This window comes from Macaca fascicularis, chromosome 20 (genome assembly GCF_037993035.2).
Source record: "Macaca fascicularis isolate 582-1 chromosome 20, T2T-MFA8v1.1".
Lineage (NCBI taxonomy): Eukaryota > Metazoa > Chordata > Mammalia > Primates > Cercopithecidae > Macaca > Macaca fascicularis.
Genome location: NC_088394.1, coordinates 71,439,682 through 71,581,840, shown reverse-complemented (window position 1 = coordinate 71,581,840; position 142,159 = coordinate 71,439,682). Strand labels below are relative to the sequence as shown.

The 142,159-nt window shown below is 43.8% G+C and overlaps 5 protein-coding genes, 2 long non-coding RNA genes and 1 pseudogene across 20 annotated transcripts; 5 read left to right on the top strand and 3 right to left on the bottom strand.

Moving 5' to 3' along the window:
- Nucleotides 1–22,383: 22,383 nt before the first annotated feature.
- On the top strand, nt 22,384–29,675 carry LOC123570505 (cytoplasmic polyadenylated homeobox-like protein 2). The gene is given in 5 exon segments (XM_045381950.3): nt 22,384–22,564; nt 22,711–22,875; nt 25,331–25,524; nt 28,588–29,487; nt 29,489–29,675. Coding segments are annotated over 4 exon segments (1,209 nt in total). The 5' UTR covers nt 22,384–22,564; nt 22,711–22,850; the 3' UTR covers nt 29,579–29,675.
- On the bottom strand, nt 24,659–35,859 carry LOC135968890 (uncharacterized). Of its 3 annotated transcripts, none has more exons than XR_010583906.2 (3): nt 33,046–35,859; nt 25,786–25,891; nt 24,659–25,320 (listed from the first exon to the last, which is right to left on the bottom strand). It is a non-coding gene; the product is annotated as an uncharacterized lncRNA (long non-coding RNA). The 3 variants fall into 3 exon arrangements; XR_010583905.2 differs by lacking the exon at nt 33,046–35,859 and adding an exon at nt 30,408–30,567; XR_010583907.2 differs by lacking the exon at nt 33,046–35,859 and adding an exon at nt 30,465–30,567.
- Nucleotides 35,860–48,436: 12,577 nt separating this feature from the next.
- DUXB (double homeobox B) lies at nt 48,437–49,033 on the top strand. Its single transcript, XM_045381826.2, has one exon. It carries the CDS (start codon nt 48,437–48,439, stop codon nt 49,031–49,033), a length of 597 nt encoding a protein of 198 aa, XP_045237761.2.
- Nucleotides 49,034–54,809: 5,776 nt separating this feature from the next.
- LOC135968889 (uncharacterized) lies at nt 54,810–71,673 on the bottom strand. The gene is made up of 3 exons (XR_010583904.2): nt 71,536–71,673; nt 56,775–56,878; nt 54,810–55,904 (listed from the first exon to the last, which is right to left on the bottom strand). It is a non-coding gene; the product is annotated as an uncharacterized lncRNA (long non-coding RNA).
- On the top strand, nt 65,603–67,771 carry LOC123570488 (cytoplasmic polyadenylated homeobox-like protein 2; annotated as a pseudogene).
- Nucleotides 71,674–71,783: 110 nt separating the features above from the next.
- On the bottom strand, nt 71,784–81,377 carry TERF2IP (TERF2 interacting protein). Of its 2 annotated transcripts, none has more exons than XR_012429167.1 (3): nt 80,468–81,377; nt 74,785–74,909; nt 71,784–73,007 (listed from the first exon to the last, which is right to left on the bottom strand). XR_012429167.1 is itself a non-coding variant. In XM_005592589.4 (3 exons), the coding sequence occupies exons 1-3, from the start codon at nt 81,265–81,267 to the stop codon at nt 72,600–72,602; spliced, it is 1,203 nt and encodes a 400-aa protein (XP_005592646.1). In that variant the 5' UTR covers nt 81,268–81,377; the 3' UTR covers nt 71,784–72,599. The 2 variants fall into 2 exon arrangements, 1 of the variants encoding a protein (XP_005592646.1); XM_005592589.4 differs by having other exon boundaries at nt 80,598–81,377.
- A 107-nt stretch (nt 81,378–81,484) lies between these two features.
- On the top strand, nt 81,485–101,531 carry KARS1 (lysyl-tRNA synthetase 1). Of its 4 annotated transcripts, none has more exons than XM_005592592.2 (15): nt 81,485–81,572; nt 84,983–85,162; nt 88,023–88,182; nt 89,356–89,521; nt 93,035–93,128; nt 93,484–93,670; nt 93,778–93,903; nt 95,271–95,390; nt 97,392–97,554; nt 97,659–97,832; nt 98,008–98,093; nt 98,725–98,810; nt 99,694–99,820; nt 100,522–100,665; nt 101,241–101,531. In XM_005592592.2, the coding sequence occupies exons 2-15, from the start codon at nt 85,017–85,019 to the stop codon at nt 101,337–101,339; spliced, it is 1,878 nt and encodes a 625-aa protein (XP_005592649.1). In that variant the 5' UTR covers nt 81,485–81,572; nt 84,983–85,016; the 3' UTR covers nt 101,340–101,531. The 4 variants fall into 4 exon arrangements, with proteins under 4 accessions (XP_005592649.1, XP_045237467.2, XP_045237468.2 ...); XM_045381532.2 differs by having other exon boundaries at nt 81,485–81,686; XM_045381533.2 differs by having other exon boundaries at nt 81,485–81,697.
- A 1,235-nt stretch (nt 101,532–102,766) lies between these two features.
- ADAT1 (adenosine deaminase tRNA specific 1) lies at nt 102,767–134,128 on the top strand. Of its 8 annotated transcripts, none has more exons than XM_045381535.3 (10): nt 102,767–102,904; nt 108,567–108,756; nt 109,053–109,121; nt 111,051–111,105; nt 112,632–112,762; nt 117,002–117,620; nt 121,207–121,352; nt 121,870–121,969; nt 127,544–127,630; nt 130,671–134,128. In XM_045381535.3, exons 2-10 carry the CDS (start codon nt 108,588–108,590, stop codon nt 130,801–130,803), a joined length of 1,509 nt encoding a protein of 502 aa, XP_045237470.2. In that variant the 5' UTR covers nt 102,767–102,904; nt 108,567–108,587; the 3' UTR covers nt 130,804–134,128. The 8 variants fall into 8 exon arrangements, 7 of the variants coding, with proteins under 7 accessions (XP_045237470.2, XP_015298193.2, XP_073883756.1 ...); XM_015442707.4 differs by lacking the exon at nt 102,767–102,904 and adding an exon at nt 106,092–106,883; XM_074027655.1 differs by lacking the exon at nt 102,767–102,904 and adding an exon at nt 106,092–106,883 and having other exon boundaries at nt 116,666–117,620.
- Nucleotides 134,129–142,159: the final 8,031 nt, after the last annotated feature.

Genomic DNA, 142,159 nt, shown 5'->3' with positions numbered 1-142,159 from the left:
GATCTTGACTCACTGCAACCTTCGGCTCACTGCAACCTCCACCTCCCAGGTTCAAGCGATTCTCCTACCTCAACCTCCTAAGTAGCTGGGATTACAGGCATGTGCCACCACACCTGGCTAATTTTGTATTTTTTAGTAGAGACGGGGTTTCTCCAGATTGGTCAGGCTGGTCTTGAACTCCCAACCTCAGGTGACGCTCCCACCTCGGCCTCCCAAAGTGTTGGGATTACAGGCGTGAGCCACCGCGCCTGGCCAGTATCATATTCTAAGGTGATGATAAACTTGGCATTGAATCCAGGACCTCTGCTCCCACATCTTTTTCACTTTCCAAGATCTGAAAAATTGCTGTTCTTTAAGCTGTGTTCAACTTGTACACTGTTTGGAAATGTGGAGAGTATGAGGACCTCTCATGGTGAGAAATTGTAAATATCATTCACATGAAGAAGGGTCCCTAGTGATTGTGAATAGGCATCTGCTTTGACCAGTTGTGTGCAGGTTGGAAGCATGGACCACGCCTTTCAAGGGGCAGATCCAAGCCCCAGTGGGCACAGGGAAAGGGAAGGGCTCAGCAGGAAATCTTGAATACCAGATGGCAAAAACAACCCCCAGGGCTCTGGAAAATTAAGGGTAAAAGGGGGCATTTCAGGCTCACTGTGAGTGATAAAGGAATGCAGGGAAAGTCACTAATTCATGCAACCCCTATTAGAACGCCAAGGGCATACTTTCTGGGTATTGGCAAAATGTGGAGCTCACTGTCAGAATAAATGGTAGGGTATAATTAAGGGAATGTTGGAAGTAAAGAAACATTCAGGGCTTCTCTGGAATAACAGCTGAAACCCATTGAGTGTTCAAATCCAGGAATTCACGTCACCACCGTCTGAGTATCATAAAATGCCATCATTCGACTCTGAGCCTTTTTGTGTTCAGAATGCAGTGATTTTTCTGCCTCACAACTGGCCATTGGAATCCTGCAGAACTTTACAGAGACCACTCACTGCTTGGTGTGGGAATTTGATAGGATTATAGTTTTCAGATGATGCTCTGTAACTGTAGATTATTTCGATGTGACTTATTTGTGCTTCCATATTATTACATTCGTAGAGAGTAATAGAGTGACAGTATTTTGTGGTTGCTAATAAGTCCATGAAAATAGTACAGAAACAATTTTATTTTGTCTTCTAAAATGATTTAGACTTTCGTCCCCTCTTCTGCTTATGTATCATGGCTAGTATTTCAGTAGGGATGGGATTTTGGTTGACTCCCTTTAACAAGGCCCTATAACAAGAACCTTAGAGAGAATTTTACATGAGTAGTTTCACAACTAGAAAGATTTAGAATGCACGATTCTGCTCATTCATTGCGATTCACGTCAGGATTGAGGTGAAATTAGCACCTAGATGACAGTGGGATTGGAAGTCAAGAAAGGAAGCTTATTCAGTGAAAACTACATACTATTATAGCCATTCCTGGTGCATTTGGCTCCAATTTGAGGCTATGAAGCTGCAGCCTAGAGGTCATCTTGAACTTGCACATAGCAGTGCTGAATCTGCCACTGTCCCAGTGTGTCCTTCACACACACACACGGTGCTCCTGTGGACCTCACTCAGCAGTGGCTCTTGATCAGCACTTTATGGATCCATGCCCCACATACCATGAACACACCCCACAGTGCCATGTTTCCCATCTGGTTGGGGCTGAGGAGGGCTGCAGCCCCTGTTGTAGTTTGGAGAGGATCTTCCTTCTTGATGGCCCTCTAGTCAGTGTTGAAGTCCTCCAAGCTGCAGCTCCTAAGGGACAAGAGTGTAGATGAGCCATGTAGATACCTCTGGATGTTGAAACTTGCTGTATTAGTCAGGATTCTTCAGAGAGACTGAACCAGTAGGGTGGATGGATGGATGGATGGATTGACTGAGGAGAGAGAGACAGGATATTTGTTAGGGCAATTGGGTAATATGATTATGAAGGTTGAGAAGTCCCATTACAAGCCATCTGCAAGCTGGAGATCCTGGGATACTCCCGGAAGCTCAGTCCAAGCCCAAAGGCCTCAGAACCAGGGAAGCCAATGGTGTAGCTATCAGTCCAAAGCCAAAGACCTGAGAACCCAGGGCGTCACGGGCATAAGTCCTGATGCTCAAAGGCTGAGGAGCATGGAGTTCAGATGTCTGAGGCAGGAAAAGAAACAAAATAAGTGGAGAGAGAGATCAACTCTTCTTTTCTCTGTTTTTGGTCTATCGGGGTCCCCATCTTATTGGATGGTGCCTGCCTACATTGAGGGCAAATCTTCCCCCACTTAATTCACTCAGATGCATATGCTAATCTCTTCTGGAAACACTCTCACTTTAGGTATTCCTTCATCCAGTCAAGTTGACACCTAAAATTAACCATCACACACTAGGGATGGAGGACATGGCTTTGTAGCCTCACAACCTTTTTTCTAAGGAGGGCTGGTCCCTTCTATTGGGAAATGAACTTTAGAAACCAAGATATGAGTACCATCTGTGCTCATTACTACTGAGGTGTCATTGTTTCCAGAACTTTTTAATAGACAAAGCTATGAAATAAACACACACACACATATACACACACATTATGAATTCATACTAATAACCCTAATTCCAGTCAATACCCTGGGACTGGTCCTCTCTTCCCTCTTTCATATCTGTAACTTCTTTTTCCAATAATGGGGCCCTATTTCCCAACAACTGCAATATATTTAATCATGCTCTAAGTTATATAATATATATAAAAGACACTTCAGTGGCTCACACCTGTAATCCTAGCACTTTGGGAGGCCAAGGCAGGCAGATCACAAGGTCAGGAGTTTGAGACCAGCCTGGCCAACATGGTGAAACCCTGTCTCTACTAAAAATACAAAAATTAGCCAGGCATGGTGGCAGGCACCTGTAATCCCAGCTATTCGGGAGGCTAAGGCAGGAGAATCACTTGAACTCAGGAGGTGGAGGTTGCAGTGAGCTGAGTTCGTGCCATTGTACTCCAGCCTGGGTGACAAGAGCAAGACTTCGTCTCAAAAAACAAAAACAAAAAAACTACTTCAGAATTGCTACACTCATATCCCTTCAAAAAACAGACTTATCAAATGTCCTTAAGAATTCTTGCCGGGCGCGGTGGCTCACGCCTGTAATCCCAGCACTTTGGGAGGCTGAGGAGGGCGGATCACAAGGTCAGGAGATCGAGACCACGGTGAAACCCCGTCTCTACTAAAAATACAAAAAATTAGCCAGGCGCGGTTGTGGGCGCCTGTAGTCCCAGCTACTCGGGAGGCTGAGGCAGGAGAATGGCGTGAACCCGGGAGGCGGAGCTTGCAGTGAGCCGAGATCGCACCACTGCACTCCAGCCTGGGCGACAGAGCGAGACTCCGTCTCAAAAAAAAAAAAAAAAAAAAAAAAAAAAAAAAAAAAAAATTCTTGAGGTTTTTTTTTTTTTCATTCAAGAAACATTAATGATTTACCAAGAACCAGGCACTATAAGAGGTGTTTGCACCTGTTTGATCTCATGACACTCAGGTAAACACTGAGGTCATTATTTTTATTGCACAGATTGGAAAGCAGGCTGGGAGAGGTGAAATTAAGTCCTGTGGCCCTGAGTAGGCAGTAACAGTGCTCATAGTGTCAGACTCAGGTCTTCTAACTGTAGATAGCATCCTCACCACTGTTGCCTGGCTGCCCTCTCTGTTAGTTTCCCAGCAGTGGCTTCCGAAAGCTGAAGGAAAGAAGCCTCAAATTGGACTTCATAAAAGGCTGCATTGTGATGGTTTTCTTAGAAGCCAGGGTTTGGCTTTACAGTGTTAGAAATTCAATACCTGACCATTCCACTTGTCCAGAATAACCAAATGCTAGAAACAGTCATTCGTCCTCTGGTGTAGCCAGGTGCACACCTATCAAAGATTAGGCACCAGAAAATGAACATTAATTACCAAAGTGTGGCTTACAAGGCACAAGACCCAAACAAAAAAAGGTTGGTTGATCTTAAGGAATGTGGGATCTAGACTATGCATGTTGGTTGATTCCTATTGCCCAAGAAAAACCCTCTCCAATAACTTTTTAATAACTAGACACTTAAAATAGTCAGGTTTCATCTCTGCCTGAGACAGCTCCAGAGGACACACCACAGCAAATTCTGTTCTTTCTCTACTCCTCCTTTTCTTACCAGGGCAGCTCTGGAAATATAGCTGAGAAAGCTTATTATTTTCCTAAACAATAGATAGCTAAGAAAGTTCATTATTTTTTCTTAAACATGTTTTTTTTTCTATTCTCTTTTTTTATAGGTGTGTTTGCTTAAAAGAACTCCAAATGACCCAGAGAGCTGCAGGAGCTTCAGGACCCTTCCCCAGTTGCCAGAGACAAGAAGTCAGCTCAAGGCTGGGGCAAACTGGAACCAGCAACTGCTTGTTACTTTTAGATCATTAACATGTCATCTTAATACTAAACTCCCCACCTATAGGAGAAAATCACCACCATTTACCGAAAGTACCTGGTATGAAAAGGTATGTTTATGAGCTATACCAGCTTGTCCAGGGTTCTTCTCTTCACATGATTACATACCTGCCCACCCCACATCTAACTCCTCACAATTCCCCCAGCTTCCCGTCTCTAGTGGAGAAGCTGCTTTTATTTATTTATTTATTTATTTAGAGACGGAGTCCCGCTTTGTCACCCAGGCTGGAGTGTAGTGGCACATCTCAGCTCACCATAACCTCTGCCTCCCAGGTTCAAGCAATTCTCATGCCTCAGCCTCCCAAGTAGCTGGGATTACAGGCACCTGCTACCACACCCAGCTAGTTGTGTTTTTTTTTTTTTTTTCATTTTTAGCAGAGACACAGTTTCGCCATGTTGGCCAGGCTGGTCTCGAATTCCTGACCTCAGGTGATCCGCTCGCCTCTGTCTCCCAAAGTGCTGGGATTACAAGTGTGAGCCACTGCACCCAGCCGGAGAAGCTGTCTTTAGAGCAAAACCTCTCTCGGTCTCCATTCCTGGCCAGGAATAAAATCTACTTGCCTTCCCCCAACCTCCCCCGCAATTGAATGTTCTTTCTTTGCAACAGATGCTGAATAGGGAAAGAATTCAGTTTATCAACGACACTTTCCCTTCCTCTTTCTCCTTTTTGGTCCTCCTTCCTCCTTCCCTTTCCTTTTTTTCCTCTTCCTCATTCTTTTTAGATTCCATGGTGACTGTGTCACTTCTGTCTGTATTTGTCCCTTTAGGATTTTTTAAAACATATTTTATCCTAATCTTAATAAATTCTGACTTGTGACACCTGGGAAACATTCTAATTTATGTTAGTGATGAGTGGGCATTTCAAGAGAAGAGAGTGTAACTGCCCAACAGATTCATCTTGCCTGCTGCCTAGACAGAGCCAATTTATCAAGACTGGGGAATTGCAATAGAGAAAGAGTAATTCATGCACAGCCGGCTGTGTGGGAGACCAGAGTATTATTATTACACAAATCAGTCTCTCCGAGCTTTGGGGATCAAAGATTTTTTTTTTTTTTTTTTTTGAGACAGAATCTCACTCTGTCGCCCAGGCTGGAGTGCAGTGGCGCGGTCTCGGCTCATTGCAAGCTCCGCCTCCTGGGTTCACGCCATTCTCCTGCCTCAGCCTCCCAAGTAGCTGGGACTACAGGCGCCCGCCACCACGCCTGGTTAATTTTTTTTTGTATTTTTAGTAGAGACGGGGTTTCACCGTGTTCGCCAGGATGGTTTCGATCTCCTGACCTCGTCATCCACCCGTCTCGGCCTCCCAAAGTGCTGGGATTACAGGCGTGAGCCACCGCGCCCAGCCCGGGATCAAAGATTTTAAGGATAATGTGGTGGTGGGTGGGGCGCCAGTGAGCTAGGAGTGCTGATTGGTCAGGTCAGAGATGGTATCAAAGGGAGTTGAAGCTGTCTTGCACTGAGTTAGTTCCTGGGTGGAGGCCACAAAATCAGATGAGCCTGCTTATCAATCTGGGTGATGCCAGCTGATCCATCAAGTACAGGGTCTGCAAAATATCTCAAGCACTGTTCTTGGCTGTACAATAGCGATGTTATTCCCAAAAGCAACTTGGGGAGGGTCAGAATCTTGTAGCCTCCAGCTGCATGGCTGCTACTTAGCCTCCAGCTGCCTGACTCCTAAACCATAATTTCTAATACTGTGGCTAATTTGTTAGTCCTACAAAGGCAGTCTAGTCCTCAGGCAAGACAGAGTTTTGTTTTGGGAAAGGGCTGTTATCATCTTTGTTTTAAATTAAGTTCCTCCCAACGTTAGTTTGGCCTACGCCCAGGAATGAATAAGGACAGCTTGGAAGGTACAAGCAAGATGGAGCTGGTTAGGTCACATCTCTGTCACTGTCTTAGGTATTATTTTGCAATGGCTATTTCAAGAGTAGTGTCTCTTTATTGGGTGTCCTCTAGTTTTTCTGACCCATATTTCTTATCTTCACTTAAATGATATCTTTTGTTATTCTTGAAGGATATATAATAATTTCTCAGGGAATTCAGGTAGGAGAGGTGAAACTGGTCACTTGTAACTAGAACTAGTAGTGGGAGAAACAGATTGACAGTGGAAGAGGCATGGTACAAATATCTCCTAAATTAGCTCTTGTGAATGGAGAAGGGAATATTCAAAATTTCTAGTGAGAGTGTAGGTGAACACAGGTTTGACCACCCGCTGCTGGAAAATTCAGATAACAAGCACTGGGGTGGTATAAAGAATGTGACTTTTATTCCAAAGCCTAGTTGAATGGAAGCAGTACAGACTCCTGCCTCAAAGGAACTGCTTCAGCTTTCTGGACAGAAAGCAGAGGCTTTAAAGGGGGATTTGGGGTGAATGGCACGCAGGGTAGGGGACAAGGAGGCGCAGGATCTACATGACTTGCTTTAATGTCTTATCTAACAGATGGTCTGGCTGGTGCCATCGTGGGCAGAGCTAGGTTATAAATTGACCATTTTCTCGAGACAATCTGCTGGGAGCAGGTGAGAGTGACAGAGAGTGTCTGGTTTGGTTCAACATTTGATCCTTAGAATTTCTAAGCAAACACATAGTTAGATAAACTTGCCATGCAGGAAGTACCTGGTAGAGAGACGGTAAAGGTTATAATTGCATCCCTAAAGAACTCACAGGTGAACACACAGGGAAAAAGAGAAAACATAAAAATAATTTTTGGTAAAGTGGAGGCCAGGCACAGTGACTCACGCCTGTAATCCCAGTACTTTGGGAGGCCAAGGTGGGCAAATCACCTGAGGTCAGGAGTTCGAAACCAGCCTGGCTAACATGACAAAACCCTGTCTCTACTAAAATACAAAAATTAGCCAGGCGTGATGGCAGGTGCCTGTAATCCCAGCTACTTGAGAGGCTGAGGCAGGACAATCACTTGAACCTGGGAGCCAGAGGTTGCAGTGAGCCAAGATCACACCATTCCACTCCAGCCTGGGTGACAGAGTAAGACTCCGTCTCAAAAAAACAAGAAAGAAAAATGGGGTACTCGATGACAACTCCTCACTGTCAAATTCCACTCAATTGCTTTGGGATTTGAGTGTCCTATTCATTTTGGCTACTTTCTGCTGAAAGGAGGCATAGCTGTAGGGCATCAAAATGGAATCTGCTTGCTTGAAGTTGGAAATATTCTCAAGTTTACAGCAGGATCTTGCTGAAGCATTATGATGAGGGGATCCAAGAGTTTCTGAGGACATTTGTCTTGCATCCCCATACAGAGTGTGTAACAGCAATAAAAGCCACAGAAGCTGGAGAGGTCACTGTGCAGAATATTAATTATATTATAGATAAAAGTCTTCCATGCACTAGGAAGCTGACTACATCGTAGGGTCCTGATAGGGGACATCTATAACAGAAATATGGAAATCTAATGCATGGATAGCTTGAGTTATCATGTGAGAATAATATGGTATTATATATAATACTCAGCCTTAATTAATGCACAAGTACTGCCCTGGGCAGTAGTCAGGCTGTCTAAAGCCCTATAACTTAACGACGTTATGGCATTAGACATGGCATTAGTTTGCTTGTGCATGTCTTGTACGACTGAGGATATGTTTCTGGAGACATCTGAGAAGTACACACAGCATTTAGTCTTGATTATAGTGCACGGTCCCAACTGTGAATTGTACCCTGAGTTCCTAGGGTGATACAACAGGTTGATTAAATATACATATTTAACAAGTTATAGGAGGAGTTATAAGTATTCATGAAGGTGGTCCTGAGACATGTGTACTGAACAAATATAACATATGACTCATGTTTATTTTGGGATGGAGACTTACCATTTTACTATTAGGCCTTTTATGTCAAAAAGTCTTTTCAGGACATAAAGGCATGCAAGTGTGACTTTTCTGTAAACTAGCCAGAACTGGTCCAAGGTCAGTGGTCTTTTATCAGGAGAAAGTTACTGACATTAGTTCCTTGTCTAAATAAAGCTATACTTATGACTGGTGGAACAGGGGCTGAGGATTATTTAGTCATCTTATTTCGAGGCCAGTACTTATTTGACTGCTAGAGAAGAAGAGAAAAGTTGTGGCAACTATAAACATAGTTTACTTTTTTTTTTTTTTTTTTGAGACGGAGTCTCCCTGTGTCACTCAGGCTGGAGTGCAGTGGCATGATCTTGGCCTGCAAGCTCCGCCGCTTGGGTTCACGCCATTCTCCTGCCTCAGCCTCCCAAGTAGCTGGGACTGCAGGTGCCCACCACCATAGCCAGCTAATTTTTTTGTATTTTTAGTACAGACGGGGTTTCACCATATTAGGCAGGATGGTCTCAAACTTCTAACCTTGTGATCAACCCGCCTCGGCCTCCCAAAGTGCTGGGATAACAGGCATGACACACCGCGCCCAGCCCATAGTTTACTTTTTTAAGGATAGGAGTGTGTGACTTCCCCTTGCCTGGCATGGTTTTAGGTCTTGTTTATAATCTGGTATTTTATTGTTATAAAGAGTTTGTTTTGCAGCCTTATAATTTTTATTTCAATATGAATGCTAATCAGCTGTGCCTGAATTCAAAAAAAGTGGGGGAAGGTTTAGCAAGGCATGTCTGACCATCTCCCACACCACCATCACTTCTCATCATTGCCTGAACTAGTTTTTCAAGTTTTTTAGGTGGGGAGGGTCCTGTCTGGCCAAGAGGGAGTTAAGGCAAACTAAAAATGACCTGAGAAGGACTCCATACTTCTGTATTTGAGTCCTTGTGGAGGAACTGTAACTTAATAGACAAAATTGAAAACTAACTTAGGAGTATGCACCTGTAACAGTAGCTGAGCCTTGGCCAATCCCAGCAGCCATACTTCAACCACTCATACACTGCTGAGTGTTCAAACTGTGTTCAAATAGGGCAAACGCCAACCTGTAACCAATCCAGCTGTTTCTGTATCTCACTTCCAATTTCTGTGTGTCACTTCCCTTTTTTGTCTATAAATTTGTTCTGACCATGAGGCATCCCTGGAGTCTCTCGGAATTTGCTGTAATTGTGGGGCTGCCTGATTCACAAATCATTCATTGCTCAATTAAACTCCTTTAAATTTAATTTGGCTGAAGTTTTCCTTTTAACAAAGGCAAGTCCATTCAGTCAGTGGGGGTTTCAGATTTTTGTTTTGTTTTGAGACAGGGTATCATTCTGTCATCCAAGCTGGAGTGTAGTGGTGTGATCATGGCTCACTGCAGCCTTGACCTCCTCAGCTCAAGTGATCCTCCCATCTCAGCCTCCTGAGTAGCTGAGACCACAGGTGCACACCACTATGGCCAGCTCTTTTTTTGGGGGGGGGCAGAGACAGAGTCTCACTATGTTGCCCAGGCTGGTCTTGAACTCCTGGGTTCAAGTGATCCGCCTGCCTCAGCTTCCCAAAGTGCTGAGATTACAGGCATGAACCACCACACCCAGCCCAGCATGAATTTTTTTTCAGTTTAGAGTCCCCTCTTTTGTCAAGATATGCCAGAGGCCATATCAATGGCCAAGCTTTTATTTTGTCTTATATTGATGCTGCAGTGGTGTGCTACCTTCCCTGGGTAGCATATCATGTCCCTCAGTGGGACCCCTGTGGCCAAGAGACTTAGAGTCAAAAGACTTATCACCAATTAAATGTTCTAGGCCAGATGGGAATGGAGGTGGGCAGGCACTCATTAACCTTAAAACCCCTTTTATGCAATGTAAGAGCCAAAAACTAAAAGCAAAAAGGCCAGGTTATAAAATGGACTTATCTATGAATTTTATGCATTGAACTTTTGTAATCTTGGCTTGTAACAAGTAGTTGTACAAAACATAAGTATTTTTGTTTAGCTATTTAGGCATGTGTGCCCATTCTTGATTTGGAGGGTCTCAATTAATTTTTTCCCTCAAGACCAGCCCTTACAATCTCATACATCTACCTTCTCCACAATACTCCCCGGGCTTGGAAGGATTGAACAGTTTCACATTTTGGAAGGAAAGTAAAACCTTTAAAAAATTACCAACACTTTAAACAAAAAGGTCATAAATCTTGCCTAGTTCCAAGAATGACAGGAAAGGAAGCCCACAGGTAGCTAAATATTTAAATTATATTATTTCAGACACAGGCAAAATTATTAAGCAAATCTTTATGTTTTTGGATATAGACCTTTCCCTATGTCTCATGAAAGCAGTTTACTTTGCCACCTTTCCCCAGGTTTGAAGACGAGGCTTCCATTAACTTGAGTTTGGTGTCAGATACTGGCAGGAGTTGGTGCCCTTAGAAATGATACATGTATCCAGTAGTCAAAGCCCTTTAACTTAGCAGCACAAGGATTAGCTGATAGCACCTGGTGAGGACTTTTTCAAGGGATTGGAGGTGGTGATACTGGAGTTCATGACCTGACTGGAAGCTGTAAAAATATTTTATAACCTTGCAGTGATTCATTGGTATAACTTTGCTAAACCCCAGCAATAAGTCAGATTTAACTTAGGATTCAATTTTGAAGACGTCTATCAAAGATGTGAAAAAGCTTAAAACATATGATCAAAACAGAACCACAGGTTCTTGTAAAACAATAGTTATTCATTTATCCAAAGTGATAATTAAAAGACTTTAAAGGCAATACAGAAGGTTACATGAGTGTAAAAACTAATTATTTCAAATCTCAGGTGATTTTTAAGCAATTAAAAACTCAAAGACAATATATGAGGCCAGGCACAGTGGCTCATGCCCTGTAATCCCAGCACTTTGGGAGGCCAAGGCAGGCAGATGACAAGGTCAGGAGATCGAGACCATCCTGGCTAACACAGTGAAACCCCATCTCTACTAAAACTACAAAACATTAGCCAGGTATGGTGGCACATACCTGTAGTCCCAGTTACTTGGAAGGCTGAGGAGAATCGCTTGAACTCAGGAGGCAGAGGCTGCAGTGAGCGGAGATCGCACCACTGCACTCCAGCCTGGGTGACAGAGCATGACTCTGTCTCAGAAAAAAAAAAAAAGAAAAATGAAAGAAAGAACATGTGAACTATCTTGATAAAATGTAAAACCTTGTTTCTTAAGCCAGTTATCAAAAAGGCAAAGAAAAACCTCTTTCATGTGACTTCTCTTCCTCATGGGAAGCCAGTTTAGATAATCTGGAAGACAAACTTGATTTTAAAAGTACTTGGATTTAATTGGACACAGAAAGAATATGTTCAAGTTTATGAATATAGCAGGGAAATACATGACTCTTAGTAAATGCATGGGAAGTTCCCCGATTATATTGAAAATTGAGACACATCAAGGAAAGTCAAGTGTATAGAATCAAGTTATACTAGGGAAAAACACTGATTTTATGGAACGCTAAGGTAAAAATATTTCAGCATCAGGCCATGACAACAGTTGGAACCAGAGAAGAAAATTTACAGGAGCTGATGAAAAAGCTGAAGGAGAGAGTTATCATCTCACACCATTTTAAGGGGCAAAAAAAGCTGAAGGCAGTGAAACAACAGTTGAACTTTTAAGATACTAATCTGAGAAGTTTTTTAAACAATAAGTTATAGAATTGAAACACAACATTTCTTGTAATCTTATTAAGAGCAAATCAACATCTTAAGAAAACGTTGTTTTAACATAGGGGACCATTCTTTTTTTTTTTTTTTTTTTTTTTTTTTTTTGAGACGGAGTCTCGTTGTGTCTCCCAGGCTGGAGTGCAGTGGCGTGATCTCGGCTCACTGCAAGCTCCACCTCCCGGGTTCACGCCATTCTCCCGCCTCAGCCTCCCAAGTAGCTGAGACTACAGGCGCCCGCCACCACGCCCGGCTAGTTTTTTGTATTTTTAGTAGAGACGGGGTTTCACCATGTTAGCCAGGATAGTCTCGATCTCCTGACCTCGTGATCCACCCGCCTCGGCCTCCCAAAGTGCTGGGATTACAGGCTTGAGCCACCGCGCCCGGCCAGGGACCATTCTTTAGAAAGGTTATTATAAATAATTCCCTGTTAATTAGAGCTAAATTAATCACATACAAAATTCCTTTTATAAACTCCCCTTCATGAACTTTATCACAACTAACACAGACCATCTATGACAGGCTTTGACTTTCTGACTTGCCCTGTGCTACCTCTTTCTTAAATAACCAGTCATTTTACTTTAGGACAAGCATTTACCATACAAGATTGTTTCTCAGATAAAAGTACTCTTTTTTCTTTATAATTTACCTTACCAAAAAGACATCTTCTTATCCATATCTTTCTTCACATCTCTCTTTCCTACTTACTGGTAACTTTCTACTTTGTTTCATAAATAACCTTTTCAAATCCATAATTCAAATAAACTCTTAGAAAAGTTTTAACTTAGACAAAATTATTCTTTTTCTCAATAAGAACACATCTTCTTTGACATATTTTATATAAATCTAGGAAGCAAGAAACCCTGAACTCCCTGTTGAATATTAACATTTTATAGATGAGAACTATTCCACATATAATAACCCTTTCTTAATTAGAAATGACCCAGATATCCAATAAGCATCCTAAATTCTTTTAAGATTTTAAACTATACAAAAAGTTCATTTACAAGCATTTATCTCATTTACATGTACTCAATTCTTCCATTTTTAATAGCACATCTAGATTACTTCTGAAAACTGAGCTATTACACAAAGGTAATTCTATTAGTTTGTTCTCTCATTGTTGTAAAGAAATACCTGAGACTGGGTGATTTATAAAGAAAAGAGGTTTAATTGGCTCATGGTTCTGCAGGCTGTCCAGGAAGCATGATGCTGGCAACTGCTTGACTTCTAGGGAGGCCTCAGGAAACTTATAATCACGGCAGAAGGCAAAGGGGGAGCAGGCACATAACATGACCAGAGCAGAAGGAAGAGAGAGAGTGAGGAGGAGCCACACGTTTTTAAATGACCAGATCTCATGAGAACTAACTGTCATGAGGACAGAACCAAGCAGATGGTGCTAAACCATTTATGAGACACCTACCCCCATGATCAAATTGCCTCCTACCCGGCTCTCCCTCCAATATGGGGATTACATTTCAACATGAGATTTGGATGGGGACACACATCCAAACTGTATCAGTAGTATATAATTATTTAAAGTTATTTCTCTGTTTACCATTTTTAAAGGCTGTGAACATAAGATATTTACATAAGAACATTAAAGTTACATCCAAGCATTTTGTCAATAACTAAGAAGATTTAACTGTTTTCATTGAACAAATAATACTAAATTAGTCTTATTCATCCAAAAATCAGATAAACAAAGATTATTCTGGTTTTGGCTGGGTTTACAGTCTTATAACGTTTATATATCAAACCCTGACATCTTAATATATGACAATACAAAACCATTTGGTCAATAAACTCAGACCAAAATATGTGTTGACAATTCTGAAGACTTACCTATTTTTATCTCACCAATATTCTTAAAACTAAGTTTTATTTATCAAGGATTACTAAATTCCCATGAACCTGAAAAGCATGTGGACTTAATTTATGAGTACTCACTTATAAGCCAATTTAGTAGCTTGCTAAACACAAAATATATGTACATAGACATAAATATATATAAACACACATATACACACACAAAGGTCCAATAGCTTTTACTTTGGGATTCTAGCTAACAATACAAACTCGCCATTTTATAAAAGATAGCCAGATGCACATTATTCTTTGATGAAATTGAAACCTGTTTATATGGCTGAACTTTGTTTGCCACAATATATAATCCAATGAAAACAGTGAACCAAAATTTGGGTAAGGCCAAGGCAGGAGGATTACTTGAGATAAGAGTTCAAGACCAGACTGAGCAACATAGCAAGAACCCCATCTCTATGAACAACTTTTTAAAACTAGCTGAGCATGGTGGCACACATCCGTAGTCCTAGCTACTTGGAGGGTTGAGGCAGAAGGACTGCTTGAGCCCAGGAGATGGAGGCTGGAGTGAGCTATGACCACACCCCTGCATTCTAGCCTGGGCAATGAAGCGATACCCTGTCTCAATAAATAAATAAATAAATAAATAACACAAAATTTGAGTAAAGCAGTCTCTATGGCATTTTTTTTAAAGTCTCTTTTATTATTTTATTTTTCCTTCCGTTTCAAACAAATTTCCAATGTTTACATTCCATTTAGAGCACAAATAATGAATCTTATCTCAGCACCAGCAACTTAGTAACAGCAGATTCAACGCAGACAGTAAAGAAAAGAGAGGAAGATAGAGAGCTTTAGAAGACTCTTTTTAACTCTACAGTTAGTTGCAGGCTAACCATTTGCGCTCTTAATTTTTCTTGCTATAATTTTCCCATTAGTTTAAAACATGCATTAAAAATGGATCATAATATGTAACTAGCTGGAATCCCAAAGAGGATGAGAGTATGAAGTTCCTGGCAGGCCTCAGCAAAGGACCCAGGCTTTAAAGGAGGGGAAAAGAAGAGAAGGAAAGAAAGAAAAGGAGATTTATGACCCTTAAAGCCACTACGTGGTGTGTGGTTGGTACCCTCACCACTCCCATTTACCTTCCATCAGGAAGAGCCACAGTATCCTAGACCTGCATGGTGTGGGATGAATCCCTCCTGCCTCCGTAAATCACTGGTCAAGTTAAACTATTTCCAACCAGACAGAGCTAAGGGTGCCTTTGGCCAAGAAGACTAAGGCTGTAGGTGGCTCTCTGAGATAATCGGGAAGATGAAGTTAAAAGTGAACAGGAAAGGAAGGAGTCAGGGCCTATACACAAAGGTCATACACTCACACAAACAAATAGAGTGCTTCCAAACAGATCCCCAGTTAAGAGGCTGGGTTTAGTCCTAAATCTCCTGCCTCAGTTCCAAATAGCTCTTCCAGATGACTGAGTCCAAACCAAGCAATGCCTCAAGGGTGCTGCAAATACAAACACAAATGTAGAAAAAGCTCAAATGTTGTTTCTGGCAGCCAAATCTAAATAGAACAGAGCCGCAGCAACACCCCAAAAGAGGCAGGGGGTGGTCAGGTATACTCCAACTTGCTCACCCAGTTCCAAAGGTTGCCTTCTTCAGAGTTCATTTTCTTTGTACCAACAAAGAAAGGCCACAGGCATCATGCCAGAAGTGAAAGACAGTTTCCCAAAAACAAAAGCATCTTGAAAGCTTCAGAGAAATTCCTAATGTTCCAGCCATGGGGTCGGCTAGCCATAAGCAGCTGGTGTTCACGGGCAGCCATATGCCCTCTCCAGTAGAACCAGACCAGCAGGCTCAGGCCCCTGGAACACACAACACTCCCTGTATGGGCCACCAAAATTGTACCTGAATGCAGGTTCAGCCACTTGCAAATTTAGATAACAAGCATGAGGTTGGTAAAAGAAAGCGACTTTTATTCCAGAGCTTAGCTGAGGGGAAACAGTACAGGCTCCTCCCTTAAGGAAACCATTTCATCTTCTGGGGCAAAAAGCAGGGGCTTTAAAGGCGGACATGTCATGAATGGCATGCAGGGGCGGGGCACGAGGAGGTGCAGGGTCTGTGTGACTTGCTTCCACTTCTTAGCTAGGCGATGTTCCGGCTGGCAGCATCTGGCCAGAACTAGGTTGTAAATTGACCATTGTCCCTAGGTATTCTTCTGGTAGGGAGGAGTTCCAGACGGTGCCAGGTTTGGTTCAACACATGGTCATTAGAATTTCTAAGCAAACATTTAGTAAGATAAACTTGCCGTGCAGGAAGTGCCCGGTGCAGAGAAGGTAAAGGTTATAATGGCATTCCTAAGGAGCTGAAGAGGTGAATACACAGGAAAAAAAGAAATGGTAGGCCGGGCGCGGTGGCTCACGCCTGTAATCCCAGCACTTTGGGAGGCCGAGGCAGGCGGATCACGACGTCGGGAGATCGAGACCATCCTGGCAAACATGGTGAAACCCCGTCTCTATTAAAAATACAAAAAATTAGCCGGGCGTGGTGGCAGGCGCCTGTAGTCCCAGCTACTCGGGAGGCTGAGGCAGGAGAATGGCGTGAACCCGGGAGGCGGAGCTTGCAGTGAGCCGAGATGGCGCCACTGCACTCTAGCCTGGGCGACAGAGTGAGACTCAGTCTCAAAAAAAAAAAAAAAGAAAGAAAGAAAGAAAACGAAAAAAAAGCAATGGTAAAGGTATTTTTTAAAGAAAGTAGGGTACTACTTTCTTTGGTTACAAGAGTAAAATATATATATATATATATATATATATATATATATATATATATATGAGTAAATAGCTGAACTGAATGAAAATATTTTCCTACATCTAAAAATCTTTTATCCATGGAGGCCCTTTAAGAACAAAGATTCCACATTGTCATGGTATCTTACATTTATTGGAACCCTGTGTTGCCTTGGTTTTGTATTCTTTGAATTTGACCTTCAAAGAGACGGTCTCGGGTCACTGTTTTTTATTTCTTTAACTACTGGATTTTTTTCATAGAAATTTCTCTAGAATGGGAACTTCTTGCTCAAAGTTACAGCCAGGTATTTTCTGAGTAATTTTCTTAATCCTAGTCTTTTAACTGTCAAGCCATTATAATCCTGGTTTTGTTTGCAGGGTGACTTTTATAATTGTTATCTTATTTGCTACGTTACATCGCAATTGCGTTCAGGTTTCTGATTAAAAAGTATATATTGTCACATAAATATTGTATTTATTAGAAGACAAAACTGCCCTGACAGCCAATAAATAGTAGTCGCTTTAATGGTACTTTCAAGATAAAATGGGAAATGTTCAACTATATCTTCTTAGGTCGCCTTAATGGTATTTAAAAAACAAATTTAGAAAAATCATCCAACTATGAATTGTCTTTTTTTTGTTTTTTTTTTTGTGTGTGTGTGTGACAGAGTCTTGCTCTATCACCGAGGCTGGAGTGCAATGGTACTATCTCAGCTCACTGCAACCTCCTCCTCCCAGGTTCAAGCAATTCTCCTGCCTCAGCCACCCAAGTAGCTGGGATTACAGGCACCTGCCACTATGCCAGGTTAATTTTTTGTGTTTTTAGTAGAGATAGGGTTTCATCATGTTGGCCAGGCTGGTCTTGAACTCCTGACCTCAGGTGATCCACCCACCTCAGCCTCCCAGAGTGCTGGGATTACAGGGGTGAGCCACCATGCCTGGCCTAAACAATTTTATGATAAACAGAAAAGTAAATTTTTGGTAAGTCAGTAAAGTTTATAAATGGGGACTTTGACTTTTGACAAATTTATTTAGAACAAATAGATTTAAGACAATATATTGATTCAGCAATTATGATAGAAGCGGTTTTCTAGTGCAGACGACTAGGCTGATACAATACATTTCTCTGTATGATTCAGTTATTTTATTTATTTATTTATTTAATTTTGAGATGAAGTCTCGCTCTTGTCCCCCAGGCTGGAGTGCAATGGCGTGATCTTGGCTCATTGCAACCTCCACCTCCCGGGTTCAAGCCATTCTCCTGCCTCAGCCTCCCAAGTAGCAGGGATTACAGGTGCCTGCCACCACGCCCAGCTAATTTCTGTATTTTTAGTAGAGAGGGAGTTTCATCATGTTGGCCAGGATGGTCTCGAACTCCTGACCTCAGGTGATCCACCCGCCTTGGCCTTCCAAAGTGCTGGGATTACAGGCATGAGCCACCACACCCAGCCATGATTCAGTTATTATGAGGACCACCGCATTTTCTCTTATTATCACAATCATCTTCTGCAAAATCAAAACCAAATTCACATAGATCTACTTCAATCTGAGAAAGCTCATTGAAAAATTAAATGCAATTAAAAATAATATCAAGCCAGTATTATGCAATTTGGTTTATCTACTTTTGCTGACTTTAAGTCATCTTAAGATGTTAGGTTCTGTGACCACTTTTTAAATTAAAAAAAAAAAGTTGTATTGTTATAATAAATACCGTATAGCAGAATTTTAAGTGATATTGATCTGCATATCATTTTCCTCCCCTGGATAGTGTTAGCCACACAAAAAATAATAATATATGTGTATGATTTTGTAAGTATATCAATGCAGGATGACCAGGCTCTTGGCCCAGTTCTGCTGCATACTTAGAACTGGGATCTGGGAGTAAACCATGAGCCTCTCTGTGGGTTTGTTTATTTGCCTGACAAAGAAAGAAAGTAATCACTGACTTTATACTTCCTATAATGACAAAAAATTGTCGGGGGACACAGTGGCTCACGCCTGTAATCCCAACACTTTGGGAGGCCAAGGCCGGCAGATCACCTGAGGTCAGGAGTTCAAGACCAGCCTGGCCAACATGGCAAAATCCTGTCTCTACTAAAAATACAAAAATTAGCAGGGCATGTTGGTGCATGCCTGTAATCCCAGCTACTCAGGAGGCTGAGACAGGAGAATCGCTTGAACCTAGGAGGCGGAGGTTGCAGTGAGCCGAGATCACACCACTACACTCCAGCCTGGGCAAAAGAGCGAGACTCTGTCTCAAAAATAAAATAAAACAAAATAAAATACAATTGTGCCCTTTAAACAACAATCAAAATTCCATATTTAAAAAGGATGGCCAGGTGTGGTGGTGCACACCTGTGTCCCAGCTACTCGTGAGGCTGAAGCAGGGGGATCACTATGTTTGTGCTTGTGAATAGCTACTGTACTCCAGCCCGGGCAATATGGCAAGACCCCCATCTCAAAAAAAGAAAAAAAGAAAAAGACAAAAGAAAAAACTAAAACGAATAAAGGAGCAGGGAGTAGAATGGTGGTTGCCAGGGGCTGGGGTGTGGGAGGAATGAGGAGATGTTAGTCAGAAGGTATACAGTTTCAGTTAGATTAATAAATTCTGGAGACCTATTGTACTGCATGGTTAATGATAATATATTGTATACTTAAAAATTGCTCCTCTAGGCCGGGCGCGGTGGCTCAAGCCTGTAATCCCAGCACTTTGGGAGGCCGAGGCGGGTGGATCACGAGGTCAGGAGATCGAGACTATCCTGGCTAACATGGTGAAACCCCGTCTCTACTAAAAATACAAAAAACTAGCCGGGCGTGGTGGCGGGCACCTGTAGTCCCAGCTACTTGGGAGGCTGAGGCGGGAGAATGGCGTGAACCCGGGAGGCGGAGCTTGCAGTGAGCGGAGATCATGGCACTGCACTCCAGCCTGGGAGACACAGCGAGACTCCGTCTCAAAAAAAAAAAAAAAAAAAAAAAATTGCTCCTCTAATCCCAGCACTTTGGGAGACTGAGGCAGGCGGATCATGAGGTCAGGAGATAGAGACCATCCCGGCCAACATGGTGAAGCTCTATCTCTACTAAAAATACAAACATTAGCTGGGTGTGGTGGCACACAACTGTTGTCCCAGCTACTCGGGAGGCTGAAGCAGGAGAATCACTTGAACCCAGGAGGCAGAGGTTGCAGTGAGCCAAGATCAAGCCACTGCACTCCAACCTGGTGACAGAGTGAGACTCCATCTCAAAACAACAACAACAAAAAAAAAATTGCTAAGAGACCAGATCTTAAATGTTATCACCACACGAAAAAATGACAGTATGTGAGGTGACAATAAGTTAATTGGCTCAATTGAAATCATTTCATGATATATACATATATCAAAACATCATGTATGCCATATACATATATAATTTTATTTGTCAGTTATGTCTTAATCTTGGAGTAAAAATGATAAAGGCATAGCTGGCCGCGGTGGCTCACATCTGTAATCCTGGCACTTGGGGAGGATGAAGCAGGTAGATTATTTGAGGCCAGGAGTTCAAGACCAGCCTGGCCAACATAGAGAAACCTTGTCTCTACTACAAATACAAAAAAAAACTAGCTGGGTATGGTGGTACATGGCGGTAGTCCCACCTACTCAGGAGGCTGATCTATGCTTGCCTTTTTTGACAATAAAATAATATGTGTCATTGTCAAGAAATAGAATGGCATGTGGTGTCCCCAAGTTCTACACTTCACTTATAAAGCAATGCATTTCTAAACCGTGATTGTACTTTGAATATTCCCTGTTGTGCAAAAAGTAACAGAAATGATGATTTGTCTTCTTCAGGCTCTCATGATTTGGGGAAGAACAAAAGAAATTTCCTAGAGAAGGTTAAAAACTAGTAGATAAATTTGATTATAATTTCAATTATTTTATTCCTATAGCATATATAAAAGAATATAAATTGAGATATACTATTAATATTTGATTAATTGTGATCATGGGCTGTCACTTATTTAAATGCAGGGATAAACAGACAATATTAGCTTAATAGGTAACTTCATTGTCTGGGTGGCTTAGCCCTTGAAAGTATTTTCTCCTAATTATATCTGTCGCTTTAGATATTTAACAATTGAACTGCTAAGTAAAGATTATGAGTCTTTACCACTCTTTTTTTTTTTTTTTTTTTTTGAGACGGAGTCTCGCTCTGTTACCCAGGCTGGAGTGCAATGGTGCGGTTTTGGCTCACTGCAACCTCTGCCTCCCATGTTCAAGTGATTCTCCTGCCTCAGTCTCCTGAGTAGCTAGGATTACAGGCGCCTGCTACCACGCCTGGCTAATTTTAGTATTTTTAGTAGAGACAGGGTTTCACCAGGTTGGCCAGGCTGGTCTCAAACACCTGACTTCAGGTGATCCACCCGCCTTGGCCTCCCAAAGTGCTGGGATTACAAGCGTGAGCCACCGCTCCTAGCCATTACCACACTTTATTCGTTGTGGAGTGAGCTCCTTGACCAAAGTCAATGCTATAAGGATTAATAAGACATTCCTAAGTCCGCAATAGTAATTCTGATGAAGTGTTACATTCAGGAAAGGTAAATCTGTCTCCAGAGTATCTGTTCCAATAAGAACGATGCAGTGACCCTTCCACAAAGAAAATGGTCCAGTGTAATGCATCTGTCCCTATGTTAGCACTCTAAGGACTCAGTGTTGGTTGCTGCTGCAGGTTAAGTTTGGCACTCAGCTGGGGTTGTTCAATGGCAGTGTTTGCCACATCGTGCCATGGACTACCAGTGCTCTCTTTACCACTGGAACTGGAGTCCTTATATAAAAAGAAGACGTATATATAACTTAAAGTATACCTATTTTTAGTTGTATATTTATAAGCATATATATCTCTGTAAGGTTCTGTTCTTATAGAACCACCTCCAATACCAAGGTCTGTATCATTCAGGGTTCAATCAGAGAAACAGTAGTGTTCCCAAGTCAAATCCCATAGTGAACTAGTGAGCTATATAAAACATATGTGTGTGTTTATATTATAAATATATAAATACATATACAATACACATACATACTCATACATATATAGAGAGACATATATGTGCCTTAGTCCATTTAGGCTGCTATAACAAAATACCATAGACGGGCTACTTTATAAACAACAGAAATTTCTCACAGTTCTGGAGATGGGGAAGTACAATCAGGTTTGGTGTCTGGTGAGGGCCCATTTCCTCCTGGACAGCCATCTTCTCACTCTAATCTCACATGGCAGAAGAATCACAGAGGTCTCCTCCCTCCCTCCCCCTCTCTGCTCTCTTTGATAAAGGCACTAATCCCTTTGAAGAGGACTTCACCCCCGTGACTCTACCACTTCCTAAAGGCCCCATCTCCTAATACCATTACCTTGTGGGGGAGGATATTGACCTACGAATTTTGAGGCTACATAAACATTCAGATCATAGCAATATAGAACTTACTTCTATAATTGTAGGGGCTGGATAGACAGGAATAAAGTCTGTGGCAAGCCCTTTGAAAAAGCAGTCAGAAACGCCTGAGGCACCAGCTGAGCACAGGTGGGAATTTTTTAAATTTTCATATAAATAAGGGTATCACCGTGTTGCCCAGGCTGGTCTTGAACTCCAAGGCTTAAGTGATTCTCCTGCCTCAGCCTCCCAAAGTGCGGGGATTACAGGCATTAGACACCACGCCCAGCCAGATGTGTTTTCCGGCTTCCCTCCAGAAAAACCTCAGTTTTGCTCTTAAGCCCTTTCACTGATTGAATTGAACCCACTCAGTTTATCCAAAATATTCTCACTTACTGAAAGCCAGCTGATTATATAAGCTAATCACATCTACAAAATACCTTCACAGCCACGCCTAGATTCACGGTTTATTGAAAAAATAGGGAGTGTAGCACAGCCAGGTTGACTGCTCTACATCGAAATGATGAAAAGACATGAGTTTCAGAAGAGCCGAGGAAAACAAAAAATACGAAGTAAGGTAAGGACATTCTTATAATGTAGAAACTAATGTAACCAAATCAAAATAATTAAACGAGTCATATTTAGAAAGGTATTATTAAAGAGGCAAAATCGCCTAGTAGAATCTGTACTTCTACTCAATCTAATTCAAGTTTCTTTCTACAGGTGTTAAATATTTAATGAGGGGATTAAATTGAAAGGTATTTAAGAAAAGGGTGGGTCACCTTGACCCTACATAAAGCCTGTGTCTTGGGAGCTGCTCAGTTACTCTCTGATCTCCGTGGAGTCCAGATCTTCTACCCAAGATGAGTTCGGACGGCACTTCAGGTGGTAAGTTCCCATCAGCTTTTTCTCCGTTCTTTGGTAATGCTACATGCCTTGATTTTTTTCTTTTTTTTTTTTTTTCTTTTTTTTTTGAGACGGAGTCTCGCTCTGTCGCCCAGGCTGGAGTGCAGTGGCGGGATCTCAGCTCACTGCAAGCACCGCTTCCCGGGTTTACGCCATTCTCCTGCCTCAGCCTCCCGAGTAGCTGGGACTACAGGCGCCCGCCACCTCGCCCGGCTAGTTTTTTGGTATTTTTTTTTAGTAGAGACGGGGTTTCGCCGTGTTAGCCAGGATGGTCTCGATTTCCTGACCTCGTGATCTGCCCGTCTCGGCCTCCCAAAGTGCTGCGATTACAGGCTTGAGCCACCGCGCCCGGCCTCCTTGCTTTTTTTCAAGTCCAAGTTTAAAGCACAAACACGGTTAGAGGTACAGATTGTTGGAGCAGCAGCTGTTTTTCGCTGATAAATTGTTAGAACAGCCATGGGTACTTTGAAGTTGGACTCTTGAATTTCAAATGTAAAATGGCAGCCGTGAGTCCCCTACAAGTGACATCTACCTAAAATTTTAAAGTCGACACTTTAAGTGGAGAAAAGAATATATGAACTACTTAATGAATCCTACAGAATTTTATTAAGATGTATTACTTTCCATTACAAAGTACCAGTTCTTGTGTATCTTTCTTAACCTTCTCAATTGTCTCATGAGTTTTACCTTTTTCATTAATTTTCCTCCTCCCTACTGCTTCCTCTTTTGGTAATTTTGTACATTTTCAGTAAATTCTCTCTTTGGAAACTTAGGTCATTGATTATAATTTTCTAATATGTACATTTAAGTGTTTATCCAATTTAGTATGACTTTGGCTGTATGCCTACAGTAAAAATGCAGAGTAACAATTAATAAAACAAGGAAGCCAAAGCAGGGGGATCAATTCCAGAGTTTGAAACCAGACTAGGCAGTAGAGCAAAGTACTATCGCCACAAAAAAAAAAAAAAAAAAAAAAAAAAGAGGCCAGGCAGGCGCGGTGGCTCACTCCTGTAATCCCAGCACTTTGTGAGGCCGAAGTGGATGGATCATGAGGTCAGGATATTGAGACCATCCTGGCGAACACGGTGAAACCCCGACTCTACTAAAAATACAAAAAATGAGTCGGGCATGGTGGCGGGCGCCTGTGGTCCCAGCTACTCGGGAGGCTGAGGCAGGAGAATGGCGTGAACCGGGGAGGCGGAGTTTGCAGTAAGCCAAGATGGCGCCGCTGCACTCCAGCCTGGGCGACAGAGCGAGTCTCCATCTCAAAAATTTTTTAAAAATTAGGAAGGCACGGTGGTGGTGCATACGTGTAGTCCCAGCTACTCCAAAGGCTGAGGTGCAAGAATCGCTTGAACCCAGTAGGCGGAGGTTGCAGTGAGCTGAGCACACGCCACTGCACTCCAGCCTAGGTGACAGAGGGAGACTGTCTCAAAAATAAATAAATAGCTGGCCGATGTGGCGGGAGCCTGTAGTCCCAGATACTCGGGAGGCTGACGCAGGAGAATGGCGTGAACCGGGGAGGCGGAGCTTGCAGTAAGCCAAGATGGCGCCGCTGCACTCCAGCCTGGGCGACAGAGCGAGTCTCCATCTCAAAAATTTTTTTAAAATTAGGAAGGCACGGTGGTGGTGCATACGTGTAGTCCCAGCTACTCCAAAGGCTGAGGTGCAAGAATCGCCTGAACCCAGTAGGCGGAGGTTGCAGTGAGCTGAGACCACACCACTGCACTCCAGCCTAGGCGACAGAGGGAGACTGTCTCAAAAATAAATTTAAAAAGAAGGATTTAATTGAAATATAGTGTGCATGCTTAAAATAGCGAATATTTATACATGTTTAATTTAATGAATGTTCACAAACCAACTACACTCATGGAACTCAGAGAGCACTCAGATAAAGAGAACGTAGTGGCACCCAAAGGTCTCCGTTCGCTTCCTTTCAGGCTCAGACTGCGTTCCCTCAGTAGCCCATATCGTGCCTTTCAATCAGTATAGATGAGTTTTTCCTCTTGTACATTACAGTGATGAAATAATAAAATATTCTTCTGCAATTAGTTCTAATTTTAAAGATAAATTCTCTAATCCAGATAGTAAATATGTTAGGCTGTGTGGACCCTAGACACATTTGAGCCTCAACTAACTCTGCTACTGTGGCTTGAAAACAGCCATAGACAGTACATAAGCAAATCAATGTGACTGGTGTTTCGATAAAACTCTATTTACAAAATGAGGCAACTGGCGGGATCTGGCCCATAGGCCTAGAGTTAACCAATTCATGCTTTCATTTGTAATTTTATTGTGAGTAGCTATGAGGTCACGCCTGGATTTCACCTTGGGAAGGGGAGGGAATCAATGGTGCTAACACTGTTTGGAACTCTTCTTTGGTCTGGTAATTACCAACATTCTCCAATGTTCTTCTCTCTGTTGATACTTTTGTCAGGTTTCCCAGCCAAAGAGAATCATCATAATGAAGAAAGACAAACAAACAAACAAAGAAAAACAAAACGCCGACATAAATTTTCTGAAGAATTATTGCAGGAACTTAAGGAAATATTTGGCGAAACCTGTTATCCTGATTACACAACTAGGAAAACACTGGCCAACAAATTTGGATGTCCAGTGAATGTAATAGATGTAAGTTCAAGATTTTTTTTTTTTTTTTTTTTTTTTTTTGAAACAGGGTCTCACTCCTGTCACCCAGGCGGATTTACAGTGGCACAATCACGGCTCACTGCAGCCTCCACTTTCCAGGCTCAGATGATTCCCCCACCTCAGTCCACTGAGTAGCTGGGACTACAGGAGCACACCACCCCGCTGGGCTTCGTATTTTTTTGTAAAAAATGAGGTCTTACACCCCGCTGGGCTTCATATTTTTTGTAAAAACTGGGGTCTTACCGTGTTGCCCAGGCTGGTCATGAACTCCTGGGGTCAAGAGATTCACCTGCCTCAGCATCCCAAAGTCCTGGGATTACAAGCATAAGTCACCACATCCAGCTGTTTCCTATAAAATTAAAGGGCAATGAGTACAGATGGAGGTAGAATGCAGGGGATTGGATAGGAAGGTACAGAATTCAAAGAAATGGGAGAGAGCAATCAAAATATATATGTATATACAGTTAATCCTCCATATCCACTGGGTCCGCATGCAGATTTGGAAAGTTAAAAAATGAAAATAGGATGGGTGCTGTGGCTCTCACTTCCAGCCCTGATCACATCACTGCATTCCAGCCTGTGTGACAAAGTGAGACTCTGTTTCAAAAACAAGGGGAGGTCGGGGTTGGCGGGGGAGCGCAAATAACAATACAAAAATTTTAAAATGATACAAATTTTAAAACAATACAGAATAAGAAATATTTATGTAGCATTTGTGTTATATTAGATATCAGGTATTGTATGTCATCTAGAGATGGTTTAAAGCATATGAGAGAACATGCATAGTATATATGCAAATGCCACACCATTTCATATGTATGAGGGCCTGAGACATCCTCAGACATTGGTATCCATAACCAATTTCAGAGAAAATTGTATACATGCACACAACAATATGAAAATATAAAAAATTAAGCAGTATATAGCATTTCATTGCATAAGAAATAGTATTATGTACTTGTGAAAATATAGTGGGTATGTATTGTGAAAACCAGACTATAGTGAGGCAAATTTGGAAGCAGTGGATGAGTTGATGCTGCTGTAGTTAGTGGTGGTGACGGTGGTTTGGGCCAGCTTGCTAGCTGTGCAGATGGATGGGACTAATGAGACTGTAGATGTTTGAGATGAAGCTGACAAAGTTTACCATGTGTGGGATATGCTGTGAAAGATAAGGTGGACTCAAAGGTTACTTGGACATTTGACTTAAGTCTATGGAAGATGAGAGTTGCCTTTTACTAAGGAGGGGACCTAGGGAGGAGCAGGTGTGTCAGATAAATCAAAATTTACATTTTGTACACATGAAGTTTCATATGTAAGATAAACATCCAAGTGGAAACACTAAGTGAACAGTCGAATACGCAGTTCTGAAGGGTTGGGAGAGCACTTAGCTAAGATTTAAATCTGAGAGTTGTCTGCTAGTGAGCTGACTGATGGGTGGTAGCCCCTAGTAGCTTCAGAATGAGGGTTGAAAAGATCCAGGCAGGATTAGAAAATTGGGACTTTCAACCCCATCCTCCAACTTCTGGAGAGGAGGTGGAGCTGAAGGTTAAATTGATCACCAATAGCCAATGGCTTAATCAATCATGACTATATAATAAAGCCTCCAGGAAAAAAAAAGGACTGAGTTTGAAGAGGGTCCAGATAGTTGAACATGTGGAAGTTCCTGGAGGTGGCTTATCCAGGGAAGGCAGGAAAGCTCTGCATCCCTTGCCCTATATCTCACCCTATGCATCCCCTCATCTATATCCTTTGTAATATCCTTTCTAATCAACTGGTAAACCTGAGTGTTTCACTTAGTTCTGTAAGCCACACTGGCAAGTTAATCAAACCCAGATAGGAGGTCAACAGTAGCCCTGACCTGAAGCCAGTCAGTCAAAAGTTTCAGAAGCCAAGACTTGCAACTGGCATCTGAAGGAGGGGCAGTCTTGCAGGACTGAGCCCTCGACCTGTGGGATCTGACAGTATTTCCAGGTATATAGTGTCAGAATTGAATTGAAGGACGCCCAGCTTGTGTGTACTGCAGAACTGTTGGCCTGGTGTGTGGAAAAACACATTTGCTCACACAAGCCTTTCCCTGTTGATTGTTGTGGTATGAGAGCAGAGGAAAAATGGTTTCTTTTTTTTTCCCTCAGAGTCATACAACAAATATATGCTCAGGAAGTTATTCAAACAATTGTACTCTTTAGTTGTAACCTGTGAACCAATGCATGTAAGAATTATGTGCATATAAGAAACAGAAAAGTGGGCCAGGTGAAGTGGCTCATGCCAGCACCTTGTATTTTTTGTAAAACACAAGTAATCCCAGCACTTTGGGAGGCTGAGGCGGGCAGATCACCCGAGGTCAGGAGTTCAGCGCCAGCCTGGCCAACATGGCGAAACCCCATCTCTACTAAAAATACAAAAAAATTAGCCAGGCATGGTGATGCACCTGTAATCCCAGCTACTCGGAGTCTGAGGTAGGAGAATTACTTGAACCCAGGAGGCGGAGGTTGCAGTGAGCCGAGATTGTACCATTGCACTCCAGCCTGGGCAACAAGAGCAAAACTCTATCTCCAAAAAAAAAAAAAGTCAAGAAAAGGAACAGAAATGTGGATGTCAGAAAACACACCACTAATTCTCCTTACCGGGAGAGTATGAGTAAAGTAGCAGGGTTGTGTGAACAATGCACGACTAGGTGGGACAGCTGGGAGCCTCTTCTGTAGCACAGAGTGAGTTTCTTCGTGAACAAGCAGAACATTACATATGGGTCACAAACAGGTTGGGGAGAGATTCTGGAAAGCCACGGTTTACATGTAAACCATGGTGTCACTGTCTCCAGTGAAGGAGGTTATGGTTCTAGAAATGCACAGTGCGTGACCTGTGTTACCACATGTGCCTCCTAGGATAGATTGCCTTTATTATTTATATGCTTTAATGTCAGCAGGCAAGTCAGGGACTCTGTTTGGAAGAGGCTTAAATAGAAAAATCCTCCTACATTAAGGAATGCATACAAGAATATATTCAGATAAGTAGAGTCAATAAAATAATATTATCTTTTCCCTCTAGAATTGGTTCCAAAATAAAAGAGCCAGACTTCCACCTGCAGAAAGACACAGATTATTTGTTCTTCAGAAAAAGCATTATTTTCCAGTCCGAGCCCATCCATTTTTAAGCTGCCAGGAGGCCCAGCCTGCAGTTCCCAACTATGCCACAGAGCAGAGCTTCTCTGGAGCCCAGGGGGTTTTGATGAGTACAGCTGGTTGCTCCCCTCTGGAGAAACAGAGGATTCCCAGTCAACAGATGGGCTACAATTGCTTCTCTTTGGAGAACCAAGAGATTCTCAGTCAACAGGTGGGCCCCCAGTGCTCTTATCTGGAGAAACCGGGGATTCCCAGTCAGCAGGTGGCCTCCCAGAGCTACCATCTGGTCACAGGCACTGAAAAGCAACCACGCTGTGCTTTGGAGTATGGTGGTGACACAGGAAGTGGGCATTTTACTGACTATCGTTTTCTCAGCTACAACTCTGCAGTATGCCTTCATCCTCCTCCATCTTCTGTGCCATATTTTCATGGAGAAAGGACTGAAACCAGGGAAAGCCAGCATGCAAGTCCCTTCCTTTTGGATTATGCTCAAGGTGCATATGGGGTGAAGAAAGACCATTGTCATTGCTCATTCTCTTTCTCACTGCTGCAAGAACAGCAGCAGAATGATTGGCAGTATCACCCGCAGCAGCACCAACAGCCTCAGAATTACTTAGAGGGGATGATGGTCCAGGAACGGCTGCCGATGGACTCGGGTCCTTGGGATCTAGGGAAGCAGTGGCCCTCGGCTCAGTCACAGCTGCAGAGTCAACTGCCTCAGAATAATGGAAAGCCGTTGTGCTCGCAGCTGCAGCAGGTGCCTCCCCAAATAGCTGCCGACTCACCCCTGCTGCCTCTAGGGCAAGATATGCAGGAAGGGGCTTCAGAGCAACCCAGGGCCCAAGGGCAGCAACTTTAAGGTGAGGAGTAGGCAAGGGTCTGCAGCAGGGAACCAAGGATGCAGCTCTGCAAAGTAGTGCTAAGTGTCAGAGAACCCCAGTCACCCACACAGTAGTGCAAGACAGAGCCCTTACCAGAAGCCTCCACATTAATAAAAGAAAAAAAAAAAAAAAAGCCAGGTGAGGTTGTTTGAGCCCAGGAGTTCAAGAAAAGCCTGGGCAACATGGTGACTCCCTGTCTCTATAAAAAAACTTTTTTAAAAAATTAGCTGGGCATGATGGTGTGCTCCTGTGGTCCCAGCTACTCAAGAGGCTGAGGCAGGAGGATCACTTAAGCCCAGCAGTTCGAGGCCAGCCAGGGCAATATTGGAAGATCCCATCTCTACAAACAAAACAAAACAAAAATATAAAACTAAACCAAAAAATTTAGCTAGGCATAGTGGCTTGTGCCTATGGTCCAAGCTACTTCAGAGGCAGAAGTGAAAAGATCACTTGAGCCTGGGAGGTGGAGGCTGCAGTGAGCTGTGATCATTCCACTACACTCCAGCCTGGGTGACAGAGTGAGACCCTGTCTATGAAAAATAAAATAAAAAAGAAGAAAACTAAAACTGTCTACAGTGTCCACATGTGTTATAGCTCGTGACCATGTAGTTTATGGTGGCCTTGACAAGTCTGACTCCATATAATATGGATTGAAAAACTAGCAAGCACAGAGATTGCAGGAGCATTGCTCAAACCACATCATGCAAAGTCTAATGACATTTTGCCTTCAGAAAAAGGAGGCTCTTGCCCAGCCCCTGCTTCAGGCATTGTTCCCCTCAGAGGCAATATAGCCAACAAGAACAGAGTAACCACAAAGTCCCACAGCAGTGACAATTGGATGGGGGGTTCTAAAGGCTACTCTTACAAAACTCTCTCCTCCATGGACCAGAGCAGTATCTCCAGGATGTGAAGCATGGCCTACCAGGACCCAGCTGTATCTTCTCAGCAGCCAGCTCCACCGAAGAAGCTCTGCCTGTGAAGGGAGCTGCGGCAACATCAGCCTGGCCTTTGTACATCTCAAAAGCAGCCCAATATAAAGGCAGGAGCTTTTAAGTGTAAGGCATTTAAAGACACAGTACATAAAGCCAGGCACAATGGCTCACACCTGTAATCCTAGCACTTTGGGAAGCCAGGGCAGGAAGATCTCTCTGAGCCCAGGGATTCAAGACCAGCCTGGGAACCATGGCAAGACCTTGTCTCTAGAAAAAGGAAGAAAACAAAACAGTACAAGAGGACTGAAAAGCCTCAGGAAGTTGCTGTGCTGAAGCAACCCCCACCAGCCCTCTTAGCTGACAGCTGCTGCCCAGGAATCCAGAGTTTGTGACCCAATCATCTAGGGATGTGACGCCAAGGCCAACAAAGATCTGAAGTACCCAGGTGAGTCTCTGAATGTCAGGTGCTGACCTCATTTTTAGAAAAGATCAAGTGTCTTTGAACTTCCAGGTCTTTTTAATAGTTTTGGTCTTTGACATGTAGAATTATTTCTCAAAGATTCCAGAGTTTTGTCAAAGCATATATTGTAATATGAATTAGGCAACTTGCGTTAAAAGCTGAAATTTCCCACCAATTCTCTATTAGATGCATCCTACATAGAAATTCTTCCAAGTGTTCCAAAGAATACACAGCCATAGAAACACAGTATATCAAGTTGACTGATGAAGAATCAAAATAAAGTATAAAGTAATAAGCTAGCACAGTTAATAAGAATGAGCTAGATCTATAGATACATGTGAGATTTATGAGGCACAACGTTTCATTGTTTTTTCCAGAGCAGGAGTGGATGTTTATTTTAAAGGACTTTAGAACAGGAAAGAAAGGAAAGTAAGTTTGGAAGAAACCTAAGTTGGGACGTCAAGGTCAAGTGTGGTCTTTAACCTTGATCTTAGGACTTTATAGGGTGACCCCTTTTCCATGATTCTTCTTTTAGGGCAGTCTGCCCACATGTGCAGTGCTTGAAAAATAAGCACACAAAGTGTGTTTAGGGAATTGTGTGTGTACCCATCTGAGGCTTTTCCTCGCCTTTCTGGTGGAGTAACCCCAGGACATATTCCACCATTTTGTCTCTTGATGCACATGCCCCAGAATTTGCTGCTCCCTGGCATCTGCATTCAATTAACACTTTAGTGTAACAGGTATGGATCATCAGAAAATGGCCTCTCCCTGGCCCCAGTGGCCGGTTTATTGCCTTTACAGAGGCAATGTGAAACTTGCTGAACCATCACCCGGCTTTCCTGGGGGTGGGGGAGAGACCTCTCCCGCCTGTCTCATGCCTGTCTAACTACCTGTAAAATTTTCACCCTCAAGAGCCCAAGACCTCAAATCTTTGAAAGAAATTAGATAAAGGTCAGTCTTATTTAACTGCTTCCCGCTGACAAAGGGGATGTGGTGGTTCTGCATGTCTTGGCCTCTTGCTAGCTGTCAGGGTAGGAGGATGACTCCGTGGGTTGGCGAAAGTAGTATCTAGCAAGGTCCAAGGGAGACAGGGGCAGGAGTTTGCCTTCCTGTCCCACTAATGGGCAGTCTAGGGGTCCCCTGTAGAGGGGTGCCTCTTGAATATTGAGAGGACAGTATCCCACACTGAGGATCATCTGGAGCTTGATGGCCTGAAGGCGACAGGAGACAGATCATGTTACTAGATTTAGAAGACATAGGCCAAAGCAAAATAAGGGAATGAGGACAGCTCCAAAAAATTGAGGCTGCCAAGATGCCCAGTTAACTGGTAGCCATGGTCATGCCTGCTAAGACTTGGGCTGCCAACTTATTTCAGTGTGCCCAGAACTAGAATATTGGTCCAGATTTTTAAGTTACCCATCTGTTTTGTTTCTTCTGAGCTGCAGTGAGAGATCACCGGTTGGTTCACAGAAATAAGCAAGGTTAGGCTACAATGCAGACAAAAGCTTAGAACTGATGACGTTAGAAAGTAAGAGTAGGTGTACCATAAATTGTGACACATAGTTTTTCTCTTTACAGTCCTCCTTTTTATTAAAATCATGATAGGAATGATTTGTTTGTAAAACAAACTTTAGTCTTATCATATTTGGCCTGATTGCATAAAATGCAGCAAGGATAATTATTTTTACATAGGCTTTTAAAATTGGCTTTGATGGAACTCTGTTCCATAAGAAATCTCAGAGAAGACATTTTAAAAGCCAAGCACAGCCATGGGTTTGTACCCTCAAATACCTATGAGAAGGGTAGATTTCTGTCCTCTTGAGGTCTCTAGATAACTTGGAGCACCTGGGCCTGTTAGACAGTGACATTCTTTACTCACCACAGGTTAGGTCCCCATACAGGGACTCTGTAGACAAGGTATGAGGCCAGTCTCCCCAAGGAACTTTTATTGGCCCTATAAGTCAAGCTTGATTTCCTTAAAGGAAAGCATGCCATTCCAGTCAAAGTCCTGGTAAAACAGCCAATTTCTCTAATGGTGTCCTGTTGCAAAAGAAAACATTCTAATTGCATTTATGCAAATAACTATATTGCCACACATTAAGAATACTCACACATAGTTTCCAAATTCTGCAGAAATTAGAGAGAAACAAATGTGCTCCAAATTTTGTTCACAGGAGTATACTCAATTGTGAAAAGCTGTAAATAGCTCAAAAGAAATGTTTTCTTGGCTCTGAAAAACAAAGGATTTTGCAAAAAGTCAAAAAGATGACTTCACTCTTCTATTAGTTCAGTGCGTTCAGTTAACTCTCATTCCACTTGATATTCATGAACATTTCAACTATTAATATATGTATCTGCTTGGCTATCTGCTTTTAATTAAGCTGACTTTTAACCATAGCGCTCTTTAAAAAATCATTTTACATTTCTTATTACCCTACTTTATCCAGGCCAAATGAACAATATTTCTGGCCTTTAAACATTATCAAAAGTAACCTCACAGGCGAAACAAATCTTAACTAAGGTTATGACTTAACCATGAGGTGCTTTTAAAGAGGTGGCAAGCAGTTTTTAAAACATTTAAAGCCTCCACAGGTAGCTCAGAGAAAGGAAAATTCAAGAAGGGAAGTCAGAAGTCATTCATGGAGGGGCAGAGAAAAAATTGCCTGGACTATCATATATCTGTGCAGAACATGATGTGTTGAAAGGAACAAGAGCACATTATAAATTGGGTGGAGAAGCACGTGGTTGGTGCAGAGCATCTCTGCACAGCAGGAAAAGGAGACAATTACCAAGTGCATTACAGACCTAAAGCTGCTGGCAAAGAAGGCTCAAGCACAGCCAGTTATGTAAATGTATCTATCCCAATTGAGATAGCTAGAAACAGTTGACTGACTAAATGGAAACTAGTCTAGGTGACAAAATATTTCTGTATTGGTGTCTACTGAAGTTATAGTTTACCTCTCCTAAAAATGAAAAGTTTATTTAATATAGTGAGAGAATGAAATCTATCAGCCAGTCAGATGTTTCTCATCCTTCTTACTCTGCATCTGAGTTGTTCCATAATCACTTCTGAATAAGCAGTTTGCCTTAGATTAAAACTTGCTGCCTAACTAAAAATTAGCAGGCTATAGTTTAAATTTGTAATTCTACCATCTTTCAATAAAGTGACAATTGAATGAGAAAAAAAAGTTATCCCCCCTCAAGAGATTGCTCAGTTAGATTTTTTGCTAGGACTTTTCTGAATAAGTGTGGGATATTTCTAAACCTCTGAGGTAGGGCTTTCTAGGTTGAAGCTATTGGTTAATGATTTAGATAGCTTTCCTGGGAGAAATAAGGCTATTACAGAGAAAGATGAATTTAGAGGACAGGTAAATATTCAGTGAGCACTGATCTTGGAGATTATATTTTTGCCCCAAAGAGGTGTGAGGTATTTAGACATTACCAAGGACCAGTGGGAGAATGGTAATTGGTCCCTTAAGTAATAAAAAGGGGTATGGATCTTTTATTTGAGGGGAAGGGACGCCATTTGCCCTACCCAACAGGCTTAAAGCCCTGTCCTTCCTGTTCTGCTCTCAGTTATGAAAGACTGAAGAGGCTAATCTGAGGACCTGTTGCACAGGGGCACTGGGTTCCAAGGCTGACTTGTAATTTTCTCCTAGTTCATTATTAAGCCAAATAGTTTAAGTTTTGGAGAAATTAAATTTTTCCCACTTTTAGGGGATGTATCCAAGGGGCATGTCCTGTGATATGAAGACATGACTACCCATCTGGGAAGAGAGAACAGAGGAGGAAAAAAGGAAAAAATAAAAAAGAAGGCATCCCCCCTTTCTTCTATTATCCTGAAGAGGGCATTTCCCATCAACCTGGGCTCTGGACTTAACCAGTCTTTACAGTCTACCCTTAGTAACTGTATCGTCACAATTACCCACTTGAGAACAGAGGGAATACAGAAGTGAACAGTGAGCCCCTGTCTATCTCTGGGCTTCTGGAATTAACTAGTCCTTACCAGAGACACAATGTTTAATTTTAAAGTGCGTTGCCTAATTAATAGTATAGTACAAGAATTATCAAAATGAAACAAGGTAAAGCTAGGTCTTGTAAATCTGGAATACACATAAATATATGCATACACACATAGTAAAAAATATTTCTAAAAATATAGATACTGTATTGATAGTCTTTAAATTACTGAAAGTTTAATTTGGACAAGATAAAAAAGAATAGCTTTTCTCCTCTGTTATGAAACTGAGAAATAAAAATAAAATTCTAAGGGCCCAACTTACTGAACAGACCACATCTTGACCAAGGGGACCCAAGAGAAAACTGAGTTCTCGGCTGGACGTAGTGGCTCCTGCCTGTAATCCCAACGCTTTGGGAGGCCAAGGCAGGTGGATCACCTGAGGTCAGGAGTTCAAGGCCAGCCTACACAACATGGCGAAACCCCGTCTCTAAAAATTAGCCAGACATGGTGGCAGGCACCTGTAATCCCAGCTACTCAGGAGGTTTAGGCAGGAGAATCACTTGAACCTGAGAGGCAGAGGTTGCAGTGAGCTGAGATTGAGCCATTGCACTCCAACCTGGGTGACAGGAGCGAAATTCCGTCTCAAAAAAAATAAAACTGAGTTCTCAGCCATGACAGGATGGGAGGTCAGACACAGCTCGTTATACCTGTTCCTTCACTATCATTAAGCTTTCTTCTGTAAGAGCTCAAAAAAACCAGCCCTTTCAAAAGATTCCACCACTTATATCAACCAACTGCTTGACTGCTCTCCCTTCTTTTAGCAGTTTCAGCATAACAACAGATGAGCTTTTCTTCTGATGAGAGACCACCAACCATGGAATGATCCTGGCCAGTCTATGACGAATGCCCAGTGAGGGTTTTTGTGTCCTCTACTTCACCTTTGGATGTCAAAGAGCACAACACTCCACCCTGGGATCATGCTGATGCCGCCATCTTTGAACATGGGTCACAGAGAGGCATGAAGCTGAATTGCATATATATATATATGTTTCTCCTTTCATAAATATGCATTATTTTCTCTATAGCTCATTGAATATGTATATCTGGCCACCCCATCCAGCTTAAATTCCTGTCTTATTCTTTGGACCCTTGAAGTGTCTATTTCTAGTTTCTGGCTGGGGAGCTATGCTTCCCAGCTTGTCAGAACGGCCACCCTGCAGGCTACAATCCTTTATGAAAAATAAAGCTCTCCTTTCCATATTTATGAATCTTATCATTCTTCCATTGACAAAACATAGCATTATAAACAGAAATGTGAATAAAAGTATACTAGCGTCTGTGGATTCACTGGATTTTGTATGCACACAATCACACCGTCTGCCAATAAAAGTATTCTTTCTTATTTCCAGTCCTTCTACTTTCATTTTTCTTCCTTACTACTTGGCTGAGAAATGCAGTAAAATGCTAAATCGGGGTAGAAACAACATCACTGCCACATCGCCAAGCTTCACATCAGGTATATTTCCAAACATATATTACCAAATATGGGCTTAAGGGGTTCCCTTTTATTTCTGTTGTTCTTAGCTTCTTCCCTCAAAAATCTGAAATCTCTCCGAATTTTTAAGTTTTTAAATGTCTTTCTTCATCTGTTGTGATGATGGTATTTTTCTTCCATAATCTGTTCATGTGGTGACTGTTGGTAAAGCACTGCAATTTTAGAAAAATCCAACTAGCTTATGACATACCCTTTTTATGTATTTCTAGATTGGAGGTGCCAGTAGTTTAAGATTTTGGTGTCTATGTTCATGAGTGATATTGGCTTCATTTATTCTTTATTAAATGCTTGAAATTTAAAGTGATTCTGCCTGGCTCTGACATTATTTTCATGGAAACATTGTTGACTACTGACTCTATACAATTACAAGACAAGCATTTCTCTTTAGATCAGTTTTGGGGACATTGAATTTTTCTTTTTTTCTTTTTTCTTTCTTTTTTTTTTTTTTTTGGACGGAGTCTTGCTCTGTCACCCAGGCTGGAGTGCAGTGGCTCGATCTCTGCTCACTGCAAGCTCCACCTCCTGGGTTCATGCCATTCTCCTGTCTCAGCCTCCCAAGTAGCTGGGACTACAGGCGCCCCCCCACCACACCCAGCTAATTTTTTTGTATTTTTAGTAGAGATGGGGTTTCTCCATGTTAGCCAGGATGGTCTCTATCTCCCGACTTCGTGATCCGCCCACCTTGGCCTCCCAAAGTTGTGGGATTACAGATGTGAGCCACCGCACCCAGCTGGGAAGTTGAATTTTTCTAAGAATATATCCATTTCATCGAAATCTTCAAATTTATTATAAAATCACCCCAACATCCTCTTTTTCATTCCTAGGGCATATGTAGCAGTGTACTGTTTGTAATGTTTCATATTTGGACTTTCTATGTCTGTTCTTGATTTGTTTGTCAGACGTTTGTCCTCTCAAACAACCAGGGTCTGTGGGAAAGACCTCAGTGCTCTTTGTGAGCATGACTTTCTGGGGCAGTGGGGGCTGCTGAGGGCCAGGGGGCCTGTCTGGTTAGGGTCCTGGGCCTCTCCTAGACAGCTCAGGTGTCCCGGCTCCCGCCAGTGGGTACCCACATCCCCTAGTCACTGAGGGCCTCTGTGAAAAGACATCTGCACGTTTCAGGAAGGCCCTGTCACTGCACAAAGGAGTCCTGAGGCCCTGGGACTCAGGCTAAGCAAGGACTTAGTTAAGAGTGGGTCGTGTTGCAGGCTTGCATGCAGCAAGATCCCATTTTCCTCCACAAAGACAACTGCTCACAGGAAGGCCCAGGGCCCCCAACAAGCCACTTTCACTTGTGTCCTCCTCAGACTTCCAGTGCCTAAAAACCCAGGGTGGGGAAGCCTCAAGGATGCGGTCCCAGATCTGGCAAGGCATGTTCCAGTCCTGGTCACGTGCGCACTGAAGCCTTAGGAGACAGAAATGGGGACTCAGGGGTCAAAATCAAGATTTAACCGTTGGAGGGCCGTCATGGCCTGAATTCTGGCCAACCCCCGCATTCATATGATTCATATGTTGAAGTCCAAACCCCTAGTACCTTCAAATGTGTGGGCCTTCAAAGAGGTAATTAAGGTAAAATTGTAATAGCCAGTTGGGTTTATCTTGTCTGCTGCTCAGAAAGCCAGATGTCCTGAGAACAACCGGTATTACAGCAAAGAAAGAGGTTAATCAGGATGGGCGCAGTGGCTCACGCCTGTAATCCCTACACTTTGGGAGGCCGAGGCGGGTGGATCACGAGGTCAGGAGATGGAGACCATCCTGGCTAACACGGTGAAACCCCGTCTCTACTAAAAATACAAAAAATCAGCCGGGCGCGGTGGTGGGCGCCTGTAGTCTCAGCTACTCGGGAGGCTGAGGCAGGAGAATGGCGTGAACCCAGGAGGCGGAGCGTGCAGTGAGCTGAGATCCGGCCACTGCACTCCAGCCTGGGTAACGGGGTGAGACTCCACCTCAAAAAAAAAAAAAGAAAGAAAGAGGTTAATCATCACAGGGCCAGCCAGGTGAGAACAAGGAGAAACTTCTCAAACCCATCTCTCTGATAATTCGGAGGCTAGGGCTTTTTTAGGATATTTTGGCAAGCAGGGTGCTGAGAAACAATTTATGAAATCACAGGGGTATGTAAAACTGTCTTCATGCAGCTGAGCTAGTTTCTGGGAGGGGGCCTCACGGACCAGGAGGGGCTTTTGATCTACTAAAGTGCCAAATCTGAAAACTATCTCACACACTCATTCTCTGAGTTTTACATTCGCGATGTTATTTTTAGGGGTAGCTGGGGAAGTTATAAATTTTGTAACTCCTGGCTACGTGACTCTGGAGTACTCAACAACCTATAGAAAAACACCCTGATCGAAGGCAGGTTATTGGTTAACTATGCCTATTTTTTAGAAAAGTTTAAGTCGCCGGGCGCGGTGGCTCAAGCCTGTAATCCCAGCACTTTGGGAGGCCGAGACGGGCGGATCGCGAGGTCAGGAGATCGAGACCATCCTGGCTAACACGGTGAAACCCCGTCTCTACTGAAAAATACGAAAAACTAGCCGGGCGAGGTGGCGGGCGCCTGTAGTCCCAGCTACTCGGGAGGCTGAGGCAGGAGAATGGCGGGAACCCGGGAGGCGGAGCTTGCAGTGAGCTGAGATCCAGTCACTGCCCTCCAGCCTGGGCGGCAGAGCGAGACTCCGTCTCAAAAAAAAAAAAAAAAAAAAAAAAAAGAGGTAAGATGAAGTCTACCATATTAGATTATTCTTATTATAATTCTGCAAAAGGCTGTGCACAGTGGCTCAGGCCTTTAATCCCTATACCTTGGCCTGGCCAAAAGCCCTTTTAAACACTCAAACTATACAGCAAAAAATCATTAATAAAAATGTTGACTAGGCTGGGCGCGGTGGCTCGTGCCTGTAATCCCAACACTTTGGGAGGCCAAAGCGGATGTATCATCTGAGGCCAGGAGTTCGAGACCAGCCTGGCCATCATGGTGAAACCCCATCTCTATTAAAAATACAAAAATTAGCCAGGTGTGATGACACAAGTCTGTAATCCCAGCTACTCAGGAGGCTGAGGCTGGAAAGTCGCTTGAACCTGGGAGATGGGAATTGCAGTGGGCAGAGACTGAGCCATGGCACTCCAGCCTGAGTCACAGGGCCAGATTTCATCTTGGAAAAAAAAAAAAAATGAAAAGAAAAAGAAAATGTTGACCAGACATCGTGGCTAATGCCTATAATCCCAGCACTTTCAGAGGCCAAGGCAGGGGGATCACTTGAGCCCAGGAGTTTGAGGCTCTAGCGAGAGAGCCAAGCCTTGTCTCTAAAAAAGAAAAATAATGCTCTATTAGAAACTATTCATTTAATGCAAAAGAAAGCAGTAAATTTCAGGCCTCTGAGCCCATGCTAAGCCATCATATCCCCTGTGACCTGCACGTATACATCCAGATGGCGTGAAAGAACTGAAGATTCACAAAAGAAGTGAAAATAGCCTTAACGGATGACATTCCACCATTGTGATTTGTTTCTGCCCCACCCTAACTGATCAATGTACTTTGTAATCTTCCCCACCCTTAAGAAGGTTCTTTGTAATCTCCCCCACCCTTAAGAAGGTTCTTTGTAATTCTCCCCACCCTTGAGAATGTACTTTGTGAGATCCACCCCCTGCCCGCTAAACATTGCTCCTAACTCCACAGCCTATCCCAAAACCTGTAAGAATTAATGATAATCCCACCACCCTTTGCTGACTCTCTTTTCGGACTCAGCCCACCTGCACCCAGGTGAAATAAACAGCCATGTTGCTCACACAAAGCCTGTTTGGTGGTCTCTTCACACGGACGCGCGTGACAGTAAATATGATTTTGGGCACACCAACATCTGTATCATTCAGGGTTCAATCAGAGAAACAATCAGTAATGTTCTGAGGTCAAATCTAATAGTGAACTAGTGAACTATATATATGTGTGTGTGCCTGTGTGTATTTATATTATATAGGTACATATACGTCTATACACATACACACTTGTACATATATATATAAAGCCATATATATGCCTTAGTCCATTCAGGCTGCTATAACAAAATACCATAGATTGGTTAGCTTATCAACAACAGAAATTTATTTCTCACAGTTCTGGAGACTGGGAAGTACAATCAGGTTAGGTGTCTGGTGAGGACTCACATCCTAGTAGAAAGTCATTTTCTCACTCTAACCTCACATGGCAGAAGGATCACAGGGATCTCCCTCTCTCCCTCCCCCTCTCTGCTCTCTTTGATGAAGACACTAATCCCCTTCATGAGGACTCCACCCTCATGACTTAGTCACTACCCAAAGGCCCCACCTCCTAATACCATTACCTTGGTGGTGAAGATTTTGACATATGAATTTTGAGGCTACATAAACATTCAGGCCATAGCAATACAAAACTCACTTCCATAATTCTAGGAGCTGGGTGGGCAGAATAAATTCTGTAGGGCAGGCCCTTCAGAAAAGCAGGTGGAAACTCCTGAAACAGCAGATGAAGCAGCTGAGCACTTATAGAACTTTTTTTAATTTTTACATAAATAAAATAAGGTCTTCCTGTGTTTCCCAGACTGAATTTTAACTCCTGGGCTCAAGCGATCCTCCTGCCTCAGCCTCCCAAAGTGTTGGGTTTCCAGGCTTGAGTCACCACACCCAGCCAGGTGTGATTCCCACCACCTCCACCCCCCAGGGCAACCTCAGCTTTGCTCTTTAACTGATTGAAAATAACCTACCCAGATTATCCAGGATAATCTCATTTACTGAAAGCCAACTGATTATATAACCCAATCACATCTACAAAATACCTTCACAGCAATGCCTAGATTCGTGTTTTATTGAAAAAATAGGAAGTGTAGAGCAGCCAAGTTGACACGTAGACAGCACCATCGCAATGATAAAAAGACACGAGTTTCAGAAGAGGCGAGGAAAACAAAAAATACAAAGTAAGGTAAGAACATTCTTATAATGTGGAAACTATTATGGCCAAACTGAAATAATTAAACAAGAGTCATATTTAGAAAGGTATTATGAAAAAGACAAAATCATCAAGTAGAATCCGTACTTCCGCTTAATCTAGTTACTTCAAGTTTCTTTCTACAGGTGTTAAATATTTAATGAGGGGATTAAATTGAAAGGTATTTAAGAAAGGGGCGGGTAACCCTGATCCTATATAAAGCCTGTCTTTGGGAGCTGCTCAATTACTCGCTAATCTCCGTGGAGTCCAGGTTTTCTACCCAAGATGAATTTGGACAGTACTTCAGGTGGTAAGTTCCCATCAGCTTTTTCTCTGTTCTTTGGGATTGCTACATGCCTTGCTTATTTTTCAGAGTTTGTCAAAGTTCACAGCACAAACATGATTCGAGGTACAGACTGGTAGAGCAGCAGCTGTTTTTAGCTGATAAATTGTGTTAGAACAGCCATGGGTGCTTTGAAGTTGGACTCTTGAATTTCAAATGTAAGATGGCAGCCATGAGTCCCACACAAGGGTCATCTACCTAAAGTTTTAAAGTTGACAGTTTATGTGGAGGGAAGAATGTATGAACTGTCTAATGCAGCCTACTGAATTTTTTTGAGATATATTCTTTTTCATTAGAAGTACCAGTTCCTGTGTGTCTTATTTCACCTTTTCAATTGTTCCATGAGTTTCACTTTTTTCATTGATTTTTATTAATTTTCCTCCTCCCTACTGCTTCCTCTTTTGGTAATTTTGTACATTTTCTGTGTAAGTTCTCTCTTTGGAAACTTAGGCCATTAATTATCGTTTTCTAATATATATATTTAAATGTCTATGTACCCAATTTAGCATGACTTTAGCCATAAAAAAAAGCAAAAATACAGAGTAATAATAGAACAGGCGCGGTGGCTCAAGCCTGTAATCCCAGCACTTTAGGAGGCCAAGGCAGGCAGATCATGAGGTCAGGAGATCGAGACCATCCTGGCTAACACAGTGAAACCCTGTCTCTACTAAAAATACAAAAAATTAGCCAGGTGTGGTGGCGCCCCAGCTACTCAGGAGGCTGAGGCGGGAGAATGGTGTGAACCTGGGAGACAGAGCTTGCAGTGAGCTGAGATGGTACCACTGCAATCCAGCCTGGGCGACAGATCGAGACTCTGTCTCACAAAAAAAAAAAATAATAATAATAATAATAATTAACAAAATGGGGAGGCCAGGACAGGAGGATCAATTGAACCCAGGAGTTCGAGGCCAGCCTGGCAAGATGATGAGATCTCATCTCTACAAAGAAAAAAAAATAGCCAGGCACAGTGGTGCATACCTGTAGTCCCAGCTACTCCAGACACTGAGGCATAAAAATTGCTTGACCCCAGGAGTGGAGGTTGCATTGACCTGAGACTGCACCACTGCACTCCAATCTGGGCAACAGAGTTAGACTCTGTCTCAAAATAAATTAATTAAACTAAACCACAGATTTAAACCTATAAATATATTCTTCATGCTATTCTTCCCCTTTTCTGTTCATCAGGCATACTTCAAAAAGAATTCTGGAGAAACAGAATTCAGTATAACCAGAGTCAAAAGGATATCCTCCAATCATGGTTTCAACATGACCCTTTCCCTGATAAAGCTGCCAGAGAACAACTGGCCAAAGAAATTGGGGTTCCAGAGTCTAATATTCAGGTGGGCATTAGATTTCTACTTCATTATCTGTCAGAACCACGGTAAAGAGAAAGACTAGGCCCAGCACTTTTGCCAGTTCCCTTATATCAGGTATTTTGCTAAGAAACGTTTTCCTGTTACACAAAATTAGAAAACAAATAAAAAGGCCAGGCGCGGTGGCTCATGCCTGTAGTACCAGCACTTTGGGAGGCCGGGGTGGGGCCTCATGAGGTCAGGAGATGGAGACCATTCTGGCTAGCACGGTGAAACCCCGTCTCCACTAAAAATACAAAAAAAAAAAATTACCCGGGCGTGGTGGCAGGCACCTGTAGTCCCAGTTACTCAGGAGGCTGAGGCAGGAGAATCACATGAACCTGGGAGGCCGAGCTTGCAGATTGCGCCACTGCACTCCAGGCTGGGTGACAGAGCCAGACTTCGTCTCAAAAAAAAAAAAGAAAAGGAAAGAAAACAAATAAAAACAAGGATGCTGTTTATGAATTTTACCAAAGGTGGAAATATCATTTGTATTCACTAATGGGGAAGGAGAATATAGTGGCTCAGTCTCTGCCAATAGGTAATTAAGTCATATTTTGAGATTTAGAGATTATAGGAAATGAAATCACCATGAGAATTATGTCCTATATTTTAGTATTGGAATATTCAGATAGATTATTCATATGTCATTACAAGGAAACTGGGGTAAGAATGCATGTGCATTCCCAAGTCTCAGACTATTTTTTAATTTAATGTCTCAAATGCGATTCATACACACAATGTTTGAAATAAAATTCCATACTGAATTATTTTAAATATAATAGCTGATATAAAATGAAGCTAAGTTAAACCTCTTCAGTTATCCAAGAGATACCTGGACTGGGTAGGGTGACCCACACCTGTAATCCCAACACTTTCAGAGGCCGAAATTGGAAGATCACTTGAAGCCAGGAGTTTAAGACCAGCCTGGACAACATAAAACACCATCTCTCCAAAAAATGTATTTTAATTTGCTGGGTGTGTTGGTCCACACCTGCAGTCCCAGCTACTCGGGGGAGCTTAGGTGGAAGGATCATTTGAGCTCAGGAGGTAGAGGCTGCAGTAAGCTGTGATTGCACCACTGCACTTCAGCCTGGGAGACAGAGCGAGACAATGTCTACCAAAAAAAAGAAGATATCTTTGATTCCTGGCATGGTGGTGTACACCTGTACTCCCAGCCACTTAGGAGGTTGAGGCAGGAGAATCTCTTGAGCCCAGACATTCTGTGCTATAGTGTGCTTGTGTTATGCAGATTGGGTGTCTGCAGTATGTGGATTGGATGTCTGCAGTAAGTTTGGCATCAATATGGTAATGTCCCAAGAGCTGGGGACCGCCAGGGTGCCTAAGGAGGAGTGAGTCAGTCCAGGTCAGAAACAAAGCAGATCAACACTCATGCTCATCAGTAGTGGGATCGTGCCTGTGAATAGCCACTGCACTCCAACCTGGGCAACATAGCAAGACTTTGTCTCAAAGAAAGAAAGAAAGAAAAAGGGATCCCTGTAAATAATATAATTCTATCAGTGAAAATGGTATTTAAACCAATGAAGACCAAGTGAAATTGTGTTTTTAGAGGAAAATAATGAGTTCTGGGTTTTGCATCAAATGTACAGTCTCCAACAAGCCATTGGCTATAAGAATCTCAGTCTGAGAGGATATAGGAGAGAAGAAATTTACTTGTCTCTTCATGTATCTATACTGGATGTGGGAGGCAGGGATTACTCAAGTCCCAGTAACAAAAGTACATTCTATGGGAATACTGGTAATTGGCTTTGAGGTACTGGGCCCACTTGGAATGATGGTGAAAATGGCAAGTTCAGGAAATGATGTAGATAGAGGTTGCCTCTGCTATAGTGTTTATACTTTATTCACTTGTTTCCAGTTTCCATCTGTACTTAAGATTTCTTAACTAAAACTATTCTGATTCATTAATTTAGAGAAGAGATAAAACCTTTTAACATAACGTTCACCAACTTTTTTACCACAGACTGGTTTTGTGGAAGACAGTATTTCCACAGACAAGGAGGGGTGGGTAATGGTTTCGGGATGAAACTGTTCCACCACCGATCATCAGGCATTAGCTATTAGTTAGATTCTCATAAGGAGCTCACAACCTGGATCCCTCAAATGCACAGTTCACAGTAGGGTTTGTGCTCCTGTGACAATCTAACACAGCAGCTGATCTGACAGGAGGTGAAGCTCAGGTAGGTAATGCTCGCTGGCCCTCCACTCACCTCCTGCTGGCCCACCCGGTTCCTAACAGGGTTCAGGACGCCAGCTTTAGCACAATGCCTATGATATAAGAGTGGTTTATTGGATATTGGTTGTCATTAAGACGCTAAATGTTCTTAAGAATATCTAATTATCAAAATAATAACACTTAGAAATCATTAGAAAATATATTGCAATTCTGACTCTGATAATGAGGAAACAAGCAAAGAGTTCAATTGGTTTTGTTAGGGACGAGAGTGACAAAATGAGGTGTGTGGCTCCCTAGAAGTCTCCTCATCTATTGTTAACCCTGGGATAAAAATGACTAAGAGGAAATACGGATGAGTGTTAGCCTAGCTCTTTACTATGGCTAATTCTGCTCTCCTATTTAAAGAAGTTTTTCTGCAATTAATTCCATATGTATTGTATGTTATGAAATGGTATTTCCTGTGAAGAAGTGATGAGGGTCAAGAAAAGATATTCAGAAACTGAAATCCTGCTAGGAGGAAGAGAGAGAGAGAGTGCAATCCTTTGAGGGACCTCATAGGGTCTCCTAAATCAAACAAATTTACTTTGGATGCCACAAAAAATGACCATGAAAGAAAGGCTCCTTTGATTTGAAGGGAGATTCATGTGTGACCCTGAATCGTATGCCAATAGTAGCATCATTCCCAGGACAATGCATTGCCTTTCTCTTGTGGGTATTATTCCAGCGACAGGTAGTCAAATCAGTTTTATTCAATTGAATTGATATTTGGAATGACATAGCCTGAGTTGCATGACTGTCACATCTTCTTCTCCTACTTAGGTTTGGTTTAAAAACTACAGAGTAAAACAGAGAAAACTAGATTATACATGCTTCTCAGAAAAAGATCAAACCCAGGGGCATGACCAGTCCCAGCATCTGACTCATGGTAAGAATGCTCAGTGGGTCCCATTGAGAGTACAATTTTTTTTTAGGTGAAAGTAAGTTTATTAGAGAAGTAAATAAACAAAAGAATGGCCACTCCATAGGCAGAGCGGCCTCCCACAATTGAATGAGACAGGCAGGTTCTTCACAAGCAAGCTCGGGGCTTTTTATTTTTTTATTTTTTATTTTTGTATTTTGTTTTGAGACGGAGTCTCACTCTGTTGCCTGAAGTGCAGTGGCGTGATCTCAGCTCACTGCAACCTCTGCCTGCCGGATTCAAGTGATTCTCCTGCCTCAGCCTCCCAAGTAGCTGGAACTACAGAGGTGCGCCACCACGCCCAGCTAATTTTTTGTATTTTTAGTAGAGACAGGGTTTCATCAGTTGGCCAGGCTGGCCTTGAACTCCTGACCTCAAGTGATCCGCTCACCTTGGCCTCCCAAAGTGCAGGACTACAGGCATGAGCCACTGGGCCCAGCCTAGCTCTGGGCTTTTTGGTCCTGCTGCAGAGCAATAACCTCCTCTTCTGCCACCTTGGGGATTCAGAGAGAGCAAATATGGCCAGCATTATCTTCATGGGTTTGTTTTTCTGGTTTGAATATGAAAATTCCCCTAACAGCTTCTATGTTCTCCTTTAGAATACTTACCAAAAGAAGCCCGGCAAAAACAGACATTCATCACGTGGACTCAAAAAAACAAACTAGTGCAAGCCTTTGAGAGGAACCCATTCCCTGATATTGCTACCAGGAAAAAACTGACTGAACAAACAGGCCTGCAGGAATCAAGAATTCAAGTAAGTTCCATGTCTGTGACCCCGACTATATCCTGCCTGTGATACTGCCCCCTGAAGGTGTTACTGAAAAACTTCGAGCTGTCTTGGGTTATCAAAGTCATCAAGGGCAATGACGGGGTATGGTAAATGTCTGGCATTGCAAGTCCCATTTTTGTCAAGGAAGAATTTTCAAATCAAATTGCTATGCACGGATTTGGAATCACTAGCAGAAACTACCCATTTTGAGAACACTGTTAGATTTTCTACAACCTTGAGAGTGTTGTCATTTTAGCTCAGATAATTCTTTCTTGTGAGGGGCCACCCTGTGCATGGTAGAATATTGGTCAGCATTCCTGGCCTCTACCATCTAGATACCAGTAAAGCACCTGCCCACCTTCTCTTCCCCTGTTTGTGACAAGCAAATAATTCACAGACATAGTCAAATGTTCTCCCGTTGAGGAACAAAATTGGCCCCCACAGAGTATTTTCTTTTACCTAAGTTATGGGGATAGTGATTTAGCATATGTTAAGTGCTCATGACTTAGGAGGCACAGTCATGGGTTTATGACACACAAACTCTCAAATACATTTATTTGTGTTTGTTAGTCATTAATCAGATGAATACACATGCACACAAACTATCAATTCTTATGCACACATCCATGAAGAGGAAAAAAATGTCAGCCTGGTCAAGAGATCTTTTTTGCTTATCCATTGTTGCAATTAGAGGGAGAATTCGAGAACACGTGCCTTTCCACTCAGAGATTCAACTCACCTGTACTTAATTGCTGACTGTGTTATAACCTCAGAATATGTATTTGTGTTTGTGTATATACTAACATACACATTACACACACACACACATGCACACATGAACACATGGACTGGAGTTAATTTCACATATAAAATGTATAAGATTTTCTTTTTCTCAAATTCACATAAAAAAGAAAAATAAACAAAAGTAATAAAAATAAATAATAATAAACATATATATACATGATTTCATATACAGTCGTCCCTTAGTATCCATGAGGGATTGGTTCCAGGACCTTCCCCTGAATACTAAACTCCAAGGATGCTCAAGTTCCTGATATAAAATGGTGTCGCATTTGAATATAACCTGTGCACATCTCGTGTACTTTAAAACCTCTGTAAATTACCTGTTCTACCTAATACAATGTAAATGCGATGTGAATAGTTGTTATACTGAATTTTTCTTTGTATTATTTTATTGTTGCATTGGTTTTTATTTGGGTTTTCTTCCAAATATTTTCAATCCATGGTTGGTTGAATCAGGGTGTATAGACAGAACCCATGGATTCAGAGAGCCAACTCTCTCTATAAAATCACCCTGTGATTTGTCCTTAGGTTAATAGCTCCTTTGTTTTACAGCGCATGTGATGCAGAGTTACAATTGCTTATATCTTATGATGTCATGTCTCCCTTTTTCTCACTTAGATGTGGTTTCAGAAACAAAGATCTCTGTACCCCAAGAATTGCAGAAGGGAGCCAGTAAATTTATTGGTAGATGACCCAAACGAGAGACCAGATACAACTGTTGGGTGGCATCCAGTCAACCTGTTCAGCCTCACAGACAGCTCTCATTATTTTTCTTCCTCAAATTCTTCCAGCGGGCACCAAACTCTTCTACATGTTCTTCCTTCAACCCAGGCGCCTTGGGATTCCTTCAGGGTCCATGTGACCCAAGGACCAAATGTCGTGATCATGCAGCCCACACAGGCTGTGCAGGAAGTAGGTAACTCTCATCAGCCTCTGATACTTCCGAATCACGTCCTGACACTGCCAATTCTGAAAAAGGACTTAGATACTCTGACTCCCTTCTGGCTCCAATACCAAGAAGAACACCAGAATCACAAAGAACACACGGGCTCGGGAGTACCACAGTTCAAGAGCCATTCGCAGCCTGAACCTGAGCACAGGGAGCAACAACCTCTGAATCTGGGTCAGCTTGACATATCGAACATTTTGCAAAGGTGGGACAAGATCTGCCAGGCTCTGCTTGCAGAATGGGACCCTCTCAAAGGGACACACTGAGACAGACTTGTGGCAGCAGCAGGCATGCTCAGCTGAGAACCATGTCATCCATTTGGCCAATTGCCCCAGCAATATGTAGAAACCTCAAGCCTTTAGGTCAACTCCTGTAATGCAAAGTTCTTCAGTAAAAGGTACAACTTGGCCGGGCGCGGTGGCTCACGCCTGTAATCCCAGCACTTTTGGAGGCCAAGGTGGCGGATCACGAGGTCAGGAGATTGAGACCAGCCTGGCCAACATGGTGAAAGTCCGTCTCTACTAAAAATACAAAAATTAGCTGGGCGTGGTGGCGCATGCCTGTAGTCCCAGCTACTCAGAAGGTTAAGGCAGGAGAATCACTTGAACCTGGTAGGCAGAGGTTGCAGTGAGTTGAGATCACGCCACTGCACTCCAGCCTGGTGACAGAGTGAGACTCCGTCTCAAAATAAATAAATAAATATAAAGGTACAACCTGACAATTTCTGACATACAGAAATTGGAAGTGAGGTACAGATGGCTGGATTGGTTACAGCTTGGTGTATGCCTTATTTGAACACTCAGCATTGTATGAATGGTTGAAGTATGGCCACTGGAATTGTCCAAGACTTAGCTACTGTTACACATGCATACTACTAAGTTAGGTTTTCAATGTCTACCTATTAAGCTAGGTTACAGTTCATCCACAAGTACTCAAATATAGAAGCACAGAGTTCTTCACAGGCCACATTTACTTTGCTTTCACATGGGTTAGCATCCAAGATAGAGTTATTTTAGCCTCCACAAGACGTATGTGGGGTTTACTTTGGAACGATAAAAATATCTTTGAAAAAAAAATTTTTTTTTTCTTTTTTTTTTTGAGATGGAGTCTCGCTCTGTTGCCCAGGCTGGAGTGCAATGGTGCAATCTCGGCTCACTGCAACCTCTGCTTCCCGGGTTCAAGCAATTCTCCTGCCTCAGACTCCTGAGTTGCTGGAATTATAGGAGTGCGCCACCACACCTGGCTAATTTTTGTATTTTTAGTAGAGTTGGGGTTTCACCATCTTGGTCAGGCTGGTCTCAAACTCCTGACCTCATGATCCGCCCACCTTGGCCTCCCAAAGCGCTGGGATTACAGGTGTGAGCCATCACGCCCAGCCTTGAAAAATACTACTTCTTTGTTTATCTTATCCTTTTGAATTCTGTTCCATTATACAATGCTTTCAACTCCATATAAAGGTGTGGAAACAAGGTCAGTATATATAGATCTAGTTTTACAAAGATACCAGTTTGCACTACTACAAACAGTTGTGCAGTGAACATCCCTACCAGTGTCTGTGTCCATTATGTGAAAGGGTTCTGTAGGGTTTGCACACTGAAGCAAAAGTGCCAGAATATTTTGACATCAGTATTTATTGCTAAGTTAGCCTCAGCTGAATTTGTTGCTCCTAATATGAGATGCACCTTCATTTATCTAGGGAATGAAAACACCTGCACATGCACACATGTTAGTGGAGCATGCCTACCTGAAAAGATTCTGATATAATTATTTAACAGTGTTGATACCGAAGCAGTGTCATCATCTGGGGTAACACCTGAGGTTCCCTGTCCCATGGCCATGGAAAACTAGGATACAGACACACCAGAGTGAGGTTAAGAATGGAAGTTTAATAAGCCAAAGAAAGAGAAGAGCTCTCTGTGCAGAGAGGGGTCCTGGAGAAAATGGATTGCCACTTGCATAGTGAAATGCAGAAGGTATTATAGATGAGCTTGAGGGGGTGGTGTCTGATTTACATAGGGCACCAAAGATTGGTCAGGCCAGATGCACCATTTGCATAGCATGCAAAGAAGCTGGCTACCCCATCCAAATCTTTTATTATGCAGATGTGTTCTCTACCTGGCCACCACCATGTTGCCTGCTTTTTCACTGTACATGTAGTGACAAAGAAAAAAAAGAAAGCCTCCATGTTGAACATACCTGGCTTTCCTTTTCTATTAGCACAGCTGCTGGCATTTATTCATGCGAGCTTCCAGCTTGCTTATCTATGTCTACGGTTCCATTTTTCAGGCTGCTTTTTGTTAGAAAAGATTTGGGGCTGCTTTTGGTTTTTTTTGTTTTGTTTTGTTTTGTTTTGTTTTTTTGAGACGGAGTCTCGCTCTGTCGCCCAGGCTGGAGGGCAGTGGCCAGATCTCAGCTCACTGCAAGCTCCGCCTCCCGGGTTTACGCCATTCTCCTGCCTCAGCCTCCGGAGTAGCTGGGACTACAGACGCCCGCCACCTCGCCCGGCTAGTATTTTTTTGTATTTTTTAGTAGAGACGGGGTTTCACCGGATTAGCCAGGATGGTCTCGATCTCCTGACCTTGTGATCCACCCGTCTCGGCCTCCCAAAGTGCTGGGATTACAGGCTTGAGCCACCGCGCCCGGCCTGGGGCTGCTTTTGTTAAAAGGGAAACCTTGCTGGGGGCTCCTTTTACCCTCACTATCTGCCTACATAATTTCTCTCCACCTCCTGTATCAACACCATGCCTAGTTTTGTTTTTAAATTGTTCCCCTAGATAATTCTTGTTTGCAGGCAAAGATTAGAGCTCTTAGTATAAATAGTCACTCCTCCCTACTTCCAACACATATGTGAAAAGAGTTCCCCAGGTTACAAAGACAAGTTTTATATTTGTTTTTTCTGTTTTGTTTGTCAGTGTGTGTTTTGGTTTTTGGTTTTGTTTTGAGATAGGGTCTCACTCTGTCATCCAGGTTGGAGTAGAGTGGCACCATCTTGGCTGACTGCAGCCTCAACCTCCTGGGCTCAAGCAATTCTCCCACCTCAGCTTCAACCTCCCAGGCTCAAGTGATCCTCCCACCCCAGTCTCCTGAGTAGCTGGGACTACAGGCACATGTGCCATCACACTGAGCTAATTTTTGTATTTTTGGTAGAAACAGGTTTTCACCATATTGCCCAGGCCGGTCTCAAATTCCTGAGCTCAAGCAATCAACCCGCCTCAGCCTCCCAAAGTGCTGGGATTACAAGCGTGAGCCACCACAACTGGCTGAAGACAGGTCTTTTGAAATACCTTAGTCAGATGAAAGCAAAGAATAAGCCGGGCGCGGTGGCTCAAGCCTGTAATCCCAGCACTTTGGGAGGCCGAGACGGGTGGATCACGAGGTCAGGAGATCGAGACCATCCTGGCTAACACGGTGAAACCCCGTCTCCACTAAAAAATACAAAAAACTAGCCGGGCGAGGTGGCGGGCGCCTGTAGTCCCAGCTACTCGGGAGGCTGAGGCAGGAGAATGGCGGGAACCCGGGAGGCGGAGCTTGCAGTGAGCCGAGATCTGGTCACTGCGCTCCAGCCTGGGCGACAGAGCAAGACTCCGTCTCAAAAAAAAAAAAAAAAAAAGAAAGCAAAGAATAAAAGAATGAAGAAAGCCTACATGACATATCGGATATTATTAAGTGAACAAATATTCAAATTTGGGGAGTTTCAGAAGGCGAAGAGGTGAGAAAAGGCATAGAAAAGCCTTTTTGTTAGAAAAGAAATGATTAGGGGGCTGCTTTTTTTTAAAAGGGAAACTTTGCTGAAGACTCTTTTTGCCTTCATTATCTGACTCTAAAACTAGCCAGGACCAGTTTATGTTCATGTTACCAAAATACCAAGGGTTCAGTCTAGGTCCTGCTGCTGGCCACATGGAAAGCCAATCACTGAGACAATGATTATTGCCAAAGAAGAAGGCTTTAATCGGGCACTTACAGCTGAGGAGACAGGAGATCAGTCTCAAATTCATCACTCTGACTGATTAAATTAGGGGTTTATATAGCAGGGAAGAAACGTTAACTATGCATGGGACAACAGGAACTTGGAAAGGGTAAGGAACAAATCACGATGAATGAAGGGCCTGGCATCCCATCGTCTGGATGCGAGGATCTGGTGACCCTCAGTTCTTTGATACTTTTTGAGAGGCCTGGCGGCTTCTTTCCTGTGGAAGGAACTCAGATAAAACAAATGTTAAGTTTCAACCTTTAAGACCAGAAGGGTTGATTTCTATGTTTCTTCAAAAAAAAAAAAAACTGTCTATAAGACTATTGGGTCAATTTCAGTCCAGTCCCCTTTTTCTATTATTGATTCCTCAATCGTGAGGAATCTGATCGCCAATCTTACTGGCTCCTTCACGCTGAGGAAGAATGTTGTCGGCAGCTCCATACCATGGGCGACCACGTGGCTACCCAGGAATCAAAGGTTAATCTAATACTGTAGTTTTCTTCAGAAACACAGTCTTACTCTCTCCAGTTCCCAATTTCTGCCAAAGAAAAATCACAGCAGAACCAACCTACCTGCAAAAAAAGCTTCAGTCCCATATACTTGGCCTGATTACCCTCACAAATGCAGCAAGAATCATTGTCCACATAGCCACTCCTAAAATGGCCTTGCTAGAACCTCTCAAAAAGGCATTTCAGTCAAAGCCCTGGGAAAATAACCAGTTCCTCAAACTGTGTCCCATTATAAAAGAAAACAGATTCTTTTTTTTTTTTTCTTTTTTTTTTTGAGACGGAGTCTTGCTGTGTCGCCCAGGCTGGAGTGCAGTGGCGCAATCTCGGCTCACTGCAAGCTCCGCCTCCCGGGTTCACGCCATTCTCCTGCCTCAGCCTCCCGAGTAGCTGGGACTACAGGCGCCCGCCACTGCGCCCGGCTAATTTTTTCTGTTTTTAGTAGAGACGGGGTTTCACCATGGTCTCGATCTCCTGACCTTGTGATCCGCCCGCCTCGGCCTCCCAAAGTGCTGGGATTACAGGCGTGAGCCACCGCGCCCGGCTTTTTTTTTTTAAGACAGAGTTTCACTCTGCCGCCCAGGCTACAGTGCAGTGGTGCAATCTCAGCTCACTGCAAGCTCTCCCGGGTTCACGCCATTGTCCTGCCTCAGCCTCCCTAGTAGCTGGGACTACAGGCGCCAGCCACTGTGCCCGGCTAATTTTTTGTATTTTTAGTAGAGACAGGGTTTCACCATGTTAGCCAGGATGATCTCGATCTCCTGACCTCGTGATCCACCTGCCTCAGCCTCCCAAAGTGCTGGGATTACAGGCATGAGCCACCGCACCCAGCCAGAAAACAGATTCTTATTGCACTTATGCAAACATGTTGCCAGGAATTAAGAACAGTCACAATTAATTTACAAGTTCTTGAGAAATTAGGCAGAGAGAGAAATATGCCTCAAATTCTGTTTACAAGAGTATACTCTACTCAATTTTTAAAGGCTATAAATAGCTCAAAAAAAAAAAAAAAAAAAAAAAAAAAAACTCTCCAGACTCTGAAGAATCAGCAATGTTCGTAACAAACAACAGCAACAAAAAGCAATAAAAATTTATTTCAGTCCTCCATTAGTCCAGTCCATGCAATCAACTCCCTGCTCTGCTTCAAAATAGGTCAGCAATATTTATGAACATGTCCGCCTTTCCATTCATGCCCTGGAAGTTTTCTCTCTAATCCAATGGCACAATCTCCAAAGTTATCAGAAATCTGCATTTAAGAGTCCTTTTTGGTTGGGAACAGTGGCTCACACCTATAATCTCAGCACTTTGGGAAGCCGAGGTGGGCAGATCACTTGAGGTCAGGAGTTCGAGACTAGCCTGGCCAACATGGCAAAATCCCATTTCTACCAAAAATACAAAAACTAGCCAGTCATGGTGACACATGCCTGTAATCCCAGCCACTCAGGTGGCTGTGGCAAGAGAATCGCTTGAACCCAGGAGACAGAGGTTGCAGTGAGCCAAGCTTGTACCACTGCACTCCAACCTGGGTAACAAAGTGAGACTCTGTCTCAAAAAAAAAAAAAAAAGTTTTTGTTTATGAACTCTCCCAAAGAAGCAAGCCCTGGACTGTAGTTATAAGTCTTTTTCTTTTTTTTTTTTTTTTTTTTGAGAAAAATCAAAGCAAAAAAAACAATAATGGGTGACAAAAGTCTTAAGACAGCCATAGTTAAAGACAGAGTCAACAAGGAAATTTGCTTATTTCTGTGGCATACAACAATTACAATAATCACAATTACTACTGACAATATATATTAAGACATATGAGAATTTTTAAAATCTCATAGGCTCCTGGAACACACATTAACAACACATCTATATAAATACAACCCAAAGGAAGCTAAACACCACCTCAGATTTGACAATGCTTCCTACAAAACTCTTACATAACAAATAAGTCTAATAAGGCTAATGTGTCTCTCTCAGACTTCTGGAAACTAATTTTAATTAAATTAAAATTGAATTAATTTTGTGATTAATTTTAACTATTAAAATTTTAATCAGTTCCACCATAAGGTAAGATTTCCATCAATGTTTTATAACCTTTTATATTTTTTTATTAAAGAGTAGATCTGTGTTCCAAGAAAACTCGGTTTTTCCAACACAGGGGACCAGATGCTGGCCATGCTTCAGTGTGCTTTTGAGATTAATGTTTGATTTATAGAGAAACTCCAGGCCCAGAGTGGTGGCTCACATCTGTAATCCCAGCACCCTGGGAGGCCAAGGCAGGCATGGTGGTATGTGTCTGTGGTCTCAGCTATTCAGGATGTGGAGGTGAGATCACTTGAGCCTGGGAAGCAGAGGTTGTGGTGAGCCGTGATGGCACCACTGCACTCCAGCCTGGGTGACAGAGGGAGACCTTGTCTCAAAAGAAACAAATAAAAAAAAAACTGAACTAATCTTATCCCTCAAAATCAGTCCTTACAGTCTCAGGCCACCACCTCTTCTTTGACAGTCCCTGGGCCTAGAAGGATTGAGTGGTTTTTATTCCCGGACCCGTGTCTCATGAAAACAGTTTATTTTGATTATCATCTTCTACTGAGTCTGAAGATGAGACTCCAACTGGTGTTAACACTTAAGATTTAGCAGGGGGTGGTGGCTTTTTCAGACTCAGGAGTCAAAGCCCTGAAAGTTAACAGAACTAGGATTAGGTAATGGGATATTTATACCACAGAAAGTATTATCATTCTCTCTAACATGTCACAAATTAAAATACTGTGATATGTGTCCAAGAGTTACTGTCTGCAGCACTTCAAGACATTTTATTAAAGTAATTAAGCTATTCATTGCATATATCTAATTGCTAGCATTCTAGTGACAGAACTGTCACCAAAAGCTTCAAAAAGTGATAGGTCCTATGTCAAACTTATCAAAGTAAGATAACTTTTCTCTCCATCATAAAAAAATAGCAAACGCAAATATCAGTTTTGGAAATTCAATATGAGGCTAAATAATCTCCCTTCACTTAAATATTATAGGACAAAACAAAAACAAAGTAAAAGCAAGCACAGAATAATTTCTTTTCAGCTATTTTGAAAAAGCATCATCACATATTACTAAGATTGTTTTCTAGATAACATACTGACAACCGATTAGGTAGCTTTCATTACTAAAATCTTCAAACCAGTGCAACATTTGTATATATTTTGTTTTCAAGTCCATACATGAAGGCCCATCAGTGATAGATAAATGGCTTAGGATTAAAAATAACTAGAAAATGGCTGGGGGTGGTGGCTCACATCTGTAATCCCAGAGTGTCCACTCTAAAACAGTCAGGGCATTCCCTCTCTCAGTCAGTGGGCCTTGTTCAACCTGCAAATGGAAATTCCTTTAAAAATTTGCCATGTTGAGAGGAGCAGATTCTGCTGTCTGGACCCACAAAGGACATTCACCTATCAGGATACAGATGGCAAATTTCAAAGGCTATTCTTCCCAGGCAATCAGGAACACACTTGGGGCTGGCAGCAGTGCAGCCAGAGAGAGACAGAAACTCACCTCCAGCGAAAACTGGGTTGGCAGCAGCTTAGGAAAGCTTCTGAGACTCCCAGCCCTTGGGAGCCAAGCCATGAGCAACGCGTTCAGGGTCAGGGAACCAAAATCTGCTACCAAAACACCAGGGGTTCAGTCTAGGTCGTACTTCTGGCCACAAAGGAAGCCAATCACTGAGAAAATAATTATTGCAGCCTAGGAGGTAGGAGATCAGTCTCAAATCCATCTCCCTGACTGACTAAAATTAGGGGTTTATATAGCAGGCAAGAAATATAACTATGTATGTGAAAACAGGAACTCAGGAGGGGTAAGGAAGCAATTGTGATGAATTAAGGGACTGGGGTCTCATTGTTTAGATGTGATGATCCAGTGAGTGTCAGTTCTTTGTTAATTCTTTATTTTATTTTATTTTTTTTTGTTACTTAGGCTGGAGCATAGATGCACGATCTTGGCTCACTGAAACCTCTGCCTCCTGGGTTCAAGCCTCCTCCTGCCTCAGCCACCCAGTAGCAGGGATTACAAGCACACACGACCACACCCAGCTAGTTTTTTCACCATGTTGATTAGGGTGGTCTGGAATTCCTAACCCTGAGTAATCCATCCGTCTCAGCATCCCAAGGTGCTGGGATTAAAGGCGTGAGCCACTATGTCTGGCCAAGTTTTAGTTCTTTAATACTTTTTGAGAGGCCTGGGAGTCCTTTCCTAAAAATAAAAAAATTAAAACTCACATAAAACAAGTAACTTTCAAGCTTTAAGACAAGAAGAGTCCATTTCTAGTTTATCAGAAAACAGCTGTCAATGAAACTATTGGGTCAGTTTCAGTCAGTGGTCCCTTAGCAGTGGAGAATTACATAAATCAGCCTATTGTTCAATCAAAGCTGTAGTTATGGCTCTTGGAACAGAGAAGCTCAGTATCTAATGGTTGGTGAACTGCCACTGCTTCAGCATTGCTTATCTCGAGGCCAGTGCTTGTTTAGCTGCTAGAGATAAAGTAAACCCTTGTGGCAGTTAGAGCATAGTTTATTCTTTTTTTTTTTTTTTTTTTGAGGTGGAGTCTTGCTCTGTTGCCTAGGCTGGAGTACAGTGGTGCGATCTCAGCTCACTGCAACCTCTGCCTCCTGGGTTCAAGCAATTCTCCTGCCTCAGCCTCCTGAGTAGCTGGGATTACAGACACACGCCACAATGCCCAGCTAATTTTTTTGTATTTTTAGGAGAGACAAGGTATCACCATGTTGACCAGGTTGATCTTGAACTCCTGACCTCAAGTGATCCTCCAGCCTCAGCCTCCAAAAGTGCTGGGATTATAGGTGTGAGCTACCGTGCTTGGCGCATAGTTTATTCTTTAAGTGTAAGGGTGTGTGACTTAATCCATGCCTCACAGTGCCTTAGGTCCTGTTTATTAATTTGCTTTTACTGCCACCAAGAGTTACTTTTGTCAGTCTCATGATCTCCATTTAAATATTAATGCTGGTCAGCTGTGTCTAAACCACAAAAGTGAGAAATATAATGAGATGTGTCTGGGAACTCAGTTTTTTGGGGGTATTTTGCTTTTTTTTTTTTTTTTTTTTTTTGAGACAGAGTTGCTCTGTCACCCAGGCTAGAGTGCAGTGGTACAATCTCGGCACACTGCAACCTGCGCCTCCCGGGTTGAAGCGATTCTCCTGCCTCAGCCTCCTGAGTAACTGGGATTACAGGTATCCATCATCACACCCGACTAATTTTTTAACTTTTTGTGGAGATGGGATTTCGCCATGTTGGCCAGGGTGGTCTCCAACTCCTGACCTCAGGTGACCGCCCACCTCGGACTCCCACAGTGCTGGGATTACAGGCCTGAGCCACCACACCTGGCCAGAACTCAGTTTTTAAGGTTTTTCTGAGGTTCCTTTGGCTAAGGTGGGTGGGGGGGCAGTTCATTGAGTTGTTTGGGGGGCTTGGAATTTTATTTTTAGTTCTCACAAGAGTGTACAGAATCACTGTTATATAGAATAAGTGTGTGGGGAAAGGCATGGAATCAGCTGTCAGACTGCCAGGGTCGGAGACCTGACCCTGGGCTCTGAACAATTCTACACCAAAGGTTCTTACCTGTAAAATGAGGATGAAAATATGGTATTGAAGAATTAAAGAAGAAAACTAATCTCAATGAATAGAAGATAGGATTGAAAAGGTGGGTTCTGTAAATAAATCAAAAAAGCATGACTAGGATGGATGCATGATTAGGGTGGGCACCTCAGTATATTTAAAGTAATTCGGCTTTACAGTTCATTATTTTTTCAGTTGGAAAGACCCTGGACTAGAGATTCTACATGTCTTCCCAAGATGAGTGCCTTTGGTAGAGAACTCAGTGTGTTTTGTTGTGAGAAGACTGTTTCCATGAAAACTGGGGTTTTGTAGGGCTTCATCTTTCACCTTATAATAGTGAAGATTGCGGGCAGTCAGTTTGACTGGTGTTATTCACTCAGGGTACAATTGGACACTGCAGCTTTCAGATAGGACTAGGCGTTTAAAAATTAAACCCAATTATGGTTCTTGTTTATAAAATTATTTGGTTTTTAGGCAGACAAAAATGCCTACAGATCAAATTTTATTAAAAGGTAAAAAATCTTGGGGGGAAGTTCGAATGGATAGATTCTACATCAGACAAAGACTAGCTGTGTACTAATAATTATTAAAGCAGAGCAATTGGGGCTGGATGCGGTGGCTCATGCCTGTAATCCCAACACTTTGGGAGGCAGAGGTGGGAGGATAGCTTGAGTCCAGAAGTTTGAGACAAGCCTAGGCAACATAGCAAGACCCTATTTCTACGAAAAAAATAAAAACTGGCCAGGTGTGGTGCATGCCTATGGTTCCAGCTACTTGGGAGCCTGAGGCAGGAGGGATCATTTGAGCCCAAGAGTTGGAGGCTGCCATAGGCTATGATCATGCCACTGCACTCCAGCCTGGGTGACAGAATGAGGCCTTTTCTCTTAAAAAACAAAAATGTCCTAGGTATTGTTTTTTTCCTAGCTCACAAATGTGGCAGTTTTTTATTCTGTGGTTTTGTTCAGAAATATTGTGAGAACTTTCATATCTAAAGTATGGAAGAGGCTTTGTCACTCTTTGAAGCATCTTGGGTTAGGCTTAGGTTTATTGTTATTGATGACTCCTGGATGGAATGAGAAGGTCACATGTAAGGGCTCATTCTGTGTTTTGTATGTATTTTTCTTTTTTTGGAGACAGAGTTTTGCTCTTGTCACCCAGGCCAGAGTGCAATGGCGCAATCTCAGCTCACTGCAACCTCCATCTCCCAGGTTCAAGCAATTCTCCTGCCTCAACCTCCCAAGTAGCTGGGATTACAGGCGCCCACCACCACATCCAGCTAATTTTTGTAGTTTTAGTAGAGACAGGGTTTTGCCATGTTGCTCTGGCTGGTCTCGAACTCCTAACCTCAGAAGGCTGGGCTGGGAAGATCGCTTGAGCCCAGCAGGTCAAGGCTGCAATGACCCATGATTGCACCATTGCACTACAGCTTGGGTGGACAGAGAGAGACTCTATCTCCAAAACAAAACAAAACAAAAAATCATAAATGCAGGATCACAGGTGTGAGCCACTCCACCCGGCATACACAAGATTCTGTCTCAACTTTCGTACTGTACATTTGTGGCCCCTTCTCTTACAGTGAATGCCCTAGTTCAATTTATATTCAGTTGCTCTGTCCTACAATACGTGCAAAATTATTTTGAAATTGTAAACCAATGCCAATCAAGGTAATTTTTTTTTTTTTTTTTTTTTTTGAGATGGAGTCTCACTCTGTAGCCCAGGCAGGGGTGCAGTGGTGGAATCTCGGCTCACTACAATCTCCACCTCCCGGGTTCAAGCGATTCTCCTGCCTTAGCACATCAGGTATTTTCCACTGCACTCCAGCCTGGGTGACAGAGAAAGACTCTGTCTCAAAGAAAAATATAAAGAAGTAAGCAGTATATAGCAATTCATCACATAGGAAAATAGTATTATTATGTATGTATGTATGTGAAATACAGTGGGTATGTATTGTGAAAACCAGACTGCAATGAGGCAAATTTGGAAGCAGGGGATGAGTTAATGCTGCTGTAGTTAGTGGAGGTGACGGTGGTTTGGGCCAGCTTGCTGATAATTATTTTGTTTAAGGAGGCTGAAGATAGGGCCCCAAGCTCTTCTAGCGTGTAGAGTTTCTGGTGAGAAATCTGCTGTTAATCTGATAGGTTTTCCTTTAGAGGTTTCCTGGTGCTTTTGTCTCATGGCTCTTAAGGTTCTTTCTTTCCTCATTTTAACTTTAGATGAACCTGATGACAATGTGCCTAGGCGATTATTTTTTGGGATGAATTTCCCAGATGTTCTTTGAGTTTCTTGTATATGGATGTCTAGGTCTCTAGCAAGTCCAGGGAAGTTTTCCTTGATTATTCCCCCAAATATGTCTTTCAAACTTTTAGATTTCTCTTCTTCCTCAGGAATGCCAATTATTCTTAGGTTTGGTCATTTAACATAATCCCAAACTTCTTGGAGGCTTTGTTCATTTTTTCTTATTCTTTTTTCTTTGTCTTTGTTGGCTGAGATTAATTCAAAAATCTTGTCTTGAAGCACTGAAGTTCTTTCTTCTGCTTGTTTGATTCTATTACTGAGGCTTTCCAGAGAATTTTGCATTGCTCTAAGTACATCTGTTATTTCCTGAAGTTTTTGTTGTTTTTTATTTATGCTGTATATTTCACTGAAGATTTCTCCCCTTATTCCTTTTCTTCGTTTTTTCATCTCCTTAAATTGTACTTCACCTTTTCTGATGCCTCCTTGACTAGCTTAATAACTGACCTTGTGAATTCCTTTTCAGGTAAATCATGGATTTCTTTTTGGTTTGACTCCATTGCTGGTGAGGTAGTGTGATTTTTTTGGGGGGTGTTAAAGAACCTTGCTTTGTCACATTGTAGCAGGACAAGCCAGAGGCAAAATCCCTCAGACACCCAGTTTAAGAAGGAAGGGGTTTATTCAGCTGGGAGCTTCAGCAAGGCTCACGTCTTCAACAACTGAGCTCCCCGAGTGAGCAATTCCTGTCCCTTTTAAGGGCTCACAACTCTAAGGGGGTCCACGTGAGAGGGTCATGATAGATTGAGCAAGCAGGGGTTACATGACTGGGGGCTGCAAACACCGGTAATTAGAACAGAACAGAACAGGATAGGGATTTTCACAGTGCTTTTCTATATAATGTCTGTAATCTATAGATAACATAACCGATTAGGTCAGGGGTCAATCTTTAACTACCAGGCCCAGGGTGCGGCACCAGGCTGTCTGCTTGTGGATTTCATTTCTGCCTTTTAGTTTTTACTTCTTTTTTCTTTGGAGCAGAAATTGGGCATAAGACAATATGAGGGGTGATCTCCTCCCTTAATATTACCACAATTACTTTTCCGGTTCCTTCTCATTTGGGTAGGCTATCTCAGAGGGAAGCGCTAGGGCTCGAGGCTGCTGTTCAGATTCTTTTGTCCCACAGGGTGTTCCCTTGATGTAGTACTCTTTTTCTTTTCCCAGGGATATGGCTTCCTGTGAGCCGAGCTGTAGTTGTTGTTATCTGTCTTCTGGATCTAGCTACCCAGTAGGTCTTCTGGGCTCCGGGCTGGTGCTGGGAGGTTGTCTACACAGAGTCCCGTGATGTGAATCATCTGCAGGTCTCTTAGCTGTGGATACCAGCACCTGCTCTGGTGGAGGTGACTGGGGATGAAATGGACCCTGTGAGGGTCCTTAGTTTTGCTTGTTTAATGCACTATTTTTGTGCTTGTTGGCCTCCTGTCAGGAGGTCCCATTTTGAAGAGAGCATCACAGTATTTGGGGTGTCTCCCGGGCCCTTCAGGAGCAATCTACTTCCTTGAGAGGGTCTGTGGGTTCTCTCAGCTTTCCTGGTTTATTCCTGCCGTAGTTCTGGAGCAAAAGTTCACCATGTGAGTCTCCACACACTGCTCTGTCTGTCTGTGTGGGAGCTGCAATCTAGTCCTGCCTCTTGTCCGCCATGATCTCTCAATTCTTCAACTGAGTTAAAACTTTAAATGCCAGGCAGCTGAAGCTCTGGCAGTGGCACAGTCCTTTCTGTAAATACACATTCTTACAGTATTACCTTTTTTTTTTTTTTACATTTCTGAATTTCTGACCATTGAGTTTCTCAATTTTTGGTATTGCTTATTAATCATTTTCAATGCCCATCAAAGGACAGGCTTATGAAAGGGAGTTCATGGAAAGTGGCAATTTAAATTGCATTGCATTGCCTTGAGCTGCCTGTGTTTATAGAAAGTGCCCCTATTGTAATCAGGAGGCAATCATGACTAGGGCAGGAGCATAGAAGGCACTGTGATATATGAAAGTAGACACTTGCTTTTTTTGGTTAGACTCTCATGAGCACTGCCTCCCACTGGCTCTATAAACTCTGACAAATTCGTGACTCTCCTAGTCCATTTTCTGTTGCTTAGAACAGAGTATCTGAAATTGAATGAATATAAAGAAAACATTTCTTTCTTATAGTTATGGAGGCTGAGAAGTCCAAGGTCAAGGGGCCGCATCTGGTGAGAGCTTTCTTGCTGGTGGGGACCACAAGGTGGTACACGGTATCACATGGCAAGGTGGCTGAGGGTACTAGCTCAGGGGTCTTACTTACCCTTGTAAAGCCATCAGTACCACTCCCATGATAAGCCATTAATCTATTAAACCATGAATGTGTTAATCCATTCATGAGAGCAAAGTCCTTTTGATCCAATCACCTCTTAAGGCCTCACCTCTCAGTGCTGCCACGTTGAAGACTGACGTTTTGTTTTTTTGTTTGTTTTTGTTTTTGTTTTGAGATGGAGTTTCGCTCTTGTTGCCCAGGCTGGAATGCAATGGCGCCATCTCGGCTCACCACAACCTCTGCCTACCCCATTCAAGCGATTCTCCTGCCTCAGCCTGCTGAGTAGCTGGGATTGCAGGCATGTGCCACTATGCCTGGCTAATTTTGTATTTTTACAAATAGTAGAGACGGGGTTTCTCCATGTTGGTCAGGCTGGTCTCGAACTCCTGACCTCAAGTGATCTGCCCACCTCAGCCTCCAAAAGTGCTGGGATTACAGACGTGAGCCACCGCACCTGGCCGAAGATTAGGTTTTATAAAACAAAAGTATCTGAGACAGATCTTAATCAATGTAGAAAGTTTCGTCAAGGTTAAGAATGTGCCTGTGACACAGCTTCAGGAGGTCCTGATGACACGAGCCCAAGGTGGTCAGGCCACAACTTGGTTTTATAGATTTTAGGGAGACGTAAGTCGTCAGTTGATACATGTAAGATATATGTTGGTTGGGTCTGGAAAGGCAGGACAACTGGAAGCAGGGGCTTCCAAGTCATAGGCAGATTCAAAGATTTTCTTATTGGTAGTCAGTTGAAAGAGTTATTATCACTAGAAAGGAATGTCTGGGTTACCATAAGGAATTGTGGAGACCAAAGTGTTGTCATGCTGATGAAGCCACCAGGTGGCAGACTTCAGAGAGAATAGACTGTTTCTTATCAGACTTGAAGAGTCTATGTTTCTTATCATACTTGAAGAGTGTGTTTTATCAGTAATCCCTAAAGAATGGAGGGTATAATGAGGCCTGCCTGGCTCCCATTTGCCATCATGGTCTGAACTAGTTTTTCAGTTAACTTTGGAAAGCCCTTGGCTGAGAGGAGGGGTCCATTCAGATGGTTGGGGGGCTTTAGAATTGTATTTTTGGTTTACAATTTCAACATGAGTTTTGGTGGGGACATTTAAACCACAGCACTCCTGCACCTCAGCTTTTTCTAAAATATGTGTAATTTTCTGTGTTGTAGGTGCCTGGTTCATTGTGCCTAGTCATGGTTTTGTTTTAAACAATTATCCTGTGTATGGATCAAAGATCCTTGTAGCTTTAGTGCTCCTCATAGCCTAAAGCAATTCTGAGCTTAGTAGCACAGGACATAGAAATATAAAAATAAGAGGTTCCTATTAGATTATGCAAGTAACTTACCCTGTTGCCTGAACCATAACAATTATCTCCAGCCGGGCGCGGTGGCTCATGCCTGTAATCCCAGCACTTTGGGAGGCTGAGGCGGGCAGATTATGAGGTCAGGAGATTGAGACCATCCTGGCTAACACGGTGAAACCCCATCTCTACTAAAAATACAAAAAATTAGCCGGGCGTGGTGGCAGGAGCCTGTAGTCCCAGCTACTCAGGAGGCTGAGGCAGGAGAATGGCATGAACCCGGGAGGCAGCGCTTACAGTGAGCCAAGATTGCACCACTGCACTCCAGTCTGGGCAACAGAGCGAGACTGCGTCTCAAAAAAGAAAAAAAAAAATTTCTCCCTTATTCAAACCATAGCTTCTTGGGATGCACCACAGCTTGGGTACAAAAAGCATTTTCTCATCTCTGCCTCCCTCAAAGCCTGAATAATCTGGGTATTTGAATATTATTATCCTCTTTTTAGGGGAGAGAAAAACAAAGATTAGACAAATTGAATGAAATAACTACAGTTATTCTAAATATATAATTGGTTTTCTGCTGTTTCCTGGCATGCAATTCTCAAAATACTTAGAATCTCCGAAGTGATGTCTTTTTGTACACTAATGAGTTGACTGATGGTTGGTAGACCCTAGTAGCTTCAGGATGAGAGCTGGAAAGATCCAAGCAGGTTTAGAGGGTTGGGACTTTCAGCCCCACCCTCCAACTTCTGGGGAGGGGAAGGTGCTGATGGTTAAGTTGATCACCAGCAGTCAATGGTTCAATCAATTATGCCTATGCAATGAAGCCTCCATTAAAAAAAAAAAAGAGTAGGTTTGGGGAGCTTCCAGATAGCTGAACATGTGGAAGTTCCTGGAGAGTGGCTTGTCCAGGGAGGGCATGAAAGCTCTGCATCCCTTTCCCCATATCTCACCCTATGAATCCATATCCTTTGTAACAAACTGGTAAACATATGTGATTCCTTGAGTTCTGTGAGCTGCTCTGGCAAGTTAATCAAACCCAAAAAGGAGGTCACAGGAGCCCCAACCCGAAGCCAGTCAGCCAAAAGTTGTAAAAGCCCAGACTTGCAACTGGCATCTGAAAGAGGGGCAGTCTTGCAGGACTGAGCCCTCCACCTGTGGGATCTGACAGTATTTCCAGGTAGGCAGTGCTGGAATTGAATTGGAGGATGCCCAGCTGTTGTGCACTGCACAACTGATTGCTTGCCTTGTGTGCGGGGAAACACATTTGCTCACAGTAGTCTTTCTGTGATTGTTGTGGTATGAGAGCAGAAGAAAAATGGTTTCTTCTCCTCAGAGGGTCATACAACAAATATATGGTCAATAAATAATTGAAACAATTGCACTCTACCTGTGACTCTTGAACCCAATGTATGTAAGAATGTGCATATATGCAACAGAAATGGTATCAGAAAATACATTATTAATTCTTCCTGGTGGAAGAGCATGAGTAAAGTAGCAGGGTTGTAGGAACAATCCACATCTAGGTGGGACAGCTGGGAGCCTCTTCTGTAGCACAGAGTGGGTCTCAGTGAGCAAGCAGGAGAAGATTGCAAATAGGTCACAAGTAGTTTGGAGATAGATTCTGGACAGCCTAGGTTTACATGTAAACCATGGTGTCACTGTCTCCAGTGAAGGAGGTTATGGTTCTAGAAATGCATGATGCATGACCTCTGGTATAATATGTGCAGTTCTAGGACAGATTGTCTTATTTTTTATATGCCTTAATGTCCGAAGGCAAGTCAGGGACTCTGCTTTTAAGAGGCTTAAAAAGAAAAAGCCTCCTACATAAAGGAATGGGTAGAGGAATATAATCAGGTAAGCAGATTTGATAATACAAAATTATCTTTTCCCTTTAGACCTGGTTCCAAAATAATAGAGCCAGACTTCCACCTGCAGAAAGACACAGATTATTTGTTATTTGGAAAAAACACGATTTCCCAGTCCAAGCCCATCCCTGTTTAAGCCTCCAGGAAACCCAGGCTGCAGCTTCCAACTATGCCACAGAGCAGAGTTTTTCCTGTGCCAAGAGTGCTCTGATGAGTACAGCTGGTTGCTCCCCTCTGGAGAAACAGAGGATTCCCAGTCAACAGATGGGCTACAATTGCTTCTCTTTGGAGAACTAAGAGATTCTCAGTCAACAGGTGGGCCCCCAGTGCTCTTATCTGGAGAAACCGGGGATTCCCAGTCAGCAGGTGGCCTCCCAGAGCTACCATCTGGTCACAGGCACTGAAAAGCAACCACGCTGTGGAGTATGGAGGTGACACAGGAAGTGGGCATTCTACTGACTATCATTTTCTCAGCTACAACTCTGCAGTATGCCTTCATCCTCCTCCATCTTCTGTGCCATATTTTCATGGAGAAAGGACTGAAACCAGGGAAAGCCAGCATGCAAGTCCCTTCCTTTTGGATTATGCTCAAGGTGCATATGGGGTGGAGAGGCCTCAGGAAGAGCAGAAGACAGACGGTTGTCGTTGCTCATTTTGTCTCTCACTGCTGCAAGAACAGCAGCAGAATGATTGGCAGTATCACCCGCAGCAGCACCAACAGCCTCAGAATTACTTAGAGGGGATGATGGTCCAGGAACGGCTGCCGATGGACTGGGGTCCTTGGGATCTAGGGAAGCAGTGGCCCTCGGCTCAGTCACAGCTGCAGTCAACTGCCTCAGAATAATGGAAAGCCGTTGTGCTCTCAACTGCAGCACGTGCCTCCCCAAATAGCTGCCGACTCACCCCTGCTGCCTCTGGGGCAAGATATGCAGGAAGGGGCTTCAGAGCAACCCAGGACTCAAATGCAGCAGTTTTAGGTTGAGGGGTCTACAAGGGCCTGCCACAGGGACCCAACGATGCAGCTTTGCAAAGTATTGCTAAGTGTCAGAACCACAGCCACAGATCAAGCCCACAGTCACCCACACAGCAGGCCAAAGCAAAGTCATCTCCAGAAGCCTTGACATAAAAAATAAAAATAAGTAAATAAATAAAAATCAAAAAAAAAAAAAAAAAAAAAAAAAGCCAGCCGAGGTGAGGTTATTTGAGCCTAAGAGTTCATGACAAGAGCCTGGGCAACGTGGTGAGACCCCAACTTTAAAAAAAAAAAAAAAAAAAGGTGGCTTTTTTTTTTTTTTTGAGAGGGAGTCTCGCTCTGTCGCCCAGGCTGGAGTGCAGTGGCCGGATCTCGCTCACTGCAAGCTCCGCCTCCCGGGTTCACGTCATTCTCCTGCCTCAGCCTCCCGAGCAGCTGGGACTACAGGCGCCCGCCACCTCGCCCGGCTAGTTTTTTTTTTTGTATTTTTTAGTAGAGACGGGGTTTCACGGGGTTAGCAAGGATGGTCTCGATCTCCTGACCTCGTGATCCGCCCGTCTCGGCCTCCCAAAGTGCTGGGATTACCGGCTTGAGCCACCGCGCCCGGCCAAAAAAAAACCACTTTTTAAAAAAAATTAGCTGTGTGTGATAGTGAGCTCCTGTGGTACCAGCTACTCAGGAGGCTGGTTCAGGAGGATCGCTTGAGCCCAGGAGTTCAAGACTAGCCTGGGAAACATCAGAAGACCCTAATTTCTTTAAAAAAAAAAAAAAAAAAATTTAAGCCAGGCACAATGGCATGTGCCTGCAGTCCCATTTAACTGGGAGGCTGAGATGGAAGTATCACTTGAGCCTGGGAGGTGGAGGCTGCAGTGAGCTGTGATCGTTCCACTACACTCTGGCCTGAGTGACTGAGTGAGATTGTGTCTCAAAAAAAAAAAAAAAGTCTTCAGGAAGGCTCCACGAGCTGTTGGTCCCTTCTTGTAGAGAAGCAGTATCCACATGTCTTATAGTTCCTGAACTCATGACCATATATTTTATGGTGGCCTGGAGAAGCCTGGCTCTACAAAGTATGGATTGAAAAACCAACAAATGCTGGGCGGGGTGGCTTAGCTGGGTGTGGTAGCTCACACCTGTAATCCCAGCACTTTGGAAGGCTAAGGCAGGTGGATCACATGAGATCAGGAGTTCCAGACCAGCCTGGTCAACATGTCAAAACCTGGTCTGTAAAAAAATTCAAAAAATGAGCCAAGCATGGTGGCACGCATCTGTGGTCCCAGCTACTCGGAGGCTGAGGCACACAAATGGCTGAACCCAGGAAGAAGAGGTTGCAGTGAGCCAAGATCACACCACTGCACTTCAGCTTAGGCAACAGAGTGAGATTCTGTCTTACAAAAGAAAAAGAAAAAATGTAACAAAATAATCATATACGTGGATAGAAAGCGCATGTAAAGATAATTATGCCATTATAAAAGACACTGTAAATGCATTTTTTCTCAACTGATTTTTTGAAAATTGCATAAGTGTGTAAGTTGGTCCTGTAACATAGAAGTCTAATGTATGTATTTTGACAATAACAGAAGGAGGTACATGATCACAGATGCTAATAAAAATGATCATAGCTGCTAAAGTAATCCTTATAATAACGTATTGTTGGATTTGTAATATTAATATATGTAATATATATACCACAAAAACAGGGGAAAGAGAATAGTCATATAGGAGTAACATCTATGTATATTTCTTTCTTTTTTTTTTTTTTTTGAGACAGAGTCTCGCTCTGTCGCCCAGGCTGGAGTGCAGTGGCGCGATCTCAGCTCACTGCAAGCTCCGCCTCCTGGGTTTACGCCATTCTCCTGCCTCACCTCCCGAGTAGCTGGGACTACAGGCGCCCGCCACCTCGCCTGGCTAGTTTTTTGTATTTTTTAGTAGAGACGGGGTTTCACCGTGTTAGCCAGGATGGTCTCGATCTCCTGACCTCGTGATCCGCCCGTCTCGGCCTCCCAAAGTGCTGGGATTACAGGCTTGAGCCACCGCGCCCGGCCCTATTTCACTGGACTTAAGCTAATATAAATCTGAAACTAATTCTGATCAGATATGTATGGCAAATCCTAGAGAAACCACTTTTAAACACTCAAAATATACAGCAAAAATTAATTAAACTGTTGGCCAGGCATAGTGGCTCATGCCTGTAATCCCAGCACTTTGAGAGGCCAAGGCAGGGACATCACTTGAGCCCAGGAGTTTGAGGCTGCAGTGAGCTATGATAGTGCCACTGCATTCCAGCCTGGGTGACAGAGAGATCCCCTGTCTCTAAAAAAGGAAAATAAAATGCTATTTAATGTATTAGAAACTACTCATTTAATGCAAAAGAAATCAGTAAACATCATGTTCGCCATCTTTTCAAATACCCCACTTACAACGGTCCCAGCATAATTGGGGTGGCCCCCATTTCGCAAAGCTGAGGACTGGGTCTTCCCGCAGCTCTGCAGGACCAGATGACACGACAGTGAACAACCACACCATCAAGACTGTCTCAGCCTTCTGCGCCAATCCCGAACCCCATTCCTGCAGACCCTGGGCCAGGACCTAAACCAAAGCTGCAGCTCGCTGGGGCAACATTGATTGCCCAAGGTGAGGACTGAGCACAGACAGCCCTGGGGACTCTCTAGAGCAGACTCCTGATAATGCAACCAATGGCAAGTGTGAACCGCTAGACAGAATCCTATCTCCAGGTAATGGAGGCCGAGAACTGACAAACCCAAGATATGGGTGCCTAGGCCAATAGGAAACACAAACAGCCTGTTACTAAGGAGAAACTGGACTCTAAGCCCTTAAAAAGTGATAAAAATATTTTCTGCTAGCCAAATTCAAATTTTGTTTGCCTTCCAGAGCATTGAGGTATACTCACATGTGACCTGGATGGGCACTTTAATTTTTAAATCCAGATCCCAATCCCCACCAGGCTTTCAGTGTTCTTTACCCTCACCCACACATTTCTGATTTTTTTTTTTTGTTTTTTTCCCCACACACTCTTGATTTTGAGTGTACCTCTGCCTCAGCCTACTACCATTCAGGTGTTTAACCTTTAAGAACCATGACAAGGAGAATCAAGGCCCTTGCCAGAGTATCAACGTATCAAAACCAGTTCAGACTGGTACAGATGAATGTCGGTAAGCACCTGGACTCTGGTGGGCTCAATGTTTTACTTCAGCCGGAAAACGGCGAAGCCGTCAGGTGATGAAATAGAGAAAAGGATGTCTCAACAAGTGAAGGACCCAGTAAACTATCTGAACTCCCAAAAGGGTTTTATGTAGAAGTGATTGTCACATATAAAGATTTTGTTCCAATTACTGAAAAGATCCTCAACTATTGGAAAATCATGGACTAGTGGCCCTGGTGCAGAACCAGGATTGGCTGCTGAATTCTGAAAACCAGGACTCGGCTCAACATTTAAATTTGATAGATGCCTTGATTCCCATTTTGTGTTTGTGAAAAGTGTGTGTGTTTAATTTTGCTGTAAAACATAATAACAATAAGCAATAAATATTTTCTTGAAGGAAAAAAAAATGAGGAGAGCAGGCATTTAGTACAAATGATGATTCCAGGATGCACTGTATGGAAGTGGGGAGTGAGACAAAAGAAGGAAGCCTATGCAGGATGCATTCATAAGTAGATTCCCACTGTGGGCAACTATGTTTAATACTACTGGGGACCTCTAAAAGATGGCGTGGAAACCATTATCCCACTCAAAGGATAACTTTCAGATATACAGTTGTGTAACTTCTCTGGTCGGCAGGGAAGCTGGGTAGGCACCCTCGAATTCCCATACAGGGGCATTAACTCCATAGCACTTCAAGCAGAGAGAAAGCCTCAAGCAGGTGCTTATTGCAAGATTCCTGTTAGTGGCATATGCTAGAGAATGATGAGTGCCCGGGAAATATGGATGAGGTCCTGACACCTTCTGCTACCCACCTGCTGGTCCCTGATTGGTTTCTCTCTCCTTTGGCTTTCAGCAGTTCAGCTCATTTTGCCACTTCTCACAGTGCTTGATGCAACTCTTCTCTTTGCTCCATCCAGAAGAACTAGTATCTTTCCAATGGCCTATTCACTCTAAAATGGAACCACTTTATCAGTTGTAATTAACAATAACTGTTAGTTCCTTTGTGGTTTTTATACCTAAAAAGTTTTGTGTATACAATCAAAACACTTACTGACAAGACTCGAATACAAAGTTATATTTATTTTCAACAATGAAAACAACACAACAAAGTGGAGTCAATCCACTAATTTGTTAAATCGAACACAATGCTTAGCACAAACTATACTCAATAAATAACACATTAACCAAGTAACATTATTCTTAAGACTCTCTAGGGTTGTGTGCGTGTTTTAAGGAAAACTGAGGGGTAGGTAAACAAAGACATCCTGCAGACTTGACTGAGAAGGGCTCCAAAAAAAGAACAGCCAAAGAGCAGGGTCCCCAAACACTAAGTTAGCAAAATGAATACAGCATTTTCAAAGCAGTCTAGAAATCAGAGCTCACTGGGGGAAATGACAAGGGTTTGGGGATATCTGTGTTCAAGGCCTCATAATTAAATCTTCCCATATTTCTAGATTCTTTATTTGGAATCTATCCCAATCTAAAGGAGCTTCTGCCAAAGGACAGGAGATTACTTATGCTGCCTGAAATGGCCTATGCCTCCTAAATTTCCTTTCACTTTGTCACTAATATAGCAAGGGTTCCATTCCAACAAAGGATTACTACTATGTAGACCAACTGCTGTCTGGTTTAGATCTTCCTTTCATAAACACATTGATACTTGTTCAAGGAGAGTTGTAAATACATCCAATTTCTTTTCTTTTTATCCCCCTCTACAACTCTGCTTGGCTACAAAATCTAGGACTCACAGAGCAACAGCAGCAATGGTCAAAAATTAAGTGCCAGTTCCAATGCAAGAACTCTCCAAAGTTCATTGGTCACAATTTTTTTTAACCACCTCATCTACCATGACTTTTTTTTCTCATTATCTTGCCAATTATTTCTTTCGAAATTCAATCCTCCGAGCTACATTCTGAGCACCAAATTTTTTGACCAATGCCTCCCTGGTATCCTCATCATCTTTTTGCAAATCTATGTCATCTTGTCGGGACCAAATGGGGTATCCATCAGCTCTCTGACCAGATGCTAAGAAGGCGGAAGTAGCCTCCAGCTCACCACTATTTTTTAGGAAGGCCTGTGTAACTGTTGACAGATCCAAGTTAAACTTCTCCATTAACTGCCGAATGATCTTAATGGCAGCTCCCACCTCTGGTTGAGAAACTTTTTCTTCTTCTTCTTCTTCCTCCTCCTCATCAGGCTGTGTTTCTGAGTCTTCCTCAGGTGTGGGTGGATCATCATCACACATAGTTATATGTATTTCAAAATCAGGAGGGCTCTCATCCACCTAGACAGAATAATGAGTAAAATCAGCTCCTAATTACCAAGCCTTGAATTCTTACAATATCTGGTCTCTTCCAACTATCACCCCCTTGCCCTATGCATTCCAATCACATTGGACTTCCTTCAGTTCCTCTTAATATGCTGTGTTCCCTCTTACATTTATTCATGTTTGATGTGTATGTATATGTACACGTGTGTGTGTGTACATGCACGTGTGTGGGGTTAGGGGGAGTATATGTGTATATGTGTGTATAATTGACTACAGTATTTCAATAGAATATTAGAAGCTATACTGAATATGAAAAATATATGTATATATAAAGAGAGACACACATATATGTGCACACATGTTCATTAGATTTGTTAAATATTTGACTTCACTCTCAAGACTGTAAGCTCCTAAGGACAGGAATTGTATGTTTTGCTCATCACCACATCTCCAATACCTACCAATGCCTATATATAACAGGTACTCAAAAAGCATTGCTGCATGAATATATTAGGGCTTCCAAGGTATACTAGTTAGACAGATTACAAAGCATGCTATATGAGAAGAGGCCTAGGTAGGTCATGTTTGAGAGCTGAGTGTTGGAAGTTTATGAAAAATGAACCAAATATCAAATAACAAAACACAGACTACAAAAAGCAACAATCCCTAAATCCTACCAATTCCTGTGCATTCCTTCACTCATCAATTACAGAAGCTTTAGATTATTTCCCTTGTTTGGACTGAAGCCTAACCATTTTTCTTTGTTAATATGAAAAGTTAGGCCGGGCGCGGTGGCTGAAGCCTGTAATCCCAGCACTTTGGGAGGCCGAGACGGGCGGATCACGAGGTCAGGAGATCAAGACCATCCTGGCTAACACGGTGAAACCCCATCTCTACTAAAAAATACAAAAAAAAAAACTAGCCGGGCAAGGTGGCAGACGCCTGTAGTCCCAGCTACTCAGGAGGCTGAGGCAGGAGAACGGCGTGAACCCGGGAGGCGGAGCAGCCACTGCACTCCAGCCTGGGTGACAGAGTGAGACTCCGTCTCAAAAAATAAATAAATAAATAAAAGTTAATTCACAAGACCCTTTATCCTTGAAAAATATAAAATTTGGACCTTTAAAAAACTTATCATTATTGTATGGGTCCTGTCTTTCTCTGTAGCTATTATCAAATATAGGATTCTAAGAGAGTAATAGAAGCTAGACTGAATATGGAAGAGCTAAAACATTTCAAAAAAGGTCAAAGTACACAAAAAGCTAAATTTGCTTGATAAAAAAAAATTACTATAATTAGCTGGGCATGGTGGCACATGCCTGTAATCCCAGCTACCCGGTAGGCTGCGGCAGGAGAATCGCTGGAACCTGGGAAGCGGAGGCTGCAGTGAGCTGAGATGGCGGACGCCACTGCACTCCAGCCTGGGTGACAGCGAGACTCCATCTCAAAAAAATAGAAAAAAGAAGTACTATAAACTTTTTGAAAAACATATTCACATTAAAGTACTCAAAGTGGGATGCTTTATACTGTTTATATAACTGTCCCTATTCTACCCAATTTTTCTCCCTTTCCCCCTCAACTTGTCCTGCCAAAAACTAAAAGCTTTGTGAAGCAAAAGCTTCAGGGCAACATGTCTGAAGCCCAGATCAGTCCCATTTTCCATTTTTCCTTTCCATCTTGAACTCCTCTCTCACTTTCCTGAGCCCCAGGTAGATGAAAAAGGTGGATAGGATAATCAGTTTCAAAGAAGAATGAAGGTAGGGACAAAAATAATGAGTAAATCTAGTTAACATACCACAACCTCCTCAAACTCCCGGGTGGCTTCCACAAGCATCTTTTTGACTGCTTCTTCATTCTCCTGGATTTCTTCCTTCACATACTCTTCTTCAGGCAAATCTGGAGTTCTCTTATTCTGTGGTTCTGTTAAAGAGAAGAACAGGACAGACTAGCAGTAGCCTCTTTTACACAAACCAAAAATATATTGTCTGCTGTGCAAGCTCTGGGCCAGGAGTGAGCCTGCACTTTTTTTTTTCTATCAGAAGACATCTGTTTTTGATTCAGAAGGGTAAAAAAAGTCTAAGACGTGTTCATACACTCATTTCTATGCTTACTTCTGAAAAGATGTACTATCCAAATGATTATACATTCTTAAACTGACATATAAAAAATGCTCTTCAAGTTTAATTCATTTTTTGCTTTGTATTTACAGACTTTGCAAATTAACAAAAATGTGTCATAAATTGGGTTCCTTGAGAAACAAACTCTGAGATGGAGACTGACATTTAAAGAATTGGGGAGCGATATTGGGAAAACCTTTGTGGAAGAGAAGGAAAGCAGGAGTCGGCAGAGAGAGAAGCTGATTTATCAAAGAGTTATAAGGCCTCAGCCAAAACCATGGGCAACTCTGGAGCTAGGAAGGCCCTTCAGAATTGACCAAGCTGGGGCCAAGGAGCAGAGACTTTGTAACTCTGCAAATATCAATCACTGGATGGTGGCAGCCCTAAGAAGACAGGACGACTTTGGGCAAGGCAGCTCTCCTAGCAGCCAAAGGCAGATCTGGGCCATGTACCACAATCCACCATATACCACCTACAAAAAGGAGGGCCTTCTAAATTTAAACATCCGGTTTCTTCCCCTTTACATTTTGTTCTCTGAAGATTTAACTCTGCTCCTTTTCTGCTTACTAAAATATACAACAAAGGGGCAGCAAGAGGGAGTTTTTCATGATGGAATTGTTCTAAATCCCAATTTGGGTGCTGGTTACAAAATATAACATATGTTAAAACACATATAACTGGAAAAGAGAACAGCAGTCCCTCAAAAAATTCAATATAATTTCATGATGACAACCCACAAGGAAAAAGAAAAAATTAAACATAAAATTACTATATGATCCAGCAATTGCATTTCTAGGCATAAACCTAAAATAATGGAAAGCAGGGTCTCAAACAGATACTAGTCATACCCATGTTCACAGCCACATTATTCAAAATAGACAAAAGATGGAAATAAGTCAAATGCCCATTGATAGATGAATGGATAAACAAAACATAGTATATACACACAATGGAATATTATTCACCCTTAAAAAGGAATGAAATTCTGACACATGCTACAACATGGATGAACTTTGAAGATACTATGCAAAGTGAAATAAGCCAGACACAAAAGGGCAAATAGTACACGATTCTACTTGTATGAGGTATCTAGAAAGATTGAATTCATAGAAACAGAAGGTGGAATGGTTGTTTCCAGAGGCTGAGAGGAGGGAGAAATGGGGAGTTAGTGTTTAATAGGCATGTTTCTGACCCCTAAAAGCAGAAAATAATAAAAGGCATGGAGTTTTAGTTTTAGAAAATGAGTAAGTTCTAGATACAGATGTTGGTGACAGTTGCCCAACAATGTGAATGCACTTAATAATGCCACTGAACAGAACACTTAAAAAACTATTTGAATTGTAAATTTTATGACATATACATTTTACCACAATAAAAAAGTTTTTAAAATGCATGTACACACCATAAAAAGTTAATTTTATTGTATGTATTTAGTTAAATTCTTAAATAGTAACTTAAAAACCCTTATCTTTGAGAGATACATGCTAAAACAGATAAAATGATATGATGTCTGGCATTTGCTTCAAAATAGTCCAGGAAGTTGGGATGAAAGATACAGATTTCAAAAACGCCATGAACTACAATCAGGTGAAGGTGGGTGATGGCTACCTGCAATATAGCTCATTACACTATTCTTTATTTGTAAATGCTTGGAATTCTCTATAATAAAAAGTAAATTACTGTTCATTCACATAATGAAATACAGTGCAATCAATGAGAAAAGAATGAGGGAAATCTTTATGCAGACTACACAAACACTTCAAGATAAATAAGTTTTAAAAAAGTAAACCACAGAGTAAGCTGATGTCTAGTGTGCTAGTACTACTACGAGCAAAGGGGACATGTAACAGACAAGGGACGATAATAAAGGTTGCCTCTAGGAAGGACCTAGGAAAAAGGGTATGTAAATAGGGAGACTGCCTTTCAGTATGTACCCATTTGTTCTCTGAGTATATCTACGGGATAAACTCCTAGAACAAAACTGCCATTTTTAAGGGAATATACATTATAAATGTCATCAGATATTGTCAAAATGTCCCCCAAAGAAATTGTATCAATTTCTGTTAACAACGTAGGAATATACTTGTTTTCCCATATACTAACTTTGGATATTATCCATTGTATTGACTTTTGCCAATCTTACAGATAAAATATAACATCTCCTTGCTCTGATTTACTTTAAAAAATAAATAACTTGGGGAGCTTGTGTTCTATTTTGTATAATGGAAGCTATCTCAATTCATCAAATAAATACACAACAATTCCAACACATTTATTATCTCACAGGTCTCATGGGTCAAAGTATAGCTTATACTGACCCTCTCCTCAGGGTCTGATTTACTTTCTTTTTGTTTTTTTTTTCAAGATGGACTCTGGCTCTATCGCCCAGGCTGGAGTGCAGGGGCTTGATCTCAGCTCACTGCAACCTGCACCTCCCCTGTTCAAGCAATTTTCATGACTCAGCCTCCCGAGTAGCTGGGATTACAGGCGCAGGCCACCATGCCTGGATAGTTTTTGTAGTTTTAGCAGAGACGGAGTTTCTCCATGTTGACCAGGCTGGTCTCGAACTCCTGACCTCACATGATCTGCCGCCGCTTGGCCTCCCAAAGTGCTAGGATTACAGGCGTGAGCCACCGCACCAGTCTGATATACTTTCATTTAATAATAGAATATTTCTTCATTTGTTTATTGGCCGCTTATTTATTTCCTTTTCTGGGAACTTCCTGTTCCATTTCCTTTTCTCATTTTTCTATTAGTTTTCTTTTTACTTAATGACTTCTTAATGACAAAGAGCTCTTTAGACATTAAAGAAACTAAGTCTATTGCAATGTATTAGGAATGTTTTTCCAGCATACCCTCTGACTTTATTTATCATGAGAAGTTCTTAATTTTCAGGTAATCAAATATATAAACCTTTTTCTTAGTCTTTTTGGCTTCATGACTTACCACCATGCTAATATTTTTTACTTTTTTTCTTCTGGCAAATCAGGCAGCATCCTGAACCACAAATGGTTCAGAGCAATTCCCACTGTACTGATATATTCATTCATATCTTCTCTTACTCATTTTAGAATTTTCTAATTTTTACATTTACATATCTTATTATCAAAAGATTACTTAGAGGGATAGGATGAATCCAGCTCAATTTTGTCCCAAGTTCCAAACGGCTTGCCAATAGTCCCAACATCACAGATTTAAAAGCAAGGCCTGGACACAGCATGCTGGCTCACACTGGAATCCTAGCACTTTTGGAAGGCCAAGTTGGGCAGATTGCTTGAGCCCAGGAGTTTGAGACCAGCCTGGGCAACATGGCCAAATCCTGTCTCCACAAAAAAATACAAAAATTAGCTAGGTGTTCTGACGAGTGCCTGTAGTCCCAGCTACTTGGGAAGCTGAGGTGGGAGGATCCACTGAGCCTGGGAGGTCAAGGCTGCAGTGAGCCGTGATCGCACTACTGCACTCCAGCTGTGTGCCAGAGTAAGACCCTGTCTCAACATATACAAATAAAAATAAAAGCAAGGCCTTACATGATGACATACTTCACCCATACACATAGCCCTAACCTCATCTGCTAGATTAATTCCATTAGAGCCACTCTGTTCTCTTGGTGGCTCCAAAAACACACCAGTCACACTCCCACATAAGGGCATTTGCCCTGGCTTCCTCCTCTGCCTGAACACTCTTCCCCAGATATCCACCTGGGTTGCTCTTTCTCTTCCTTCGGTCTCTGCTTAAACATCAGCTTATGAGAGTCACTTTCTCTTATCATCCTATAGGAAAAACCTCCTCCCCAACCCTTTACATTCTTGAATTATTTTTCTCCATAGCCCTTACCACCCCCCAGTTACCATGTTATAAGCTCCATGACCACACGGACTTTTATTTGTTATATTCCAGCGGGACAACAATGTCTGGCACTCAAATATCTGCTGAATGAATGAAGCCGAAACGTCACTTTTACCAAAAACAAAATTCCTACTAAGCATACTGAACAAGAGAAAAAGATTTTACTCCCCAGACTCCAAGTGTTAAATGGAGTAGCCATACAGGCAAAGAAAAGGTAGGAGGATTAGGGAGGGGGAGGAGAAGCAGCATGCCTCCTTAAACAAAAGGGTCTGTCAGTTTGTCAATGCCAGATATGTCACAAGTACATCTTAACAGCCTAGCTCTGCATCCTAGTCATACTGAACTCCAATTTTCAACTCAACTGCCTTCAAAATTCACTTCACCTAAGCAAGACCAGGAAGAGACCTTCCAACTGCCGAGAACCTTCTTAAGTCCATAGGCATTCAGTTACGCCACAGCATTAAAATGAACAAGTCTGGTACGCTTTTATACTAAATCTACCTGAACATAGCAGCAATCTTTTTTAAAAAGGAGTCTGTGGAACATCTCTTAACAGAAACACAAGAAGCCAGTTATCCCGTCGGTAACTGGTGGGCAGGAAGGACGAGATAAATTATTATTATTATTATTTTTTTTTTGAGACGGAGTCTCGCTGTCACCCACGCTGCAGAGCAGTGGCGCAGTCTCGGCTCACTCCGCTCCCCCGAGGTTCAAGCGATTCTCCTGCCTCAGCCTCCTGAGTATCTGGGACTACAGGAACTCTCCGCCACGGCCGGCTAATTTTTGTATTTTTAGTAGAGACGTGGTTTCGCCATTTGGTCAGGCTCCTCTCGAACTCCTGACCTCGTGTGATCCGCCCGCCTCGGCCTCCCAACGTGCTGGGATTACAGGCTTGAGCCACCTCGCCCGGCCAAGAGAGGGCTTTCTATATATTCTTTTTGTAACTTTTGAATACAGAACCATGTTAACATTCTAGTCAATGGTAAAGTAAATTAAAACTAGACCCAGAAGCTGGGTGTGATGGCTCACGCCTGTAATCCCAACACTTTGGGAGGCCGAGGCGGGAGGATCGCTTGAGCCCAAGAGTTCAAGACCTGTCAGGGCAACACAGCGAGACCCCCATCTCTACAACAATTTTTTTTTTTTTTTTTTTTTTTTTTTTTTTTGGCGGGACGCGGTGGCGTCAGAGTGTAGTCCCAGCTACTTGGGAGGCTGAAGCGGGAGATTCGCTTGAGCCCGGGAGGTCCAGGATACAGTGGGTCGTGATCGCGCGGCTGCATCACACACACCCTGAGCGACGGAGCGAGCCCCCACTCAAAAACTAAAAACAAAAAACGACGAGAGCCCAGACATGGTGGCTTACTCCTGTAATCCCAACACTGTGGTTAGCTGAGGCAGGAGGATCACTTGAGCTCAGGAGTTCAGACCAGCTTCGGCAACACAGACCCCATCGCAAACAAATAACAACAATAATAAACCCGGGAGCGAGGAGGAAAGAAAATGGTGCAAATTTACCCGGATGTCAACAGGGGGAGGGGCCAATCGCTGCTACCCAAGATGCCAAGATGGACGCCAGGCAGCCGGGAAAAAGACCCCAACCCCACCCGCGCAGCCGTCCGCGAGGCCCCGCGCACAGCCCCCTCACCCCCGCTATCCGCGGCCTCCGGGTCCTCCTCCGCCTTCCGCTTGAGCTTCTGGGAGGAGGGGCTAACCGGCGCGTCCCCCAGCAGGTACTTATGCTCCTGGCCCCGCAGGTGCTTGAGGTAGCGGTCCTTCAGGGACTGCCACGAGTGCTGCGTGAGCGAGCTCTTCTCCATCGCTTTCCACAAGGCGTTACCGGTGACGGAACTGGGCGAGCGGGCATTTTCCTTCACGTAGGTCAGGATGGCTACGTCGTCCGCATCCGTGAAGGCGATCCGCCCCGCGAGCCGCTGCGGCTCCGGCTCTGCAGCGCCCTCGGCCAGGGCGCCGGGCTTTGCTTCCGAGCCGGTGTCCGCCGCCGAGGCGGAGCCCAGCCGATAGGCCTCCAGCTCCAGCCTCTCGTTGCGCTCCACGCAGTCCAGGATGTACTGCGTGGAGATGAAATCACCCGAGGCCTCGGCCAGCGCCTCCCCGGGCTGGGCCAGCAGCACCGCCCCGGGCTCCTGCACCCGGCACACGGTGCCGCCGCCGTGCAGGATGAGCGTCGACAGCCGGCGCTTGGCCGGGCTGGGCCGCACGTAGAAGGACATGGAGCTGCCGTCCTCCCTCACGAACAGAGTCGAGGAATGGGTAGGCCCGTTGGGGTCTTTGCCCAAATCCATCGCCTCCGCCATGTCTGACGCCGAGCACTACTAGAAGAGCTGCCTCCTCACGAGCCCCCGGCACACAGAGCGCGACTGACTGAGCTGTCGCAGCAGACGCCTCAGATGCGAAGCGCAGCACTGAGCCTGCGCAACAGCAGCCGCGGCGCAATGAAAGCGCCTGCCCCCTCTCCCCCGGAAGAGGTGGGGCTTCGCACCTTGACCTGGAAATTAACGTACTATCCTCCTTACATTTGGGTCGGGCCCTCCGGGAAGATGGCAGCGGTGCAGGCGGCCGAGGTGAAAGTGGATGGCAGCGAGCCGAAACTGAGCAAGAAGTGAGTGTCGCTGCGAGTCTTTAAAGCCTTTGCGGTAGGAGAGCCTGGGTTGGGAAGCGCTGCGAAGTTCCCACCAAGGCTGCTGTGCCGGGGCCTTCTTGCCGGCTGTCGTGGGTATGCACATGGTGAGACTTGATGGCTGTGCGTTGCAGACCACACACCCCAGGATACCCCGGGCACGCCGGCTCCCGGTCCCCAGCCGGCACCGGCGGGGTCCTCCCTATCATACCCTTAGAGTTTAGAGACTGTGGAGGGGGAACTAGGACGAGAACTAAGAGTTATCAGGAAAGAAAAGCGAAACTTATTGCTTACCTTCATCTCCTTCCTTGTGAGAAATGCTTTCTTTTGTTGAGCCACTCAGTAAACGTGAAAGTTAAAGAAATATTAAATACCCTAGCTTTTCAGAAAGACCTTCAAAATTTTCTAGGCCTCACTAAGGTCATTCTGAACGTTAGGTATTAAAAGGGATCAGTTCTAAAACTGAGTTTCGGCTCGCTGCCATCTACCCGTATGGGTTATTCATAAGATTCCTGTGAGTATTGAGTGATCAACGTCTGACAGCAGAGACCATCTTAATTAAGCCTGATACCTTTTTGTTAACCACTCCCATATCCTTGGAGTGTGTGGGTTAACATAGATAAGTCAGGATTAGCCACTCTTTAACTGGCTGTCTTATATTCTTATTAGCATTCCCCATTTGAACCACAGAACACAGGTAATTGAGTGTTTTATCATTGCTAGGAAGACAGTACATAGTACCATTCCAGACGCATACGAGAAGGCTTAATCCCCGTGGCGCGCACTTGTTATCCCAGCTACTCGGGAGACTGAGGCAGGAGAATCGCTTGAACCCAGGAGGCGGAGGTTGCAGTGAGCTGAAGTCGTGCCACAGCACTCCGGCCTGGGAGACCTGAGGTCCTTCAGGGACTGCTATGAGTGCTGCGTGAGCGAGCTCTTCTCCGTCGCCTGCCACAAGGCGTTACTGAGACAGCCAGACCCTGAATGAAAAAGAAAAGAGAAATTATGTTTCCTTTTTTTTTTTTTTTTTTTTTTGAGACAGAGTCTCACTCTGTTGCCCAGGCTGGAGTACAGTGGAACCATCTCGGCTCACTGCAACCTCCGCTGCCCGGGTTCAGGCGATTCTCATGCCTCAGCCTCCCGAGTAGCTGGGAGGCGCGTGCCACCACAGCCGGCCAATTTTTGTATTTTTAGTAGAGACATGGTTTCATCGTGTTGGGCAGGATGATCTCGAACTCCTTGCCTCGTGATCCGCCCACCTTGACCTCCCAAAGTGCTGGGATGACAGGCGTAAGCCACCGCAGCTGGCCCGATGTTTCCTTTTGTGACCCTAGATTTGTGCTTCAAATATCTTAGAAGTAAGTATTAGAGAAATGGTCTAAGTTTACAGTTTGGTAGCACCCTAATATATTGTCCTTTATTAGAGCAATCTGATGGACTTCCATAAATGTTTGGAACCTGGCCTTTGAACTACTACCTTAGAGAAAATTGACTGGACTTTAATCTGTTAAGTCAAATTTAGTTGAATGTGATGTATCTGTGATATACAGTCCTAAAGTTTAGTTCATTCTTTCAAACGACCTATGATAATAAATTACATTGAATTGAATTATAGGACTGTATATCACAGGTGAAAGCAGGGTTTCCAGTTCAGTGTTTTTAGGTAAACTGAGAAAACTGGTTAATTTCTCTTTACTGACTTTTTTTTTTTTTTTTTGGAGGGAGAGTCATTGTTGCCCCGGCTGGAGTGCAGCGGTGTGATTTCAGCCCATGGCCACCTTCACCTCCCGGGTTCAAGCAATTCTGATGCTTCATCATCCCAAGTACCTGGGACTACAGGCGCATGCGGCAACACCCGGCTAAATTTTTGTATTTTAGTAGAGACAGGATTTCACCATGTTGCCCAGGCTGGTGTCAAACTCCTGAGCTCAGGTGATCCGCCCGCCTCAGCCCGAAAAAGTGTTAGGATTATAGGCATAAGCCACCACTCCCTGCTTCACTGACTTTTCTAAGATTAAATACAGCTACTACTTTTTTTTTTTTTTTGAGACGGAGTCTGGCTCTGTCACCCAGGCTGGAGTGCAGTGGCCGGATCTCAGCTCACTGCAAACTCCGCCTCCCGGGTTCACGCCATTCTCCTGCCTCAGCCTCCCAAGTAGCTGGGACTACAGGCGCCCACCACCACGCCTGGCTAATTTTTTTTTGTATTTTAGTAGAGACGGGGTTTCACCGTGTTAGCCAGGATGGTCTCGATCTCCTGACTTCATGATCCGCCGTCTCGGCCTCCCAAAGTGCTTGAGCCACTGCGCCCGGCCATAAGCTACAACTTTTTTGACCAGCTTTTCTGTACCAGGCACAATGCTAGATCTCTGCAAGCTTTCTGTCTAAATAATAACTTTGCAAGAGAAGAGTTATTGTCCATTTTTCAGAGTAATAAACTGAGGCCCTGGTAATTAAATGCATTACTAAAGCGTGCATTCCTAAAATACAGTCTAGCGCTGACACAGAGCACTGGAGCAGAGATCTGAAATCAGGCCTGTGCCTCGTCAGCCCATGCTCTGTATCCTGACTGCACAGCACTACTCACGTTGTCTTACCTGTTATTGATGTCTGTTCCTCTAGTTAGCACGGACTAAGATAACTTTTTTGTGATTAACATTTCCTTCCATTTAATTGTTCTTGGACATTCCTTAGTCTGAAATCTTTAGTAAGCACCATTTTATGCCAGGTATTGACTCCAAGTTTAAAAACAGATGTGCTCCCTGCCCAAGTGAAATAGCCTCCTCAGATTTATTTGAACATGGTAAAGAAGGTGATCTCTGTAATTCTGTTGCCTTCTATCATTTATAATGTATAAACATAACATAGTCTAAGGACCCTCCTGAAATTCTCCTTTCCCCTTGTTCCTAGAGTTCCAGACAAGTCTTCTCTTTGATTCGTGTTTTTGTGTGACTTGCATTTATCTTTGTCTAGAGTTTGCAATTGATAGTGACAGTTTCCTCTTATTTTATATGCTTCCTATTGCCATCTTGTGGCCAAGTATTTTCTCTCCAGGTGAGAAACCACACTTCAGGGCTTCAGAAAGTACCCCACATCCTGTTCCCATATTCTAGGATGTTGTGAGCATTTTTACCTGTAAGCGATCCATTAACTTGCTGTTGGCTTTTGACCCCAGATGTGCATGTTTTTTCCATAGTCAGGACTAAGAACATTGTCAGTTACAGTTGTAGCACAGGGAGTGTTACAGGGTTGCTATCAGTTAAGAGAGTCTTAAGTTAAATGGGACTAAAAGGTAGTAGAAGCATGGTCCCCCTCCCCAACCCATAAGAGAGTTGGTTGGGTCTGTGTATACTGTCTGTCCCATCTGACACCACGTCTCTGTTTCCCGCTAGGTGGTGGTAATCATTAGTTCCAGGGTGTTCTGCCATGTTGACGCAAGCTGCTGTAAGGCTTGTTAGGGGGTCCCTGCGCAAAACCTCCTGGGCAGAGTGGGGTCACAGGGAACTGCGACTGGGTCAACTTGCTCCTTTCACAGCGCCTCACAAGGACAAGCCATTATCTGATCAAAGAAGGTTGGTGCCCATTACCTTCTTTATTGCTCTGGAAGCAAAAATTCTTTCCTTACTTGGTTCATTATCTGTTAAGCCTCTGGCTAAGTCTTTGGACTTGTTGCTAAGGAAACAAGGAACCCTAATACCAAAACCAATAGTCCTTTCTCATTTCCTCTTTAATAAATTCAAATCATCTCTCCTTAGAGTCTTGAGATGACATGTGGATCTTATTCTAGAACAGTGCTGAGTACAAAACCTTTGTTTGAACAAATAATTTCTAATGCCAGTTATTTCCCTTTTCTGTCTTTCTGGGGTTTTGTTTGCTCTTGAGATTACTTTGGTTTCTAGTCTTAGTGCTATCCCTAGGACCTTTTTGGATTATCCTTAAGATTGATTTGATTTAAGAGGAGCACCTGGTTGAGTGGAAAACAGATTTATCTTAATTCTAGAAGAACTAGACAGCCTAGTCTTAGCAGTCCACTGACTGAATTATAGCATGATAGCACCAGCACAGTGTTTTGGAAAGGTTGTCTTTACAAATGTTATAAGACATTATACGTAGAAAAAGCTGTCAACTGTGAAACCATCAGAATCCGTTTTTCCTGTTTAAAAGGAAAGGCGCACTGCGCAGCAGCCAGGCACAGTGGCTCACGCCCGTAATCCCAACACTTTGGGAGGCCGAGACGGGCGGATCACGAGGTCAGGAGATCAAGACCATCCTGGCTAACACAGTGAAACCCCGTCTCTACTAAAAATACAAAAAGAACATTAGCTGGTCATGGTGGCGTGCACCTGTAGTGCCAGCCACTCCAGACGCTGAGGCAGGAGAATGGTGTGAACCCGGGAGGTAGAGCTTGCAGTGATCCGAGATCGCACCACTGCACTCCAGCCTGGGCAACAGGGCAAGACTCTGTCTCAATAAAAAGAGGTGAAAGATTCAAAACCTCAATTCATTTTGTTTAAGTTATTCTAAATTCTTACAGAAAATGAAGGATGTGTCCTGAAGCCAGAAAGTACGCAGGCATGACTTGGATCTTTTGCTGTGGTTCACTGTTGCAGAATATTTGATTAGTGGTTTGAAAGAATGTTCCATAAATTGTCTTTGAATAGTAAAGATAACCCTCCCTATACCAATATGTTTAGTTTCTGGGTTCAGATAGCAAATTCAGACCATAAGAGACATGAACGTATCATACAGAACAGCTCAAAGTTGTCCACATCGCTTTGGTTTTTGAGGTTCAAGGGATAAGTATCAAGAGTTTGGATAGCAAGCGATTTAGCCAGAAATGTATTCAAATCAGTATAGTTTCTATACAGAAAGTAAAGGGTTAAGATACTGAAAGATACGTAGAAAGCTCATATTTGGTTAACTAAATGCCAGGATTAGGGTAATCCCTTTATACAAACATAATCTCAGTACACACCACAGCAACTGGTGGAGGTTGTCTATTATTATTTTCGTTTTATAGGTGAGAAGTTAATTCACTCATCCAAGTCCCATAATTGACAAGTGTGTTGGAATTTAGTCCCAGGCAGCCTGACTACAATGATGTATTATCCCCTGTACTATGCTGCTTTGCACACCGTTCTACTTTGTTGTCTAAGTCAGGCTCCAGTGGGCAAAGTGAGACTAATGCTGACAGCCATTCTTGGAGAGACTGTTGGTTGGGGAGGTCTCCTTGAGTGCTAAAGAGCCAGCTCTTCCTTACTATCATCCTAACTCATGCTTAGGGGAGGTTAGAGAGAGGGGGTGGCAGAGGGCTAGAGATGTTGCCTGATCATGTGTTAGATCTGGCATCGGAGGGGTCAGGTGGCTGACACCTGTAATCCTAGCACCTTGGGAGGCCAAGGCTGGCAGATCACTTGAGGCAAGGAGTTTGAGACCAGCCTGGCGAACATGGTGAAACCCTGTCTCTACTGAAAATACAAAAATTAGTTGAGTGTGGTGGTACACACCTGTAATCCCAGCTACTCAGGTGGCTCAGGCACGAGAATCCCTTGAAATCCGGGAGGCAGAGATTGCAGTAAGCTGATATTGTGACGGCACTCCAGCTTGGGCCACAGAGCAAAACTCTGTCTCATTTAAAAAAAAAAAAAAGGCCGGGCGCGGTGGCTCAAGCCTGTAATCCCAGCACTTTGGGAGGCCGAGACGGGCGGATCACGAGGTCAGGAGATCGAGACCATCCTCGTTAACACGGTGAAACCCCGTCTCTACTAAAAAATACAAAAAATTAGCCGGGCGCGGTGGTGGGCGCCTGTAGTCCCAGCTACTCGGGAGGCTGAGGCAGGAGAATGGCGTGAACCCGGGAGGCGGAACTTGCAGTGAGCTGAGATCCGGCCACTGCACTCCAGCCCGGGCGACAGAGCGAGACTCTGTCTCAAAAAAAAAAAAAAAAAAAAAAAAAAAAAAAAAAAAAGATCTATCACTGTTGGAACTTCACGTTCTGGAGGGGATACTAAACAACTAAGATTCAGTCACCAGCCCCAAGGAGCTCCCTAACCTAATTAGCTCAAGAAAAGCCTATTCTGCTAATTTTCTAGAAAATATTTTCTCCTGTTCAAAACTAATGCATAGGATTTTCTTTGTCCTGGTAGATCTTGGTTTTAGTTGGGACCTAATGCCAAGGACCTGAGACTGGCAAGCAGAGATTGAGAGTGATCTTTCCTATCTTTGTTCTAAGCTTATTTTTCCCTTTGTGTCTTTCACATAGAGTTTAGTGATGAGAGACTTGAGCTGAGCTATGGGTGTGGAATTGAGGGGTATACAAGTGAGAAAGAGCGTTCCTCCCAGGCGATTCGTGTTTTCGATAAGTGGCTAGGGGCAGAACGTAGAGGACTCTTCAGGCAGCTAACACATTGAACGCTTTCATCTTTCCAACAGTGAGCTGAAGAGACGCCTGAAAGCTGAGAAGAAAGTAGCAGAGAAGGAGGCAAAGCAGAAAGAGCTCAGTGAGAAACAGCTAAGCCAAGCCACTGTGGCTGCCACCAGCCTCACCACTGACAATGGTGTGGGTCCTGAGGAAGAGAGCCTGGACCCAAATGTGAGTTCCTTGGGCCACCAGCATGGCTGGGCACACGAAAGCTTCTGATGAGGCTTATGGCAGATTCTTTGGGACTGGACAGTAGGAAGGACCAGTATGCCCGAGGTCACTGCCAGGATAAGGGAGGGTCTGCCACTCCATCTGCTTAAAGGCACAGACCCTGAGTGTTATGTCAACCCCCAAAAGACATTTGGGAGAGTCCAGCATTCAAGTGAATTAACCTTCCTTGGAATTAGCTTGACCTTGAGGCCCTGGGGAAAGTGTCTCTCCAAAGATTGCCTGAGGTTTACTTTAGACCAGGGGCTGGCAAACTACATTCCACCAGCCAAATCCACTTCTCTATGCCCCCGACTTTATCCTTCTCTCCCTGGTTTTTTGTTTTTGTTTTTGAGCAAAGTCTCATTCTGTCACCCAGGCTGGAGTGCAGTGGTGCAATCTCACTGAAACCTCCGCCTCCCCAGTTCAAGCGATTCTCCTGCCTCAGCCTCCCAAGTAACTGGGATTAGAGGCACACTCCACTGCACCCAGCTAATGTTGGCCAGGCTCCTCTTGAACTCCTGGCCTCAAGTGATCCACCCACCTTGGGTTCCCTGAGTACTAAGATTACAGGTGTGAGCCACCACACCTTGCCCCTCCTTGGTTTTACTAGTAAAATTGTATTGGAACACAGCCATGTTCATTTGTTTACATATTTCTGAGGCTGCTTTCCCCCTGGAACAACTGAGTTGAGAAGTTGCATCAGAAAAGCTTTGTGAGAAAGGCTGCTGTAGAATATTCCTTGTTTACATTCTCCAGACCCCATGCCTTGGGGAAAAATCTGATGTGTCGCTGTAGGAGAGTAGTTAAGAAGATAAGTGACTCAACTCACCATGCAAAATGTGGTCTACAAAAGTGACAAGGCCACCTATACCAATTAAAAATTAAACTTCTATTATTTTAGGCAGAACTCTGATATTTCTTTTTGTTGACCCTTACATTTTGGAATCCTGGCCTCTGGCCACCCTGCATATTTTAAGTGCAAATCTTCATATTCATTCCTGTAATGCACAGGTCTTGGTTAAAGAAAACAATGTATTGGGGTCACTCTGGGGCAGAATACTGCCCTCTGCTAGGTGGGCCCCACTGGTCTGACTAGGTTCAACTTCTCAAGGGCTTTTTTTTTTTTTTTAACAGCAATACTTCAAAATCCGCAGCCAAGCAATTCATCAGCTGAAGGTCAATGGGGAAAATCCGTACCCACACAAGTTCCATGTTGACATCTCACTCACTGACTTCATCCAGAAATATAGTCATCTGCAGCCTGGGGATCACCTGACTGACATCACCTTAAAGGTGGCAGGTAGGAACTCTCCCTGGCAAATCACTGAACTCCCACAACAGGCAGGACCCTTCAGTAGCACAAGGGAAGGTCTGGGTTGGTCTTGTTCTCAAGTAGTCTGTGTCTGAAGCTACTTTACAAAGGACAGCGCCATTATATCTACTCACAGAAAGAAGTAGAGGATTCCCTTCATCAGCAAGAATCAGTGGTAGAAGTCTCAGGCTTCTAAGAATTCTGGTCTTTGGCCTGAGAATGCTTTGCACTGAGACAGTTTTTCTAGAACACTGCTCTTTTGGAGTTGTAGTATCTTGTATTAGATTTTCTTTTCCTAAATTTAAAAAAATCACATCTTTTCCTTGCCCTCCCCCACCAACTATCAGTTGTAGAAAATTTAGAATAGTCAAAGAAGCAAGGAAAGTTTTGATTACCCATAATCCTACCACCCAGAGAGAATTCCTGCCAGCACCTAAATGCCCAAAAGATTTCTTCTTTAAAGTGCAGTGCTTTTACTAAAGTCTTTTTTTTTTTTTTTTTTTTTTTTTTTGAGATGTAGTGTCACTTTGTTGTCCAGGCTGGAATGCGGTGGTACCATCTTAGCTCACTGCAACCTCCACCCCCCAGGTTCAAGCGATTCTCCTGCCTCAGCCTCCCAAGTAGCTGGGATTACAGGCACCTGCCACCGCACCCGGATAAGTTTTGTATTTTTAGTAGAGATGGGGTTTCACCGTGTTGGCCAGGCTGGTCTCGAACTCCTGACATCAGGTGATCCGCCCGCCTCAGCCTCCCAAAGTGTGAGGATTGCAGGCTTGAGCCACCACACCCTGCCACTAAAATATTTCTTGATGTTAGTTATTCTAGTTTGATATTCTCAACTATGTAGTGTGCTCTGAGATCTTTTCACATGTGTGTTTTCAGATCTTTTTTTTTTAATTCTTTGTTTTTATTCTGTTTCTTTACATTTCTTTTGGGACTTTTATCTGCATACTGAATCATCTTTGATTCTTTTTGATAATTGTTACTTTGTCTCAAATCCTTTTTATCTCTTTCTTCATACTTTGATTTTTAAATTTTATCCTTCTTTTCACTTACTGTTTCTCTTGAGGCATTATTTGTTGTATTTAGTCACTATTATTTCCTTATAGCTTAGTCCTCATTTTCTGAAAGATTTTTACTTTATTTCTAATTATTTCATGTGTTATCACCTCATTTCTTAGTTTTTCTAATTCTAATTTGTGTTCTTTAATGTTTTGTGTCTTTTTTCTTAATGTCTCTCAGCTCATTGTTGAAAAGTAAGTTAGAATTTTTGCTTTTCACCATACGTTCTCACTCATAAGTGGGAGTTGAACAATGAGAACACATGGACATAGGGAGGGGAACATCACACACTGGAGCCTGTCGGGGGGTGGGGGAAGGGGAGGGAGAGCATTAGGACAAATACCTAATGCATGTGGAGCTTAAAACCTAGATGATGGGTTGATAGGTGCAGCAAACTACCATGGCACATGTATACCCATGTAACAAACCTGCATGTCCTGCACATGTATCCCAGAACTTAAAGTAAAATTTAAAAAAAAAAAATTTTTTTTGTTGTTCTGAGCATGTCTGTCTTGAGAGCTTTTATTTTGTCTAGAGCAGTGTTATTCTCCTATCTCTCCTTTTTTAGTTTTTTAGGTAACTTTATTTTTTTTTTTATTTATTTTTTTTTTTTTTGAGACAGAGTCTCGCTCTGTCGCCCAGGCTGGAGTGCAGTGGCCAGATCTCAGCTCACAGCAAGCTCCGCCTCCCGGGTTCACGCCATTCTCCCGCCTCAGCCTCCCGAGTAACTGGGACTACAGGCGCCCGCCACCTCGCCCGGCTAGTTTTTTGTATTTTTTAGTAGAAACGGGGTTTCACCGTGTTAGCCAGGATGGTCTCGATCTCCTGACCTCGTGATCCACCCGTCTCGGCCTCCCAAAGTGCTGGGATTACAGGCTTGAGCCACCGCGCCTGGCCAGGTAACTTTATATGGTAGATGAGCTCAGTGCTTTTATGTTGCTTACATTTACATGAAATCAGTTTTCCTGAATGTTCAAAGGAAACTAGGTTTCGTTTTTCCAACTTTAGTGAGCTCCCTCTTGTTTTTGTGACGTGTTCAGAAATACAGCAGCTTGCTTTCTGAGATTTCCCAGTCCTCATCTTCTTCCTCATCTTTTTTGGGTCTTCTCCTTTTTTTGTCTCTTTTTCCCTTGTCCCGTTCGGTTTTTTATGGTCTTGTCCTAGAAGGGAGCCTGGCTGTTGAGAGGGTTTCTGTAGGCTCTTCATTCCCTTTAGATCTTTTTTTTTTCTTGTTTGAGACAGAGTTTCACTCTTGTTTCCCAGGCTGGAGCGCAATGGCGCCATCTCAGCTCACTGCAACCTCCACCTCCCGGGTTCAAACAATTCTCCTGCGTCAGCCTCCCGAGTAGCTGGGATTACAGGCATGCACCACCATGCCCGGCTAATTTTGTATTTTTAGTAGAAACGGGGTTTCTCCATGTTGGTCAGGCTGGTCTTGAACTCCCAACCTCAAGTGATATGCCTGCCTCGACCTCCCAAAGTCTTGGGATTACAGGCGTGAGCCACAGCGCCCGGCCCCCTTTAAATCTTAACGTAGCCCTCACCTGTATGGAAATGGGCACATCCCCTCCCAGCTTCAGCTGCTTTCCTGGAGGAAAAGGTTCACATTTTCCAGCGGATACCTTTGGCCATTTGGGAGTTCTCCAGTTCTCAGATCCCTCCCATACCCCATTCCTCCCCACTGCTTTTTCCCCATGTAGAGGTCTTATGACTCTTGGTGGTTTACCTCATTGCTTATATTTGGGAGTTCTTGGCAACATCTTCCCACATCATTTTGTTGTAAATTTTGTCCATAGATTTTTCACTTTGCCTCTCTAGCTATGCTTTCTATTTTTATTTGAGGATTCAAGGAAATCCAAAAACTCTGCTGCTCCCAGCACCACCATCTTCCAGGCATCCAGTGACTTATCTTGAAAGCCAGGTCTCCCTGCATGTCTTTAACTGATCTGAATGGAGATCGTTGGCTTGAGGGAAAAGATGGGGATAAGACCTCAAGCTAAAATAAGATTGTACTGCTTGGTGTTCTGCCCTGACGAAAAAAAAAAAATGCAGGCCAGTACCGTGGCTCACGCCTGTAATCCCAGCACTTTGGGAGGCTGAGGTGGGTGGGTCACTTCAGCCCAGGAGTTCAAGACCAGCCTGGGCAACATGGTAAAACCCCCTCTGTAGTTAAAAAAAAAAAAAAATTAGCCAGGTGTGGTGGTGCACACCTGTAATCCCAGCTACTCAGGAGGCTGAGGTAGGAGAATCACTTAAACCTGGAAGGCGGAGGTTGCCGTGAGCCGAGATCATGCCACTGCACTCTAGCCTGGGCAACAGAGCAAGACTCTGTCTCCAAAAAAGAAATATATATATATGCAGAGGGAGCTTTTTTTGACACTGATACTGTAAAATGACTTCTGGTTCTGTAACTCAGTATTTTTGCTCTTCTTTTTCTAGGTAGGATCCATGCTAAAAGAGCTTCTGGGGGAAAGCTCATCTTCTATGATCTTCGAGGAGAGGGAGTGAAGTTGCAAGTCATGGCCAATTCCAGGTATCTCGAAATATCCAGTTATAGACTTTTCTTGGTTGGCCTAGAACAACACAGCAATAGGCTGATGTGGTCTTACTGGTATTTGAAGTTAGAGTAAGAAGGAGTCGGACATGGTTGGGGAAGACTGAGAAGAAGATAACGTGGCCACCTGGTCACCTGTAAAGTGATGACTGCCCTCAAGTTATATGACAGTAAAGTAAAGGATAGTCCTTTTTTAATAGTGGCCCCTGAATCTGAGCTGCTTCTTGGGCTCACATTAACTAGGTGTTAGCAGATGAGTGAGGGTTCCAGAGGAACCCAGTAGTCAGTGTTCATTTGAATTGTTCTTACTGAATTACATTTCCTTTTCACTCAGAAATTATAAATCAGAAGAAGAATTTATTCATATTAATAACAAACTGCGTCGGGGAGACATAATTGGAGTTCAGGGGAATCCTGGGAAAACCAAGAAGGGTGAGCTGAGCATTATTCCGTATGAGATCACACTGCTGTCTCCCTGTTTGCATATGTTACCTCATCTTCACTTTGGTCTCAAAGACAAGGTAAGCATTACTGCCTCCTAGCTGTGGCATGGCGGTGCCTTCTGTTTGTTTTATCATACCATCGAATCAGACATACCAGTGATTTCTAACTGCTTCTTTTGGTTTAGGAAACAAGGTATCGCCAGAGATACTTGGACTTGATCCTGAATGACTTCGTTAGGCAGAAATTTATCATCCGCTCTAAGATGGTCACATATATAAGAAGTTTCCTGGATGAGCTGGGATTCCTAGAGGTAGGGAGAGTTCCTTGCCTGACGTGATGAGCTGCCTTGCAATGCTTGCTGCCGCCTCTCCCTTGCCTTCCTTTTCCAAAGCGTATCCTGTGTCATGCTTAATGAGAATGTCCCCTTTCTTGCCATTGTCTCTGTTCTACCTTGTCCTGATTAGGAAGGCAGGAGCTGACTTCTAAGATAATGGACAAGGTATAGGGCCATCCACATGCTAATGATGTCACATTCAATATGTATTCAAATCATTTTGCTTTTTTGTAGCATTAAATATTTTTTGATGGTATGAGAAAAGCAAACACACATACCATAAAACAAATTCAAACAATAAATTAAATAGAAGCAAAATTGAAAGTACCCTTCCACTGCTTCCAACTAACTTCCATCCCCAAACTTGAGTTTGATATGTATCCTTCCGCACCATTTACTGGGCATATTACATACATACATGTGCGTGTTGCGGATGGAGTGCACATATGTAAACAATTTGGAGCGGTTTTATTTTTGCTTTAAATATGAGTGAAGTCACACTGTATGTATTGTGATGGACCTGCTTTTATTTCACTTAAGATATTCTGGAACTCTTTGTATGAGATAGATATATATTCTTTCTTAATGCTGCATTGTTTGTTTCAACAAGTATCTTTATACACATGTTCAAGTGTTTCTGTAGGATGGATTTCTAGAAGTAGAATAAGTCAAAGGATATAAGCAGTTAAAATTTTTTTAAACAATCAGTTGAGATAACTCACTACCTTCAGACCAGCCTAATTTTTAAATTTTTAATAAATACTACAAATTGGACTGGGCTCGCTCGGTGGCTCACGCCTGTAATCCCAGCACTTTGGGAGGCGGAGACGGGCGGATCACGAGATCAGGAGATCGAGACCATCCTGGCCAACACAGTGAAACGCTTTCTCTACAAAAAATTAGCCAGGTGTGGTGGCAGGTGCCTGTAGTCCTAGCTGCTTGGGAGGCTGAGGCAGGAGAATAGTGTGAACCTGGGAGGCAGAGCTTGCTGTGAGCCGAGATCACGCCACTGCACTCCAGCCAGGGCAAAAGAGCAAGACTCTGTCTCAAAAAATAAATACTGCAAATTGAACTCAAGAAAGGCTATATCCATTTAGATTCTTATTTACAGCTTGTGAAAGTTCATGGTACTATATTAATGGTGTTAGGTATTAATAGAAATTGAAACACCATCGTAGAAATACTATCTGTTCTTTTTTGTCAAGCACTTGCACGTTACTGTTGAACTTACTAACATTTAGTTTGGGATATAACATGCTTAGACTATATTACATGCAAAGCATGATCTGTCCCCAAGGCCTCTGGTTATCTAAGGACTGAATGTTTCTCCCTGTCTTTTTTAGATTGAAACTCCCATGATGAACATCATCCCAGGGGGAGCTGTGGCCAAGCCTTTCATCACTTACCACAACGAGCTGGACATGAACTTATATATGAGAATTGCTCCAGAACTCTATCATAAGGTAGTCAAAAATATTACATCCTGTTCCCTTAAAGAAGCAGAAAGCTGGAAAACCATTGGCTAGACAGGTATAGTCAGAAATAAGAGGAACAGAGAGAGAGTAAAGCAGCCAAGAAGGTGTTCTGATGGGTCAGGTGTGTGGACATGAGTAACACTGCCAGAATTTCTCTACAAGATCCATAGAGCATTGCAGGGCAGAGGCTAAAGGGATTGTCTTTCCCATGTGTACAGGCACTCCTTACCTACTTTGGTTCCCCTAAAACTTTTAAGATACAGTCTTACTTGGATTGGATCTGATTTAAGTCTTTCATAGAAGAAAGAGCCTAATCTCTCTGTGGAAATTGGAAATCATACCTTCATGCCTGGCGCGGTGGCTCACACCTGTAATCCCAGCTACTTTGGGAGGCCAAGGCGGGTGGATCACTTGAGGTCAGGAGTTTGAGAGCAGCCTGGCCAACATGGTGAAACCCAGTGTCTACAAAAATACAAAAATTAGCTGGGCATGGTGGCGGGCGCCTGTAATCCCAGCTACTCGGGAGACTGAGGCAGGAGGATTGTTTGAACCCAGGAGGCAGAGGTTGCAGTGAGCCGAGATCTGCCACTGCACTCCAGTCTGGGTGACAGAATGAGACTCTGTCTCAAAGAAAACAAAAGTATCTTCAAATCGCTATAAAGATGTCTTTTCAAATTCCCAGGTAAATATCGAAGATTGTTATTCAGGATTTTTAGTTGCAGACAACAGAACCTGTTATAACTAGGTGAAGCAAAATAAAAATTTATTCAGCTCTATAGGTGAGGTATTGCTCCTCACAGGAGGGCATTAGCTGCGGGGGTCTGCCCGCAGACCCTGACCTAAACAACGGATGAATAAAACGTACACTGAAATACGGATACTCTGTTTTGCCAGTCTTGCTGAGTGACTGCTCGCACACCAAGAGAGGTTTGTCACTGCGGCTGACCACGAGCAGCTCGCACTCCAGGCATTTATTTAGTAGAGAATTAACAACAGAAGCTTTGATTAAACATATTTGTGGATAATTAACATGGTTAAGAGAGTAGTTCTAGGAATTATTAAAGCTCAGGTACTGCTGTCTAAAGTAAATACTATTAGGGGGCAGTATCTTTGGTCGACCTCCCCCCAAGAGGGCCATGTGGCTCAAAGGTTAGTTAATGGAGATAGGGTAAACAGATTTAACTGAGAAAGCCTCTGTTGTCTGTAGTATTTACCCTGTGACCTAATGCTCTAAGGTAAGAACCAGCTCCCTTCAGCCTGTTCAGTTATTACAAGCTACGTAACCTTTCAGCCTTCCAAAAGATTTGTGACTATTATAACTTCCCCAATATTTCCCTTTAATATTTCTGCCACCATCCTGAGTGAATCCCCACATACAGAAAGCTCACAGTCCCCAGGAGGATCAGAGAATCAGGCTTGTAAACTACACAACTAGGAATGATTCTGAGTCATATTAGAATGGGCTGTTCTCATGGAGAGCCCAGTGTTTTTTCCTACTAGGCACAGTTACTATAGCTCATAACCCTGGCACTAGGCACAAGTCACTGCCACTAGGACCTCTGCAATCTAAATGCTACATCTGACTGGCCCCCTTCACTAGAATGAATTCTGTGCAATACCTACATCTTCTGTTATGTAGATGTAACAGATGTAACATGCTGAAGTCTCAAGTGTATCTGACTGGTGGAGTGTGGGTCACACGCCTGCAGCCTAACCCCAAGAGATGCTGCTTCCTTGGGGAGGCTCAGACTCAACGGTGGGGGATGCCCAAGACAGGAAGAGTATCTAGAATTCCTGGGCAGCCAAAAAGGAGGGGTAACTGTCCACACTACAAGGGTCTAAAGAGAGCAGGGTGCTTGGCATTTTGACTAGAGACCTGAGAGCATGCCTAATCTGTGAAAACCAAGTTATGGCTTTTGGAGACTGAAACTTCCCAGAGCTGTTAATATAAGATTAGCTGTCATGACCGTGGCCATGTGTTGCTGTTAGATTCTTGTGGTTGGTGGCATCGACCGGGTTTATGAAATTGGACGCCAGTTCCGGAATGAGGGGATTGATTTGACGCACAATCCTGAGTTCACCACCTGTGAATTCTACATGGCCTATGCAGACTATCACGATGTCATGGAAATCACAGAGAAGATGGTTTCAGGTGACTCCTGCCCTCCGTCATACTCATCGGGTGGTTTGGTATGCTGCTTTCAGAGGAGGGCTGCCTGGGTTTCATCCCTGCTAAATAACAGGTTTCTCTCCCAGGGATGGTGAAGCATATTACAGGCAGTTACAAGATCACCTACCACCCAGATGGCCCAGAGGGCCAAGCCTACGATATTGACTTCACCCCACCCTTCCGGCGAATCAGCATGATAGAAGAGCTTGAGAAAGCCCTGGGGATGAAGCTGCCAGAAACTAATCTCTTTGAAACTGAAGGTAAAGTGACAACACTCACTCCATTGTGAGTGACAGCACTTACTCCTCCTCTCTTCCTGTCCAGCTCTGAATTTGATTGGGTCAGAGCTAGAATTTCCCACACTATTCTCTTTACGTACATTTGTACTTGGCTAATGTGATGTCTCCTGCCCTAACTTGTGCGTTTGTATCCCAGAAACTCGCAAAATTCTTGATGATATCTGTGTGGCAAAAGCTGTTGAATGCCCTCCACCTCGGACCACAGCCAGGCTCCTTGACAAGGTGAGAGGCTCCGCCTTTGTTGTACATGTCCTCATCTGGTGCTGAACAGTTCCCTCTTCCCTGGGGAGAGTTCATTTCTGCACCTTCATAGGAAAACCCTAAAGAGTTTGAACAAGAGAAATAACAAACTTCGACCTGTCATACTAAGCTCTGTGCCAAATAATTTATGGTGTGATCTCTGTTAATCCTTTCCAGCTTTTAAAAAGCTATAGGGTAGGGCGGGTGCGGTGGCTCACACCTGTAATCTCAGCACTTTAGGAGGCCGAGGCGGGCGAATCACCTGAGGTCAGGAGTTTGAAACCAGCCTGGCCAACATGGTGAAACCCCGTCTCTACTAAAAATACAAAAATTAGCTGGGTGTGGTGGCGGGCACCTGTAATCCCAGCTACTCAGGAGGCTGAGGCACGAGAATCACTGGAACCGGGAGGGGGAGGTTGCAGCAGGCCGAGATCGTGCCACTGCACTCCATCCTGGGCGACAGAGCAAGACTCCATCTCAATAATAGTAATAATAATAATAAATAACTATAGGATAAACCCATCTGGATGGGAGCTGAGGTCTTCTATCTGGGCTGGGATGATCAAATACTATTCAGAAATGGTGACTGACTCTGCTTTTCTTTCTCATTAAGCTTGTTGGGGAGTTCCTGGAAGTGACTTGCATCAATCCTACATTCATCTGTGATCACCCACAGATAATGAGCCCTTTGGCTAAATGGTAAGATTCCAGTTACCTATTGCTGCGTAACAGCCCCAGAACTTAGTGGTGTTAAACAACAGTTTATTGTCAAGATTTTGTGGGTTGACTGGTGGTCTTTCTGCTGGGTGGTGGTGACTAGGATAACCCAAGGGGCTTTTCTTCAACTGGGGATTCTGCCAGGGCACTTTGGTTCTCCTCCATGTGGTCACTCCACATAGGATCTTGTCCTCCAGGGCCTCTTCATGTGGCCTCTCTGGCAGCACAGCCTGGGCTTCCTTTCAGCATGGCGATTGGGCTCTGAGGAGAAGCTTCCAAAAGAACAGACCTCATTGTGCAAACACATATCAAGCCTCTGCTGATATCCCATTGGCCAAACCAAGACATGTTGCCAGCCCAGAGTCCAGGTGAAGGAGGCTACACGTGGGCATGAATACAAAAGGTGTGCTCCATTGTAACAGTCTGCCACACTGGCCTGTTAGGAAGATCATTAAACCTTCCTGGTTTCTCTCACCCTCCTCACCGTTGTACCAAACGATTTGTTGCTGAGAGTGCATGCAGGCTGCAAACTGCAATCAGTAACACTTTTGAGTCCACTAGAGTTCAATTCTTGTATTAGATGTTTGATCATTAGACCAACCTGGCCAATATGGTGAAACCCTGTCTCTACTAAAAATACAAAAATTAGCCAGGCATAGTGACATGCGCCTGTGATCCCAGCTACTCAGGGCTGAGGCAGGAGAAGCTTTTGAACCCAGGAGGCGGAGGTTGCAGTGAGCCGAGATCACACCACTGCACTCCAGCCTAGGCAACAGCGAGCCTCCATCTCAAACAAACAAAAAAAAAGAATTTAGCTCATTAGGGGCCTGTATATTCAGCCTCCCCTCTGGTCTCCTGTCCCTAGGCACCGCTCTAAAGAGGGTCTGACTGAGCGCTTTGAGCTGTTTGTCATGAAGAAAGAGATATGCAATGCCTACACTGAGCTGAATGATCCCGTGCGGCAGCGGCAGCTTTTTGAAGAACAGGCCAAGGTGAGCAAGGGGACTGTGAGCAGAGGCTGTGCCAACTCACCAGGAGATACCAGCCTTAACCCTGATCTGTGTCAGCATATACGTTCTTGGTGACTTCAGAAGAAAGCCATAGGCTTTGCTGGAGGAAGTCACATTTCAAGATGGAGACTTCACCTGGTATTGACTCTGTAGTACATAAGAGGAACTTAGTAATTAATCTCCGTATGGGAAGCATGATGTTTGGTCTTGAAAATACGCTTGCCAAACAAGAACGTTATTTTCTTAGATTGTACATGTATTGAGGTGGCTTAGGGTTGGGAGGCAGGTAAAGATGGATGGAGAAGACAAAGCCCCCACAGACTGCCTGCAGCAGGTGCTGCCAGTGAGGGCTGCTTTCAGGAAATGCAAGAAAGACCCTTGGCATTGTCACAGTCTCCAAGAATTAACCCATTTGGAGTCCCAGAACCCCAAGCAGTGGAAGTGTGTTCTTTCAGAGAAATTTGTATGTGTTCTGAGGTCGATTTCATCAGTCCTGACCTCCAGGTCTTTGAGAGAAACGGCTGCATCTTGGAGTTACTAGGAAATGAATCCCCAGCAAGTCCTGAGTGTCAGGAGCATCCCTGGAATGATGGTACTCCCACCTCGGAGCCTATTAACGTGTTCACTCACACACTGAGATTTCCTAGAAGAAGATCACCTTTTGGTTCTCTTTCCTCTTCTAGGCCAAGGCTGCAGGTGATGATGAGGCCATGTTCATAGATGAAAACTTCTGTACTGCCCTGGAATACGGGCTGCCCCCGACAGGTGGCTTTGGCATGGGCCTTGACCGAGTCGCCATGTTTCTCACGGACTCCAACAACATCAAGGTACGTAGCAGCCCTCCACAGCGCATACTGCCCTGAAGAAACTCCATTGTGTTGCAGCCAGGGCATGGTGGGCCTGGGGGATAAAATTAAGGAAGGGATTTGGACTGGGAAGAGGAGCAGGCAGAGGAGTTCCATGCCACTCACAGGAGGGCCAGAGCCTCTGACCTTGAAGGATTTGGGTTTTTTCCTCCCAGAGGCAGAAGGAATACTAATTGTTTGCATTTCTTGAGGATCCAGGGAAGTCTCCATGCATTATTTCAGCTAATTAAGTCAGCCCAATGAGGTATAGAAACTGTTGTTTCCCATTTTTACAGATGAGGAAATCAAATTTTCATAGAAATGTGTCTATTCATCCTTTTGACATAGTGCCCTAGGCAGTGCTATGCATTTGTTCTTTGTCATCTGTAACTGAGAGGGTCTGAGTTGAAATAAAAGAACACATGTGTCTTTTCAGCTGGCATATACTAATCTCTAGATTTTGGTGGTAACAACAGAGGCAAAAGGAATGAGTAGATAGGTGTGAAAAAATGTTCAGAGTGCTTCTTAGCTTCAAAGTACATTTTTATCTCCCACAGGAAGTACTTCTGTTTCCGGCCATGAAACCCGAAGACAAGAAAGAGAATGTAGCAACCACTGATACGCTGGAAAGCACAACGGTTGGCACTTCTGTCTAGAAAATAATAATTGCAAGTTGTATAACTCAGGCGTCTTTGCATTTCTGCGAAAGATCAAGTCTGCAAGGGAATTCTTGTGTGCTGCTTTCCATTTGACACCGCAGTTCGGTTCAGCCATTAGAAGAGAGACAAGGAATTAAAATTTTCTTTTTAATCCTTGTTACCAAATAAACCATTTGTCTGTTCTCTTTACCTTTAGAATGTCAACTTTTTTTCCCAGACTGCTGGCCTAATGAATGTTTAGGATTTTACCATCTTATTTATTTAACAAATTTATATTAATGTCTGCCCTGTGCCAGGCATCATTCTAAGGGATTGGGGACACAGCAGTGAACAAAAGCCAAGTTCCTGCTTTCATGGAACTTGTATTCTTTCTTTGGGATAGGGAGGAGAAGTAGACAAACAAAAAACAAGGAAATACCTGTTCTTTCTGGTGGTGGTATATACCAAGAAGAAAAATGGAGCAGGGTAAGGGGACAGAGGTGCTATTTTAGAGGTGGAGGGAACAGTGCTACTTTATGGTGGTCAGGAAGACCTCTGCTAGGCATTTCAGTAGAGGTCTGGAGACTGAGCTGGGGAGGTCTATGGGAAAAGGCCATTCGGACCAAAGGACTATGTTTTTGAGGAATTGTAGAGGGTCTGGTGTGACTGGACAGGGATGAGTGAAGGTCAGCGAGGGGCCAGATCACGCAGGCTCCCGGAAGCCACGCAGAAATGTATGTGTTTTCTGAGGGAGGTGAGATAACCATGGAAGGGTTTTGAGCAGAGGAGTGTTTTTCAAGGATTATTATAGTTTCTGTGTGGAGGACAAAGGCAAAGAAGGGAGACCAGCTGAGCAGTCACCATAGGCTGAGGAGACAGTGGCTGGGACGTGGTTGGAGCAGTGGAAATGGTCACAAGTGGTTGCACTTTGCCTGTGTTCCTGACGGCAGAAGAATTTGGTGATGGCATGTGGGTTGTGACAAAAAGAAGCCAAAAGTGATTTCACGGTTTTGGGCCTGAACAGCTAGAAGAAAGTTGCCCTCTGAAGTGCAGGTTTCAGAGGGAAGGTTGGGAGTTTGGTTTTGGACATGTTAAACTTGACATGCCTGTTAGCCAGATGGGAATAGCAGAATGTTGAGTAATGAATCTGAAGTTTTCTCATTATTTTCAGCTCCATTCAATAGAGGTAAGAATGTGACAAGGCTGTGGCTGACGGCCTGCCGTGAAAGTGGAGCCCCTGTTTCCTGACCCAGCGGGGAAGACCTTTTTTCAGATGACGGAAGACTTACCTTCTGCACCGCAGCGAAACCTGCAAGCATCCCAGTTTGGGAGCAGCCAGCCTCCTTTCACAGAGCAGGTTTCTGTTTCTGTAACTGGTAAACAACCTAAGCATTTCAGAGTTACCCAGCAGAACTACCTCAGGGAGTGCGGAGCATGCTCACCCCTGCTGGCGTTTAAGCAGTACATGACCAGGTGGCATTTCGGAAGAAACATTTTCAGATGGCACATCCTCAGAAAGGGAGTGATAAGTAAAACGGGACATAATAACCTCACCAAGGGAGGTGGTGGAAGGCCAAGGCCAGGTAAGGGACCAGGTTTCGGGTAATACTGTCAATGCACACCATTGAAAAAGGCTACAAGGATTGATGATGTCATCAGTGACTTTACAGAGTGGTTTAATGGAGGGCTGGAGGCAGAAGCCAGCTGTCTGGTCTTAAGGAGGCTGGGGATAGAAAGGAACTGAGGCAGCAGTAGACAACTTGTATGTGGGGGTTGGCAGGAAAAATGACCAAGAGTGTGAAAGCTAGAAGGGACATAAAGTCGCCATTTCTTCTTCAGACAGTTGCAGGCTCACAATTTGCTAACTGCTCTGCTGGGGTGAGCAGAAACAGGCATGGTCCCAAACTTCATCAAGCATCTACATTTGTAAAGAAAATAGATATGTAATAAATCATCCTCCAAAATTGTATAAAATGGCAGCTCAGGTAAATGGTTCGAAGGAGAGGTCCATGGGGTATTGAGAAACTATAATGGCCATGGATCTAGTTAGAGGAGGTTTCTCTGAGGACATTAGATCTGAAGGGAAGAGGGCTTTCCACGGTATGGCAACAAGTGCAAAAGCCCTGTGGTAGGAAGGGACATGGAGAAGACCAGTGACAGAGTACAGAAGCCCAAAGAAATACAGCACCAGGTGAGGTGGGAAGGGGCTGACGGTGCAGTACTGTGAGCACTACTATGGGATTTTTGCATTTTAAGAGTACTGGGAAGCCAGTCGGGCATGGTGGCTCACGCCTGTAATCCCAGCACTTTGGGAGGTCAAGGCAGGTGGATCACTTGAGGTCTGGAATTCGAGACCAGACTGGCCAACCTGGTGAAACCCCGTCTCTACCAAAAACACAAAAATTAGCAAGGTGTTGTGGCATGTGCCTGTAATCCTAGCTACTTGGGAGGCTGAAGTAGGAGAATTGCTTGAACCCGGGAGGCAGAGGTTGCAGTGAGCTGAGATTGTGCCACTGTGTTACAGCCTCAGCAACAGAAGGAGACTCCATCTCATAAAAAAAAATAAAGTACTGAGAAGGCGTTCACTGAAGTATTATTTAAGCAGTGGGGTGACATCAGATTTGTGATTTGAAAATATTAGTCTTGCTGCTCTGTGAAAAATGAATTGGAGTTAAGCAAGAAAAGGTGGAAGTTCAGAGATGAGCGTAGCAATCCAAGAGATTCTATGATAGTGACTTTTACTAGCATATTGGCATGGAAGTGGAGAGAAATGGATGGATTCAAGAGATAGGAAGTAAGATCAACAGGACTTGGTAATGGATTGCACTAAGGGGATTAAGGGAAGGGAGATAACAAGGAAGATGACTCACTTTTTAGTTGTGCAACTACATTGCTAGTAATACAAATCTCTGAGATTAAGAACCCTAGAAGAAGGTCTTTGATACCCCTTACCCGCACTGGAATATTTCTTTAAAGACGGAAGAGGCAGTCAGTTGCAGATTAAAGATACTGGACAGGAATGAGGAGCAGTCTTTGGCCTTGGAGGAGGGCCATGGCCCATTTCCTTTGAACTAGAGAGAGGGATGGGGTTGAGCAAGTTGCATTCATTTCTGAGGGGTAACAAAGAAAAATGAATTATTTCATTTTTAGTAATAGAGGCATTCAGTTACTGAGTGACAAAGTCCCCTGAACTATCCGGACAGCTATATTACCTATTCCTGGCAATCCAAAGGTTTTTAGACCTGTCCACTACACTGTAGTAGTACTGTACTACAGTAGCCACTAGCCACATGCAACTATACAGCATCTGAAATGTGGCTGGTCCAAATTGGGATGTATTCTAAGCGTAATACACATCAGATTTTTTTAAACTTCGCATTAAAAACAGAACAGAACATAAGTGTTTTTTAAAATACAGATACTGGGCGGCCGGGCATGGTGGCTCACACCTGTAATCCCAGCACCTTGGGAGGCCAAGGCGGGCGGATCACGAGGTCAGGAGTTCGAGACCATCCTGGCTAACACGGTGAAACCCCGTCTCTACTAAAAATACAAAAAATTAGCCGGGCGTGGTGGCAAGAGCCTGTAGTCCCAGCTACTTGGGAGGCTGAGGCGGGAGAATGGCGTGAACCTGAGAGGCGGAGCTTACAGTGAGCCGAGATCGTGCCACTGCACTCCAGCCTGAGTGACAGAACAAGACTCCGTCTCAAAAAAAAATATATATATATATATGTGTACACACACATATATATCTGATTTTTTAAACTTTGCATTTAAAACAGAAGTATTTATACACATATATGTGTGTGTGTATATATATAGAGAGAGAAAGACAGAGAGAGAGAGAGATCGGGCGTCGTGACTCATGCTTGTAATCCCAGCACTTTGGGAGGTCGAGGCGGGCGGATCACTTGAGGTCAGGAGTTCAAGACCAGCCTAGATAACATGGCGAAACCCCATCTCTACTAAAAATAACAAAAACTAGCCGGAGTGATGGCAGGCATCTGTAATCCCAGGTTACAATCCCAGATTGCGCCACTGCAACTCCAGCCTGGGCGACAAAGCAAGACTCCATCTCAAAAACATTTTTGATTATATGTTGAAATAATACTATTTGGGATGTGTGGGTTAAATAAAATATCTGATTGTTTCTATTTTGACTTTTTTAATGAGGCTACTGGAAATTTTTTTTTCCAGTTGCAGTTCCAGACGGGGTTTCACCGTGTTAGCCAGGATGGTCTCGATCTCCTGACCTCGCGATCCGCCCATCTCGCCTGCCAAAGTACTGGGACTACAGGCTTGAGCCACCGCGCCCGGCCGGCTACTGGAAATTTTTAGATGACGTATATGACTCGAATTATGTATCTATTGGACAGTGATGTTATAGACAGAAATTCAGCCTAGTCGGGAGACCAGATTGAACGGGGAGGCGAAGGTTGCAGTGAGCCGAGATCGCGCCTTTACACTCCAGCCTGAGCAACAGAGTGAAACTAAGTCTCAAAACAAACAAACAAAAAAAACATTCAGGGTAGTGCTGCAAGATACATCATTCTAGCTCTAGCTGAAGGCATATCTAAGCCAGCAGGTGGCTCCCATCATCCGGTTTCACGCATCCCTAGGACGCTGCCCGGGCTGCGGGACTTGAAGCGCGGGAATCTCGGCCCTGGCACCGACTCCCCGGAAAAACTACAAGGCCCGGCGTGCACTGCGCGCCTCTGGGGGTGGGAGCCGGAAGGAACTGGCGGCATGGTGACGTCACGTCCGTCTGGAAGGCGGATTCTCCTCGCTGTCTCCGAGGCGCGTGTGGTGGAGGTGGGAGGGGAACCTCAGCGAAGCAGTGGGGAGACGGGGCAGGTGCATCCGGGCTAACTTTACCGAGTCTGTTTTTGAGGGAAGAGGTTGTGAGGACCGTATCTTCTGGGACGCATTTCACGTGGGAAGGCGCTCCACGCCTGGAACTGTCAGTAGCCGGCGCGTGAAGAGCTCCTGCTGCGGGCGAGCGCGGGGCCTCTGGCCTGGCAGCCTCAGGACCTAGTGGGTCAGGCGCTCACGCTGTTCCCACTGCACGACCTCAGTGCCTTGCCTGGCGCCTCCCGTCCTGTAACTGGCCGACTTAGGGTCCCACCCGGGCTTCTCCAGCGGCCGGGAAGGGGCTCTGCTTCCGGAAGTATTAGGAAGGGAGGCAGCGTGAAGCAGGAGTCCCTTCTTCCGAGCATCGCTAAAGCCTTTTCTCCCCTGGCAGCCGATTTCCTTTTCTTTGGAAAGGACGTCAGTTTTTTCGCTTGTTGAAACTGTTCAGAGATGCGGTTTTGTGGGCAAATACGTGCCTGTTTAACTGAGCTGTTATTTTCAGCTAATAAGTTCTTCAAGTTTTTCAAGATCTAGGAGGGGGTTTAGGCTCGAATTATGATGGACCCAGTGTAGCAAAACATTTATTCATTCCAACAATTGTGCATGCCCATTCAGACTCAACTGCCTGAGTGAGATGATGCCGTTCTGGGCTGCTTCGTTTTAGGGAGTCACTGTTTCTTCTGGCAACTTCTACCTGCCTTGGCTATTGAGGTTTGTGAATTGCACCTCTGGTTTAGTTTCAGGTCGATGGCCAGGTGGTCTTCATAAACTATACTGCCTTGTGATGTCTCCCTAGAAATGAGACATTCCCTTCCCTTCCAAATGAGGATTCTACGATCCCCTGTGCTTTCTTTTGACAAGGCTTGCGCTGACGCTCTGACTTTCAGGTCACCGTGTCTCACTTCTGCAAATTTTTGTTTGAAATCACTATGGTCTGATTTACCATTATGGTTCGCTACAGTAGCAAGCCTGCACATTGCGCTGCAGGGGGATTCATAGCAATACCATCTTTCAAAAGCTACCTGAACTGGGACTCAGGAAAGCCTTTTTTGTTTTTTTGAGACGGAGTCTCCCTCTGTCACCCAGCCTGGAGTGCAGTGGCACAATCTCGGCTCATTGCGACCTCCGCCTCCCGGGTTCAAGCGATTCTCCTGCTTCAGCCTCCCGAGTAGCTGGGACTACAGGCACGCCTCATCACGCCTGGCTAATTTTTGTATTTTCAGTAGAGACAGTTTCACCACGTTGGCCAGGCAGGTCTCGAACTCCTGACCTCAGGTGAGCCACCGCGCCCAGCCTTCAGTTTTGTTTTACAATGCTTAGCTATGTCTATCACCATACAAGCTCATTTTCTACTAAGAAGCTTTTTGTGTATTGAGTCCAAATGAGGTCAGGATGTATCCAGTGAGCATTGATAGGGCCAAGAGTGAGATTTCCCTGCAGAGTATCCTAGGGATCTGCTTGATGGTTTTTTTCTTCATGGCTTTCTATGCCCATTACAGCCCTCCCCCTTTCACCCCCACCACCAAGTAGCTAAAGGCAAGTTAACCAGGAAAATCATCAAATGTTATTTCTTGTAATAGTAATCACAGTTGACCTTAATTATGCTCAACATTGTAGCAATTGCTTTTTATAAGTATTATTTAACCCTCACAGTAACCCTAAGTATTATTTAATCTTCACAATCTAAATAGGTTAGATATTATTATTATCACTTTTTTGACAGATGAAGAAACAGACACAGCAAGGTTAAGTAGTCTATTCAGCATCGCAGTTAATTTGTGGGAAAGCCAAAATTAGAACCCAGAAAGGTTGACTCCAAAGCCCACACCCTTAAGTAGAGCTCTATGAGAACACATAACTGCTGAGAAACATCTCAGTGGGGATTTACTCGAGGGCGGTAGAGAACCACTCTGCTGTAGGGGAAAGAAGAGAAAAATAAAATGCCTGGAAAAAGAGGACAGATAAGAACATCTGCCCAGAAAGATAAACCTTATACAGTGAGGGTCTGCCCAAAGCAAGTGAGTCTGCAATCCTTTACGTGCTGTTTCCAATGAAAATTGGAGTAGTGAGGACATTTCCTTCTCGTGTCCTTTAATGTGGAGTAGAGGATGCAGACTCATTAGAAATGTATCAGATATCTAACATTAAAAAAAAAAACTTGTAACAGTATTTTGGGGGATTGGTAGAATTTGAGGTTTCTTTGATCTTTCATTAAAAATGAAAAGGGGGCAGGGAGATAGGAGGAGAAAATGATCCGTAGAGTTCCAGATAGGGAAACCTCGGTCTGACTAGTTGGGCTCCATTTGAAAGACTTGAATCATGGATATGAGAGGCTGTAGCATCAGGCACTGGTTCTCCTTTCCGTACTTCTGATGGTTGTGGTTTTTGATCAAGGTCTCAGCACCAGCTCAGACCATGTGGACCGCAGATGAGATTGCTCTGCTGTGCTATGAGCACTATGGCATCAGGCTGCCCAAGAAGGGGAAGCCTGAGCCAAACCATGAGTGGACATTGTTGGCAGCTGTGGTGAAGATACAATCTCCAGCTGACCAGGACTGCGACACCCCTGATAAGCCGGCACAAGGTAAGACTTTTTCTCCTTGGCACGCTCCTCACTGTGGAAGATGAGAAAATTATACATTGCTGTACTGTGCAGGGACAGTCGTGGGTAGGGTGTGAACTACGATGTTAGGCATGTGTGCTTGTGCTCCGCTAGGTGGCACAGTACCTCTGATGGTGGGAGACCACCGTGCTGGAACCGCAGGCCTTGGTTGAGTGGGCCTCTGAGAATCTCCTGGAGGAGTGTGCAGGCTGATTGTACCTGAGCACTGGGGAACATTCCGTTTCTCAGAACTCACACGATTTGTTTTTTTCCCACAGTGACAAAGGAAGTTGTCTCAATGGGAACGGGAACAAAATGCATAGGCCAGTCCAAAATGAGGAAGAGCGGTAAGCATGGGCGGGAGTCTAAACAAAGATTTAGCTTTGGAAACCAGTGTCCGTGTTTTACTCTCCTTGTCAGAGAAGAAGGGCCATGTCAGTTGAGGCGCATGGCATTTGTTTCCTACTGACTGTCAGTCCAGTTGGAAGGACAGTACTCACTTGGAGAATGGAAATCCACCATCAAAGCAGAGGCCTCTAGGAACATGCTTTCCGAATAACTGAAAGCTAGCCAGTATTTTCATGCTCAAACCAGATTCCCTGGGCTTAGCTGTTCCACATTGGGTCTGGAAGGCTTTGGGGCTCTGTAGCAGGTACAGGATGCAGCTTGAGTGGTTTCTGAAGCCCTAGAAAGCAATCTTTTTTTTTTTTTGCTTGGAGTCTTGCTTCATCGCCCAGGCTGGAGTGCAATGGCGCGATCTCGACTCACTGCTCTGCAACCTCCCCTTCCCGGGTTTAAGCGTTTCTCCCGCCTCAGCCTCCCGAGTAGCTGGGATTACAGGCACCTGCCATCATGCCTGGCTAATTTTTGTATTTTTGTAGAGACAGAGTTTCACCATGCTGGCCAAGCTGGTCTTGACCTCCTGACCTCAGGTGATCCGCCCACATTGGTCTCCCAAAGTGCTAGGATTAAAGGTGTGAGCCAACGCACCTGGCAAGCAGTCTTGAGTGACAGAAAGCTTTGGGCCTCAACAAGAATATGAAAATTCCTTAAATTCCTTAGAGATCTGGGGGTTTTTATTTGTTTGTTTTGTTGTTTCTTTTTTTTTTTTTTTTTGAGATGGAGTCTCGCTCTGTCGCCCAGGCTGGAGTGCAGTGGCCGGATCTCAGCTCACTGCAAGCTCTGCCTCCTGGGTTTGCACCATTCTCCTGCCTCAGCCTCCCGAGCAGCTGGGACTACAGGCGCCCGCCACCTCGCCTGGCTAGTTTTTTTGTATTTTTTAGTAGAGACGGGGTTTCACCTTGTTAGCCAGGATGGTCTCCATCTTCTGACCTCATGATCCGCCCGTCTCATCCTCCCAAAGTGCTGGGATTACAGGCTTGAGCTACCACGCCCGGCCTCTTTTTTTTTTTAAGAGACAGGGTCTCACTGGAGTACAGTGGCACCATCATCGCTCACTGCAGCCTTGAACTCCTGGGCTCAAGTGATCCTCCCGCTTCAGCCTCCTGAGTAGCTGGACTACAGGTGTGCACCACTATGCCCAGGTAATTTTTTTCATTTTTATTTTGTAGAGACTTGGTCTAACTGTGTTGGCAAGGCTGGTCTCAAACTCCCAGCCTCAAGCTATCCTCCTGCCTTGGCCTCCCAAAGTGCTGGGATTACAGGCATGAGCCACTGCGTGACTGGCCGAGACCTGGGATCTTTACCTCTTCTTCTAGCTAGCAGGTTCCTTTTTGAGTTGGCTTCCACCATTGTCCTTGCCTGTATATGAGGAACCTGTTCCAGGATCACTGTGGATTGGATTAGATGGAATTGTATCACCATGAGCACAAGTATGATACCTCTGTACAAAAGATCTGGACCCTTGTTCTCCAGATAAGGTTTTTCTATAAATTAGTGTTTCTCAACTGGGGGTGATTTGTACCCCAGAGGACATTTGGCAATGTCTGGAGACATTTTTAGTTGTTACAACTGAGAGAGGGGTGCTAGTGGCATCTCATGGGTAGAGGCCAGGAATACTACTAATAAACAGTCTACAGTGTTTGGGATAGACCCCCCACAACAAAGAATTTTCTGGCCCAAAATGTCTACAGTGCTGGGTTGAGAAAACCTACAGCCAATGCATTGTTATTCGTGATTGTGGTACCTTCTGACAAAGCTCTCCAGGAGCTACATGGCCATCCTGGGTGCTGGTGGAACTGCTGTGTTCTGCCTCTAGGAACCAGAGCCTCTCCAGCTTCCATATGTCTTCACCTGGTATCCTATCTTTGCCACAGGAGACATCCTCAATGATAGCCATGCTGAGGTCATAGCCAGAAGGAGTTTCCAAAGGTAAAGCCACATCCCCAGAGTATGGTTAAGCAGGGCTGGGGTGGGAGTCCCAGAATTTCCGGGGTTTTTTTGTTTGTTTGCTTGTTTTTGAGACGGAGTCTTGCTCTGTCGCCCAGGCTGGAGTGCAGTGGCGCTATCTCCGCTCACTGCAACCTCCGCCTCCCGGGTTCATGCCATTCTTCTGCCTCAGCCTCCCGAGTAGCTGGGACTACAGGCACCCACCACCACGCCTGGCTGATTTTTTTTTTCCTGTATTTTTAGTAGAGACGGGGTTTCATCGTGTTAGCTAGGATGGTCTCGATCTCCTGACCTTGTGATCTGCCCGCCTCAGCCTCCCAAGGTGCTGGGATTACAGGCGTGAGCCGCTGTGCCCGGCCGTTTTTGTTTTTTGGGGTTTTTTGTTTGTTTGTTTGTTTTTGAGACGGAGTCTTGCTCTGTTGCCCAGGCTGGAGTGCAGTGGCACAATGTCGGCTCACTGCAACCTGCTTCTGCTGGGTTCAAGCAGTTCTCCTGCCTCAGCCTCCCAAGTAGCTGAGACTACAGGCATGCGCCACCATGCTCAACTGATTTTTTGTATTTTTAGTAGAGATGGGGTTTCACCATGCTGGCCAGGTTGGTCTCGAACTCCTGACATCGTTATCCACACGCCTCAGCTTCCCAAAGTGCTGAGATTACAGGCGTGAGCCACCACGCCTCGCCTGGAATTTACATTTCTAATAAGCTCCTAGGTAATACAGATTATATTAGTCTATAAACTACACTTTGAGTAGCAATGTGGTCTTGACTAGTGGTGGTCTGTCTCTATTTTTTTTTTTTTTTTTTGACACTGGGTCTTGCTCTGTCACCTAGGCTAGAGTGCAGTGATGTTATCTCAGCTCATTGCAGCCTTTAGAGACAGGGTGTCACTATGCTACCCAGGCTGGTCTTGGATTCCTGGGCTCAAACAACCCTCCTGCCTTGGCCTCCTAAAGTGCTGGATTTACAGTCATGAGCCGCATGCCTGACCTGGACTAGTGGTTCTCAAACTTGATTGTGCATCAGAACAACCTGGAAGGTTTGTTAAAACCCAGATTGCTGAGCCACAGAGATTCTGATTCAGCAGATCTAGGGTGGAACCTCAGCAATTGAGTTTCTTTTTTTTTTTTTTCTTTAAAAAAAAAAAAAAATGGAGTCTCACTCTGTCACCCAAGTTGAAGCACAGTGGCACAATCGTAGCTCACTACAGCCTCAAACTCCAGGGTTTAAGCAGTCCTCCTGCCTCAGTCTCCCAAGTAGCTGGGGTTATAGATGTGAGCAACCGAGGCCAGTTGAAATTTAGAGGGCTAACAAATTCCCAGGTGATGCTGATGCTGCTGGTGCAGGGACCACACTTTGAGAATCACTGGTCTAGAGCATTCTCATAATTCCCAGTCCCTACCAGTCCCACTAGGCTACAGTACTGCTGTCTTAGTAATCACCCTACCAGAGGCTTTCCCCTTAACCACAGAGATTGGTTGTTCATCCTAATAACATCTTGCAACCCTTAGGTACCTTCTCCATCAACTCCAGTTGGCAGCCACCCTGAAAGAGGATAGCATCTTTGTCCCAGGAACTCAAAAAGGACTGTGGAAACTCAGACGAGACCTCTTTTTCGTGTTTTTCTCCAGCCACACACCCTGTAAGTATATTCAAGCCTTTGGATTAATGTTACATGGACTACTTCCTTATGGTTGTGTTATCCATAGATAGGTTTTTCCTGAAAAGCACTAATGGCTGAAGTAGCCACAAGTAGTGACAGTGCCTTTTTATGACAGGCCAGTGTACCTAATCATTTCTAAAGGTTTCATCTAAAGAGAAGGCAGAGGTAAGGAGTACAGAGTCTCACTCACACTATTAGTCAATTCTCAGAATCAGGATAGGGGCATAAGGCTGAAACCTCACAAGATGTGAAGCCAACATGGGGCTTAGAAGTCCTATAGTAACATATCCTAAAACTCATTTCATTCATTCAGTCGTTGAACAAATACTTTCTGCTGTTTGTCAGGCACGATATGACATACTGAGTGTACAGAAGTGAATAAGACTAGCACATTGCTTACCTTCGTAGTCTTTTAGGGAATGTAGACAGTCATGGTTAGGGTAAATTTTGATGGGTTGTAAGGGTATGTTCGGGTGCTATGGCTGCATAAGACAGGAAGACCTAGCCTGGGGTGAGGGGGGCATCATTTCTACCTTTTGTTTTTCTTTCTTAAAAATTGAAAATAACTTCTGCCTTTTGTGGATAACAACTCAGGATGGCAGCAAAATTTTCTCACCCTAAAAGCTTTGAAATAAGGATATAAAATTAAACTTTAAAACTTTTAAGCTTTAAAACTAACACATGCAATTAGAGCAGAGATAAGAAATCACTAGGAAGAAATAGAATAGCTGTCTAGATCTGATCATAACTCCAATTGAAAATACAGATACAACTTAAGAAAGAATGAGACCAATTACACGGTGGCTCATACCTGTAATCACAGCACTTTGGGAGGCCAAGGTGGGCGGATCACCTGAGGTGGGGAGTTTCAGACTAGCCTGACCAACATGGAGAAACCCTGTCTCTACTATATATACAAAATTAGCTGGGCATGGTGGTGCCTGCCTGTAATCCCAGCTACTCGGGAGGCTGAGGCAGGAGAATCGTTTGAACCCAGGAGGCAGAAGTTGCAGTGAGCCGAGATTGCACCATTGCACTCCAGCCTGGATGACAGGGCAAGACTCCATCCAAAAAAAAAAAAAAGAAAGAAGGAAAGAGTGTGAGAAAAGAGTTTAAGAGTCAAAGCCCAGAAAAATGACACACAGAGGTAGGCAGCGCTCATCCACGCTCTATTCTTACCTGTAAGGGCCCTAGTCCAAGGCCCAAAGGATGTTTCCTAATCAGCTCCTCTCAAGCTGTAATATGCACATGAATCTCCTGGGGAACATGCAGATTCAGATTCATTAGGTCTGGAGTGGGGCCTGAGGTTCTGCATTTCTAGCCAACTCCCAAAGCATGCCAGCGGTGTGGGTCCGTAGACCACACATTGAGTAGCTAGGACCAGGGCGATCCCAGTGACAGGTATAGCCTTACTGTGGAGAAAGATGCATCTGAGGATCACAGCCTGATGGCCTAATCCAAACTTATCTAACCCACGGCCCGCCTGGTTACATGCGGGCCCAGGACGGCTTTGAATGTGACCCAAGACAAATTCTTAAACTTTCTTAAAATGTTGTGAGATTTTTCTTGCGATTTTTTTTTTTTTTTTTTTTTTTTTTTTTTTTTTTTTTAGTTCATCAGCTATCATTTGTGTTCGTGTATTGTGTTGTGTGTGGCCCAAGACAATGTTTATTCTTCCAGTGTGGCCCAGTGAAGCCAAAATACTGAACATTTACGGAGTTTGATTATGCCCTAATCAAACTCCACAAGTCAGTGGTCTGCAAACAGGTGCTGATCTGTGAGAACAGTCCATGAAAAAACAAGAAAGCTCAAGACTATGTAGTGAATTTTGCAAAATTTCTTTCACTTTAAAGGATGTGAGAGTTATTTTTTTTTTAAGTGATGGTGATTGAATTTTTTTTTTTTCCTCGATCTCGGTTCATTGCATCCTCCACCTCCCGGGTTCAGGCGATTCTCCTGCCTTGGCCTCCCGAGTAGGTGGGATTATAGGCGTGCACCACCACATCCAGCTAATTGTTTTGTATTTTTAGTAGAAACGGGATTTCACCACGTTGGCCAGGCTGTTCTCGAACTCCTGACGTCAAGTAATTCGCCCGCCTTGGCCTCCCAAAGTGCTGGGATTACAGGTGTGAGCCACCGTGCCTGGCCAGTAATTGAGATTTTTAAAGATCCTCCTTGATGGAATAAAAAGTTGGCAACCCTCTGCTCATCTTAAAAATCTTCTGGAAATTTTGCTGGTAATCTTTTAAAATGTGATGTCCTCCCAAGGTTTGTCTGCAGAAAGAACATTACCTAGAGAATGTGACTCTCTGGCTCCCTTGGCATTCACATCCTATTACTAATTAATAATTTGTTGACTGGGTTAGCTACTTCAGGCTCTTACTTACGAGTTTTATTAGCATGAGTCAGGCTCTTGCATTCAGGCATTCTGTCAAGATCAGTCTCCAACCCTGCAGCGTGGGAGATGGACCCTGGTGAGTTCTCCAAAGTCACTGTGACCTTGTGAGGTCTCTGGAAGTTAGCCAGCCAACCTCTCCAGATACATTCCCTCTTCTGTATCTCTTGCCTGTCCCACTCTTGAGTTATAAAGATTACAGATGTATTATTTATACGCTTTAGAAAAGCAACATTCATTAGGTTAGTGTTTGAAGAAATATTTCCCTTCTCAAGGGAGAGCTGTGGTTCTTACTGACCTCTAGTTTTCTTCAGTTTCCTATAAGGACAGAGGAGATCGGAAATCTCTAAACCAGCAAGAGGGAACACTGGAAATTTTGGAAACACTGGTTTACACTAGGTGTGTAATTTACTTTAGAGTCTTTACTGTGGGGCCATGCATCATAAAATCTCCAAGATGGGGAAATTTTGAGCAATGGTTGCCAAATTTCTTTTCCTTTTTTTTGAGATGGAATCTCCCTCTGTCGCCCAGGCTGGAGTGCAGTGGCGCATTCTCGGCTCACTGCAACCTCCGCCTCCTGGGTTCAAGCGATTCTTCTGCCTCAGCCTCCTGAGTAGCTGGGAGTACAGGTGCCCGCCACCACGCCCAGCTAATTTTTGTATTCTTAGTAAAGACAGTTTCACCATATTGGCCAGGCTGGTCTCGAACTCCTCACCTCGTGATCCGCCCACCTTGGCCTCCCAAAGTGCTGGGATTACAGGCATGAGCCACCACGCCCTGCCTGCCAAATTTCTTTATGAAAGAAACCACCCACTTTTGTTTTCCGAAGCATCTTAGAGAATAGCATTCCACAAAATGCACTTGGGAAACCTTGTTCATTCTAAGCCAGTGGTTCTCAATTTGGGAAGTTTAGCTCCCCAGGAGACTTTTGGCAACATCTGGAGACATTCTTTATTTTCATACTGGGACTGGTAGTGCTATTGGCATCTAGTAGGTAGAGACCAGGTATGCTGCTAAATATCCTATAATACGTAGGACAGCCCCCACAGCAAAAAGTGATACAGTCCAAAGTGTCATTAGTGGCGAGGCACGCTGGCTCACGCCTGTAATCCCAGCACTTTGGGAGGCCAAGGCAGGCAGATCACTTGAGATCAGGAATTCAAGACCAGACTGGCCAACATGGTGAAACCTCGTCTCTACTAAAAATACAAAATTTAGCCAGGCATGGTGATGTGCGCATGTAATCCCAGCTACTCAGGAGGCTGAGGCAGGAGAATCACTTGAACCCAGGAGGCAGAGATTGCAGTGAGGCAAGATCACACCACTGCACTCCAGCCTGGGTGACAGAGCCAGACTGCATCTCAAAAAAATGTCATTAGTACAGTGCTTGAGAACCCTGGTCTAAACCCATGTTTCCAAAACTTCCTAGAGATAAAAATTATCTCAGATCTTGGTTAAAGTGTTCTGTTTTGCATACCCTTCTCCAGAAATTCCAACTCACTGGCTCCAGCATAGAGTCTTCAACAAGAGCCTCAGAGAATTCTTACTAGGGAATTTTGTGCCTGTGCTCTTAACTCATCTCAGGTCAGCTGGGAGAATAGATGAAGTCAGCAGTTCTCAAACTTGAGCTTGCATCGGAATCACCGGGAGAGCTTGTTAGACACACACGGCTGGGCTGTGCCTCCAGAGTTTCTGATTCAGCAGGTCTACTGTGGGTCCCAAGAGTTTGCATTTCTGATGAATTCCCAAGAGATCCCACTGTGGCTGGTCCAGGGACCTTACTTGAGAACCATTTGTTTAAGGGGGGGGTTCATTCTCTGCAGGTGGGGATGCCTCCATCATTCCAATGCTCGAGTTTGAAGATCAGCCTTGCTGTCCTGTCATCAGAGATTGGGCCAGCAGCTCATCAGTAGAAGCCAGCAGTAACCTGGAAGCTCCTGGAAATGAAAGAAAATGTGAAGACCTTGACAGTCCTGTAACCAAAAAGATGAGGCTTGAGCCTATGACTGCGGCCAGGGAGGTCACCAACGGAGCCACTCACCATCAGAGTTTTGGCAAGCAGGAAAGTGGCCCAATCTCACCAGGCATCAACAGCTGTAATCTCACTGTAGAGGGACTGGCGGCTGTCACCAGAATAGCCCCTGGTAGTGCCAAAGTGACAGACGTTTATAGAACTGGAGCCAAATGTGTACCTGGAGAAGCTGGAGACTCCAGGAAGCCTGGTGCTGCATTTCACCAGGTGGGGCTGCTCCGAGTGAAGCCAGGCCGTGGAGACAGAACGCGCTCCATGTCCTGCAGTGACAAGATGGCCCGATGGAATGTCCTCGGATGCCAAGGGGCACTGTTGATGCATTTCCTGGAAGAACCTATCTACCTGTCAGCTGTGGTCATTGGGAAGTGCCCGTACAGCCAGGAAGCCATGCAGAGAGCACTGACTGGAAGGTGAGAGGGTAGAGAGGGCTCAGTTGGAAGTCATTCCAAGAGGCAGTCTGAGAGTAGGGCCCTAAGAGCATTAAGCATCGCCTTACCTTTTGATCCAGCAGTTCCACTTCCAGGAATTTGTCTTAAGGAAATAAAGTATTTGAACATTTAGCTTTGTATATAATTTTTGTTTGTTTGGTTTTGAGATGGAGTCTTGCTCTGTCACCCAGGCTGGAGTGCAGTGGTGTGCTCTCGGCTCCTGCAGCTTCCGCCTCCCGGGTTCAAGTGATTCTCCTGCCTCAGCTTCATGAGTAGCTGGGGCTACAGGCGTGTGCCACCACGCCCAGCTAATTTTTGTATCTTTAGTAGAGAGAGGGTTTCACCATGTTGGTCAGGCACTCCATGACCAACCAGGTCAGACTGGTCTCAAATTCCTGACCTCAGGTGATCCACCCGCCTCATCCTCCCAGAGTGCTAGGATTACAGGTGTGAGCCACCGCACCCGGCTACTAATTTTTTTAAAAAAGAAAAAGTAAACAGCTGAAATGCCCAGTAATAGGAGTTTAAGTGTTTTCTTTGTTGTTGTTAAAAATAATATTGATGAATGGCTGGGCATGGCGGCTCATGACTGTAATCCCGGCACTTTGGGAGGTCGAGCGGGGCGGACTGCTTGAGCCCAGAAGTTCTAGACCAGCCTAGGTAACATGGGGAAACCCCGTCTCTACAAAAAATACAAAAACTAGCCAGATGTGGTGGCACACACCTGTAGTCCTAGCTAATAGGGAAGCTGACGCAGGAGGATCACTTGACCCTGGGAAGATTAAGCTGCGGTGAACCAATATCACTCCATTGTACTTCGGCCTGGGTGACAGACCCTGTCTCAAATAAAATAATAATAATATTGATGAATATTTAATGTGGAAACATGTTCATAGTGGTTAAAGAACAGTTTAGAAGATAAGAAGCCAATTTTGGCCTTACAGTACATACACACATAGGAAAAATTGTAAGAGGATAAGCAGCAAAGTATTATTAATAATCTCTGAGTTGTAGTATTATGGGTGGTTTTTTTCTTCTTTGTTTTTACTGTATTTTCTAATTTTTCTACAGCTTACATACGTTGCCATTATATATGTTTTTTAACCCTAAACATTAGTTTGGGGTTTTCAAAATGTTTTTGTAGCAACAGAGTTTCACTGGGTCTCACCCAGGCTCGAGTGCAGCAGTACAATCAGAGTTTACTACAGCCTCCAGTTCCTGCGCTCAAGTGATCCTCCTGCCTCAACCTTCCAAATAGCTAAGATTATAGGCACAAGCCACCACACTTGGCTGATTTTTAAATTTTTTTTGTAGAGACGGGGTGTTTTTGGGTTACCCAGGCTGGTCTTGAACTCCTGGCTTTAAGCACTGCTCCCACTTAGCCTGCCAAAGTGTTGGGATTCTAAGTATGAGCCACCTCATCCAGCCCTAAACATTAGTTTTAATTTTTTTTAAGATAAAAGTCAAAGGATGACCACTCAAGTGTGGTCTCCCTAAAGGAGGCAGCCAAACTCAGTGCTCTAGTAAATGAGGGCAGGGCAAAGCCATGGCCAGGGCAAGCTTCGTAGGCCCATATCAAACGTGAAGCCTCAAGATATGGCGCAGCAATTCCACTCCTAGGTACAACCCAAGAGAAATGAAAACATACATTCACACAAGTAGGCCGGGTACAGTAGCTCATGCCTATAATCCTAGCATCTTGGGAGGCCAAGTCAGGCAGATTGCTTGAGTCCAGGAGTTCAAAACCCACCTGGGCAACATGAGGAAACCCTGTCTCTACAAAAAATACAAAACTTAGCCGGGCATGGTGGTACGCACTTGTAGTCCCATCTGCATGGGGAGCTGATGTGGGAGGATCACCAGAGCCACGGGAGGTTGAGGCTGCAGTGGACCATGATTGCAGCACTGTAATCCATCCTAGACAATAGAGACCCTGTCTCAAAAAAAAAACAATGTATATATGTATATAACAAAAACCTGTACATAAATGTTCACAGCAGCATTATTCATAATAGACAGACAAATGTCCATTAGTGGATGAATGGATAAATCAAATGTGATATATCCATACAATGCACTATGATTCAGCCATAAAAAGGACTGAAGTACTGATACATGCTACAGCATGGATGAACTTGAAAACATAATGCTAAGTGAAAGAAATCACATATTATATAATTTTATTTATGTGAAATATCTCTAACACGCAAATCCATAAAGACGTAATAGCTTAGTGGTTACCACGGGCTAGGTGCTGTGGCTCACGCCTGTAATGTCAGCACTTTGGGAGGCTGGAGTGGGAGGATTGCTTGAGCCCAGGAGTTCAAGACCAGCCTAAGCAATATGGCAAAACCCCATCTCTAAAAAAAATTTAAAAATTAGTCGGACATGGTGGCGCATGCCTGTAGTCTCAGCAACTTGGGAGGCGGAGGTGGGAGGATCGCCTGAGAAGTTGCAGTGAGCCAAGATCATGCGACTGCACTCCAGTCTGAGCAACAGACACCCTATCTCAAAAAGGGAAAAAAAAAAGATTTAAGTGGTTTCCAGGGAATAGAGAGTGAATGCTAATAGCTACGAGGTTTCTTTTTGGGGTGATGAAAATTCCTTAAATTACGTTACCATGATAGTTGTGCAGTTCTATGAATATACTAAAAACAATCGAATTATCCACTTTAAATGGGTAAATTTTATGGTATGTGAACTATATCCCTATATATATATTTTTTTTTAAAAAGGCAGCCCTAGGCACTGTACCCAGGATGTTTTCTGTTTTTCCTTTTCTGGTACTTGCAGTTGCTATCTGCTTCATTCTAGACCAGCATCATGTTGGCACCTAGTTTGTTCAAAGATACAAGAGAAAAAAATGAAGCTTTTATTTATTTTTATTTTTATTTTTTTATTTTTTTTTTGAGAAAGAGTCTCGCTCTGTTGCCCAGGCTGGAGTGCAGTGGCGCGATCTCGGCTCACTGCAAGCTCCGCCTCCCAGGTTCAGGCCATTCTCCTGGCTCAGCCTCCCGAGTAGCTGGGACTACAGGCACCCAACACCACACCCAGCTAGTTTTTTGTATTTTTAGTAGAGACGGGGTTTCACCGTGTTAGCCAGGGTAGTCTCGATCTCCTGACCTCGTGATCCGCATGCCTCAGCCTCCCAAAGTGCTGGGATTACAGGCATGAGCCACCGCGCCCGGCCTGAAGCTTTTATATTATAGGATAATTTTGGGTTTTGGTGTGTTTGAAGAAATCCCTAGGAAGCAGGTGCCAACACAGTAATGTTTCTACTTAAACTTTTCAAGTTTCTCAAAGCCTGTATCAGGAATGGAGTTTGATGTTACATCCCTGAAGGGTGTTGACTTGATTCTTTGTTATCCGTTCAGAATGAGGGAGAAGCATCTTCTTCCAGCCATGAGGTTCTTGCAATCTTGATTCTGTTCTGGAACACTGTCTGCCCAAATAAATAAACAAATCCCCACACCTGCTGAGGCTCGGGGTGATGATGTGAGCCACAATCCTAGATACTGTTTTCTCTAGGCTTGCGCCTAAACTGAATGCATTTTCCCTCTACATTTAGGTGTCAGAATGTATCTGCTTTACCAAAAGGCTTTGGAGTTCAAGAACTAAAAATACTGCAGTCAGATTTACTATTTGAACAGAGCCGCTGTGCAGTACAGGCCAAAAGGGCTGACAGCCCAGGTCGACTTGTTCCTTGTGGGGCAGGTAAGAGATCCAGGTTAGACCTGCCCTGGAGTAACTGCTCCTCTGACTGAAAGTGGCCTCGGAGGGTCCACATCCTCCCAGCCTAGGAAGGCAGTTCACCACTCTAGTGGCCAGTAGTGTGAGCTTTAGAGACACCCATACTAGGTCAGGTTTATGCTCTTGTGACCCCTGGCATGTTATTTACCTTCCCTTGGCCTCAGTTTCTTTGTCTTCAGATTAGAAGAATATCATTTATCAGGGTTATTGGGAAGATTCAGTGAGAAATTCTATTTAATGGATTTACTCTGTGCCCAGCAAATAAATCCTCAGTGATTGTTAACTATCATAATAATAATGAATTATGAACCACTTAGGCTACTATACCCTGGAGGCCAAGCATCCAAGTAGCAGTCGTTGCCGGTGACATCATATCCAGCTCTCATGGGTCTGCAGAGTCAGAGAAATATTTTTATTAAAGTACTTCTGACATTCACAGGAAATTGAACAGTTTTAACCCTAGACTCTTACCTTTTCATAGCCATCAGCTGGAGTGCAGTTCCTGAGCAGCCTTTGGATGTTACTGCCAATGGCTTTCCACAGGGAACAACGAAGAAAACAATTGGAAGTCTTCAGGCAAGGTACAGCATATTGGGGCCGGAGATGGTGGCTATGAACTCACACTTTACCACTATCTAATTCTAGAACATTTTTATTACCCCAAAAAGAACAACTATACCCATTAGCCGTCACTACCTATCTATCCCTCGCTCTCCTCAACCCTAGGAAACCTCTAATTTACTTAATTTACTGCCTGTCTCCGTGGATTTGTCTATTCTGGACATTTTCTATCGTTGGAATCATATAGTATATGACCTTTTGTATCTGGCATTTTTCACTTAGCATGGTGTTTTGGAGGTATATCCATGAGGTAGCTGTATCAGTATTTCATTATTGTTCATGACCTGAGTAAGATCCCATAGTGTGGATATACCACATTTTGATTGCCATTCATTCATGGGTGGACTTTCAGGTTGTATCACTCTTTGGCTATTGTGAGTAGTGCTGCTATGCAGAACTATGAACATTTCATGCACCACTTTTTGCATGGCCATATGTTTTCAATTTTCTTGGGTGTACCTAGGAGTAGTAGTACTGGGTCATATGGTAATTGTTATGTTTAACTTTTTGAGGAACTGCTAAACTGTTTTCCTTAGCAGCTGTACCATTTTACGTTCTACCAGCAATCTATAAGAGTTCCAATTACCCTGAATCCTTTACAACACTTGTTATTGTCTTTTTTATTATAGTCATTCTAGTGGGTGTGAAATGGTATCTCATTACAGTCTTTTTTTTTTTTTGAGATGTAGTCTTGTTCTGTCTCCAAAGCTGGAGTGCAGTGGCGAAATCTCGGCTCACTGCAACCTCTGCCCCCTGGGTTCAAGCAGTTCTCCTGCCTCAGCCTCCCTAGTAGCTAGAATTACAGGCATGCACTACCACACCGGCTAATTCTTATATTTTTAGTAGAGAGGGGTTTTGCCATGTTGGCCAGGCTGGTCTCAAACCCCTGACCTCAGGTGATCCGCCCTCCTCAGCCTCCCAAAATGCTGGGATTACAGGTGTGAGCCATCTCGCCCGGCCTCATTGATTTGTATTTCCCTAATGACAAATGGTGTTTAGCATCTTTTTATGTACTTATTAGCCATCTGTCTCTCTACAGCCTCCCAAGTAGCTGGTACTACAGATGCCCGCCAGCACGCCCCGCTAATTTTTTTTGCATTTTTAGTAGAGACGGGGTTTCACTATGTTGGCCAGGCAGGTCTTGAATTCCTGACCTCGTGATCTGCCCACCTTGGCCTCCCAAAGTGCTGGGTTACAAGCATGAGCCACCGCACCTGGCCTATAACTGGTAGTTTTCGAGTGTTCACTTATTGAGGTCTTCTTTCATAAAGTTCAGTAAGTTTTATAGCTTTCTTATATAAATCTTTCACATCTTGTATTAGATGTATTCCCTGAATGTATATTAGTTATCTGTTTCTACGTGACAGATTGCCCCCAAAATAACAGCTTAAAACAACAATATACATTTATTATTTCACATAGTTTATGTGGCTCTGGAATTGAGGAGGAGCTTAGCTAAGTAATTGTGGCCCAGCAGTTTATGAAATTGCGGTCTGTTATGGCAGCCACGGCTGCAGTCATCTGAAGACTTGACTGGGGCTCAAAGATCCAGTTCCAAAATGGTTCCCTCGCATGGCTGACAGGTCAGTGTCAGCTGTTGGCAGAAGGTTTCAGTTCCTTATAACAAGGGCCTCTCCACAAGGCTACCAGGGTATTCAGCTTCACGACCCAGTGGCTGGCTTCCCCCAGAACAGGCAATCCAGGAGAGCAAAGCAGAAGCCAGTGTCTTTCATGACCTAGCCTCAGAAGCCACAGTCTACCGGTAATGTCTTAATGGTTATTCAGATCAGCCCTGTTAAGTGTGGGAGGGGACTGCAAAGGGGCATGAATACCAGGAGGCAAGAATCACTGGAGACCATTCTGGAGTTTGGTTATCACAGGTGCTATTTTTAGGTAGCTTTTTATCCCATTTTCTGGTTATTGCTGTTGCAATTAAGCTTTTGTTCCTCTTTGTGGCAATTACTGTTGGTTGCTAGATAAAAACACTAACCTTACCATTATCACTAGAATAATAATTCTACTCCTATAATCCCAGCACTTTGGGAGGCTGAGCTGGAGGATTGCTTGAAGCCGGGAGTTCGAGACCAGCCTGGGCAACAAAATGAGACCCCCCCCATCTCTAAAAAAACAAACAATAGCAACAACAACAAAACCCCAAAAGAATAATAATTCTACCAATTTGTCTGGGAATTCTTTTGGGATTTGTGGAGTTTTTTTTTGTTGTTTTTTGGTTTTTTTTTTGAGACAGTTTCACTCTTATTGCCCAGGCTGGAGTGCAGTGGCACAATCTCAGCTCACTGCAACCTCTGCCTCCCAGGTTCAAGCAATTTTCCTGCCTCAGCCTCCCGAGTAGCTGGGATTATAGACACCTGCCATCACGCCCAGCTAATTTTTTGTATTTTTAGTAGAGATGGGATTTTGCCATGTTGGGCAGGCTGGTCTTGAACTCCTGACCTCAGGTGATCCAGCCGCCTCAGCCTCCCAAAGTGCTGGGGTTACAGATATAAGCCACCACACCCAGCCTCTTTTGGGACTTTTTAAATGTAGACCATCATGTACAAATACAGCTGACTTTTCAACAATGTGGGTGTTAGTGGTGCCAACCCCTCTTGCAGTCAAAAATCTGCATGTAACTTTTGGCTCTCCAAAAACATCAAGCCTGTTTTTGACCAGAAGCCTTGACATAAACAGTCAATTAACACATATTATGTATGTTATGTGTATTATATATGTATTCTTACAATAAAGCAAACTAAAGAAAATAAAATGTTATTAAGAAAATCGTAAGGAATAGGCCAGCCGCTGTGGCTCACATCTGTAATCCCAGCACTTTGGGAGGCTGAGGCAGACAGATTACTTGAGGTCAGGAGTTAAAGACCAGTCTGGCCAACATGGTGAAACCTTGTCTCTACTAAAAATACAAAAATTAGCTGGGCTTGATGGTGCGCGCCTGTAATCCCAGCTATTTGGGAGGCCAAGGCAGGAGAATTGCTTGAACATAAGAGGCAGAGGTTGCAGTGAGCCGAGATCACACCACTGCACTCCAGCCTGGGCCACAGAGTGAGACTCCATCTCAAAAAAAAAAAGAGAGAAAAGCGTAAGGAATAGAAAATATATTTATTCATTAAGTGGAACTGGATCATGATAAAGGTCTTTATCTTCATCATCTTCATGTTGAGTAGGCTGAGGGGGAGGAGGAGAAGAGGAGGCTTTGGTCTTACTATCTCAGGGATTGCAGAGGCAGAAGAAAATCTGTGTGTAAGTGGACCCACACAGTTCAAGCCTGTGTTGTCCAAGGGTCAACTGTAGTGTTTCTTTCCAATCTTCTGTTCCTTTTATTTATTTATCTTACGTTACTGTGTTGACTAGAACTGACAGTATCAAAATCATCTGCAGATGATGACTTGATTTTTGTTTTTCACTTCTCTTTCTTTTTTGTTCTGCTGGCCAGAACCTTCTGTATAATGTTGAATAAAAGCGGTGATAGCAAGTACCCCTTGTCCTATTCCTGATTTTAAGGACATATATTTGCTATAGATTTTTTATAGTTGCCCTTTATAAATGTAAGTACTTTTCCCAAGTCCTAGTTTGCCAAAAGGTTTTTAATAATTCAAAGGATGTTGAATTCTACCAAATGCTTTCTTTGCATATATTTTTCCCATAGTTATATATATGTACGTGTGTGTGTGTGTGTGTGTGTGTATATATATATATATATATATTTTTTTTTTTTTTGAGACAGAATCTCTGTCACCCAGGTTGGAGGGCACTGGCACAGTCTCGGCTCATTGCAACCTCTGCCTCCTGGGTTCAAGTGATTCTTGTGCTTCAGCCTCCTGAGTAGCTGGGATTACAGGCATGCACCACCAGTCCCAGCTAGTTTTTGTATTTTTAGTAGAGACAGGGTTTTACCATGTTAGCCAGGCTGGTCTTGAACTCCTGACCTCAGATGATCTGCTCACTCACCTCAGCCTCCTAAAGTGCTGGGATTACAGGCATGAGCCACCATGTCTGGCCATCTCTAATTATATTATTTTTCTTTAATTTGTTCATGAGAGTTCCATTAATTTTTGCTTTGTTTTCATGCTAAAATGGCCTCATCTTCCTGAGTGCCAGCAGCCACTCCAGCTAAGGCCTTGGGAGAGCAGTGTCTGAGGGCTCAGGGTTCCCCTTTAAGCAGCAGTTCCTGAAGCAGGCTGGGTTCCAGCCAGGTAAGGGAGATTTTGTGCAGACTCCATAATTCCCTATTTCACATGTACCAGTTACGATCATGGTGTCCACGCTGAGGGTGCAATCTGCTGGGATGATGCAGGGTGTGTACCATTTATGGTCATGGTGTTCATGCTGAGGGTGCGATCTGTTGGTCTGCTGGGGTGATACAGGGTGTGTAGCAGTTATGGTCACAGTGTCCATGCTGAGGGTGCGATCTGCTGGTCTGCTGGGGTGATGCAGGGTGTGGACCAGTTATGGTCACTGTGTCCACGCTGAGGGTGCGGTCTGCTGGTCTGCTGGGGTGATGCAGGGTGTGTAGCAGTTATGGTCATGGTGTCTACACTGAGGGTGTGATCTGCTGGTCTGCTGGGGTGATGCAGGGTGTGGACCAGTTATGGTCACTGTGTCCACGCTGAGGGTGCGGTCTGCTGGTCTGCTGGGGTGATGCAGGGTGTGTAGCAGTTATGGTCATGGTGTCTACACTGAGGGTATGATCTGCTGGTCTGCTGGGGTGATGCAGGGTGTGTAGCAGTTATGGTCATGGTGTCTACACTGAGGGTGTGATCTGCTGGTCTGCTGGGGTGATGCAGGGTGTGTAGCAGTTATGGTCATGGTGTCTACACTGAGGGTGTGATCTGCTGGTCTGCTGGGGTGATGCAGGGTGTGGTGTGTGAAAGAGAGACTGCACGTTGTTGGTACACACAGCATTTCCCAGTTTCTAGATGCAGCTCGTGAATTGTGTACATGAGGGAAAAGAAGGCAACCACGAAGGCCTGGGTGGGCTCATAAAGAATCAACACTCACTTCCTTAAGTATTCCAAACCATGACCTCCACCCAGAATTGTGTTGTTTAGGAGCAAACGGTTGGTCTCTAAAGGCTGTGATGCCCATGGCAGGAGTCCGGGGATTCTGCCTCAGGCGGCTCGTCCAAGTGGATTTTATATTGACGATTCACACAGGGAACAGCACTCATGTCTCAAACAAAGCTTTCGATTTCTTGTAAACCCATAGGGGCCAGCTCCCTTGAAAGGAGGTAGCCAGAAGTGTCTTACAGATATCCTGGGGCAAAATTTTGTAATTGCACCTCAGGGTACCCGTTTGGGCTTGTCACTTTAATGATCCCACCGCTGATGACATTTCTTAAGGTTAGACTCATTTTTGTACCTCACTCTAATCAGACATCCAGGTCTGGATTTTCTCCTCACCAAATACAAGTGAAATCTTCAAACCTAAAAACCATGTGAAGCCTGGCATCTTTGTGATAGGGGCTTGGAACATACTAAACACTTAATAAATCGTCTTTGCCTTCTTTTTCCAAACAGATCCCAAATCAGCAAAGTGGAACTGTTTAGATCATTCCAGAAGCTGCTAAGCAGAATTGCAAGGGACAAGTGGCCAGACTCCCTCAGGTGATGCTATTGACCTATGTTTTCTCATATTTAGGAAGACATCTGTTTTGATTCTGGCTTCTGAGTAGCAAGAAGCTTTGGCAGGAGTAGTGGTTCAGCAAGCCTGTGGCACTTATTGTTGACGACAAGTTCTTCTTTCCCCATAGCTCTCTTTGCAGATACATGCATGATCTGAGATGCAGAGGATGGGTAGTTTGGTGGTATAGAGTTATAAAAAACTAAGGATAGAACTGGGGCTTGGCCATTCCAGACCCTCCTTTGATTCCACCTCTAGATGGAGATCACTGTGGAAATGGGAGTGTTCTAAGAGCAATATATTCTGTTACAAGTGTTACTCTCCTCTTTTCCTTTTGAACTTGGAGCTCCATGACTTAAATTGCTCTTCAAACAAAAACGTAGAGAACTTTAAAACCACTCTTGGGAACAAGTAGGTGGGTGCAGTGACGTTCTGACAGTGACCATCTAGAGTTAGGTGAAGTCTCACAGGTTAAGGAGGGCCCCAAACCACCCATACTTCTGACCAACTGGCTGCAAATTTGAGTGTCTCCACTCCCCCTCATGTTCAGTTATTCACTAGAACATCTCTCAGAACTCAGAAAAGCACTATAGTTGCCATTAAAAGTTTTATTATGAAGGCTACAGATCAGTACTAGCCAAAAGGAGAGAGATATAGTAAGGGATATAGTCAGATATGTGAGGGTCCCAAAGGCACAGCTTCCATGTCCTCAGGACACATCACCTTCCCAGCACATTGCTGTCCGTCACCAACCAGGAATCTCACTCAGACATCAGTGTCCAAAGTTTTTGTTGGAGTTTCATTAGCTATTATGATTGATTGAATTATTGGCCACATGATGTGATTGAACTTAATCTCCAACCCCCTCCTCTCCCAAGAGGTCAAACTGATATCACGTGTCTCAGAGCCCTAATTCTCTACGTGGCTGGTCTTTCTGGCATGACCAGTATCATCCTGAAACTATCTCGGGGGCCCACCATGAGTTACCTGGTCAAACATAAACTCACATGTGATCAGAGAGATCTGCCATGCATGACAAAGACACTTCCAGAAACTCCAAAGTTTAGAGGTTCCCAGGAACTGGTGACAAAGACCAAGTGAATCCTTCATTATATGCCAGTGGGGAAAGTAAGGAGTAGCTAGAAGCTTCTATATGAAGAGGCTGGCCACTTGTCATCACCATCACGCATACTGAAGTGATGCATCTGTGGTCAGTTGGCTTCTTTCTTGGATTTCCATATATTCTATATGTCAAATCTGAATTGAGGTAAGGAGATACTTCTAAGACAGAGTTTTGCTCCTGTTAACCAGGCTGGAGTGCAGTGGCGCAACCTCACCTCACTGCAACCTCTGCCTCCCCAGGTTCAAGTGATTTTACTGCCTCAGTCTCCAGAGTAGCTGGGATTATCGGTGCATGCCACCACGCCCGGCTAATTTTTTGTATTTTTAGTAGGGATGGGGTTTCACCATGTTGACTGACCAGGCTGGTCTTGAACTCCTGACCTCAGGTGATCCACCCGCCTCAGCCTCCTAAAGTGCCAGGATTACAGACGTGAGCCACCATGCCCGGCATGTTTGTTTGTTTGTTTTTGAGACAGGGTAGCTGAGATGATTAAGGGAAGTGTTGCATATGACCAAGAGCCTAGTTTGCAGTAGGGTTTTGATAACTGGTAGTTACTTTTTTTTTTTTTTTTTTTTTGAGACAGTGTCTTGCTCTGTTGCCCAGGCTATGTAATACAGTGGCACAATCTTAGCTTACAGGAACCTCCGCTTCCCATGTTCAAGTGATTCTCCTGCCTCAGCCTCCCGGGTAGCTGGGACTACAGGCGCCTGCCACCATGCCCAGCTAATTTTGTATTTTTAGTAGAGATGGGGTTTCACCATGATGGTAAGGCTGGTCTCAAACTCCTGACCTCAGAGGATCGGCCCGCCTCGGCCTTCCAAAGTCCAAAGTGCTGGGATTACAGGCGTGAGCCACCATGCCTCACCTGGAAAACTTTTAAACCAAAAAAGTAGACAATTATTTTTATTTTCTCTGATTCCACTAGGACCATAGAAACCTAGAATTCTGTTCATTCTTAACTGTTTTAATTCACGTTGCTGTATCATGAATTCCCTACAAAGGAGACAGAGTTGCTCTAGGAAAGTGTCAGAAGTCAAAATAAAAATGTAAAGACAAATCTCTAAATTTAATGTTTTATTTGGGATATAAGAATTGAAATTCAAGACATGCACAGACTGGGTGGTCTTCAGTATGTCTGAAGAACAAAGGGAAAGTTAGAGGCTTTATTTTTCAAAAAAGAAATGTAACATATTGTTCAAGAAAGTTCGGCCGGGCGCGGTGGCTCAAGCCTGTAATCCCAGCACTTTGGGAGGCCGAGACGGGCGGATCACGAGGTCAGGAGATCGAGACCATCCTGGCTAACACGGTGAAACCCCGTCTCTACTAAAAAAAAAAAAAATACAAAAAACTAGCAGGGCGACATGGCGAGCACCTGTAGTCCCAGCTACTCGGGAGGCTGAGGCAGGAGAATGGCGTAAAACCCGGGAGGCGGAGCTTGCAGTGAGCTGAGATCCGGCCACTGCACTCCAGCCTGGGTGACAGAGCGAGACTCCGTCTCAAAAAAAAAAAAAAAAAGAAAGTTCAGCGGCACGAGTAAAGTTATGAGGAGCTGCCAAGTGACGGCATTGGGTAAAACTATTGTTAAAGTCTGCAGCAGGTTGGTTCAGTAGCTGTTAGATAAAACTGGCAGGCAATTTTAGCAGCCAGGCTTGCAGAGAATGCATTCTTGGAGCAATGTTATGCACCCTGAGTGCTTTTTACCCCTGGCTTCTCGCCTCTGTTTTAGTTGAGTATGACAAGAATAAAGTAGTTTGTGTGATCCACTTTCACAAAAGCATACTGAACTCCTCTTCCTAAGTCTCTCATTACAACTCTGTCCAGTTGCTTGCTCAGGTGTCTGGTGGCCCCCAGGGTGTGCTATTCAGTAAGAATCTGTGTATTTGGTGGCCTGTGTGCATTAGGGTGCAGAAGCTGGATACCTACCAAGATTACAAGGAGGCTGCGTCCTCTTACCAGGAAGCCTGGAGCACACTCCGGAAGCAGGCGTTTGGATCCTGGATCAGAAACCCACCGGATTATCACCAGTTCAAGTGAGAAGGAAATGTTTGCTCTGGTAGCAGGACCCTTCATCCTGAACTGCCTTCCTTCACACAGGACAAGTCTTAGCTTTTTTGGTGGTTAAATCAGGGAATATTCTTTCTGAGCACTGCATCTCTGTTGTGTAATACAGATGGAATCTGGAACTTAGAGCAGGTTATACTTGATTGAAGTAGCTCTCTGCTAAAATGGCATCTCACTAATGCCCTCGCTGTCTGACTTCCATTGTGTTTTATTGCTTCTCTAAAATATGAAATCAGGGTTTGGAACATGATGCTTTAAAAGTACTCCACAGCAGCTCTGTTTTATGGGTTCCTACATTGATTCAGCAAATATTTATTGAGCTGAAATGATGTTTGACACTCTGCAAGTTTTACAGCTTTGCCTAGCATAGCGAACATATATTTTGTATTCCCAGCCTTTCTTCCTTCGGGGAGCCATTCTTTTCCCATTCTTGAGTGATCCTGCTCTGTGCCTCAGACTTGGCTGAAGCTAACCTTACTCCCTGGCTCTAGGAATAGCCTGTGAGCCAGCCCTGGACTGCCCTGGAATTGTTCTCAGAGGTATCAGGAAAGGCTGTCTGTTTTGATCTGGAGCTGTAAGAGTCATAATCGTGGGACTGCCGGTGGCCATCTTTTCCTACTACCTAGAGAAAGCCAGCAAAGAATTGAAGGCAACAAAGGAAACAGCCAAGAGAATCAAAGATCTAGTAACACTGTTTAGATGCCTGAAGCCAGTACCCACCCTAGACATCAATTATGTGAGACAAATTCCTATCGTTATTTTGATTAAGCCTGTTTGTGTTCGTTTTCTGACTTACAGTTGAAAGAATTCTGTCCAAAAAGCCAAAAGGTGGCCAGGTGAGGTGGCTCAGGCCTGTAATCCCAGCACTTTGGGAGGCCAAGGCAGGCAGATCACTTGAGGTCAGGAGTTCAAGACCAACCTGGCCAACATGGGGAAACCCTGTCTCTACTAAAAATACAAAAACAAGCCAGGCATGGTGGTGTGCACCTTTAATCCCAGCTACTCGGGAGGCTGAGGCAGGAGAATTGCTTGAACCCAGGAGATGGAGGTAGCAGTGAGCGAAGATCTCACCACTGCACTCCAACCTGGGTGACAGAGTAAGACCCTATCTCAAAAAAAAAAAAAGCCAAAGGCCCTACAGCAAATCAGCAGTAGACCCAGCAGCCAATCCTGTTTTAACTAATGTTGAATGTTTAACACTCAACTTTAGACTTTGAATGATTGACTGAAAATGGAAGCTCCCATGTTGGGGTTACTCAAGATCCTTATTGGTTCTTCAGCATTTTGTGGCTATATTTTTTCATAACAGCTGTATTGAGATATAATTCACAGACCATAAAATTCACCCAACTAAAGTATATAATGTAAAAGTTATTAGGCCCAGCACGGTGGCTCACGCCTGTAATTCCAACACTCTGGGAGGCTGAGGCAGGTGGATCACCTGAAGTCAGGAGTTCAAGACCAGCCTGGCCAACATGATGAAACCCTGTCTCTACTAAAAATACAAAAATTAGCTGGGCATGGTGGTGCACACCTGTAATCCCAGCTACTTGGGAGGCTGAGGCAGGAGAATCGCTTGAACCTGGGAGGCGGAGGTCAGAGGTTGCAGTGAGCCAAGATCACGCCACTGTACTCCAGCCTTGGTGACAGAGCAAGACTCTGTCTCAAAAAAAAAAAAAGTTTTTAGTATGTCCACAGAGTTGTGCAACCATCAATTTTAGAACATCTTCATCACAAATTTTGTGCCTGTAATAGTTTCCTAGAGCTGTTTCTTAACGAAGTACCACAAGCTGGGTGGCTTAAGACAACAGAAATGTATCCCTGGCCGGGTGCAGTGGCTCACGCTTGTAATCCCAGCACTTTGGGAGGCCGAGGTGGGCAGATCACGAGATCAGGAGATCAAGACCATCCTGGCCAACATGGGGAAACCCTATCGCTGCTAAAAATACAAAAATTAGCCAGGCATAGTGGTGCATGTCTATAGTCCCAGCTACTCAGGAGGCTGAGGCAGGAGAATCTCTCAAACCCAGGAGGTGGAGGTTGCAGTGAGCCAAGATCGTGCCACTGCACTCTAGCCTGGGTGACAGAGCAAGACTCCGTCTCAAAAAATAAAAACAAATGTATCCCCTTTCAGTTCTGGAGGCTAGAAGTCCAAACAGGTTGTCGGTGGGGCTTCCGCTTCCTCTAAAAGCTTTAGGGCGGGGGCCCCCAGCCCCAGAGCCACAGATCATTGCTTGTCTGTGGCCTGTTAGGAACCAGGTCACACAGCAGGAGGTAAGTAACGGGTGAGCACTCTAAGTTTCATCTGTATTTACAGCCACCCCCCATCACTCACGTTACTACCTTAGCTCCTCCTCCTGTCATACCAGCGGTGGCATTAGATTCTTTTAGGAGTGTGAATCCTATTGTGAACTGTGCATGCAGGGGATCTAGGTTGCACACTCCTTATGAGAATATAATGCCTGATGATCTGTCACTGTCTATCAGATGAGACTATCTAGTTGCAGGAAAACAAGCTCAGGGCTCCCACTGATTCTACATTATGGTGAGTTGTATAATTATTTCATCGTGTATTACGATTTAATAATAATAGAAATACAGTGCATAATAAATGTAATGCACTTCAGTCATCCCAAAACTATCCCCCATCCCCACCCCTAGATCTGTGGAAAAATTGTCTTCCATAAAACCAGTCCCTGGTGCCAAAAAGGTTGGGGACTGCTGCTCTAAGGAAGACTTTTTCGTGCCTTGGGGACTGCCGCTCTAAAGAAGTCTTTCGTGCCTCCTCCTTAGCTTCTGGTGGCTCCTGGCAGTCTTTGGCTTGTGGCTGCATCACTTCAGTTTCTCCCTCTGTCTTCACATGGCCTTCTTTCCTGTGTCTGTGTCTTTCCATGGCCTACTTATAAGGACCCCAGTAATTGAATTTAGGGCCTGCCCTAATCCAGTCTGATTTCATCTTAACTAACTATATCTGCAAAGACTCTATTTCTAACTAAAGCCACATTCTGAGGTTCCAGGTAGACATGAAGTTTTGGGGGATACCACTCAACCCATTGCAGAACCCATTAGCAGTCACTTCCCATTCCTCAACGCCCCTACCCCAGGGCAATCAGTAATCTACTTTCTGTCTCTTTGGATTTGTCTATTCTGAACATTTCATATAAATGGAATCGTATAATATGTGGTCTTTTGTGACTGGCTTCTTTCACTTAACATGTTTTCAAGATTTATATTGTAGCATGAATCAGTACTTTATTACTATTTATGGAATAAAAATAGTCAGTTCTATGGATGTAAATGTTTTGTTTATCCAGTCATCAGTTGTTAGACATATGGGTTGTTTTCACTTTTTGGGTCTTGTACATAGGGTTGCTATGAACATCTGTGTACAAGTTTTTGTGTGAGCATATATTCTGAAAATTTTTTTAAATTACAGAAATAATACATGTATGTCATAAGAAGTTATTCTTGAATGTTTTTCCATAAGAAATCCTTTTGGATAGGAAAGAAAGAAGGCCAGGAGCAGTGGCACCTGTAATCCTAGCACTTTGGGAGGCCAAGGTGGGTGGATAGCTTGAGGGCAGAAGTTCCAGACCAGCCTAGCCAACATGGCAAAACCCCATGACTACTAAAAATACAAAAATTAGCTGGGCGTGGTGGCACACGCCTGTAGTCACAGCTACTTGGGGGACTGAGGCACGAGAATTGCTTGAACCTGGAAGGCGGAGGTTTCAGTGATCTGAGATCATGCCACTGCACTCCAACCTGGGCGACAAAGTGAGACTGTCTCAAAAAAAAAAAGCTGGGGGGCAATGACCAACATGGAGAAACCCTTTCTGTACTAAAAATACAAAAGTAGCTGGGCATGGTGGTACGTGCCTGTAATCCTAGCTACTCAGGAGACTGAGGCAGGAGAATTGCTTGAACCCAGGAGGCGGAGGTTGTGGTAAGCCGAGATCGCGCCATTGCACTCCATCCTGGGCAATAAGAGTGAAACTCCATCTCCAAAAAAAAAAAAAAAAGAGCAACAATATCACTACTTGAAGGCCAGGGTCTCCGATATTCTGCTTTAATCAATTTCTTTTCCCTGACCCCAAATCTCACATTATGACAGCAGTTAGGATACCTGGGCTGGCAGGAGCTTTTATCTAGAGGATGATGCATCTCTCTCTTTTATGAGACCTTATTTTAAAGGAAAAAGATTTACATTAAAACATAAAAGGATAATGTCTTTTTATTCCTAAATTTTATGTTAAATTTGTACCCCCCAAAAAAACTCTAAGTGTAAAAAAAAAAAAAAAAACAAATTTAGACTTCAGAATAGAGATTAGAAAAAAACCTGAAGGCTGGAGACCAAAGGCACCTTCACTTTGGACTACCTGTTTTCTCAAGAGCTAAAAGTGGTACTTAACCATCCAGCATCCTACATTTTATTTTATTTTATTTTATTTTATTTTATTTTATTTTATTTTTTTATGTTATGTTATGTTATGTTATGTTATGTTATGTTATGTTATTTTTTTGAGATGGAGTCTGGTGCTCTGTTCCCCAGGCTGGAGTGCAGTGGCGCGATCTCGGCTCACTGCAAGCTCTGCCTCCTGGGTTCATGCCATTCTCCTGCCTCAGCCTCCCAAGTATCTGGGACTACAGGCGCCCGCCACCACGCCCGGCTAATTTTTTGTATTTTTAGTAGAGACAGGGTTTCACTGTTTTAGCCAGGTTGGTCTCGATCTCCTGACCTCGTGATCTGCCCGCCTCAGCCTCCCAAAGTGCTGGGATTACAGGCGTGAGCCACCACACCGGGCCTCATCATCCTACATTTTATTTTAATCTCTTAAAACCCAAGTTTAAAATCTCATCTATGCCTTAAAATCACATCTCTGCAATCTTAGCAGACTCTCAGATTTCATACATTTATAAAATTTGTTTTTACGGTTTCTTTTTTATTATTTCTAACGGCAGGTGAAAGGATTTTTTATTTTACTAATGTTTCTTAACCTATGTTTGGCTGATAACTGCTTCTCATTTTTAAATACATATTCTTTTTTGAACTTGTTATGGAAATTTTTAAATAGTCACAAATACAGACTAGCACAGCGAACTCCCCTGAACCATCACCCGAACTTAGCAAACGTCAGCTTTGTTGCTGCTCTTGTTTGATCTATTGCCTCGTCCCCTCCAACATTTTTTTTTGACCATTTAAAGCAAATCCTAACCATTATATTTCACCTAACAGAATTAATATCTAATATGTAGTCTGCTCAGTTTTCCCATGTTGTCTCAAAAATGTATTTTGACTGTTTATTTGGTTATTTGTTAAAATCTAAATAAGAGCCACATTGTGCATTTGATTGATAGGTCTTTTGTCTCTTTAAATCTGTAACAGTTACCCTTTTTTTTCTGTGTTGAAAGGGGGGTTTTTTGTCCTGTAGTATTTCCCACATTTTGTATTTCACTGCTTATTTCCCCCCATTGTTGTTGAAAGGTTCCTATCTCCCCAATATTTCCTCTAAATGTGCAGTTACACATAGAGGCTTGATTAGATTCAGGTGCAGTTGATTTGACACAAGTGCTTCCTGAGTGACTCTGCATCTTTGTTTTGCATCGTGTGGAGAGGAACATGACATCTGGTGGTTCCACTTGCTGTGACTGAGCAATGGGGTCTGTGGTGTCAGTCTGGTCTTTTCCATTATAAAGTACCCCACCACCCTTCCACCTGATGGCTCTAGCAGCCGTGTCAGGAGTCCCTGAGACCACCCTCATGTTTGATGATTCACAAGATAGATTCACAGAACTCAGAAAAACTGTTATACACATCATTCCTGTTTATTTTAGTGAAAGGATACAGATTAAAATCAGCAAACAGAGAAGGCACATGAGCGAAGTCCAGCAGAAGACAAGCACAAGCTTCTAGTTGTACCCTCGATATGAGCGTTGCATGTTTGATTCTTTGACATGGGAGGGGACCTTGCTCATTCGGTGGAGAGATTGTTCTTCCTAGGGCTAGCCAGTTCCTGGAGAGAATAAATGACTCACCTATGACTGTTCCTTTCATATGTAAACCAGCCAATCTGGAGCCCATACCCCAACCTGTCCTTTACAGGACGTTCATTCTCTAGGCCAATATGCCATACTCTGGGATATGCACCTGCCCTAATCACCACAGGGCCAGGTACCAAAAAGCTAGGGAAAGCCCCTAGGCCCCAGAGCCTGCTGAAATTATTCAAACTCGCCAGTCTGCTTACTCGGCCTCACCCCTTCCTTCCCATGGAAATAACAAGGCTCTTACTCCACTTGATCCCCTCATTCCCTCTGCCTCCGCACTGACCCTGGGCTTCCCAGTGTGGCTCCCTGTGGCATGCCATACCCCTTTTGGAATCTGTAAGTCTAACAAGCTTTCTTGTCAATGGCAGTCACCTGATCTGTTGCCCTCATCATACCTGAATAATAATAAAACCTATATTTTATATTTTTTTATCTTATTTTTTAGAGACGGGTGTCTTGCTCTGTTGCCCAGGCTAGTTTCAAATGCTTGAGCTCAAATGATCTTCCCACCTTGGCCTCCCACAGTGCTGGGATTAGAGGCATGAGCCACCATGTCAGGCCACCTAAAACCTATATTTTAAAACACTCCCCAGTGGTGTCACACAGACAGCACTTAATCCTCCCAGCAATGATGTATGGCAGTATGTGCCAGGTGTTGCCAATTATAGAAGCTCGTTGAGCCTTGGATGCTGCTAACATCGCATGATGCACAGGACAACTGCCCTGTCCCCACCCCCACTCCCCGCAAAGAATTATCTGGCTTAAAACGTCAGTCATGCTGAGGTTAAGAAACCCTGCTTCTAACAATTGTGTTTTAAAGTCACTTGAAATAGTTCCTCTCTAGTTATTGCTCCAAATCTGTACATAATTTTACTTTACTTTCAGTTTTTAGGGATGCCTTAAAAATTATGTAAAATGTTTGTATGATTCCAAAGTTGAAACTAGTTTGTTTTTGTTTTTTAAAAAAATAGAGATGGGGTCTCACTGTGTTGGCCAGGTTGGTCTTTAATTCCTGGCCTCAAACAATCCTCCCATCTTGGCCTCCCAGAGTGCTAGGATTACAGGCATGAGCCACCATGCCTGGCTAGAACTAGTTTTCTTTGAAGAAAGGTATATTCAGATGTCTTTCATCCTTGTCTCCTCCCTGGTTTTTTCCTTCCCTCTAACAGTAGCCATTTTTATTAGTTGTTGGCATATCATATATGCGACAATTTGTATTTTTGCCACTGTATCTTTTGGATAGTCTTAGAAGTGGGATTGTTTGGTCAAAGATTAAATAAACATATAATTTGCTTGATTTAAATATATCTTCTAAGTTCTGTTTCTAAATACAGTGAATCCAAAGAAAGCAAAGCACAGAACACCATTACAACATGCCATTTCTATTAAAAAAGCATGAAAGAGGCCGAGTGCAGTGGCTCACGCCTATAATCCCAGCACTTTGGGAGGCTGAGGCAGGTGGATCACCCGAGGTTGAGAGTTCAAGACCAGCCTGACCAACATGGAGAAACCTCGTCTCTACTAAAAATACAAAATTAGCCGGGCATAGTGGCGCATGCTTGTAATCCCAGCTACTCGGGAGGCTGGAAAAAAAAAGCATGAAAGATAGGTAACTGTTTAGCTTGTATATACTAAAGTATCTATGAATCTACTTACAAGAAACCAATCATCAAACAGGACAAAGGATGGCCAGGGTCCAAGGTGTGGGAGGGAGACTTTTAACTTTATACCCTTTTAAAATGTTGAACCATGTTAATATATGCCTATTTTTTAAATAAATTTTTTAAATGAAATAAAAATTAATGGAAAAAGGTTTCTCTATTTTAAACTGCATTAACGCCAGAAAACACATAGAGGCGATGTTGTATAGGGAAGAGGAATCTCACAAGCTGCTTTAGGCAGCTTAATTCCACAGAATTACTGTCTTGTGGAATTTGGCTCTTTCAGGGAGGTTTACACTTCGAGCCTTGCTGTTTATTCTGTGTCCATAAGTGGGTTCTAGTGTTACGACTGTGTTGCATAATTTGTATTTTCTTAATAATTTTCAAAAATTGGCTTGATTTAAATAATTGTGTGTATAGATTTCATGTAGTCATTTCTGCATAGGGTTAAATGCCTTGTTTTATGGAGTTGATCAGCGCCAAGCATGAGCTCACTGTCTGGGGAAACGAGGCTGCTATGGAGATAATGACCGACCCTGGCTGCCAGTGCCTCTGGTCGGAAGAAATGCAAGCCCTGTCTGATTTGGTAGTGTCTGTGGCTGGGGGAAAGCTGCCTCCACCTGGACCTTGGCAAGACTTTTTGGATTTAAGACAGTGTTCTGAGCAAGCCTTAACCAAAAATTTCCAGCTCCTAAAACCCATGTCCCTTCCTGGCTAGTTAAATGGCTTAGGACAGTGTTATCTTTTCAACTGCCACTGCCTCCTGAGATGGTGTCTGGGAAAGCCAGAGGAGCTGTTAAAATGGATCCCACCGCAACAGAAAAGCTATTGAAACCAGGAGACAGCTTCCAACTGGAAAAATACTTAGTATATAAGTGCTTACTTTCCAGAGCGCGAGCAGCTCTTCCCATAGGCAGTTATCCTGAAGGAATGGTTAGATACAGAAACAGCCAAGGAGACAGATATTTCAGACAAAGCACATTTATTTTCCAGAAAGAGTAGTTTTTTTAATACCCCATATTGAAGAATTGTTGACCTTCACGTCCTATAAACATGAATCCTTTTAAACCTAAACGTGTCTGTATTGGGGCTGAGACTAACTTGCTGTAACACCGTCCAGATGAATCCAAAACAAATCTTTATACCTGTGGTCCAAAAGTGGTAGGGAAATTCTGTAAAGACTTAAGGGCTTCAGGCAAAGTTGTTTGAATTCAGTTTTTATTTCTTAAAACTGGGGATCCAAAATGAATCAAAAGGGACAAATATCATGAGTGGTGACTGCCTGATGTGGTGCGGGGTGGGGAGCAGGCAGTCGAGTAGAAAGAGGCCTCTGGAGGATGGAAACGTCCTGTGTTTTGATTGGAGCGTTGATTATACTGGTGTAAACATTTGTCCACGTTAAGTCTACACGTTAATATTCGTGTACTTTACATAATTATACCTCAATTTTAAAATGCAAAAAAACAAAAACATGGTCCTTACTACTTGGTGTAGTAGAATAAAACTGGACCTAGATACTCAAGCAGTTGTGTCCTAGTACCAGTTCTGCCACTAACTTCTATGTGGATGTGGGGAAAGTATTTAACCTCTGCTTATAACTTCTTATCTGTCCTACAAAATTAGATCGTCGCATTTAGGATGCTCAGTGTTTTTCAACTGTTAGGTAGGATTCTCATAAAAATTATTAATTGGATAGATAATACAAAGAAAAATTTTCTCTAGGAAACTGCCCCCTGATGCTGTGACTACATATGGCCTCAGTCATGTTGGTGACAAGGGAAGGATGGAAATAACTCTTTTTTTTTAGACAGAGTTTCATTCTTGTTGCCCAGGCTGGAGCACAACGGTGCGATCTGGGCTTACCGCAACCTCCACCTCCCGGGTTCAAGCGATTCTCCTGCCTCAGCCTCCCGAGTAGCCGGGATTACAGGCATGTGCCTAATTTTGTATTTTTAGTAGAGATGGGGTTTCTCCATGAAGGTCAGGCTGGTCTCGAACTCTCGACCTCAGGTGATCCTCCCGCCTCTGCCTGCCAGAGTGCTGGGATTAGAGGCATGAGCCACCATGCCAGCCTGAAAATAACTCTTGTCTCAATCTACTAACCTGGGCTCTGAATTTGGGTATGGATGTTTTGCCCCTCATTCCTATGAGCCAGTAGGGTTAGGAATCAGCTTTTAGAACAAGCCTGTCCAGCACTGCTTTTCAGTGACCAGATGCAGGAAAATGTCTCTGTGGGAGGAAAGGGAGTGGCAGAAAGTCACTCCAAGTGGGACCCAGGCTGCCAAATGTTGGTCTCCAGCACATGTTCCCTGTACTTTGGGCTCAGCTCCCGAAGGGGAAGAGCTCACAATGGAAACAGTGATGGCCATTTGCTCAGGCAGCCAAGAGAATGAAAAGCACATTGAAACTAAGCAGTGTCTCCACGGGGAGGTACGGTGGGCCCCTTGCGGGTGAAACCAACCTGACAACAGAGCAGGATCACAGAGCCCATTCCCAGCATCTTTCTTCAGTTCAACAACAAGACCTTTCTGTGCAACCTCTCAAGAAAGCTCTGGGAAATGATACTGTGGGCAGTATTACTAAGCTTTACCCAACAATGGAGGCACGCTCAGTCCAGTTCACCCGTTTGCTCTGAATTCAATTTTGTTAATTGAAAGCAAAGAGCTTTTCTTAATGTAAGTTTCAGGACCTGCATTCCCTAACCCAAAGTTTCTTGAACTTCCCTGTTTATTGCTGCCTCTTGTGAACTGTTTTGACCTCCAGTGAATGCCTTTTCAGCTGGCATTTTCATGCTGTACTTTTGTTCTTCAACTTACCGAGTGCCACTGTGAATGTCCTTCTTTGCTAACATGTCAGTAACTGCTGGGCTGTGAAGCCAGCTGACAGTGGGAGAAGGCAGCCTTGGGGTGATGGAGTGGCAAGTGCAGTTTAAACCAGCTCCGATGACAGTGCTCACTCACCTGTGCTAAAGCAGGTAGGTGGTGCAGCCTGGCTCTGTGCCTCCTTCATGAAAGATGAGAGCTGCTATCGTCTGAATATTTGTGTCCCCCGCAGATTCCTATGTTGAAATCGTAACTCCCAAAATTATGGTATTAGAGGTGGGGTCTTTGGGAGGTGATTGGGTCTTTCGGAGGTGATGGGGTCTTTGGGAGGTGATTAGGTCTTTGGGAGGTGATTAGGTCTTTGGGAGGTGATTAGGTCTTTGGGAGGTGATGGGGTCTTTGGGAGGTGATTAGGTCTTTGGGAGGTGATTAGGTCTTTGGGAGGTGATTAGGTCTTTGGGAGGTGATGGGGTCTTTGGGAGGTGATGGGGTCTTTGGGAGGTGCTTAGGTCTTTGGGAGGTGATTAGGTCTTTGGGAGGTGATGGGGGTGATGGGTCTTTGGGAGGTGATGGGGTCTTTGGGAGGTGATGGGGTCTTTGGGAGGTGATTAGGTCTTTGGGAGGTGATTAGGTCTTTGGGAGGTGATGGGGTCTTTGGGAGGTGATGGGGTCTTTGGGAGGTGATTAGGTCTTTGGGAGGTGATTAGGTCTTTGGGAGGTGATTAGGTCTTTGGGAGGTGATGGGGTCTTTGGGAGGTGATGGGGTCTTTGGGAGGTGATGGGGTCTTTGGGAGGTGATGG

What these genes read in the sequence shown, in the direction of transcription:
- KARS1 (XM_005592592.2), top strand. Translation starts at nt 85,017, where the DNA reads ATGTTGACGCAAGCTGCTGTAAGGCTTGTTAGGGGGTCCCTGCGCAAA. An exon ending in ACTTTGGTCTCAAAGACAAG is followed by an intron (nt 93,671 to 93,777) that starts GTAAGCATTACT and finishes CTTTTGGTTTAG; the next exon opens with GAAACAAGGTATCGCCAGAG. An exon ending in CAGCCAGGCTCCTTGACAAG is followed by an intron (nt 98,094 to 98,724) that starts GTGAGAGGCTCC and finishes TTTCTCATTAAG; the next exon opens with CTTGTTGGGGAGTTCCTGGA.
- DUXB (XM_045381826.2), top strand. Translation starts at nt 48,437, where the DNA reads ATGTGGTTTCAGAAACAAAGATCTCTGTACCCCAAGAATTGCAGAAGG.
- TERF2IP (XM_005592589.4), bottom strand. Translation starts at nt 81,267, where the DNA reads ATGGCGGAGGCGATGGATTTGGGCAAAGACCCCAACGGGCCTACCCAT. An exon ending in GGAGGCCGCGGATAGCGGGG is followed by an intron (nt 74,910 to 80,597) that starts GTGAGGGGGCTG and finishes TCTCTTTAACAG; the next exon opens with AACCACAGAATAAGAGAACT. An exon ending in GGGAGTTTGAGGAGGTTGTG is followed by an intron (nt 73,008 to 74,784) that starts GTATGTTAACTA and finishes TATTCTGTCTAG; the next exon opens with GTGGATGAGAGCCCTCCTGA.
- ADAT1 (XM_045381535.3), top strand. Translation starts at nt 108,588, where the DNA reads ATGTGGACCGCAGATGAGATTGCTCTGCTGTGCTATGAGCACTATGGC. An exon ending in GTCCAAAATGAGGAAGAGCG is followed by an intron (nt 109,122 to 111,050) that starts GTAAGCATGGGC and finishes TCTTTGCCACAG; the next exon opens with GAGACATCCTCAATGATAGC. An exon ending in ACTTGTTCCTTGTGGGGCAG is followed by an intron (nt 121,353 to 121,869) that starts GTAAGAGATCCA and finishes ACCTTTTCATAG; the next exon opens with CCATCAGCTGGAGTGCAGTT.